Genomic DNA, 121,896 nt, shown 5'->3' with positions numbered 1-121,896 from the left:
AAGTCGCCAGGAAGTTGGATCAATCTACGTATAAAGGGCAGTTTCATTGAAAATGAGACCTAAGACTACTTAACTATGAAAGGTGACTCTGACATTTTGACATTGGAGCGCTCCACTAGCAATCCATCCCAAACAGATGCAATAAAAATCCGAGGTTGCCTACGATCACAATATTAGAAAAGCATATCAGAAGCAATGGATTAGAATACCGTCTAAAGGCCAAAGTTAAATTCTAAATGACAAGTTAAAAAAAAAAAAAAAAACCACGAGATAATCTGTCTTTAAAAATGATGAGAACGTTTTTGGTAGTTTGATATATTTTGGAGATTTCTCTAAGCCGTATTTCAAACTTCATACCAGTTTCTCTTTCCTTTGCAGGCAACAACCATTTCAAAATCATCGACACGGACTACACCAACTATTTGCTGGTACTCATGTGTTATGGCGAGGATAAGCAAGCAAGGTGTCAGAGAGACGGCATTCAGCTTTGGAGTCGCCGTGTTGGACTGGATCCGATTTACGTTTACTCCGGAATGAAGACCATTACCCAACGACTGTGTAAAACGTTTGAAGGGTTCCGTTTCAGTGTACACGAGTTAGGTAAATAGTTTTGGTTCCAGGCATATATATATATATATATATATATATATATATATATATATATATATATATATATATATATATATTCCCCCCTTGTAGCATAACGTTATTAGCAGTAGCGCCCAGGAGGAGTGACCACGACTTGACTTGCGTTGCAGCTGCAGCTACCAGCAGCATTAAGCCCAGACGTTCTTTGCTATTTACTTACTTTTTTATATTTTCTTTCTTTCTTTCATACCTTTTAAATCTTATTATTATTATTATTATTATTATTATGACCGTGCGGTTTTTTTTTCTTGAAATGTTACGTAATCAATTGTTTAACTGAAAGTTATATAGGCCTTTTTCTAGGAAGTAATTACATGATAATATATATAATATTTACCAACATTTCAGCCATGGCACGTCGCTTCTCCGATAGGTTTTGTGCGTTACACGATATTCGGTCTATGCACTTTTCATTTATATAGATAGCCATACACGTGCTTATTTTGAAATATCAATTCGAATTCTGTTTCAGCTTGTCAACTCCGAGAGCAGGTCACCAAGAAATAATCAGCAGTGAGCATCGCTAGCTATTAGCCACCCTTACTGTACGCCATAGCGAGGCAGCTACGAGTATAACACAAAGCTTCTGACTAGTCAATTGAAATACTACCGTCATTTCTTATTAGACTATGAATGCCATGTAAATTAAAATGGTGTACCAAGAAAGCATCAGAGAAAAATAAATGTACAACTTATGCTACTGAAACGATCAATCTGTATTCAGTAAATCGACAAAGTTTCCTCGTTTTCTTCACTATTTCTTTGATTTAATAATTTGTCCTATCTGCTACACAGCTGTTTCATAAACCTAAGTGTACTAAAACCACCCGAGAGACTAGTGCTATATATTCGGTAGTCCTTTTCAGCTTTACATTGATATAAAAGCAGCTTTTTTAAATTATAAGTTATTTTGGTTATCATTCCAAAGAGAAAAAAGACCCAATTCCATTCGCGCGACCAAGTTATTTTCAGTTGCACCCTGGATTACGCACGCTTTGATTTAATACTTTGTCCCATCTGCTACACAACTGTTTCATGAACCTCGGTGTACTAAAACCACTGAGCGACTAGTACAATGTATTTGGAAGTCCTTTTCATCTTTACTTTGAAATAAACACATCTTATTGAAAATAAAAATTTGTTGATTATTCTGAAAAGAAAAAAAAAATCCAAATCCAAATTTATGCTTTTTTTTAACTTCTCAATTGATTAACGTAATCTCATTCATTACTGTTTTCTACTAGAGCTCATAAATAGATGGATAGATAGATAATAAAATATCTTCAGCACTCTTAATTTTATGCAGGTTCAACAATATACGAAGGTTCTGTTTCAGAACGAAACAGGCTTTTAAATGTATATAATTTCTTTTTGACTGTTATTTTCATTAATTTTAATTTAAAATAAAATAATTAATTTCTTTTGTGTAACTGCTTTTATGATTTTTATCTTTAACAAACATAAAAATGAAACTGTTTGAAATGTCATAGGCAGGATAAAACCGGTCGTATCTCCCTCCTCCAACCGGCGTAAACATTCCTATAAACAGCAGAATATATTCTTAAGTAATCTATCCTGGCCCCCCACTAATAGGAGTTAAAGAGACGATCACTGTCTTGTGACCTTAGCAATTACTATCATAGGAAAGGAAGGTGAGCCCAAGTGAGGACTGCAAACCAACTAAGTCAGTCCCTACAAATATGCCAGTGGTCCTGTTATGACCAAAAGCAACTCAATGGTAAAATTGGAAAGTTTGGAGTAAGGTCCACCTAGAAAAGGAACAAAGCCAACACAATTTTTCCGCAGCTGGCTACCGATCTCAACACCCACTCGGCATCATAGAGCAACAGCCTCGTCAGATACTGTCCGGATATTAGCATATCCATATTTGGCTAGAAAGGTTTTGGAAACTTTTATTTTAAGATTTTTTTCGTAAAATTACCCTCCACTCTTGTATAAATTGATAACCACGTTTTACTCTCTAAGTCCGCGGGTACACACGCATGAAACTGAAATTCCTTGGACTGAAGGTACGTTTATAACTGCATACAGAGGTTGCATGTGTGTAGATCTAGCAGTAAGCATACTCGGTGTACGTGCCAAAAGTTATTAATATGATGTGCAGGCCATATGTCATAAAATGGTTGGTTTACTTGTACTTGGACGTCACATAGATAGTTTTCTTCATTATCACGATATAAAATCCGTACTCATTAAACACAAGAGTCCACTTTTTTTCTCAAATCATATTCCAAAAGATGAAATGCAAAAATGTGTTCTTGTGCGAGGCTAAGAGAAAAATAAATTTTATCAGCTGGCCTAATGCCACCTGACCCTTGCATATTAACTTAATATTTTGAAGTCCGTTCTATTTGGGCAGTGTCCAGGTCCTAAAATGGCTGTCATGGCACTCGCCATTTTCTTTGCGCTGATAGTTGCTGTCGTAGGGGGATCGGGATATCCTAGAATATGTATTCCAGATACAACTCCCTTGATTAATGAACATTATAGGCCCACAGGACGGTGGTATTTGAGACCTAGAACATCCTTATTCCGGAAGTTGGATGTAACTAGGGTAAGTGCCTCTCTGTTTATATTCAGGGGCGTATATAGTTATACAACGGCATCATCTGTGACTGTTTAGGTTGAAACTGCACAGTGTGCGTCTGTTCATGGGTCAACTTTATAGCTGAAATTTCTTTGTGTCGCAATTACAAGGAAAACATTTTAAGTCTGTATCATTTGCCAGTTATTGTATTATGTTTAAGTAGATACAAGCTGTCGGTACATACGTTCGCTTTGTAACGGGCTTAAATTGTTAAATCGTTACCCAGCACAAGAGACTTTAACCGAAAAGGAGTAAGATTTTTTTAGTGTTTATCCCGCCATCAGTTTCAAGATCTAAATCTAAGATTAGCATCATCTATAATGTTTATAAAGCATTCATTGTATGTACAAAGGTCAAAAGTATACATATGCTAATAATATCTTAAACATGCACCACTGGATTTCAAATGTGCAGCCATACGGTAATTACTTGACCTTTTCAATGGGCAAAAATGATTTAATTTTTATAATTACAAAAATAAAATTGCTATTTAGCATTTGTGCTGCTTTTACCGTATAAAGTAAAACTATGGAGTAGCCTGTTTTTTTTTTATTTTGTTGCTACCGCTCAAAAACAATGTTTCAATTAAAAAAAAAATACAGTACCTTCACAACTTTGCCCAATGAAAAGATTGAGTAATGACCGTAAATCACCCTTGATATTTGTCAAACATATGTCAGGTATATTGTGCTCCGCTTTTTAATTATATTTATTTATTCATTCATTTTTGAGGTTAGATAAAAATCTCAAACTATATTTACTCACGTGAGATGTTGCCATGTGCCATCTTTTCCTCTCGTGAGTAAGATATTTACTTTCAAGTTTTTGACAAGAGAGCTATTGTCATTTTTTCTATTTTTTTTTTTATTTGTTTGCAAATAATAGGAATAGGCGAAGGGACGGGCCTTTCAGCGTTTGTATTTTATTTCTAGCTTACAGGTATCTGGTATGAATTCCTGTGGCGACGGAATCCGATGTTGCCGGATTCCCGTGTTTTATCGGAATACACCGCCTACGTTACCGCCGGCAAAAATGGGACGTTGTCCTTTCCTGTCAAAGCACTGCCGTACGTACAGTAATTCAGTAAAATATCACAATACAGCACTTACTACAGCTTAAGGCGAAACAAATGTACTATACACTGTTTTACAGCATATTTTTGTCCTTTCCTGTCAAAGCACTGTCGTACATACAGTAATTCAGTAAAATATCACAATACAGCACTTACTACAGCTTAAGGCGAAACAAATGTACTATACACTGTTTTACAGCATATTTTTGTCCTTTCCTGTCAAAGCACTGTCGTACATACAGTAATTCAGTAAAATATCACAATACAGCACTTACTACAGCTTAAGGCGAAACAAATGTACTATACACTGTTTTACAGCATATTTTTTGCATAGCGGGGTGAGGTGTCCCCACTGTTAGTATACAATAATAAGGACAGCAGCATGTCTTGTTTTCTGCCACTGTCGTGAGATGAAGAATGGTGATGGTCGGAGCAATTAAAAAAGAAAAACCTCGTATTGAATGTAAGGCATAGAATCTCCCTGTTGTAATACATGTACAGGTAGGTCTTACATTTATCATAGGAAAGACGGACAAGAGTGCATAGACATCAGTGAGTTTTCAAGCCTAGTTCCTACAGGGAATCCAGGGGAATTCTCCATTGGGCCATCAGAGAGTGAGTTATTCTTTTTTCATAAAAAAAAAAAAAAAAAAAAAAAAAAAAAAAAAAACTCTCTACAAAAGCCGTGTTTTTAAGATGAGTTAATTACACGTAGTTAATGTGATTAACTAAGGGCTCATTTCCAATAAAATTATTATTCTACGTAGATCGAACTCAGCATGGACTCAAGCTGAATGCATTCAGATAAACAGCTTCACACACCTTCTGTTGTTTCCAACGTACTCGTATAAACACCAGCTTTTGTTGTATTCTACTTAACGTCAGGGGCAGACGGCTTTATCTGACAATCTAATTGTATTTAGCAAGAGTTCCATCGGAGTTGTATCTACTTATTGATCTGCGTTGTATCTAGATGACTAACGTAGAACGAGTTTAATTAGGAATGAATCCTAAGACTACTTAACTGTGACAGGTAACTTTGCGATATTGGTATTGGGGCCTTCCGAAAGCAAGCCATCCCAAAATAAATGCGATAAGCATTCCGATGTTGCCTACGATCACAACATAAGAAAAGCTTGTCAGAACCAACAGATTTAAATACCATCTTTCTAAAGGCTTTCCATAAATTTGAAATGACGAGCAAAAAGGAAGATTACACTAAATAACCTCTTAAATGGTGAAACTCTTTTTAGTGGATCGATATATATTTTCGAGATTTCCCTAAGCCGTATTTCGGACTTCATACCTGTTTCTCGTTCCTTCGCAGGCAACAACCATTTCAAGATCATCGACACGGACTACACCAACTATTTACTTGTACTCATTTGCTATGGTGAGGACAGGCAAGGGCGATGTCAGAGAGATTTAGTTCAGCTTTGGAGCCGCCGTGTTGGACTGGAGCCGATGTACGTATACTCCGGAATGAAGACCATTGCCCAGAGACTGTGTAAAACGTTTGAAGGGTTCCGTTTCACTGCACACGAGTTAGGTAAATAGTTTTGACTTTAGACATATTAATTTTCCCGCCGTAGTGTTACGTTATCAGCAGTAAAGCCCACTAGGAGTGACCATGACCATGGGTAATATCAAAAAGCTCTCAAAAATTGCTTAACTAATTTGAGTCTTGGGCATCAGGTTTAGTCCTTTGAATATAAAATGCTTTAAAATACATAAAGCAATCTATTCATTGTTTTTTTTTTTAATTTTTCATTATCTTTTACTATTTCCACTTGACTTGCGTTGCTGCAACAGCTACCAGTAGCATTAAACCCAGACCTTGCGGTTGTCGTTCTTTGCTATTTACTTACTTTCTTACTTTTTTCTTTCTTTCTTTCTTTTTCTATTGTTATGACGTGCGATGTTTTTCTTGAAATGTTACGGACTCAAGTCTATAAGATTGTATTTGAACTGAAAGTTATATAAGTCTTTTGGTAGGAAGTAATTACATGTGACACATATATTGTTTACAAATATTTAACTGAGGGCCCATTGCCTCTCCGACATTACAATAGGTTTTGTGCGTTACATGATGTTAAACCTATGCGCATTTCGTTTATACAGCAATCAAACATGCGTTCATCTTAAAATGACAGTTCGAATTCCGTTTCAGCCTGTCACCTTCGAGAGCAGGTAACCAGGAAATAATCGGCAGTGAGCCTCGAAGTCAGTTGCATTGTTTTATATCCTCCTACGCCACAATGAGATCATAACACAAAGATTTTGCAAAGTCGGTTTTTATGGTAGTGTTTTCTTCATTAGATATGAATGCCATTTTATACCATGGAAATATGAGTGATACACGAGTGGACACTTTTGTTGCAAACTAATAATATAAACGATTAATAAAATATCGACATGTTCAAAACACAAAGTATGCTACAGTAAGCAATTTCACTCGTAATGTATTTTATTCTGTACCAAGAAGGTATATTTTAATATTTTTGTTTCAATACCTTGCCCATTCTGCAATTTAACCTCTTTCATAAACCAAGTGGCCAGTGCTAATATTTATTATGTATTCAGGAATCTCTTTCAACTTTGAAATAAATACGACTTATTGCAAGTAAGGGATTTTTGTTTGTCATATTCTGAAGGGGAAGAAGACCCAATTACACGTTTGATTGTGCGTAAAATTACTAGTGGAGCGAGAGGGCTTGAAACTGGGTACGCACCGACCAGGAGGCTTACGAAGACAAAAGACACTATCATAATGACATACAGCATTGGTCAAAAAGGTTGTCCCACCCCCATTTCCATGTACTTTTATTTACAAATGATCACCTCACAGCTGTAAATTGTTAGAAATAGTGCTTTTTATTACAGATACCGTGTCTAACATGATTAATGGTTTAAAAAATACAAAATAGTCGTGAAAATATACATATTTTACACCATTTAGTCAAATTTATAAGAGGTACCCCCTCAAATCCACTGTTTCACTGTGACTTCTGCAGATGTAAAGAAATGTCTATAAAATTGAAAAGACGCCATCAAATGTCCCCAAATTCACAGACAATTAGCATTAGGGTGTGCTCGTTAAAGATCACGTGCCTAACAGCGTGTGCGTCTACCGCGTACTGCAATTATCTCCTGTAGACGGCGCGACAAGCCTTCAACACGGGTAACAATTCTGTTATGTGGAATATTGTCCCATTCTTTTTAAACAAGTTGGGGGAGTTGGTCCACGTTTTTATGGGGTTGGTTCTCCTTTGCATTGCACACTCCAATTCATGTCACAGTTGATTAGTAAGTTTAATATCAGGGCTCAAAGATGGTGGTTTACAATTTACAGCTCTGAGGTGATCATTTGTAAATAAAAGTACATGGAAATGGGGGTGGGACAACCTTTTTGACCAATGCTGTAGTTATCTTATCCCGCATGATGTCGGTAACCAGGACGTTGGCAGGTATCTCTGCCTCGATCATCAGACTAACTTCGCTTTCCGTCGTAGTCAAGCTCTGATTTCGCATCAAGGTCTGAAAATGCGAATTGTTTCATTTTTCTTTGCCCTTCTATTCTAATAGTGTATATACTCTTTTCACCCACCAGTGGATGCCATCTTGGCTATCAATCCTCTATTATAAAACCACACCGAAAGCATAGTCTGAGTGCCATATTTTATTCCAAAGACAGTTCTCAAACGTGACAACTTACCCAAAGCATACACAAGGTTATGGTTGATACACATATATCTGGAAAACGGGCGTTCCTAGAAAAATTACTTGCTGAAAGTCACGTTTATTCCATGTAAGATGCCAAATCTCTGGACACTAATTTTGACTCACAATGATATACGTGAGTGATAACGAAGATATTGATATGATTTTTTTTCTAATGGACAAATATTGAGGTAAATTTTGTCTTTTTTAAGGTATTTGAAAATACGTTATTTTGCGTACATATAAAATATACGCTATATTTGTTTTACATTTATCAAGGATAGAGCGTAATATCTTACTTATGTTGCAGCAAGTGTGGAGATTTTTGCAACTTCATTCACTGAAACAAGCACAACGATTTCATGTTGTTTTCGATTCATAATCTTTCTCACCAATCTCTTTCTTTCCCTTATGCCATATTTGAAATCGCTTGCTGAAAAGTGCAAGTGAGAAAAAAAAGCCATTCTGTTCTAGACAAAAGGGTCCCTATTCTGGCAAATGAACGCAATGACGGTCCAACCAAGGCACATCTAACGCAACGCACTACGAATCAAGAGGGATTGTTGCGAGTAACCCAGGTCCAAACCTGTCATAGACTAAACCTATGCATTGTGGATGGGGCCGAATGTTTATCAGGCAAATCAGCTAGTCACTTCGTACTACTATCCCTTAAAGTGGCTATTCTCTACCAAAGATCAGTGTGATTACATTAATTCAAAACAATAATTCTTATTGGAGACAGCTGGTGACAGGAGAAAGGTGCATAAATAAAAAAAATCTGTGGCCCTTTTGGAGGGTATGTTCTCAGTGACCAGTTTTTTATGCTATCCTTTTTCTGCTTCATGATTATTTATTTATTTATTTATTTATTTATTTATTTATTTGTTTGTTTGTTTGTTTTATTAAAAAAAATCAGCATCGTTCCTGTTTTATAAATTAAAAGTGTCTGACAGGATGCCCAGTATGAGTTTTTGTTTAGATACCGTATATCATCAGATTTCATTGGATTAACGTAGCATAGTGTGAGTAATAAGTTTTTCTCCAAAGTTTTTCTCCAAAATGAATTTGTGTAATTTCCCTGCATTTTTTGCCTTCATGAAGTTGAAAAAATGCTTTAAAAATAATTCAAAAATATATTTAAAACATTTAAAAATGTCTAAATCATCAAAAACTGTTTTGATCTGTTTAAGATTGATTAAATAATAACCCATTATTTTTACAACAAATTTACTACAAAATAAAATATATTTCACAAAAATATGACATAACAGATATATGGTAAATAGGGAGCTTGAATCAGAATTAACGAATACTTGTATAAATTTCTTAACACCATCAGAGGACAATTTAAGTGCCACTGCACGTTGTTATGTACTTTAAACAGATATGTCCAGCTATATTTAAAAAAACATGTTAGGTGCACGCGTGATAATATGCGACGAATAAACGAGAAAACTAAGTAGATCTGGGATTGACATCAGCTTTAGTTGTATAGATATTTCACTTATTTAATAATTGCATCTTATTAATTAATCGTGTTTAAAAATTACTAGTCTCTGTGGGGATGGTCAGCACAGGTACTATAGTTAGACTCGAGAGCGGCTGAGATCTAGAATTCTTTTGTGATGAATATAACTAAAGATTGGTTTTAAAAAATGAAAAAAAAAAAAAAAAAAAAAAAAAAATATATATATATATATATATATATATATATATATATATATATATATATATATATATATATATATATATATATATATATCAGCTAAGTAGATACAAAAGCTTCACAGATCATAGAGTGTGGATAATTAAAAAAAGTTACATTTCTCTTATAGCTCATGCCCCAAACCTCCAAAACACATCTCCGGTAAATATGGAGATTGCATCATAATTAAACAAATATGTATTTTAAATTTCATATAACAATCAGTGATCAATTCAAGTGACACTGCACGTTGTTATGTATTCTAAACAAATATGTCCAGGTTGTTGGTTGGGTCGATACAGAGAGTTAATGTTTCTTTTTGTCTTCGTCGTATGTCTTCTTTAAAAAACAACAACAACAACTATTTTTCTTACGTTGCTGCTCATATCTATTTTTCCATTTCATTGCTTGCCTTTCCAGACTTCTGACCTGTGCTTTCAGAATGTCTTGATTCGAGGCCAGGCTGGTCGCCGACTGTAACTCATTCCCTGCTGGCAACTTGCCTTGCACCGTGTTTTTCTTTGAGCAAGAACACTGGGGATTTTTATCTTTGGTCTTCATATTCGCTTTGTTCAGGTCTTCTTCTACTTGTTTTCTCTTCTCTGTTTCTTCATGCAGATTTTTCATTAATTGACTCTTTTCTTCTGTAAGTTCCTTGATTACTCTGGTCCCGGCTTCCATCTCCTTCTTCAGTATGTCGTTTTCCTGCTTCAAGTGTACCAAGTCAGCTGTCACCTGGGTGAGGGTGTTCTGGAGGTGCATTTTGTCTTCTTTTAAACTATTAAATTCAGTCATCACTTGGCTAATTTGGGAGTTGAATTTTTCATTCTGTTTTTCCAAAGCAAGAGTAATCATGCTCTCGACTCTCTTCTCATCAAGTTGTGGCCTTTGTGACTCTGTAAGGCAAACACTTGGCTGATTAATATTAACCAGATGTATACAAAGCAACTAAAATGATTCACTTAAAAAAATATAATCTGCTTAATTAGAAAAAAATATTGTCTATACCATAATCATAGAAACCCCGAAAAGCGATTGAGGGTGTAGAGCCGTATTTTACAACCGAACGCATTTTTTGGAATTAGGGGGGTGTCAGGGGGGTCCTCACCCCCCCCCCCTTCGATTTCTGAAATTAATGATTCCCCCCCCCCCCTTGATAGTGGAATTTTGACTAGCTGAACACTGAACATTAAACATTGAACATATTGAATGATCTGTCACAGAATGTAGTTAATAAACCTGAGTGGATGGAAAGGGAAAGGGTAAATCTCGGTGTCATTGTCTACATTATAGAATTCATATATAATGATATTACAAAACTTATTACTTGTAACTTATTTCAAAAATCTACTTATTAAAAAAATTCACGTTCATTTTCATGATTTTGCTCTGGTAGGAAATGTAATTATAACGATCTAAAAACTTCTACAGTAATATAGTACAGTGAATCAAACTATATGAATAATGATACAACATGTACCTTGATCGATGCACATAGTATATATTAAAGTACAAACAATCTACATTTCGTGTTCATGAGGTCCACGAAGTTTCTGGGCCATCATTTGTCAGGTTATTACAATCAGGATGTCTCCTTATATACCGACAGAGTGCAACTTTTAGTTTGAGCCCGTCGGTTGAGTGCTACTAGTTTAGAACCTGTATTTTCTTTGAATGGTTTTCCTTAAATGCGCATGGTCATCATGGGAGCAGTGCCCAAAATAGGGGTTTCTTCAAATTTGATGCAATATTACATATGTTTAAGAGCATAATGACCATCAATTTTAATAACAAAATATTAGTATCATGGATATTCAGAAAATGTGACTACCAAAAGTCTTCAGGCCCATGAAACTTCAAAGTCACACCTTGAAAATGCCAATATGTAAACAAGACAGCACTGTTCTGAAATGGGTTTTTTTCCATTTTTAACAATTTTTAACATAAAACAACATGAACAGTTTAGTGCCATTTTTATATGATCAACTTAGAAAATTGATGTGATGGGAAAAATATCAATAGAACATTGTTAAATATCCAATTTCCTCCATTCTGAGATTCTGAACATAGTGAATGATTGAACCTGACAATCTGCAATGATATGAGTGTATTTCCATTTTTGAAACTCTATAACACATACACGATAACAAGTTTACCATCATTTTTACATAATCAACTAACAATGTTGTAAAGATGCAGGAAATGTCAAACAAATACTTTTACGTAGCTTATTAGTTAAATAATGAGACTGTTAACATGCCTAAGAATTGAATCTGAGGAAATGTGAAAAAACAGCATAATTTCTAAAACGATGGCCCGATTATGCTGATTTTCGAACTCAACCTGGGTTTTAGGAAGATTTACCACTCCTGTGAGTTTCATGACAATTGGCTTATCTGTTTTTCTTATATTGTGTTTACAGTGTTGCATATATGCTAAAAAGTGAAAAAAAAAAACAGCATAACTACTAAAATAGTTGCCCGATCATGCCGATTTTCAAACTTGACCTGGGTTTTAGTAAGACTGATTACTCCAGTGAGTTTCATGACAACAGGCCTATCAGTTTTCCTTGAAATGTGTTAACAGTGTTGCATATATGCTGAAAAGTGAAAAAAACAGCATAACTTCTACAATAATGGCCCGATCATGCTGGTTTTCGAACTTGACCTGCATTTTATGAATATTCATCAGCTCTTTAAATATAAAGCCAAAAAATAAAACTGTCTTCCACTTATCGTGTTAACGCTGAAAGTGCACGGCGACGGCGACAGCGACGACAGCGACGACGGCGACGACAGACGAAGGTGATGGCAATATGTACAGACACATCTGTGTCTGTACATAACAATTAGCATGAAAGCAGATTTTCAGTCTATACAGTAGGATTTAGCACACGCATTGTTTGCCTTTTAACATATCAACTTGCCTGGGATGGGAGTTGTTTCTGTGACAGGAACTGCTATGTCTTCCAACCCTTTTAACAGTGCCTTCTCTAGATGGCCTAGTCCATGGTTTCCAAGAATATGTGCAAATTTTGTCACCTTGTCCAAGTCTCTTGGGATGTTTCTGCACAGCCAGAAAGCCCCGTCTCGCCCTGGCTTGGTCTCCTATAATTACAATATTTTATACTTATTAAAAAGTCATGACAATGCTTTTTTTACATTGACATACATGTAGTAATGCTGTGCGTATAAGGCTATTATATGAAATTATACATTTCCCATTTATTTTGACTCAAAAACTACCACTGTGCTTTTTACAGATGGGACTGTACTGTATATAAATCGTTCATTATATGTCGTCACCAGCTGGTGATACAAACCAGAACTTTCTCCAAGTCAACAGCTTCGAAAACACCTGCAGATATCAAGGCAGCTGCAATGGTGGTATTCAAAGACAAATCTTGGACTATTTGCTCTGTATGCTTGTTAATCACAGACTCAATTTGCTCCCAGGTTTTTGTCTTATGATTCGAAGATGCCATCTTGAAACTTCCTTTGTTAGCTGATTGCCCTCCCTTCCCCCCGCAAACAATACCTACAATATATCTAGGCCGCTACAAATTCAAAACCATCTTGATCAAATATAACGTGAACGTAAGCAAAAACATTTTGTTATGTTCATTCGGCAAGAGACATTCTAATTATTTGTGTCATTTCCATACGGTAAGTGAATTTTTATTTCACGCACGGGAAGTAAGTAGAATACACCAAACAGCCGAGACCAATAGAAGTAGACGCTATTCACTGTTACACAATCAAACTATGATTTTACTACATGCATTTTTATAATATGGGTCTACAATTCACAGAGTGCTATCACAATTTGCTATCTTATGCTTAAGTGTGTAAATTTCTAGTGACCGAGGTGCATTTTTATGTGTACAGGTGAGAGCTCTGAAAATGGGGGACTTTCCAGGTCTAAAATATATATACGCTGTATTTATAGCTACAGTTGTCATCCACGGGTCACAACTACAAACCTTATCGTTACAAAACTGACACAAAGATGTCACGCGTTAAAGTATCTCTGTTATTACATGTACTGGTAGAATATAACAGAATTCATTAAATGTAAATGTTTTCGAAGTAATTTAGTCTCATATAAAAAATATAAATATAACCGTTTCAAAGCCTCTACAGTATTATATCACAGTGAATCAAACTATATGAGGTAAAAATAATGATGATATTATAGTAATTCACACTACCAAAATCTAAATGGTCAAATCCACAAAAACCTACTGGTACCTCTTGAGACAAGGTTTGCAAGGATTGAGCACAATGAGCCTAAAGTGGGCATATCGAACTTTTCACAAACGATGCGGTTCGTTTCAGCTTTCCATGGGTCTCGTGTGTGGGACAAACCCTAAACAATGGACATTTTAGTCAAGTTAGTGGCGCACACATTTTGTGTAAACTGTGCTTGATTTTGACTTGATGCATTTTTTTTACTTTTATTTTTATACTATAGTGCTTTCCAATATGGGAAGGAATCAATTAAACAGTGATAGAAAACAGATATACATATATAACGCATAATTTTTGCGTTACTGACGTTATTTACTTATTTATTTATTTTATCTAAAGTCTTAAAAGTATTAAAAAAAACATTACGGGGACTAACCCTCTACCAGGGCGACTGATAGATTTTTACAGATATTCACAGATGTGTCTCCAGCTAGATAGATGGTTATTTTGGGCTGAAGTCACCGTGTTGAGGAATCCCATGTGGAAACAATTATCTCTGCGCGCGCGCCAAAGGCTTTGTACTTGCTCTGCATGAGCTGAGCTTCACAGCGACGTGATAACTGCTCGTTACGCAACCAGTCTAAGGCTTTTTTTATCTGTCACAGAAGAGCAAGTGATTGAAGTCAAAGCATTTAACTGTTTTGATTGCTGTCACGCAGACTTAGACTGGACATGCTAAGTGGCAGTGCCTGAGCAGTTATGCAACCAATTACCAGCCATGTAATCAGCCTTGAGATTCCTCAACAGGGTGACTTCAGCTCAAAATGACCATCTATCTAGCTAGAGACATCTGTGAATATCTGTAAAAATCTATCAGTCGCCCTGGTAGAGGGTAACGGGGACTAACTGTTTGGAATTTTCTGCCAGAGACTGGTGTGTGACGGCGTTATGGTTTTGCAAAGGAATGTTCACAGCTACTGAATATCAAGAATATTATTTTGTAAATGTCTAGTGAAAAAATGCTCCCTGTGGCCCTTGTAGAGGGTAACATTTTGTCACAGTTTTGAAGAAAAAATCGACGCCATGCACTATTTACTACCTTGGTATACATAGGACGAGATTGCAGTATTTTGACATACTACACAGAAGGCGTATTGATGTCAAGACCTCAGCTTGCTGCTTCTTTGTCAACACGACGCGAATCGGTTAGCGATAAATGAAAATCCACCAGGTATGTTTACACAGTGTATTTATTTTGCAAGGGTAGAAGTCAAAAGAGCTGCAGGTGTATTTGTTCATGAAAAATCAAATAATATCAAACTATTTAATCAATAAAAATTTCATACATCAATCAAAACAATGTTATCGGAAGAAATATGCATTAGAATTACTGTTAATATATTATGGCAGCCGTAGGTTCCATTTGGAAATAAGTCTAAGGACGGTTATGTTTTATCCGAACATCTCATTATAAGAGTAAAGTCATTCAATCATTCACTCAAATCAAGACCAGGATATTGAAATTAAGATAATAATAATAATAATAAAATTTAAACAAATGAAAGGGTCACAATACTTCTATTATTTAAAGTTTTAGCCTGATAACTCTAGCAATAGTTAAAAATCAGTAAGTAAAATGCTGTTAAAACAAAGCACAGCAAATAAGTAAAGTGTAAAAAGTTTTCCAGACTATTATATGTGTGTGTATGTGTGTGTCACAGGCCAACGCGATATATGTGAAATGGGCTGTTAAAAATTAGGGAAACTTGTAAATATCATTTAAAAATAATGCAAATATCACTATTGTAGGAATAGCAATCATATACCTTATACTTGATTTTATATATTAATACATCCGTCCAGTTAATAGAACACCTTCATACAAAATTAGAACATCATTGCTGAAAACTGACTTCGAAGAGAAAAAAACTGATACTTTCAATTGTGTTAGGTACGATCCTTCAGTTATTTCCGTCATCAAATCTGCTGCCGATCACATTTGAACTTGAAATGAGGGCTTATATAACTCAATGTAGGTAAGGAATCTGTGTGGATAGATATGCACATTTATATAGTACCGTATCTGGGGTAGAGATACCCTGTCCACGTGTACTTACATCTCAGTCTGGGTCAAGTCACAGTCAAGCTCTCCTCTTTGGAGTAAGATTGAACTCTCTTTCCGTACTCTATTTCTGATCAATGTTTGTAATCCAAGATATAACATTTCTGTGGTATTATGTATATCTATATTCCCCAAATGGTAATACCTTTAAATGACAACATCACCTGACACTGAATGAGTCAGCTGTATGATCACTTTTTTTCAGTAAATATATTGTGCAATGCATTAGGTGTGCACCAGTCGGACTGCAGCAATGGCTGTGCACTTAGTGAGTTGCTTTATACAAAAGCGGAAGGCAGAATACATTTCTCAATTACTAGTGATAATATAAGAAACCTGATATAACGGTTTAATGTGTTATAAACATTCAACGTACGTGATTATTTATACAGAACACCTAAATATGACATGTATATACTGGGGTAGCGCTAGCATTTTATTTTTTTTTTATGCTTAGCCAAATCACCACTTTTTTGTGAGTTTGTTATCAAAATGGTTATAATTTGACTAAAAAAAGTCAAATCAAGCCCATTTTCTTTAGCTAATTAAGGCCAGTTTTAGCATTTGGCTAAATTGGCGAGTGTTAGGGCTACCCCAGATATATAGTGCATACATGTATATTTACATTGTGTATTTTAATCTCCACTTCACTGTAGCTGTCCAATGAACCTACTAGTTTGATCTTATTCTTGATACAGTTAACACGTAGATTTATCACAAAGGAAAACTATTTCGAAATCAAATAATTTTATAAAAGCAACACATAAATATATATTTTTTCAAGCACATTATTTGTCAAATCGACTTTGCACTGTATAGTTTCAATAATTAGCATAAACTAGAGAATAACATAATTTTGGGGTGAGATGAGAATAAAATACTATAAAGCGCTTTTGAATACAATTGCTCTATTAGACGGAATTCGGTCTTAATTGCTAGAATTGATCTTGAGTCATTGGGAATATATGACTGGTTTACAAAGCAAGACACTCCTCTTTGGATTGTCTATTAACGACACACCATTGCCTACTTTCGATATGTTTTTTTCCATGAAGGCTTAATCAATTCGTCGAAAACTGTTACTTACCTTGGAGTATGAGAAAATACCGGTGCACGTGTGTGGGAACATGTCACTACATGTATATACAGGGTATCCCGAAATGTCGTCACTGTTTGACCGTTATCCGTGCATTGAGTTTTGATATAGCCAGCGTTCAGATTCGAACATCTTACCATCCGGATCGATCCAACTCTGCAGGGGTTTGTCCCTAAAGTGTATTCAGTGTAATCAGCTTAATTGTCTGACACACCTCCTTGAGTAGCTAGTTAATCAGTTAGTTACCCCTTAACAGCTCGAGGAGGGGCGTCAGATATTAAAGCCTATTATTTGGGGAGAAGCTGCAGCAGAGTTTGATCGATCCCTCTTGTACGATGAGTTTATCATTCGCTAACTTAGACATTTGTTGATCTACTTGGTAGATGCAAATCTAATGAATACCATTGAGGAAAAAATATCAATATAACATGAGAAAAAATAAAAAAAAAAAAAAAAACGTGAGTGTTCTTAAACCAGAGAACAACTAATGGAATATAAAGTATTTAATGTAGTAGGAGAAGTCAAGGAATGAGTAGGTTTCTTGGGACCCTCTGTATATTGGGGAAAAAGTTTTACCCGGAACTGATGCTGATGTAAGATAATTGGAGAATTTTCCACACGTTGTCTTTGTTTGTTGAGCAAATACCCGGAACTTGTAAATCCGGTTACGCCGCCATTGACACTCTACCCCGTTTATAAAACTGTAACTATTATTATAAGTAATCACAAACCTAGCATGGATGTGACAGCGACAGATTAAGCGTACACGAATAACGACATTGTAACGTGCCGTGTGCTTGCTGACACTGGTTCGACCGAAATATAAATTGGCTCTGTATTCAGTGTACTAGTCACACTGCAGGCTCTGATCTAGGCCACGCTGATTATCTGTGAATGGCGAAAGGCACATAAAAAGAGAGAGAGAGAAAAAAAAAACATCAGTAGACACCAGTCACAGGGACTTAATTTTGTCAACTGCTTACTGATACCGAACTACATGTAGGTCACGTAGATTATATCCTGTTGGTGGAAGACAAAATAGAGAGAAAATCTAGCAGACATCAGCTTCAGGGATAATACACGTCTTTTCGTACACTTTGCGAAGGGACTAGATATCTCTGCACACTGACGGCACGCCAAGGTTCACTTGACTTAATTGCCTCACTCATATGTAGTACGACACGAACAAGGTAAGTGATTTTCACCGCATTATCAGAGTTCGTTACTCACATGCCTGACAAGTTTTTTTTTCAACCACAGCTAGGCCTGGCTTGATTTAGGGAGCATTTTCTTCACTTCCTCACGCAAGATACCCACCTACATGTACGGGGTACAGTTTATAGTATGAGGATGGTATGAGGATAGAAGCCCCCCCCCCCCCCCCCCCCCATACCCGACGGCCAACTGACTGCATTAAATGAAGGTTAATGAACTTGAGTAATGAAACCTGTAGCGTAATTACGTGTTAGGGCCAATCAAATGGCGCCAGTCAAGATAAACTTAGCTGCTCAGTATGAAAGGACTTAAGTCAGAGTATAGTAAGTCTGTAAAGTCAACCAGACGTAGTAGTTCACCAATAATACCACATCCGCCTCGTCTTACTCTGCGCTATTATACATTTAGAATTCGGACAGACATACATGTACTTTGTTTTCGTCGGTTTTAAGCTCATAGCATTAACGAAAAGTTCATACAGGATCTATTAGACCGACTGTCCGTGTAGGCCTTCAGCCATCCTCAGGTAACGTTAGATGTATGCATGCCCTTTATTTCAGTTCAGTTCACCGCAGACTGATTTCCTCGGGCGGGTAGAGGTGGCTGGGTGGTAACGTTATGACAGTGAGATGTTTATATAATAGATATCCTCTAGATTTACTACATACGTAATGGGGAGCAGTAGAACCTAGGCGACTGCTGTGTTATTTCACATTCGTAAGTTTGCAATAGGCTGCCTAGATGTGTGTGTGTGGGGGGGGGGGGGGGGGGGGGTAAGATAGAGCAAAACTACTGTAAGGGAAGCTAGGGCTGGCCTTCTGTGCATCCCCCTTAACGGTGTACGTATTAGTGCATTTGCCCAGAGTTAAGCTGCCCGGCTCACTTATAACATACATGTATTAAGCGCACAGTGTGACCGACTGCATGCATCGTTTAATTAAGGTGCATATGCTATGCAGTATATGACCAGTCAGCGGTAACAACAGTACTGGTTGGAAGGTATCTGTGACCGTAATACATATCAACACGCAGATTCCTCTGCCATTCACCCATGAACTTGGGGTCATGACCACAAAATAACATGTGGCTGAAAGAGGGTCTTAGACCGCGTTCACAACCAGTTGATCCACGGACTATCTAGTCTCCCCCTCGCAGAGCAGCATAAACAATAGCACAGACAACAAAGTTTTGGGAGTTTTCCCGACTTTACCCAAGTATAATTAGGTTGCATTCAGAACAGTGGACTAACTAGTACGCGGGTCAAATATGGCGACCCACTAAAAAGCTTGCCGTCTAATCCGCTAATATAGACACTGAATAGATAGTAGGTCGGCCATATTTACCCTCGGAAGAGTAATTCCACTGTTCTGAATGCGGCCTAAGTTACGGGGGACGAGGAGGGGGCGTGCCAGACACTTAATTAAGCTGCATGATTAAGTTGATTGCGCCTTACAGGGACTCCCCTCTGAGGTAGGCCGATCCTGCTAGCTCGTTAACTTCTATTCTGAAAGCAGCCTTAGTTTCATAAATTCATTACTGATTAAGTCTGACTGTCCGTCTGTAACACAAGCGATATTAACTTCCGTGTTAACTACCCCCAAGCTGCTCGAAGAGGCGCGTCAGACATAAGTAAATTCCACTGATAGCATTAAGAGAGAATCAGCCACAGAGTTAGACCGACCCAGATAAATGCAGCATTGTTCTCCATCAGTACCCCTGACTGATTTTTTCATTAAGCATTCACAGATATGTCTCTGGTCAGTTCTGCGCATGTTCTTGTCTGTACAGTACAGCGAGAATATGCATAGAATTAACGTCATCACCCAGCTGGACTCTGCTGGAGAGTAGCTCATGATAATAAACAATTGGCAGTATTTGGCCTGAATATACCAACGGTCAAGTTGGGATCGGGCAGGACTGGACAGAATGTGAAAGGATTAATATACTCATACGTATAGTACTGCTTTAGGTTGTTCTAAGACGAATGAAGCTGTGCTTTTTATTTAGTATATTTAGGATGGCTATGCAGATAGTAAATATAATGTAGCATATATACCCTTAATATTATTTATTATATGCGTGCTCCATTAATACAGTAAATATTCTTTTTTATAATTGAGAAAATTAGGGCATATTTGATGCAGGGGAAATTTTTGATTAAACATGTTAGAAACACCAATGGCAGCTCTGCAGTTTATCTTGTGTTTTATCTCCCTAGTCTCTATAAAGGTCTTTAAACGTACCCCATAGACGTGAAGCTGTGAGACGTTATTTATCTGTTTATAAACATGATGGCTTTTCATACGTGTAATTTATGTGGCTAGTAATTTATGTGGTCAGTAATATAATATGCACGTTAAACATCCCGGGGCACCTGTCCGAGTAGGTCACTGTATAATATAGCTACTCAGCCGCGATTTCCCGGCGAAGTAAACCTATATATACAATACGAATGGTCGGTGCAGCAAGTATAAAGGTTTAACACTACTCATTATAATTCCATATGAACCATGTTGGGAATACTAATTAAGTAATGGGGATCCGCAAATCTGTTGGATTACTCTTACACCGATGTTCAGGTTCGACTCTAAATATAGGGAACGGAAGGCTTAATCTGCTTTGAAATCAATCAAGGAATTAAGCCTCGATAGCCCAAAATGAAGCCATTTTTTGCGGGGTTTGGAGAATAGTGGGATCACAAATATAAATGTCAGTTGTGTCTCATAAACCTTTCTGTCAACTTAAGGGCAATGCTTTGTTAGGTTATATCGTGTAATTAAAGAGGGGTATTCGCTTCTAGGAGTGCGCCTCAGGAACTGGTTTATGTATAAGCAGACTATAGATAAAAACGCACTCAGGGCAAGAGGATTAAAGAAAAAAACGTAAATGCACGGTCAACAAGAAAGAAAATATCCTAATGAATCTGGTTACCCAATTTCAGCACTGTGTCAATCACTCTTGTAAGTTACAAAATAATAAGTAACAGTTTTCCTGTTAGAACATTGGTAGTGACAGTAAACAAAATATTTCTTATCAATTTGATGCAATGTAATATAACGCTTAACAGAGTATAATTACCATCAAATTTAAATTATGCACTGCAGGTAAACAGAAAATGTGACTATCAAAGGCTTTCAGGTCCATGGAAATTCAAATCAGACATTAAAAATGCCAGTATTAAAACACTTTATATAAATTGAGAAAAAAAAAAACTTCTTTCAGGTAATTGCAGATGGCGAATAGAAGGCGTCTCGGCAGTGGCTTTGCACGAAATTTAGACGTTGTTCTCTTGGGAAACGATTTTTGTTCGCTTGACGACGAGGACACTTCGCAATATATCTCAGAGCCAGAGGAAGACAGCGACTGTTTCACCCATAGTGAGAAAACATCAACTTCATCCAGCAACGACGAATCAGACGGAGAGGGAGCCAGTCGGTGGAAAAAATGGTTAAAAAGAAATCCCAAGAAAAGAAAACGACAAAAGGATGTCGAGGCGGTGGAATTGGGAGAAATTGGGCTGGCAGAAGTGCAATCCACAATGAATGAAACCCTTGGTTCATTACGAGGTCAAAAGGACAGTAAGAGCAATGGCGCTGAGAACGTCAGCTTGTCGGGCGTTGCTGAGGGACAGGGGGCTAACCAGTTATCAAACGAAGACACTGCTTCAAAGGATTTCGATGATATAGACTTTATAGACACTGACTCTCCTGAGCCGAGAGCCAGTGGACACATGTCTCCCTCAAAAATGCCCTATGTCCCCAGTTTTGACATAGGGGATTCTTATCCCAAAAACACTAACCCCTCAAATTTCTCTATGCAGTCCTCGGGACATGACGACTCCAGTGCCCCTCTTCTGTCACAATCTACCAGAGAGAGTCCCAGCAGAAGTAAAGACCACGAACGGGGAGACGTAGATGGTGTGCCACAGGCTTCCTCCCCTCAAAATGACACAGCGGAAGTTGCCAACGGAACCCCACCGACCTCGATTTCAAAACATTCTCCTCCTCCTCCTGCTCCTTCCCATGTCACTCCTCTACCACCACCACCACCACCGCCACTACCTAACAAAGACCGGTCACAGACTTCAAACAACCAGACTGCCACGTCAAAACCCTCAGACCAGTCCTTGGCGGAAGAGCCCCATGCGCTTGTTGAGAACGTAGACGAGGGGGACTATGCCTCCCCCACTGGTGCCGCCCCCCACAGTAGGTTACCCACGGATATCACCTCCACTCTAGGAGATGGGGGGACGTACGGCAATATAGAACCCGTATATCACTACGCCAGAGTGACGAGAACAAACCGAAAGAAAAGTAGTAAGTGTGATTATTATTGTAGGTATTGGTGCATTTCTAATTATCTCTTTCACACACACACACACACACACACACACACACATCAATATTGTCCACGCAAACTTTCTCTCTCTCTTTAACATGAGGTGATTCCAGCATCGCTGTTCATTCGTTTGTGTAAATTGAAAAGGGGCTTTAGAAGTATTTTCTCGTTTTGTGCTTCTTTTAAACCTTGTCAGCTTTCTCAGGGTTGAATACGCCAACTGAGAGTAATTTGGAAATAATTTTTCTCAGAGAATCCCACTTTGATATAGAAGACTGAGCACAGGATAATATTAAGAAACTTTTTTTTTGGGGGTTAATATTGGTCTTTTTGCTGCACGAACGGGCTTTTAAAGCAAAAGCAAAACATATCCCATCTTTCAGAATTTGCCATTTGCTGTGACTGCGGTTCGTCCTCAAGTTCTGAAGATGAAGGACCGCAGCACCCTCCTGCACAGCCCATTGGAAGCAAACTACTGGGGCCAATGCTCAACACAGACATTCTGAAGAGGGCAATAGACAACGGGACGAACCTGGATGAGATCAAGCGAGCACTAAAGCAATGGTTGCCGTTATCAGAGGGTGATAACTATAATCCAATGCTACAGGCGGCGATGAAGAACGACATCAAGGTCTGCAAACTACTGAAAGACGAGGCGCAGTTGAAAATCGCCGTCCCTCACGATTATTTCTGCGACTGTTTTCTCGACCGAAGCGACACGCTGAATCACGCGCTTTATCGTGTGAACGCGTATAGAGCTATGACGTCATCGGCCTACCTTCTCACGAGGAAAGATCCTGTTAAGAGCGCTCTGCAGCTGAGACAAAAACTATTCACAATGGCGAAACAGGATAAAGAGTTCAAGGTATTTTGTGGAAAAAATGGTTTAAACCTTTATATGTTTAGAATAAGTAAATGTTAAGATACAATCAGATAGAATGTTTTGAGCTTATCTAATAGGTTTTGACAGTAAATTTATACCTGTTTGTTTGTTTGTTTGTCTGTTTGTTTGTTTGTTTAAAGTATTTTATATTTGTGTATTATCTTCGGAAGGGGGGGGTGTGTGTGACATTTCCAAAGACATATAATTCATTAAGATAAGTAGGTATACTTCGGATTGGTAAAAAAAAAATGAAATTAGACGCCAGCATGCACGCACGCACTCACACACGCGTACGCCAACACACACACACACACCAGTCAGCAAACACAGAACATTATGATAACCCCACCAAAAAGAAAGAAAGAAAATCGTTATGGTGACGTTATGAATGTTCTGAGTATGCTGGCCATCCATAACATACATTGTATATGCAACTTTTCCGTTTCACACAGTCAGAATATCTTGAACTGACCCAGAAATGTGAAACGTTTGCCTGGGAGATGCTGGACCTGGTCCGAGGGCGAGATGAGCTGTCCTTGCTCCTGGATAAATCAGCCAATGGGTGTTCAGAATTAGGGCGAGTGCGGAGAGTTATGGATGAAGGAGTCAAGAAGGTAGGACGTACTGAATAAACGACGGCCGCTGTGGTACAAGATATTTTTCTTTTTCGACTGTGACGTCATTTCCTAATGTCGGTATCTTGTGGACATTGATCAATCGGACAGGTATCAATTAACTGTTATTTTGGCTGTTGTTTGAGAAGTCTATAATTCCTGTAGGCTGTAGCATTGAGTCACGCAGACAGAGCGAGATTAATAGACTCAAAGTGTCTTTGAAATTTTATTTCAGTTTGTAGCACACCCATACGTCCAGAGGCACTTAAACATGGTGTTTTATGGCGCCAACCCGAATCTCAGGCGTCGATTGCTGACCACAAACAAATTTCTGAAGTCGATCTTCATCGTGCTGGCGTTGCCAGTTTGGATTTTGTTGTTCCTGACGTATATCTTGTTCGGAGCCTTTGAAACATTGGAAAAGAAGGTATGGTGAACAGGTGTAACCGTTCATATGATTATTATCACACGTTAAAACATTTCCTAAAGCCCTTTTTTCAAAGTCTGTACCGGTACAATTTGAGAGGCAGGCAGGATCTTTTTTTAATTCTCCGTGTCGAACCCTTAGGCTTCGTTAGGGTAATTCTCTTATGTAAAAATCAGTTGTCATTCTCTTAAAGTGCACTGGACAGACGCAGGCACTAACGTATTCAACTCGAGGTCCAAAGAACATTAAAGTAACTTTGCTTATATACAATAATTTGATTAAGCGAATCTAATTATTATTGTAGCAGTCAAACATGTTATATCATCATCACAACACTCATGTTTAATTGGTCTGCAGAAAGACTTTTATTACGGTAATTGTTGAATATTGATTGATGAAAGCTATTAGATGAATGTAATTTCTTCGTGAATGAAAATTTGGAAATGTCTCAATCGCTGACTTCATTGTTAGCACTGGTACAATAATGTAGTGTATCGTTTCTTTCTTTTTGTAGAGTAAATTCATCAAGTGGAACAACACGTTCTTGAGGACTCCTTGTATCAAATTTTACACTCACAGCTTGTCCTATTTCACGTTTCTTCTGATCCTGACGATGTACTTTTTACCTGATGATAAAGCAAACGTTGCTCATGCCACAGATTTCCGATGGTCCGAGTATGCAATATTTGTCTACGTGATAGGTAAGACACAATTACAATGTAAGCAATGCTAACATCATAAAGTTATGGTGTTAATATACCAGTTAATATATCAGTTTTCTTCTTTGGGTACCATCTCAGGGACTGACGTCGGCTACCATCTCTCTGAAACCTTTCCGGTCACTCACCCGGCGCAACACTTCCACGGCACTACACCCAACATTCGACTCCACCCCCCATAAAATTGAGTCTTTTTCTCCCTTGTAGCTGCCTCTTGCCCGATGTCTTCCCTTCCAGTATTTGTTTCTCCAGTCCTCCTTTCCTCACCACATGTACTACAAATTTCAGCTGCCGCTTTCTGATGGTGACCAACAGATTTTTTCTCATTCCTACCATCTCCAGCACACGTTCGTTAGAAATTATCTTCACCCATGATATCCTCGTCATTCTTCTATAGCACCACATCTCTGCTGCTTCTAGTTTCCATCTACAGCTTGAATTCATGGTCCAACTTTTGCAGCCGTAAAGCAGTGTTGACCATACATAGCACTTCAATAATCATAGTTGTAGAGTAATTCCGAGCTTCATGCCTGTCAGGATCGACTTCTTCTTTGTGAAGGCCTTTTTAGCAAGAACTATTCTTCTTCTAATTTCTTTGTCACATCTGCAGTCTGACGTCAACAGACTACCTGAATTGGCAACTTGATTCGTTTGTTCCAACTTCTCTCCATCGAGAAAGATGTTGCAACGAGGTGTTTCGGTCTTTTTGCTTAGTACCATGATCTTTGTTTTCTTTATATTGATAGTCAAACCTCTTTTGTGGCTTTCGGTTTGTAGTGAACTTAGAAGTTGTTGTAAATCTTGTGTGCTGTCGGCCATCAACACAGTACTGACAATATACCTATACAATATACCAGTATTAACCAGATATTTTCACGAAAAAAAGTTAAACAATTACAATTTCTTGGATACATGATTGTCACAATATCAGCTTATCAAATTCCTAATGAACAAATTCCGATAACCACAGTGTTAACTAAATTACCAATACTTTTCAACTACACGTGTTTTGTCATGAGTAACCATTGAATAAGAAATTTATATTTTATCTTTAACGATCTTAATTTACTAGTGACCGATTGGGGTGTTTTAATGCTAATATCATAGAAAAATAAATTTAAAAAAAACATTTCATTTTACTTCATAGGTTATTTTTGGGCTGAGATGAAGCAGTTGCGTCAACAAGGGACGCGTTACTTCCACAGCGCCTTCAACATTCTGGATATGCTCTTGATTATATTTTATTTTGCCTCGTTTGTCAGTCGTATAGTTTCGATTGTCAAGACAAGACAAGCCGCATTGGGAGTTAACCAAAATACAACAGAAGCGTACGCATATTATTACAAGAAAGGTTGGTTGAGCATAGTTTTCTGCACCACGCATGATTCAGGTTGTGTTATTCATGCCTTATATTTTAGTTACGTTCATCCATCCTGCTAGTGCAAAAGGTTTATGGAAACCGAGTCTTAGTTGATCGTTTATTATACATTTTTAAACGGTAAAGATATTCTCCAGGCGTACCATTTTAACACTTACTTTTTTGTATTTCAGGTCGGTTCGAATGGGAGCCAGATGATCCAGAAATAATTTCAGATGCCCTGTTTGCGTTGGCGAACATCATTAGTTTCTCTAGACTGGTGTACATTTTACCTACTTTTGAGTCTGTCGGCCCACTTCTAGTTGTTTTGGGTAAGTGCCCATATCATGATTAAAGTCATTATGCTTTTGTTATGAATATACCTACATGCATAAACATGGATACATTACAGTAAGGTTATTTTTTGTCATGGTTTTGACAAAAGAGAATGCCTCTCTTTCCTTCGTCATAGCGGCAGTATTTATGATGTGTCAAAATCTTCAAGTCAGATATGCTCTTGTTTGTCGTATTTTTTCTCATTATGACGTATGGACTCACGCTTTTTGAACAACACGTGACTTGTTAACTTTTAGGCAAGATGATCACAGATGTCTTTCGCTTTGCTGCATTGCTGCTAATTGTGTTCATAGCCTTCACGGTTGGACTGCACAACCATTACCACTTCTATGCGGGCCAAACACTCCCAGATGGGTCTAAGACTAATTCTGCATTCCACGGGTAACTATTTGTAGCCGCCGCGATGAAAACAGGTTCTAGTATATTTATCATAAATAGTGGACTTTTTTATTTTACTTGTATTATCTTATTTTAACATGGAATATGAATAATATTTTTCAAGGTCACTAAATGGACCATTTAAGTCGAGCACTTCTATGTTCATTTATTTTGCATTTTGTATACAGAAAAAAGTTTGCCATAGGTCTATTTGTATTTGCATATCTGTTTTAGCATAAAGCCCCGTACATTCACGTTTTTTCAGATTCTTCAACACATTTCGCACTCTAATGTGGTCCATCTTTGGCCTGGGAGACTCGAGTTCCGTAGAAATCCACATGAAGCACGAATTTGTGGAGATTGTTGGGTTCATCATGGTGGCTATATTCCATATTGTCATCGTTATTATGTTGATCAATATGCTCATTGCTATGATGACAATCTCTTTTGAAGTAATAAATGTAAGTATGGGATATTGAGTAGAATCGTTCATATTTTGTCTTATAGATTCATTACAATAAACCTAAGAAGAAGAAGAAGAAGAAGAATAGTAAAGCAAAATGAGCAGTATTATACGGTATGTTATCTCTACATGCACAATTCAAACTATTTACAGAACGATGCAGACATCGAATGGAAGGCTGCTAGGACAAGGCTATGGTTAGAGTATATAGGGGAAGGATCTACTCTCCCCATCCCCTTTAACTTAATCCCCAGCCCCAAATGGTTGTTTTATCTTCTCACCTGCAAGAAATGCAAGGGACCCAGTAGAAAGGTGCGTCATGGCTCAAATGGATTTAAATGACGAAAAATAAATAAATCGATTAATAATATAAAATGAAATAGTAAGAAATGGGAAAGGTTTGTTTTTTTTCCTTCAAATTCATTTTTGAACTGGATTGTACTGTTGTATCAAGGCGATATTGAAGTATGCCTTTAACATTAAATCCCAGAGCACTCTGGTAGAATTTTTCGTAAGCTTGTAATGTCGTAAGCTTGAAAAATAATAATTTAGCTTCAATAGTATAGCATAAATCCTAGATATCTTGATTGAGTCACTATAGCAAACTATAGGGGATGTTGGAAAGATGAACTGAAATCATAATCAAACAACTGTTACTGTTGAAAACGCTGTTTACCTCCAACATTTTCGATATCTAGAACATATTTTCTTTATATCGTTTCTTTAGAAGTGCAGCAATTATTATATTATTTTTTATATGTAATGTTTTATTCCCAACATTATTATAAACCAAAAAAAAAAAAAAAAAACTTCTAAATGATAATAATATAACTTACTTCAAATAACATGGGACATTAACTTGATGGTGAATTTGATAGACGAGCCTATTTTTGAGATTTAACACTCCTGCCTCTTTTCGTGCTTCAGAAAATTGAAGAGAAGGACAGAAAACAGCGCACATTTGACAAGAAATATCGAGACATCATGAAAAACCTGAAAGGAAGGTATAGAAAGAAAGCTGAAGAGGAACAGAAAAAAGATGTCGTGATATCCACCCAGACGGCGAAGCCTACAGGTACTTGTAAAAAAAATTGAATATGAAAAAGGTCTTTATCTGCATGACATTGGCAATTGGGACGTGCGTGTGACTACAATATAGTTAACATCTGTCGGGCATGTTGTAACATTTTTCATGATATAAACAGTACGCAATGTTGCAAATTTAATTTAAAAAAGAACCACGATTGAATCATTTTGGATCAAAAATTTGCTAAAATTCAGGTCTAAAAGCTGACTCTACCTTTTTGTCTTCATCTGCAATCAATGTAGGACCCTTCATAGTTCAATTTTTTTACTGTAAACCAAGGGTGTTGTGTTTTTGATCCGTTGACTGTCATCACTGTCAACCGGGCAATGTTACAGACGGACGACCTTTAACAAACCACTATCTTTTCAACCCATCTTTCTTTCAGTCAATGGAACAGCAGGATGATGAAAACAGCTATCGGAACGACGGGATGATGAAGACATTAGCTAATGGAACAGCGGGATGATGAAGACATTAGCTAATGGAACGGCGGGATGATGAAGACATTAGCTAATGGAACGGCGGGATGATGAAGACCTGCCATTAGGTTTTGCAGTCTTGATAATTAGCAAATTGTACTTACATTTAGATAATTGGTTTTAAGAAGTGCGTTTATATTATTTGGACATTATGATACAGATTGGTTTACGTACAAGACACTGCATTCTTTATTTTAATTGCTCTTTATATTATCGTCAATATAACACGTACCTTTCTAATTTGAGGTGAGATAGCAATCGGTATGGTGCGTAAAACTTCATCCCTGAACGAGACTTTATCAAGGGAATTGGCAAAGTTGTCCACAAGAGAATAGGCTTCATTTTGTTTAAATGTTTTTGTTATGAAGTTATGAGTTCATAATTACATATTTTCATTAAACAAAGGCACTATTACTGTTTTTGCTTTGTCAACAATAAAATCTGAACTAAGGCTTTCAAGAAAAAAAGGGCGTTGAAACGGTGTTTGTGGGTGCACATGCAGGTAAAGAGGATATTTGAGAAACCGATTCCTTTCAATTTACCCCGAATTTGCACTTGTGACGTCACCATAAGATAATATAGATGATACAGTAACTGATAACTGAATATTTTTTGCTAATACAGAAGAATGTAGGGTAGTAAATAGCTTTTTGGCAAATGGTAACAGTATCCTGAATACTTTCAGTGTTCAAACGTAATCAAGGTAAAAACATTAGAAAATGTATGGTTTTCGCATAAAGACATCTCGACGGAAAGTCAAACACTGGAAAACATTAATCATTATAATGGCGTTATGTATATGAAGTGAATATAGGTATGTTTACCTTGGAAATAATACTTATATAGAGATGTCCCCGTTTTGATTGTTCACATCATATATATAACGCCATTTTAATGATAAATGTTTTTTTTTTTTTTTTCTGTGTCGAAATGTCCGGTACGTCTTAGTGCAGTTGTACTGATAGCTCAGCTATTTTTTATGAGTTTTCAAAGAAAACTTTACATAATGAACATAATATTTTGAACCTGTATGCCTACACTGTTTAGTTCTTAGATACGCGACATGCAACTTTTCATTAGCTCTCCAACGCAGTCATACTTCACTATGTGAATGGACTACAGTTTGATCTGCAAGTGACCACAATTCCTTGTCACAGGAGCTTGAACTGAATGAATTCTGCCTGTTGTACCGCTGGGTATTGACTTTGTACATGACATATACGTGATTTATGCTTTGATGTAAAATGGTTCGTAACTATTCTACCGGCATGGGTTTTATTTTTAAAGGGCAAGTTGTTTATCATTGATCTTAAATCATTATGCATTTGAAAACTATGCAAAATATAATTCCTAAGTATGAAATATTTGTAAATATTCCGAATAAAATTGAAAGACAATAAAGGCATCAAGTAAAAAAAAATGTGTAATATTTTGGGAATAATACTGGGTCAGCTACTGCGTCCATGCACCAATTACACTTCCTAGTAGGCCTTCACTAAGTGTCGTCCCCTAATAGAGGCTGTCCGGGTTCTCAACGAGAAGATCAAGTTTCCCCGTGATTTTACGAGATCTGCCTTGAGGTGGGGTTAGAATATGGAGTCCACAAGGAAGTAGAGCAGCGATTTCTTTACTTGAAAAATAGCTGAACTTACACATTGGATGGATGCCATATCAGAACATTAGACTTGCCTGCATCTTTGATTTAATTTCACTAAATTTATAGTAACTAATTTAAAAGGCTCGTGTTTGATCATAAAGTTAATTTTCTTCATTTATTTACTTATGAAAATGATGCTATAGAAACTAATGGATAGCATTCACAAAATGTAAGTTTCATTGTGATCAGATCCGACTTAAGTGACAGGAAAGATGACAAAAGAAAGTATTAAAATGGACAACATATAAGTTGAAATTTTCACAAAATCATTGCATTTTATTGACAGTTATACACAAATGCAACAAATAAACACATCACAGGCGAACTTGTATTTGTGATCTGAGTAAATGATATGAAAAACAGGTGTCATATATTTATTAAAAAAGTCACTACAGTAACATAAGAATGATACTAGCAAGTAAAATAATTTTCTTCATTAAATCACTAGTGCAGTACAATACATAGGCCTATATACATATATATATATATATTCATAAAACCAAATATTTCACTTTAAAGTAATAAAGAAAATGCCTGATACTGTAAGTGACACCCAGAAAAAAATGCCATCTGTTGACTCCTGATATAATTAAGTAAACAACATAATAACTAAGGACATAAGAGATTAATATACACTGAGCAATCTTCAACATCTGATTATTCTGACCACACAACTCTCGCAGTTCTTGCCTGGTTCAATAACATGTGCTGTGTCTGTCATTCTCTAAAATAAATAAAAAATAACTCACTTAGTTTTCTGAAATATATATCATTATGTGATAAACGTTGTTGTAAAATATCAACTCTAATTTCCACCTTACTTGCAAATTGCAATTATCATAACTGACCACCCGGCATGGAATATTACAACTGAACATTGTGTATACTTAATAGGTGTGGAAGGTTCACCAGTATTTCATAATCAGGTACACGTTATATGGAGATAGGAATGGTACAAGCAAATTTGTCTGATATAGTTACCGTAAAAGACTATTAATCACAAGTACTAGGGCTGTATTACATTAATAAACCATGGTGTCCTGTAAACTACACACAAAACTTACTTATTAAAATGCCCCTCGACCGTTGATGATACGGTCTGTACGGTGATGCCATGAAGCCAGTGACGTGCAGGGTGCGAGTTGTCTGCAGTTGGTCCCTTTCTTTCTACAAAATACTGCGACCTGATCTGTACTTTAAATATTTCGGTATTTAGTCCTTTTAATCTAATCAAGCCCAACTTCTCTTTCTTCACTTCACTTCTCTCGCCAGTCGTGTCCATCATCCATAGTCATTTTCCTGGTTTTCTCGCTTACCTTTATCTGCAATGCACCCTACGACACAACATTAGCAATTCGCCATTGCGTTGCTCTATCTCAAATTACATGACAACGCCAAATTTTACTCAATGCAATCCTAAAACATAGACTTGTGCCTGACCGCGAGAGAAGTTTCAATGGCAGATTTTAACCCCACCTCTCGTGAAATCTCGCTCCAATCCAGGTCTCGTTTGACGTCATCTGCTGCGCAGATGTTCAAAATAGGCTATCCCGGACATCCCCTATTAATTCTACGTCACATTACTCCCAGTAAAACGTGCGCCATTGGACTGGTTGCGATAATAAAATATCCGCATTGAATTTTATGCGCGTGGGTGGATAGATTAAACTTTTTGCATCTCGCCATGTAAAGTAATGCATTTTTAATTTCACCCCAATATTTCTTAGAAAATTTTAAATTATGGTGATCATACAAGATGGTGATAGGTCTACTAAACTGTAGGTATACTAGCATTCGAAATAAAAAAAAAGAATATATTTTATGTGATGAAGGTCCAATGAATTGCTGCACTTTCTAGGAGGGATCTTCTTGTTACTACATGACTGACAAAACCCTTTATCTGTCATATTATTAGTGTCCTCCAGCCGTAGGTAGACATACTTTTTCAAGTAGATGAATATGAAAACTATATACTTCTTTTGGTAGATAGTCAACCCTATCCTCCTCACACAACTTCCTTTTTTAGTGCCTGGATTAACCGCTTTATTTTTTATGTCATATTTCCTGACTTTCTCTGACCATTCTTCTAGCTGAAATAATAGGGGAAATTTATCTCCTCATTCGGACTCTCTGTTTTGCCATAGTTGTAACGAAACTAAGGGCTTGGGGGATACTTCCCACTAGTGCGGTTTTTAAATTTAAAAATGCAAATTTACATCCAGTGAGTAAATTGTCAAATTACAATATGTGAAAAGAAAAGACATTGAGCAAGGTTAGTATATCACTATAGATTTATGAAAATGGCCCAAAATCAGACTTACCGGTTCGCGTTGGGGAGGCTTTACTCCATAAAATGCCTTCTCGTTGCCCAACTTCATTCGAATATTTTGTTAGTTAGCTTATATTCAGCTACACCTATGTTGCACTATGATGTGAAACTGCGAGCAAGATTACGCGAGATTTTAGAAGGACTGAAAGGGCCTCCAGGCCATCAAGCGACAGATCCCCGGATTATCGAAAGATTGGCAGCTGAATGGTCTGGTTGTTAAGTATGAGAGTCACGTAACTGAAACCCCATCCCCCGCCGCCGCACTCGTCACGACCGCATAAAATTGAAGTTAATTAACATAATGTGAGTAATTTTGTTTTTTGAACATCTGTGAGTATTGTGTTAGTTGAGACTGCTTTATATTGCTACCAGTAGATGTCTCTATCGGTTTTAAGTACAGTCCGGTGTACATATTTGATCCTCTTCCTGTCACGCAGGTAAAACAGTTCACTGTATAAGTTACTATAACTCACTTTGATTGGCGCACGTATGTATAACTGAACCTTTATGTACGGGGTTGTATAAAATGAATTGTTCGCTTAAAGTCTATGAGCCAAAGGCAAAAAAAAAAAAAAAAAAAAAAACGATTTGGCAGCAAAGTGTGGCTTGATGGTCCAGAATTGTTATTTGCGATTATTGAAGGGCAGCTCGAGGATATTTATTGGGCTAATATAAGTGTAACTTCATATGGCAATAAGAAAAATCCTTTTAATAAACAGAAAAAAGTATTGATCGCCCAAAGACCACCAATATAGTAAATTTACCGCAATAGTATAGAAAAGTAGATTATGTTTCAATTATGATATGAAAATATTGTTACTTAACCTTCAAAATAATTTATTTTATTAAAAGTAATATTGTTAGTTGATTTGGGGATTTTTGGGATTCAAGTCACTTATAAAATTACATTAAACCAATTAAATGTTGACATCAAGTCTAAAATGCCCATTTTCTGCACATTTCGCCGACTTACGCGCCTACACACACTGGACAAAAGAAGTGTCACCCCTACTGAGCCAAAACTATGAAGGAGATAAATGACTGTGGAATGATATGCTCCTGGTATCATTTTATTAACATCAAATTTCACAAAAAATCACAAAATGAGAACAAAATATACATTCTACCAAAATATGCAGTTTCAAGTCCAAAATTAGTACTTAGTGGCATAGCCACGTGACCTAATAATAGGTGCCAGTCTACGAAGCAAGGTTTCATATAATTGTCTGATGCGTTCAGGGCTTATGCTGGCCCAAGCATGAAACACTGAATATAACAGAGTTTCTCTGCTGGTTAGACGGGCATTTGAGAAAAGTTTTGACATATCATTCCACACATTTTCTATTATGTTTGCATCCGGACTCTGGGCAGGCCACATCACCCTGCGAATGTCCTGTTGGTCAAACCAATCAGCAACTGCTCTGGGCCTGTGACAAGGAGCATTGTCATCCTGGTGAACAAATGGATAATTTCTGGCACCAAACATGTGAGTAATAGATGGTAGCAAGCCTGACTCCAAAACATCGATATATTTCTAGTGATTCATGTTTCCATTAACCACTATCAATTCGCCCAAGCCATGGATGCTGATGCAGTCCCACACCATGATGAATATGCTGCTCCGGGTTCGAAAATTCAGTGCATGTGGTTCAAATGCTTTACCAGCAGTTTTTCAGCATTGTACCCGTCTGTCATCAGAGGTCAGACCAAAGCGACACTCATCAGAAAAAAATATATAGGACCAATTGTCATGAACTGTCCAGTTCCAGATCCTGTTGACCCTAGTTTACTCTACGTTGCCTGTTTTGTAACGATATAAGAGGTTTCAGTCTTGCTACCCTGCTGTACACTCTCAGAGCATGTAACCGACGCCTAGCAATTTTCAAAGACACATACTTATGTGTGAAATTGTTCCACTGTGTTGTCAACTGACAAGCAGTGTCGAACTTTGACAACCTGGGCATCAAAATCAGTCGTCGGTCTTCACGGCCAGTATTTTTTTCTTGGACGACCCATCAGAGGCAATTTGTCTCTTGATCCAGTGTTTCTATACCGAGACCAGACCCTCTGCACGGTTCTGACTGAACAATTCAATTGTATCGATATTCTGACATTGCTTATATTCCGCCTCTTCAGGTTAATAACTTGCACCTATAACCGTTAGATAATTGCCTGTATCTTGCCATATTGGAGGAAGACAGGAATAACATTTGCTGTACATGTACAAGACCAACAATACAATTCCATGGTATAGCGATTTTATACTCATTAGTCACATTATAAGTAAACCAGGCATTATAAGTACCCAAGATCTGCCTACTTTTATTACTCTGTGGTAGGGGGTGACACTTCTTTTGTCCAGTGTGTGTAGCTCTATCTTTTATATTTCACGACCCATTGGTTTTGAAGGACGACCGCACCCTGAAATGAACCGTCATATATACTAGTATTTTATATCATAACCCAGTGTCAAACCGAGTATAGCTGGCCGAGGAAATGAAAGTAACTTTATAAGCCTTTTTCAGGACCAGCCTATATGATTGTTTAAACTGGTGAGACTGAAATACAAATTGGTTCTATATTCAGTGTACTCGAGTCTCTTAACTAAGTCTGCAGACGGCGAGAGACAGGCACACGCACACACACACTCACAAAAAAATAAAGAGAGAGAGAGAGAGAACGGGAGAGAGAAACACCAGTAGGTATCACAGTTACAGGGACTTGCTAACCGCTTATTGATGTCGAAATAGGTCACGTACATTGTGTCGTGTTGGTACAAGACGCACAGAGAATGCAGGCATCAGCTTCAGGAATACACGTCTTAACGTACGCGCTGCGAAGGGACATGGGATTTGTGCACGCTTAAAACACGACAAGGTTCACAAGGGTAAGTCATTGTAACCGCATTATCTTCAGATTACATTGTTTAAGTCTCTGACAAGTTTCAAACACAGCGAGGCCTTGCTTAATAAAGGGGCTTTTTTCCCCACTTGCTCACGCAAGATATCCGCCTACGTGGTACATGTTTAGTGCTGTGTATGAAGACAGTATAATGATAGAAGCCCCTCCTTCCCCTTCCCCCACGACCATTTGACTGCACTAAATGAGGATTAATGACCTGGAACAATAAAACCCCTGGCGTAATTACATGTTAAGGCCAATCAGATAGACTTAGATGTTCGATGTGGTTGACTTTACATAAAATAAATTGTAAGATTCTGTCTTTACCCTAATCAAAGTTATTATTATTATTATTATTATTATTATTATTATTATTTTATGTTATTTTTTTTCTTTTTTAAAAACCTTATCGAGATTTTCTTTAAGTAGATTAAATCCCTGCCACCTGTGCGGCTTACTCTGATCTGTGAAAACCGCACAACACTTCAGGTGGTTTTCTTCTTTTATTGTCTACGAACACTTGACAAGTGACATGTACATGTATCTGGCACCAGCTATTTCGCTGTCTACTGCCTGGAGTTTTAACTGTCTACACTGCAAACTTGACTGGCAAGCAGGGAAAAGTGAACGGTTGACCGCCAACCCCTCCTCTAGACACAACAAGCCCCTGTTTAGTAAACTGACACAAGCCATTCGAATTTAATGTTCAAAGTTCAACACCAGACTTGCTGAGTAAACATAAGGCTATAACTTACTACAGTTATTTGACCCTGAAATAAGACTATGCATAATCGTTACACACCACGCCTCTAAGTTTACTGATTCCTCCTGGAATCTGGCTCATTAGACATTTACACGTAAAACCATTTAACACTGAAAATATTCTTAAAGTAATCAGCAGTTGAAATTCAGTCAATTCATGGTCACTGTTAAGTTCATTCATAAGGTTCATTCAATAGTTCATTGTCACTTTGATAAATAGTAATATTACACTGAAGTTCAAAACTGAATTAATCATGATAATCACTCTAAACTTATTTGACCTGATTAACAATACTGTTCACTTTAAAGTTCATAGCCTGCATGATTAATAATAATGGCCACTTTAAAGTTCAGAGCATAGTCTATTACGGTCAATCAACACATCTCTTGGGAAGTCTTATATCCCTGTGAGGTCTACCCTCTTTATTCATACATGTATTTTTGTCAGGTTTGGTCCTTGGATATGTGCACTTGTTTGGGTTGGCCACCCAACTTCTTCCTGTTTTACTGACACTTCCTTTACTTCCCAGGGGACTGCGTACACATTTCTGCAAATTGGACACCCAAGCTGGAACTTGCATGGTCATTTAAAATGGCTTAAGCCGGCCTTGGTACCTTCACTTACACTGCGTTTTGCCTTTCACTGAAAGCAGCATTTTTTTTTTTTTTTTTTTTTTTTTTTGACAATAACAAAAGGTGATTTTCATTTATAACGTTTTAGCTTTGGACTCAGCCAGGTACACTAAGTCACATACCTTGTAGTTATTTTTGCGAAATACGTGTGTCATGGACCGTTTTTTTTTTTTTGTTTTTTTTTTCAAAAGTTATGCTATTTTGCTTTTTTAGCCCATCCGATCCTCCGTTATACAAATAAAATAAAAATTGGGTTTTTATTTTGTCTTCAAACTTACAGAACTAATGAGTATTTATGAAATACAGGTCAAGTTCGAAAACCAACCTGATCGGACCATTTTCAAAAAGTGATGCTGTTTTTAAAACTGCTTTACCTTTTGCCTTCAATCTTACAGAACTGATAAATATTCATGGATTACAGATAAAGTTCGAAAATCAGCTTGAAAGATCCAATTTTCCAAAAAATTATGCTGTTTTTTTTTTAAAGTGTTTTTTTTTTCTGATTCATTTAGGCATGATAACAATCTCAGTATTGAATTATTTAGATATGTTTAAGTGCCATTTTGCCATGTTCAGCATCTTAACAGTCTTGTTAGTTGATTACAATAAATTGTAAATCTGTGCTTGTGTTTTGTGTAATAAGGTGTTGCAAATGGAAATAAACTCATTTTAAATAAACTCAAATACCTATCGGAGGTCAGTTAGGCATGCCTGTCAGCCATAAATACACTTTGAGTGGGCCTTGACATATGGATAGTACAACAAGAAATAACGAAATATCCTTCTAATACACCTATTAGGTATAAAATACTTTGAGTGGGCCCTGATCTGTGGACGAAGGTACATCAAAAGGTTGATGGTAATTAATTGAGGCATAGTGTAAGGGCTAAGTGTTTTTCTTACTGGCAATGATGAATAACAGTAAGTAGTTAACACTTTTATTTTCAGCTTGATCGAATTATTTTTCTTTCTTGTTGTCTGTACATTTGACAGCTTTGCTGTCTTGTTTCTGATAGTATTTTCATTACTTCATATGTCGGAGCGAAAATTTTAATTTTCTTACTAGTCTGATAGAGAAAGTTTCCATATGGAAAAACTCACGTTTTCCAGACTACCATAATTTAGAGCGTCGAGTGAGAGGTGAATAAGGCCATGCCCAGCACACTGTAAACTGCTCGTTTGCAGCCATAAATTCCACAGTAATGTTTCACAAATATTTCAAGTAGTTCTTTTGCATAGTTATCGTTAGTAGCATTCAGCGTTTCACTTAAAAGGAAATGCATACCAATGGATAACAGCAGAAAAAATTTATACAAATTGACAAGGATAATATTTTTGAGAAAGTCCGAGTCTGTATTTAAAAGAAATTGCCTGAATTCTGTAGCTTTCCACATATCAATTTCTGACATTTTTTTTTGTTTGTTTGTTTGTTTTTCAAATTCACCTTCATTTGACAATGCTAAAGATACATGTGTTTCAGTCCCTGCCCTTGGTCCAATACGGAATTCTACTGAGCCTTTTTTTCATTTTTTTGGGGGAACCCAAGGCAAACCAAGTGCATATAATCTAGAGGAAAATGGTTCACCGTTTCAGCCTGTGCATCCAATAGTTGTGAAGAACTTTGTGGTGTTTTATGTCTGTTTGATTTCTAAAATAATAATCTGTCCGGAAAGTAGAATTTAATTCTGAATGTCCAATCTTATTAGCTAACTACCTTCCTGGTTATTTACATTTGTCACAGCCATGATTGCCAGTGTAAGTTTTCACATTTTTTCACGAAAACATGAGCAGGTGCATCACAAATCACTGACTGAAGTTTTCCGTCCAATTCAAGCCCATTGTGATGTAATGCGTTATATTCGTCTATGACGTATCTGAAACTTCGCACACTTCGTAGAATTGGTCAAGGCTGATGGCCTGTGCTTTTATATAAAGACAGTCCATCCACGTGGATTTGTAATCCAAACTGAAAATAATTCTGAAGCTTTGAACTCCCTTGAATATTCCAAAATAGATGTTACCATCTCCATATATATATTTTAAACACATAGTTAAAACATATTGATAAAACACATCATAGTACTGCTGTGTTTTCGTTACGATGCGATAATCTTTTGGTTATTCTGGCATAACTGGTCTCAAAATTGGCTTCCATACCCCGGTAGCTATTTGTGGAATTTGAATTTTTACTGCCCATTCACGAAAACTCTTTCAGATAGATGGTGTTGCTGTCTTACTCTCACCATTTGATATGGAATCACTTGAGAGGACCGTCATGTTAAGATCTTACTCAATATCAGAGTGACTTTCTAGATCTGATTCAATCTGATTGGTATCAGAATGCTGTTGATATGCTTCAAACAGATTACCAGATGTTAAAAGGGTGACAATATCTGAAGATTCCAGAGTTTCCATTTAAGTATTTTCAGCTGATCTTTTAGGGTGTTCATAATCAATTCTTACTATATCAATTTGATGCTGAGAAACAACTTTTTCTACTTGTAGTATATGTGTCCGATAAGATTTTCCACATCTCCACCTAAATCATATGCAATTAAGTTCATAATTTGAGTATGATATTTACTATTTTCCTTGATAATCTCATTTTTGAATTTATACAAGTTCAGATTAAGCTTATAAAAAGTATTCTCATTACTTATTTTGCCATTTTAAGTTAAAGTAAAATTTCAATATGATTGACATATACGCTTTACTGTCAAATTGTAGTCTTATTATTATTGTTAAAATTTTTGTTTCATTACATTACTTCCGAAAGCAGATAATTATTTTTTTCTCTCTCTTACAGTGTCAAAGTTTCTAAACTGTGTCTTGCTTAGCATCATACTTCACTGTTTCATTCTGAGAGACAAACTGATGCGGTCACGTTACACTTGATATAACTTCAGAAAAAAAAACTTTTTTTTCAGATAATTCCAGATGGCGAATAAAAGGCCTCTCGGCAGTGACTTTGCACGGAATTTAGACGTGGTTCTCTTGGGAAACGATTTTTCTTCGCACGACGATGCGGACATTTTACAACATATCTCAGAAACAGAGGACGACAGCGACAGTAGTGAGAAATCATCGACTTCATCCAACATCCCCAGCAAGGACGTCCCGGATGGAGAGAAAGTCACCCGATTAAAAAAATGGTTAAAAAGAAAACTCCCAAATAGAAAAACACAGAAAAATGACGAGGCAGTGGAATTAGGGGAAATCGGGCTGGCAGAAGATCCATTGCGAGGTCAACAGGACAGTCAGGGGAATGACGCTGAGAACGCCAGTTTGTCGGGCGTTGATCGGAAGGGGGTGAAGCAGTTACCAAATGAACACACTGCTACAAGCAGTTTCGATAATCGTGGTTTTATAGACACTGAAGCTCCGGGGCCGAGCGCACAAATTCCTCCCACTTTTGACTTGGGGGATTCTAATGCCAGGACCACTAACCCGTCCGATTTCTCTAAGCAAACCCCGGGACTTGACGACTCCAGTCCCCCTCTTCTGTCACCATCTACCAGAAACAGTTCCAGTTCCAGTAAAAGTATAGGCGGCAGACGGGGAGGCGCAGGTGACAAAGTAGATGTGGCTAACGAAACCCTCCTCGGCTCGATTTCAAAACCTCCTCCTGCTGCTGCTCCTCAACATGTCCCCCCTCTACCGTCACCACCACCACCACCCCCAAGCAAAGACCGGTCACAAATTTCAAACAACCAGACTGCAACGTCGAAGCCCTCAGACCAGCCCTCACCGGAGGAGCCCCGTGCGCCTGTTGAGAACGTGGACGAGGGGGACTATGCCTCCCCCATTGGTGCCGCCCCTCACAGTAGGTTACCCACAGATATCACTGCCACTCTAGGAGATGGAGGGACGTACGGCAATATAGAACCCGTATATAGAGCAAAGCTTAAAAAAAGGAGTAAGTGTTGTTATTATTTTAGGTACTCGTGCATTTCTAATTCTTTCTCTCTCTCTCTCTTTCACTTTTACACACACACACACACACACACACACACACACACACACGTCCTCCCCATCCACACAACATTGTCCACATACAATCTCTCTCTCTCTCTCTCTCTCTCTCTCTCTCTCAAGAGCGGTGCTAAAACGTGAATAAATACCGCATCATTGTTCAATCGTTTGTGTAAACCCAAAGGGCTTTAGGTGGTATTTTCTCTTGTAGTGTTTCTTTTAAGCCTTCTTGTCGAGTTTCTCAAGTTGAATGTATCAGCTGAGGGCAATTTGAACATACATTGTGCACAGCGAAAGAAGCTTATGTTGATGTAGAAGACCGAGCACAAGATAACATGAAGCAATCCATTTCTTAGGGGGGGGGGGGGTATTTGTCTTCTTTTGCTGCACGAACTGCTATTCAAAGCTGCAAAACATATCCCATATTTCAGAATTTATCCTTTGCTATGACTGTGGTTTTACCTCAAGTTCCGAAGATGAAGGACCGCAGCACCCTCCCGACAAGCCCACTGCGGGCAAAACATCAGGTCCAATGCACAGTAGAGATAATCTTCGGAAGGCAATAGATGACGGGGCGAACCTAGACGAGATCAAGCTGGCACTGAAGCAATGGTTGTCGTTATCAGTGAAGGATACAAGCTATAACCCTATGCTACAGGCGGCGATGAAGAACGACATCGAGGTTTGCCAACTACTGAAGGATGAGGAGCACTTGAAAATCACCGATCCTCACGATTATTTCTGCGATTGTTATCTCGACCGAAACGACACGCTGAATCACGCGCTTTATCGTGTGAACGCGTATAGAGCTATGACGTCATCGTCATATCTTCTCACACAGAAAGATCCTGTAAATAGTGCTTTGAAGTTTAGACAAAAACTGTTCACAATGGCGAAACAGGATGAAGAGTTCAAGGTACTTTGTGAAAAAAATTGTTAACATTTTGAAAAAAAAAAACAATAATAAGATACAATCAGAATGTTTGCCTTATAATTTCTGACAGAAAGAGACGCTGAATTGTTTGTTAATTTCTTTAAGATATTTTTACGGGATTTTGGGGGGATTTCTGACATTTCCAATGGGAATTGGATAAGTAGGTGGACTTTGGCTTTGCCAAAAGTGAAAGTAGACGCAAGCATGCACAAGCACGCAAGCACTCACATCAACACACACAGTTTGCATTTGAAAGTTACAGCCACCCAGCAGAAAGTTATGATAACAAAAAAAAAAGTTGTGGTAAAATTATAAATGTCTATCAAAAAAGTAATCAACAAATACCTATTATTACAATGTTAACTAAATTATCAAAACTATTAATATGCAACTTAAGTAATATCCTATTTTTTCCATTCCACACAGTCCGAATATCTTAAACTGACCCAGAAATGTGAGACGTTTGCCTGGGAGATGCTGGACCTGGTCCGGGGTCGAGATGAGCTGTCCTTGATCCTGGATAAATCAGCCAATGGGTGTTCAGAATTAGCGCGAGTGCGAAGAGTTATGGACGAAGGAGCCAAGAAGGTAGGATGCACCTTTGATATAGATATAGTGTTGAAAGGATATAGAAACATCCCAAGAGAGTAAACGGTTGTGTTTGTGGTACAACGTAAAAGACAATGGTCCTCATAACAATTAACTACTGCATGTTTTAAGAAGAGGTGTATTAGTTGAGACTCTTCTGCAGATCCCTATATTTTGAAGCTTAAAAATACTTGTAAAACCTTGTGTTACCTATGCTTTTTTGGTCATTGAAATATGTTTTATCACACAAATAATAAGACATTACTACGCCATTGAAAATAAATAAATATAAGTCAGCAACAGCTTCATCTAAACGAAAAGCTGAAGCCACACTCAAGTCGTTTCTTCAGAAGTTATTTAGAGGGGGGATTTAGTGCACTACCATATGAAGGTGCTATGACATATTTTTCCAGATGCGGTATGTTGTGAACATTGAGGGATCAGAGAGGTAACAAGAAACTATTATTTTGGCTGATGTTTGAGGAATATTCCATGTGGCATTAAATCACAGACAAACCGAGATGAATAGACACATAGTTACTCGGCAGATAGCTGCAATTAAAGCCACTTCTTTAAAACCGTATTTCAGTTTGTAGCCCACCCATACGTCCAGAGGCACTTAAGGATGGTGTTTTATGGCGTCGATCCTAATATAAGGCGTCGAATGCTGACCACAAACAACTTTCTGAAGACAATCTTCATCGTGCTGGCGTTGCCAGTTTGGATTCTGCTGTTCCTGGCTTACATTCTGTTCGGATCCTTTGAAACGTTGGAGAAGAAGGTATGTTGAACAGGTTTATTGCCATATGTTAAAACATTTCCTGAACCCCTTTTTACATTTAGTACCGGTACACTTATAGAGATAGGCAGGTGTTTATATAATTGACAGTGTTAAGCGCGTAAGCTGCGTACGTTAGGGTAATTATCTTATGTAAAATCCAGTTGCCATTCTCTCAAAGTGCATCGATACAGACTCGGGCGCTTATGTATACACAAATGAAGGTCCAAAGGGCATAAGAGAAAGCTTTTTGTTTAGTTTGATTGAACGAACCATATTTTGTTGTAGCAGTCGCATATGGTGACTCACAACACCCATGTTAAACTGGTCTGTAAAAAAAACTTTTTTCACGGTAGGCCTAATTGTTGAATGTTGGTAGACGTAAGCTATTAGATGATCGCAATTTCTTCGTGAATGAAAACTGAAAATGTCTCAGTCGCTGATTTTATTGTTGGCACTAGTACAAAGGTGTAGCGTATTATTTCTTTCTTTTTGTAGAGTAAATTCATCAAGTGGAACAACATGTTCTTGAGGACTCCTTGTATCAAATTTTACACGCATAGCTTCTCCTACTTTACGTTTCTTCTGATCCTGACGATTTACTTTTTGCCCGATGATAAAGCTAATGTCGCTCATGCCAAGGATTTCCGATGGTCCGAGTATGCAATATTTTTCTACGTGATAGGTAAGACACAAATACATTTAAAGTAATGCCAACACCATAACATTATTAATATTCCAGTATCTATCTGATTTTTCTGCAGTAGCATTAAATAGGTACAATTTCTCGGAGACATGGTTGTCATAGTATTAGTCTATCAAATTTATAATCAACAAAATCCGGTTACTACAATGTAAACTAAATTATCAATTATTTTCATCTGTATATATTTTATAATGAGTAACCTCTGAATAAGAAAATAATACTTCATATTTAGCAATGCTCACTTACTAGTCCGATGAGTATATTGCCCCTGACTGGAGTATTTTAATGTTTAATTTAAATTGAAATTTAAAACACTAAATATTGCATTTCATCTTATAGGCTATCTTTTAGCTGAGGTAAAGCAGTTGTGTCGGCAGGGAATGCGCTACTTCCAGAACGCCTTCAACATTCTGGATATCCTCTTGGTTATGTTTTATCTTGCCTCCTTTGTCAGTCGTATAGTCTCGATTGTCAAAACAAGACAAGCCGCATTGGAAGTTAACCAAACTACAACAGAGGCGTACACATACTATTACCAGATAGGTTGGTGTAGCTGAATTAATTGAACTATGCATGGTTCAAAGTATGTAATTCATTCCAAATATTTTAATTGTGTTCAATAGTGTAAGTATGTGTTTCCTATCCTCTATTCAAAAACTTAGTTGATTGTCCATTATACATGTATCTTATTAGAGTTTTTGATAAACTTATTAAAGTTTTTGATAAACAATTTTCTAAGTGTATCTTTTTTACTCTTGCATTTCAGGTCGGTTCGAATGGGAACTAAATGATCCAGAAATAATATCAGACGCCCTGTTTGCGTTGGCGAACATCATTAGTTTCTCTAGACTAGTGTACATTTTACCTACTTTTGAGTCTGTCGGACCACTTCTAGTTGTTTTGGGTAAGCGTGTATACAGTGATTAAAGCAATTATGCCTTTGGTAATAATACACGTACATGTATAAATAAGTGTCCTTTAGTCAATAAGGTTAATTAAGTTGACAAAAGAGTATGAATGCATTCCCATAGATTTACTCTAGATCGACCTAACTCCCTGGGGGTTCACGCTAAATTGCTGTCAGCCGAGCGTGCACGGTAGTTAATTACACCCTTACAGTTTTTAGTAGGCGGGGCAGACACTTTAGCCGATAATCTAGTGAGAATCCCCACAGGGATAGATCGATCTAAAATATGTGGGGAAGGGGTCTATATCACTCTTTCCTCCTAGCGACAGTATTGTCAATCTTGAAACGAGAGTTTTTTTATTTGTCGGATTCTTTCTCATTGTGACTTGTGTGACTCATGCTCTTTGAATAAATCGTGGCTTGTCAACTTTTAGGCAAGATGATCAACGATGTCTTTCGCTTTGCTGCCTTGCTGCTTATTGTGTTCATTGCCTTCACTGTTGGACTGCACAACCACTACCACTTCTATGCGGGCCAAACACTCCCTGATGGGTCGGAGACTAATTCTGCATTCCACGGGTAACTATTTGTAGCCAACGCCCTATGAAAACAGGTTCTAGTATGTTTATTGTAAAAATTGGTATTTTTAAATTAATTTTTCATTATTTTCTTAACGACAACAACAAATAGTATTGTTCAGTTTGACCATATGTCATTCAAAGGTGAACACCTCTGTGTACACTTATTTATCTATTTATTTATTTTATTATTATTATTATTATTATTATTATTATTATTATTATTATTATTATTATTTATTTATTTATTTATTTATTTATTTATTATTATTTTTTTTTATTTTGTATTCAGCAAAGCATTGTTTAAGGTTCTTTTGCATATCTGTTTGGATTCGACCATTAAGTCCCGCACATTCGTGTTTCTGCAGATTCTTCAACACATTTAGCACCCTCATGTGGTCCATCTTTGGCTTGGGGGACTCCAGTTCTGTAGAAATCCACATGAAACACGCATTTGTGGAGATCGTGGGATTCATCATGGTGGCTATATTCCATATTGTCATCGTTATTATGTTGATCAATATGCTTATTGCTATGATGACAATCTCTTTTGAAGCCATTCATGTAAGTATGAGATGTTGAAAACAATCGATAATGTATAATGCATTTTGTCTTATAGTTTCATAATAATAATAATAATAATAATTATACTAATAATAATAACGGAAACGGAGCAGTATTATACAGAAAATAATCTCAATGATTAAAAGTACGATCAAAGAAGCACGATCAATTATTTTTGCACAGCCTCTCCATTCACCAGAAATGCCGTAATTCCTTAATTCGAAATATTTACAGAACGACGCAGACATCGAATGGAAAGCTGCTAGGACAAGACTATGGTTAGAATATATAGGGGAAGAATCTACTCTCCCCATACCCTTTAACTTAATACCTAGTCCCAAATGGTTGTTTTACATCCTCACCTGCAAGAAATGCGAGGCACCCAGTAAAAAGGTGTGTCCTGGCTTTAATGATCTTGAATGATGACAAAACTAAGCAAATTGATAACTCAATATAAATATTAAAACGAAAAAAATTTTTTTCAAATAAATTTGAGAAGTGGTTTTTACTGTCGTATCGATGTGATATTAAAATATGTTTGTCGGTAACATTAAACCCCAGCACGTTCTTGTCGACCTTTTATTGAGCTTTCAATAAAGATAAAATTGCTTAAAAATATAGCTGAAATATCTTAAATAGAATAGAAAACTAGGGGGTTGTTGAGGAAATAATCTGAAAGTGTAATCAATAAAATGCTACTGTTAACATGTTATTTACATTAAGAATTTCGATATTTTAGTAGTGCATATATTATTATATTATCATTAAATCAGATGTATTATTCCATTATTATAAATTACAAGACATTTCAAAATTATTTAAAAGCTAAACTTATTTGAAATAACTTGACTGTTGATAGATAGACGAGCCTTTTTTCGAACTTTAAGCAATACAGCCTTTTTTTCGCTTCAGAAGAGAGAAAAGAAGGACAAAAAACAGCGCATATTTGATAAGAAATATCGAGACATCATGAAAACTCTTAAAGAAAGGTTCAAAAAGAAAGCTGAAGAGGAACGGAAAAAAGATGGCTTGACATCCACCCGGCCGGCGGGGCCTACAGGTACTTGTAAAATAAAATTAATGTAAAAAAGGTCTCTATCTGCATGACATCAGCAATTGGTATGTGCATTTGACTGCGTGTTCGGGTGCTCTATCTCTATCTGTGTGTGCGTTTGTGAGAAAGAAAGAGACAGAAACAGCGAAGTAGGATACGTTTTGTTTGCCTGTCAACGTGCCTGTTTGTGTCAGAGTGTACAGGTATATAGGCATGTGTGTAGTAGTAGTAGTAATAAACGCACATCTCGAGGAGAAATTATTTTAAAGAATAATAGTACTAAATGGGTCTGTCAGCAGTTTTAAACTAGAAAAAACTTCAAAATGGTAAACATCTGTCGGTCGTGTTGTACTCTTGTTTCGTGATATACACAATACACAATATTGCAATGTTAATTAAAAAAAAATAACTAATACTGAATCATTTTGGATCAAAAAGGCTAAAATTCAGGCCTATAAGCTGAGTAAACCTTATTTATCTGCAACCAATGTAGGACTCTTCATAGTTCACACTGTTATTTTTTTTTACTGTAAACCAAAGGTGGGTTTACTTGTGTTTTTGATCCGTTGACTGACATCACTGTCAACCGGGCAATGTAACAGACGTACGGCCATTAAGAAACCACTACCTTTTTAATCCATCTTTCTTCCAGTCAATGGAACAGCAGGATGATGAAAACAGCTATTGGAACGGCGGGATGATGAAGACATTAGCTAATGGAACGGCGGGATGATGAAAACCTCACATTCTTTATTGCCATTGTATTTACATTTAGATAATTGGTTTTAAGAAGTGCGTTTATATTATTTGTACATTATGATACAGTTTGGTTTACGTACAAGACTTTGCATTCTTTATTGCCATTGCTTTGTATATTATCGTCAAGATAACAACTTTCTAATTTGAGGTGAGATAACAATGGTATGGTGCGTACAATAACGTCCCTGATTTGTTTTTATTATTATTATTATTATCATTATTATTATTATTACGAGAATAGGCAAAGTTGTCCACAAATGAATAAGCTTCATTTTTTTTCGGCGTTACGAGCTCCTAATCCAAGATTTTTTTTATTAAACAAAGGCGTTATTATTTTGTCAGTAGTTAAATCTGAACTCATTCTTTTAACCATAGCCGCTGGCAGGGTTTTGGAGCACTATATGATGTCATGGAATTGGCGTTGAAACGATGTTCGTGGCTGCCCATGAAATTAAAGGAGATATTCGAAAAACCGATTTATTTTTATTTTCCCCCGAATTTGCACTTCTGGCGTCACCATAAAATGACGTGTGTAAATAATGATAAATGTAGTCACTGAAAAGTGAAGGTTTTATCTCTAATACAAAAGAATGGACCTCAGTTACTACGGACCACTGTACCTTAGGATTAGTAGCCCTAATGGGACTTGTATTCCTGTCATAAATTTGGATAGGACTTATATTCCTGGCGGACCTGCATTCCGTTTACATCAGTCAGCCAAATGGAGGGTCGCCCTTTTTTTATGTCCGTCCCTTTATATAACTACTAGGTTAAGGCCAATAACATGAATAGTAGGGGCCTATGCTTTAGTGAGCATATATATAATTACGCCGTAAAATCGTCGAATTGTCGGTTCGTCTCTCTGACGTAGTGGTTAGGCAGTAGAACGATATGAATCCAGAACATGTACTATCTCAAAGTAATTTCATGGGAGTTCGAAACCCTATAATCCTGAAGTTGCGTTTTTAACTTTTGTATGATTCTTATGTTTTTTGTCATGTTTAAACTCTACTACCTACACCCTACGTAAATTTAGCCGTCAATCGGGTCATACTACATTCAGGCTAAAAGCGTGTAACATGCTAAAGAGCTAAATGTGCTTATGGCCCAGTCACAATGTCGGCGATCTGTCGGGGATTAGTTTTGGCCGGGGGTCGTCGTAGAAAATAAAGAATCCTTGAACAGTCCTAGCAATAATCCTAATAAAAGTGGAGCAGTCACATTGTCTGAGATTTTTTCAAGGATTTTGACCCGGTTTTGTCGAAAAATCGTGGGATTAGCCTCCGATCGCCTCCGATTGCATCTTCAAAATCTTCTGTCACAGCCTCCTGCAGCAAGAGCGTCTCAAACTTTTAGCGATCCGGTTGGAGGCGCCCTTATATACACGGCGATTTACTACGATTCCACCGTACGATTCGTCGAAGACGATCACATAAAGCGTTCGATTCAGTCGGAGGGCGCCGGAGACTACTCGCAGACATTGAATCTCAACCTGATTTTCCAATCCCACACAGAATCTTGCGACTAGTCTCAGATTATTCGGAGGACGCCTCCGATTAATCGGAAGGCATCGTAGGTCATCGGAGATTGTGTCTGGGATGCCCAAAATGGGTGAAAAATCTTGCGAGCAATCTTAAAATTTTAAGTTGAAAGTTGGGGACCGCGACGGGTGTGGAGATGTCTAAAAAATCTGCGACAACCCGCAGGCGTCCGGAGAGCGCCTCCGACGGGTGCAAAATCGTGAGATCTATCTCAAGATTTTGTTCAAATTTCCCGGGTTTTACCCATCCCCGACGCATCGCAACTGATTTGTGACTGGGCCTTTAGGGGCTAAACGCGTTGAAAAAAATGAGACAAAACAGGCGCTTTTACAGTGTAGTTCAACATGAGTGTAACTGAATGTAAGTTAACAAACAAAATATCCGAATGTAGTTTAGACGATGAGAAGAATATTGGGATTGATTAAAAATACCTTTCTCTTTGCATTGTATAAAACAGTGCTCCCTATTTATTTTCTATTTATTTATTTATTTATTTATTTTTTTTTTTTTTTGTAAAATAAAAGATAAGTGGAGGTGTATATATGCATCATATCTTACAAAATGAATGATTAGGTAAGAGTGCCCTTACATTTTGGTCCAATATGACGTGAAATATGTCAGCAAAATAAACATATTTTACAAGGTATATGTTGCATTACTTTCACATCGTTTTACTTAATTATTGGAATTTTGAACGGTATGTGGAGGTTATCTTTCAAATGTACCATAAAATACATATGGGAGGCCTTTTCGTTTTTCTAATTTTTCCGATATTTTGAATGTTATACGAGGGTTATTTTCCAAATATACCCCAAAATACAGTAGTGACCAAAATCCTGTAATTGAGGGAAGCAATGCCTAAAACCTCCCTACAAGCCTAGGCCAAGGCCATGTTTTCGGTCTACTTAAGGTATAAAAGTGCATTTTATTCTGATTCCTTATTAAAGGTACACATGAACCGAGCCTCGATGGAGCGTGGATCCTCAGTAACACATATTAACCACTTCAACTAGTTTCTTATTTGATTCAAATAAAGTGGACATGCTACTTATGTATTTGTTTGGTGTGTTAGAGCTTATAAAGAGTATCATTTTATAAACGATATCTGCTTTGCTTGGCACCCAGGACTAAGGGGTTGAAGCAGGGATAAAGTTCCTGGTCTGACAGAGAAATGTATTTTCGTTTGTTAGCTTTCAGCACTTCATACGGCATACTGGGTTATAACCAACCAAGGAAGACAGTAGCACCAACAGCCAGGGTAACAAAATAAAATAAAATAAAAATAAAAAAAAATAAAAATAAATACAAACAGGCGTCCGTAAACTGCGCTGAGACGCAGCAGTAGTGCAGTAAATAAGAACTGAACTATCCCTTATTTATTTATTTATTTATTTATTTATTTATTGTATCAATTATATGTTTTGGCATGCTTGGGAACTAAACGTGTTTATCAGCTTAACCCGTTGAAAAAGAAACAAATCAGGTTCTTAGAAATGTGTTTAGGAGCTAAACACTGTTGTAACAGTGAATAACAAGTTTATTCCAACGTTCAACATATTGGCTATAGCTAACATATAGCGTCTTACATAACGTTATCAGATGATAATATTCTGGTAATGGTAGAGAATGACAGGATAACGTTATGGTCATGCTACACACACTGGACAAAAGAAGTGTCACCCCTACTGTGCCAATACAATGGGGGAGATAAATGACTGTGGAATGACATGCTCCTGGTATCATTTTATCATTTTATTATTAACATCAAATTTCACAAAAAATCACAAAATGAGAACTAAATATACATTCTACCAAAATATGCAGTTTCAAGTCCAAAATTAGTACTTAGTGGCATAGCCACGTGACCTAATAATAGGTGCCAGTCTACGAGGCAAGGTTTCATATAATTGTCTGATGCGTTCAGGGCTTATGCTGGCCCAAGCATGAAACACTGAATATAACAGAGTTTCTCTGCTGGTTAGACGGGCATTTGTGAAAAGTTTTGACATATCATTCCACACATTTTCTATTATGTTTGCATCCGGACTCTGGGCAGGCCACATCACCCTGCGAATGTCCTGTTGGTCAAACCAATCATCAACAACTCTGGGCCTGTGACAAGGAGCATTGTCATCCTGGTGAACAAATGGATAATTCCTGTCACCAAACATGTGAGTAATAGATGGTAGCAAGCCTGACTCCAAAACATCGATATATTTTTAGTGATTCATGTTTCCATTAACCACTATCAATTCGCCCAAGCCATGGATGCTGATGCAGTCCCACACCATGATGAATATGCTGCTCCGGGTTCGAAAATTCAGTGCATGTGGTTCAAATGCTTTACCAGCAGTTTGCCAGCATAGTGCCCGTCTGTCATCAGAGGTCAGACCAAAGCGACACTCATCAGAAAAAAATATATAGGACCAATTGTCATGAACTGTCCAGTTCCAGATCCTGTTGACCCTAGTTTACTCTACGTTGCCTGTTTTGTAACGATATAAGAGGTTTCAGTCTTGCTACCCTGCTGTACACTCTCAGAGCATGTAACCGACGCCTAGCAATTTTCACAGACACATTCTTATGTGTGAAAGTGTTCCACTGTGTTGTCAACTGACAAGCAGTGTCGAACTTTGACAACCTGGACATCAAAATCAGTCGTCGGTCTTCACGGCCAGTAATTTTTTCTTGGACGACCCATCAGAGGCAATTTGTCTCTTGACCCAGTGTTTCTATACCGAGCAGACCCTCTGCACGGTTCTGACTGAACAATTCAATTGTATTTTTCAAGATGGCGCCGATCAATGGCGACAGGCTTTGTAGAGCGTCCACATTTTTACTCTTTTATATAGTTTTTATGTTGAGTACGTCGGTAGCCATCCTCATATATACCAGAGAAGATCTGCTCCAAATACGACAAGCGCCATCGGCCTCTCTATCGACATTACAAGCGGGAAATTTGGACTACATCTGTCGTGACATCGGAATATCAAGGGCCTCCTCACAGCGAGAAACAAAGAACGGGCGGAAGCGCGGTAAGCGAGGAGGGCATCTAGTGAAATTAAGGCATAGAAAGCAAAGAACTCCGTTGCCAAGCATTATTCTGTCAAATGTTCAGAGCCTTTACAATAAAATAGAGGAAATAAACTATAGGATATTTAACTATCGGGACTATGCAGACTGCAATGTCTATTGTTTCACCGAGACATGGCTAACGGAAGATCATCCCAGCGACTGCTTACAACCACCGGGTTTCTCAATATTCAGACTCGATCGAAATAAAGAGTCTACCGGTAAAAAACAAGGCGGCGGAGTTTGTTTTCTTGTGAATGACAGATGGTGCATGGATGTTAAAATTGAGACCCATTTATGCTCGCCGGACCTTGAGTATATTACCATCAAATGCAGGCCATTCTACTTGCCTCGGGAGTTTCCATGCATTTTCATCACGGGCGTTTATATTCACCCCAAGGCGGATAATAAACATGCTATTAAGACTTTGTCATCAGTCATTTCGTCAAAGGAAAACTCCCACCCAGACTCCGTTTCCATTATCCTAGGTGATTTTAATAAGGCTAACCTGAAATCGGCTCTACCAAACTACCACCAATACATTACATTCCCCACAAGGGGCAATAACGTACTGGACCATTGTTATTGTGCGACGAAGAATGCCTACAAAGCAATCAAGCGATCGAGCCTTGGAAATTCGGACCACTGCACTGTATTACTGATACCTGTCTACAGAACTGCGTTGAAAAGTGCGAAACCGTTATCCCGAAACGTGAAATCCTTCTCAAAGTCTGCGATAGACAGCTTGCATGATTGCTTTGAATTCACTGATTGGGCAGCCCTTAAATCGGACAACAGCATCCATGACTTCACTTTAGTGGTAACTGAGTACATCAAGTTTTGTGAAGAGATCTGCATTCCTTCTAGGACTATTAAGCAATACCCAAACACTAAACTGTGGGTTGACAAGAACATAAAGAAACTTATAAAAGCTAAAGACCAAGCGTACCGTGAGAAAGAAACAAATGTTGCAGCATATCGTAAAACAAAATTGGACCTAAAAATTGCCATCAAAAAAGCAAAGAAAAAGATGAATTCAAAAATCGAACAGAAATTCCAGTCCAATAGTGCAAAGGATCTCTGGGACAATATCGCTCTTGTCACACAGTATAAAGGGTCCAGACGTGCCGTTGATACAGAGGACTCCACACTCCCTAACAAGTTGAATGAGTTTTATTCTCGTTTTGATAGGACCAACCACACCCAGGTCCACACACCAACCTTAGGGGAGCGCGTGCCGCCATTTACTATTCAATCATGGCAAGTCAAGTGTTATTTCTCGGCTTTAAACACTAGGAAAGCTCCAGGCCCTGACGGTATAACATCACGACTTTTAAAGGAATGCGCAGCCCAGCTTTCAGATGTGTTCGCGGAAATATTCAACTGGTCAATTGAAATGTGCAGAGTGCCTGAAATATGGAAGACAGCAACCATCATACCTGTGCCAAAAAGTAAAACTGTAGAGAATTTAAATGATCTTCGTCCTGTTGCTTTGACTCCGGTGCCTATGAAGATATTCGAAAAACTTGTTTTGTCTTTTATTAAAACTTTAGTGCCAAATAGCTTCGATCCACTCCAATTTGCCTACCGCAGTAACAGAAGTGTAGACGATGCTCTTTCTACGTGTTTACACAAAGTTCTAGAACATCTCGATTGTAAAAATGCCTATGTTAGAATTTTATTTGTTGACTATAGCTCAGCATTTAATACTATTGTACCAAGCAAATTGTATTTTAAACTTTTGGATGATCTTAATTTTCCAACAGCACTCTGCAATTGGATTTTAGATTTTCTTTTAAACAGAAAACAGTCAGTAAAAGTCGGTTTTAACTTCTCGGACACTATAGTCTTAAACACTGGCACACCCCAGGGCTGCGTCTTATCACCTTGTTTATATACGTTATTCACCCATGATTGTGTGGCGAGGGAGGAAAATACATTTTTAATGAAGTTTGCCGATGACACAACTTTAGTCGGCTTGATACACCATAATGATGAGATGTCATACAGGCAGTCGGTTACAAGTTTAGTAAATTGGTGCACAGACAATGACTTGATATTAAATGTGAGCAAAACAAAAGAAATGATCATAGACTTCAGAAGAAATCAGATAAGTAAAAATCCCTTGGAAGTTAACGGTAAAGCGGTCGAACAGGTTTCTAATTATAAATTACTAGGGGTTCAGCTGAATAATAGGTTAACCTGGGGCGATAACATCACGAAGCTATTGAAAAAGGCACGTCAACGAATGTATTTCTTAAGGAAATTGAAAGCTTTTACCAGAAATGTGTTTATTTTAACGAACTTTTACAGGTGTGTTTTAGAGAGTATTTTAACTTATTCAATAACTGTTTGGTATGGACGTGCAACTGTGGAGGAGAGGAACAAGTTGGAAAAGATCGTCGAAACTGCAGGGGTTGTAATTGGAACAGATCTAACTCCCGTCCATACTATATATCTAGACAGGACTAAAAAGAAAACATTATCAATAATGACAGACAGTTCCCATCCAGCCCATACCCTTTTTAAATTTTTACCTAGCAATTCGAGACTCTTAGCTTTTAAGGGTAGTAAGCGATTTTTAAATAGCTTTTATCCTTCGGCAGTAACTATTTTTAACTCTAACATGTAATTTTAATTTTCATTCTTTATATTTCAATGGCGCTACTACAGGGCAAAAGATTCCCGATTTTATACATTTGTATTTTATTGGCTTAATAAATTATTATTATTATTATTATTATTATTATCGATATTCTGACATTGCTTATATTCCGCCTCTTCAGGTTAATAACTTGCACCTATAACCGTTAGATAATTGCCTGTATCTTGCCATATTGGAGGAAGACAGGAATAGCATTTGCTGTACATGTACAAGACCAACAATACAATTCCATGGTATAGCGGTTTTATACTCATTAGTCACATTATAAGTAGACCAGGCATTATAAGTATCCAAGATCTGCCTACTTTTTTTACTCTGAGGTAGGGGGTGACACTTCTTTTGTCCAGTGTGTGTATTTTCGTTAACGATATGCTAAGGTCCGAAAAAATAATACCTTTATATTGTGGATATCTTTAAGCGTTTTATAATGTCCTGGAAAACATAATAAAAATATTTTTAAAAAGTTTTCATAACTACCAAATAACATTATACACTGTTTGAACAACATCCATATAACTAACAGATAATACCAAATTGTGTTTGGGGTTAGTCGGCAGTTATAGAGGTGCGAATTGTACAATCTTCAGACTATATATCGGTACAAAACAAAATAACCGACCTATGATGGAAGCTTAAATAAAAAAAAATAATAATACAGAGTAACCCACCATGGTCCTGATGTTCTAATGTTCATTACTTCTGGGAAAGTTTATTTAGCCATCAATTATGGAACGAACTTTGAAAAATTATTCAAAAGAAGAAAATTAGAAGTTGTTTTAAATTAAGGTGATAGTTGTATGTCTATAAATAACTATAGTGAATTCATCATCATCATCATCATCGTCCCGATCCTCCGATTATCGAAGATTGTCGGTACACTCCATGGACCAGGCCCCTCTACTTCTTTCTATCAACTGCTGTCCTCGTGACCTCTGTTAAACGTTTTCTTGTCCATTTTTGTATGTTGGTTTTCCAACCAAACCTCGGCCTGCCACATTTTTTTCTTTATTAGGACGCTTAGAGATGTTGATGTAAACATTATTTGTGAATTGCTTCAACTGTATTTTCAGAAATACATTCTAATTAACTTGTTACCATGGTTACCTAACACAATAATGATTAAATCTAGCTAATGCTGAATATATATGTATGATAATTCGCTGTCATCTATTCTTGTTATTTATATACATGTATATATTAGTACATGAAACTGAAAACTGTTCACTTTATTGGACATGAGTCAACACCTACTGCACATCACACTGCTTCTTGACTCTGAAAGGAGGGGGGCATGTCTCTCCTGCTATGGCTTTATAGACTACAAAAATGTGTACGTGTTTAAGTTTGCTTTAATTTTATAAAATTTTGAATATTATAGTTTTACATTTTATATATATATATTAGGCTTATTGGCGAATGGACTACATGCAAACATTACATCAATTTTAAATTAAATGAAAACTAAAAGCCAAGGATGGAAACAATTGAACATCTATTCATAGATTGTAATCTTGCAAAAAAAATTGTGGAAGCAAATCGAAAACTGGTTTAGGGAAGAAAAGGGAGCCAATATTCATATTTCTGCATCGGATATTATTCTTGGAAATAATGATGAGAAATTGAATTTATTAATTTCACAGGTAAAATATTACATTTACAGTAAATCAAAAAATGGGGGACATCTGTCCTTTAGGGACATCGAATGCTATTTGTGTTAGAAAAAATGCTGTGCTTTTCAATATCTTATTTATTAATGAAAATGATGAGCCATCAGTAGTAGTTATGTGTGTTTGTATGTGTGTGTGAGAGAGAGAAGTAAGCGTGGGGTAAAAAAGAAGTATTATATACTGTAATTAACATTACCTAAGTTCAATAAAAAAACTAAAAGCCAGCCGATTTAAAAAGAGTTTTATCTTTCCTACCACAATATATATATATATATATACAGACTTGACATTTAATATGGAATATTTTTTTCGAAATAATTTTTTATCAGTTTATTCCTATTTTGCTGACTGATAAATGAAAATAAGGATTAAAATCGTGTTTTAATAACTTAAAATTATCTCTTTGATGTCATTGTGACATCAGTTCATTAATGGAATTCGCCAGAGAAGCAAACAAAAACACATTGCCTATTCTATGTCATACGACTCCCATTAAAATATATATTTTGGATCTCCATATTTTCCAAATTATTGTCTGTAAAAGGGTAATACGCTCCACAAAAGACCCTCATGTCAGTTGCTAGTCACAGTAATGGTCGTTGTTACTCCTGGCCTCTTCGTGGCTGTTGCCAGCGCTCTCAAGCGGCAAGGCATTTCTTGGGGGTAGGTTTTTAGAGTTCAATCTGGAATAGCATTCCAGGCATCGGTCTAAAATTGTCCAATCTGGTCCAGTTTTGTTGTAGGACATGTAGGCAGTTGATTGGTGAGTAATGGTCTACCGAAATATTGTCTATGTGGCTCAAATGTGGCGATTTTGATGACCAGGGCAGCTGCTCATTCCCTTGGTTCTGTAAGTTATCTGCTATTAAAAGTGCTCTGTGTGAACCTGCAACCTCATCGTGCAACTTAGAATTGTTCCTAAGGTGCTCCCTATCAAATGATAGTCAAGTGGTTCCGAGATTATTCCTTTATTTGATCTGGTTCAGGTTTTCGTCGATGACTACCACTGGTGTTTTGGCACCAATGTGGAATCTACTCCAAATACTGACGCTGTCAATCACCCTTGTCACTTTAGACCCGGCATATGCTTCGTCGTAGGCCTCTTCTGAATATCTGTAAACTCTGTTTTGACTAATTGGGCGGTACAGGTGAAATCTGACCTCAATAAAGAAAGCCACGCAGTTTCAGTGTTCTACCCAGAATCGTTCATGGCCCCCAATTCATTAGAGAAACAGACGACGATGTTTTGCTGTATACAGTGGGTACCTCGGAGGTCATTTGGTGTTCTTACCTGCTAAAACCAGTTTGGTGTTCGCTAAGGGCTTTGAAAAACGCATTTTAGTGGCAATTTACCCCTCGTTCTGAACGGACTGTGTTTTTTGTTTAGTTGCAGCAGCGTATCCCGAAAGACAGTGGGTCCTGTACCCTGTAGGTAAAATTTTGATACTTTGGGGGTGACCTCTGTGTAGGTACATCAGGCTGGGCATTACTCTATAAAACTGTGGGGACCGTTCCGTTTGGCGCTATGATCTGTCTGGTTATGTCTGTCTTTTTCGCGCCATTCTGCCTTAGATTAACAAATTTGTAATGCACTACTTGACTCATCGTACGCACTGCAAAACTGACGGCTTGCATGCAAAATTTCGAATTCTTCTATGCAATAGTTGCCGAAAAATGGATACTTTTTTGACAGAACCAAGCTTTGCCTAAGCCAAGCTTTGATCAGCCCAAAGGAACACTACCCAATTAAATCACTGCAAATTACATAATGTAGCAGCGCAACAGGCATGAAAGTCAGTTAATTGGTAGTGACACACCTGACTGCACACTTTTACATTCACAAATCTTATATGAGATAGGAGTTTTTTGAAAAAAGAACGTATTTTTACCTAGGTATACCTTCGAAACTGAAATATTCCATATTAAATGTCAAGTCTGTATATATATATATATATATATATATATATATATATATATATATATATATATATATATATTGCATATATATATATTGCAGACTTGATGTAGTTACTTTTTTTTCATATTTCCCACGGATCCATGCAGAGCCCCCGGTGCAAAACATGTTAGGCAGCTAAACACTTTGAACCCCTTAACATCTCAATCAAAACATACACACCCTACACATGTTCACCCGCTAAAAACATTGAAAAAAAATGAGACGAAACGGTTGTATAGAAAGTAGCTATACATGTTCACTATATTAAAAAGTGTAATTAAAAACCGGTTAGGAAAATTCCGCATACAAAAGCTTTACTTTCAGTGACTGAGCTTTTTTTTTTCTTTTTTTTACTTTTATATAAAAAGCAGATATGTTCTAATGCTAATACTGTGACTACTCTATACTCATTATATACACTAAGGTATAAACCAGGCAATGAAGTAAATGCACGACGAATGCGTGTTAATACGAACAATGCAGGATTATATCACTACAGTTATAATTATCTTTTAGAGGGACCACATTTATACCGGTAGAAACAAATTAATTGTATGTAAACTAAAATGGATCGTTATGTACGAATAATACGTAAACGCGCTTAAGCAATGGCAATAAAGAATGTGATGCAGTCATCAACCGCTGTTTCACTGGTTCATGTCTTCACCATCCCGACGTTCCATTTGCTGATGTCTTCATCATCCCGCTGTCCCTTTGGCTGGAAGAAAAATCAACGGATCAAAAGCACCAATTTAGTATTGTAGTTCTTTTATAAAAAAATCCTTGAAGGGTGCGTTTATGCAGGAACTTCTACTACTACGATGCTCACTGCCTATATATTCCATCCGGCTCAAACACGCATGTTGACTGGCAAACAAACGTGTCTCATCTCATGTTTCACGCACTTTCTCCCTGTTTCTCCCTTTCTATCTCACAAACGCACAGAGGAGGAGAGAGAAGGGGAGAGTAGGGAGCACACGTACACGCAGTCATATGGACGTCTCAACTGCTGATGTCATGCAGATAGAGACCTTTTTTATATTAAATTTTTTACAAGTACCTGTAGGTCCCGCCGTCCGGGTGGATGTCAAGCCATGTTTTTTCTGCTCCTCTTCAGCTTTCTTTTTGAACCTTTCTTTAAGAGTTTCCATGATGCCTTCATAATCCTCGTTGCTTTTCTCTATTTCTTTCTGAAGCCAGAAAAGCCTGGATTACTTAAAATTCGAAAATGGGCTCATCTATCAAATCAATCCACCTCCAAAATGTCGTTCCATGTTGTTTTAAGTAAGTTTTAATATAGCTTTTATGTAATTTAGAAAAGGCCTGTCACTGTTGATTATGGTTGGAATAATACATTCCATTTCATAATACTATATTAAGTTATTCACTTCTTTAGAATCGAAATGTTGAAGATAAATAACAGTTTCAACAGTCACAGTTCATTGACTACAATTTCAGTTTATTTTCCCCAAACCCCCACAGTTTGCTATTCTATTTAAACTATATAAGCTATACTATTCAAGCTACAATTTATCCTTATTGAAAGCACAATAAAATTCTATGCTCTGGGGTTTAATGTTACCTACAGACATTTTTTCAATATTACCTTGATACGACAGTAAAATCCACTTCCAAAATTTATTTGAAAAAAAAATACAATTTCTCATTTTATGACTTATAAAAATTTATCATTTTAATTATTTATTATTTTTATCATTAAAGACGTGACACACCTTTTCACTAGGTGCCTCGCATTTCTTGCAGGCGAAGAGATAAAACAACCATTTGGGGCTGGGTATTAAGTTAAATGGGATGGGGAGAGTAGATCCTTCCCCTATATATCCTAACCATAACCTTGTCCTCGCGGCCTTCCATTCGATGTCTGCGTCGTTCTGTAAATATTTTGAATTAAGGAATTACAGCATGTTTGGTGCATGAAGCTGTTGTACAAAAATAATTGATCGTACTTCTTTGGCCATAATTTTAATCACATAGATTATATACCGTGCATGCATAATACTGCTCCGTTTCTTTTATTATTATTATTATTATTATTATTATTATTATTATTATTATTATTATTATTTTAAAGTTATTAGACAAAATACATTAAACATTAATGATTCTATTCAACATCTCATACTTACATGAATAGCTTCAAAAGAGATTGTCATCATAGCAATGAGCATATTGATCAACATTATAACGATGACAATATGGAATGTAGCCACCATAATGATTCCCACTATCTCTACAAACGCGTGCTTCATGTGGATTTCTACGGAACTGGGGTCCCCCAAGCCAAAGATGGACCACATCAGTGTGCGAAATGTGTTGAAAAACCTGCAAAAATACGAATGTGCGGGACATTATGTTAGCATATAAGCAAACACAATAGGACGTTTCGCTGCATACAAAAAAAAAAAAAAAAAAAAAAAAAAAAAACGAAATAAATGTACACAGACGTGCTCGACTTCAAACGGTTCATTAAGTCAAATTGTAAAATATTATTTGTCGTTAAAGGGAAAATAACTCTTAGTATGAGATCTATATTTTACAATAAAAACATTGTGAATAACTCATAGAAATATGATAAATTCTGTTTACAACATAAACTTATAGCTATTATTCTGATATCTCAGATTGTCTTTAGACCACGTGACCTCCATTGATGGCTATTCTCTGTTAAAGCCTCTTAAGAGATTTTAACAAAAAAAACTTTCTTAGGAAAAAAAAACAGGGATTAACTTTGAATGTAAAAATGGATTCATTAACCATTGGTAAGTATGTGAAAATTGTTGTTTACTCCAGGGAAATAATTCATTTTTTGCCGAAACGAAGAATTATTATCCCTTTAAAATAGAATAATGGAAGTAAATTAAAATTCCAATTTTTACAATAAACATACTAGAACCTGTTTTCATAGCATGGGGACTATAAATAATTACCCGTGGAATGCAGAATTAGTCTCCGACCCATCAGGGAGTGTTTGACCCTCATAGAAATGGTAGTGATTGTGCAGTCCAACCGTGAAGGCTATGAACACAATCAGCAGCAAGGCAGCAAAGCGAAAGACATCTGTGATCATCTTGCCTAATAGTTGACAAGACACGTGTAATTAAAAAAAAAAAAACATGAGTCAATTACTTACAATGAAAAAGATTAATACAAACAAAAGGCATCTACCATTCTAAGATTGACATCGCAACTACTGTCGCTAATTGAAGGAAAGAGTGACATACTATTTTGCCAAAACCTTGACTAATTAACCTTACTGACTAACGAATCCTTATTAATGTATGTAGGTTTATTCGTGACAAAGGCATAATTGCCTTAATAATCATATGCGCGCTTACCCAAAACAACTAGAAGTGGACCGACAGACTCGAAAGTCGGTAAAATATACACCAGTCTAGAAAAACTAATGATGTTCGCCAACGCAAACAGGGCATCTGATATAATTTCTGGATCATTTCGTTCCCATTCAAATCGACCTAAAATGCAAAAAGAGTAAGAATGGTACACACGGACAATCATTTATCAAAAACTTAATTAAGATCTAATGGACAATCAACTAAGTTTTTAAAAAAGAGGATAAGAAACACATACTAACACTATTAGGAAAACTAAAACATTTGTCATAACTTACACAATTTTAATTATGCATAGTTCAATTAAACAATCTACACCAACCCATCTGGTAATAATACGTGTACGCCTCTGTTGTATTTTGGTTTACTCCTAATGCGGCTTGTCTTGTCTTGACAATCGAGACTATACGACTGACAAACGAGGCACAATACAATATAACCAAAAGGATATCCAGGATGTTGAAGGCGTTCTGGAAGTAGCGCGTTCCCTGTCGACACAACTGCTTAACCTCAGCCCAAAAATAACCTATAAGATTAAATAAAACATGAAATATATATATATATATATATATATATATATATATATATATATATATATATATATATATATATATATTAGCAATAAAGCAATCCAATATAGACATCGGTCTAGTAAGCGAGCATTGCTAAATATGAAATATAAATTTCTTTTTCAACAGTTACTCACGATAACAGTTGAAAACAATTGATATTTTAGTACACAGTGTAATTACAGGGATTTGTTGATCAAAAATTTGCCTCCGAGAAACTGTACCTATTTAATTTTATCGCAGATAAATCTGGTGCGTACTGTCATATTAATAGCATGGGGTTGGCATTACTTTCAATGTAGTTGTGTCTTACCTATCACGTAGATAAATATTGCATACTCGGACCATCGGAAATCTGTGGCATGAGCGACGTTAGCTTTGTCATCGGGCAAAAAGTACATCGTCAGGATCAGAAGAAACGTGAAATACGATAAGCTATGAGTGTAAAATTTGACACAAGGAGTCCTCAAGAATATGTTGTTCCACTTGATGAACTTACTCTACAAAAAGAAAGGAATGATACACTTCACTTTTGTACAATTGCTAATAATGAAACCAGCGATTAAAACATTTTCAGTTTTCACTCACGAAACAATTGCAATCATCTAATAGCATACATCATTCAACAATCAACGTGTAGGTGCAAAAAGTGCGCCAGCAGCGCAACTAGCACAATATTAGTCCATCCACACATGATTAGCATAGGTAAGATATTGTCACGTGGCCTGCTACCTTTTACCATGCTGGGTTGGGCAGACATTTTGAATGTTAGAGACAGGCAGGATCACGTGTTGGAAGTTTGAGACATGCAGGACCTTGGCAGGAGATCTTAATGGAGTCTGTATTTCACGGTTGCTTGGATGTTTGAAAGCAAGACTTAAGAACACTTCAACCCGTCAACATTCCCGTTATATCAACGTTGAATTGACTGGCCATCGACATTGCTGCACGAGAGAAGAACCCAGTAGTGCGCACAGAGGTGCTGAGTGAAAGGGCAGAGACACTGAAATTGAAATAGCAAATGCTTTTGTTAAGCAAAAAAAAAAAAAAAAAAAAAATTGGGATACATCTTTTTATTTTAAAATTCATTGTTTATTTTTCAATTTACATCTTAAACACAGTAAATAAAATTAAATAAAGCAAAATCAAATCTGTTTTATGTTTCATTTTGGACTAATGACATTCAACTGCAGATTCACTGCGGAGCAGTTCTTTTTGGATGACGGATACCGAACATTGTCTCTGTTCCCCAGGGCCAGTAAAGCTATTTGAATAGCTTTACTGTGCCCTGACACTCAGGGTAGTGTAGTTCAAATTAAACTTGAATCAGATCAAATGCTCGAGGCGTGGCGATATTGTTTATTAATACTTTTGAGTATAAAGTGTTAACAAGTAAATGTGATGCTATTGGAAATATTCTTATTTTAGAAATTTTACTGTTTGAGAAATTTAATTTGCTGCTAATCAATATATATGGTCCAAACAAGGACACGCCAGGATTTTATGAGTATATTGATCAGTGTATAATTAAAAGGACACAAAAGAGGATTTTCGCGCCAAAATTGATTTATCCCGATTTATCCCGAGGTTAACAGTACTTTTCCGCGATTTACCAACCTTTAATCTATCATTCCCGGCACTCGCCATCGCTCTGTAACATTTTTGGAAAATACAATAAAAAGAAAACCTCCGCTTAAGCGGAGGTTTACCAACAACCACCTCCATTTTCATTATTGAGCTCTCTAGACTTCCGGATATCGCGAGATTCTCGTATTGCGACCTAGTTACAACCAGTTCAAGCTGCCGGGAAAAGCCAACATGGCACAGGAGGCTCAATTATGCTGGGAGTCCTTCTAAGAAGCGAAGACAGATAACAAAAAGAAAAAAAGAAACAGCCTTCACAAAAATCAGCACCAGAAAAAACATGCGTAAAACAGTGTATCAGCAAATGAACGACAGGCAAACAATAAACACCGGCGAGGAAGAAGGCAGATGAAAACCTGCTTGGGTGGCCATGCGGATACGAAGAATCGCCTGGCCTGGCCGCGAAGTATTTACTGGATTTGTGAGTACCATTTACAATAATGTTTGAGATAAGACACCAGTGAAAATATTTATTAAGCACAGAGATTTATGTTTATTTACTTGTGTTCGTTGTATTTCTTAACGATTGTCAGGCTCGTCTGTCAAAATATGCCATGAAATTGTAACTAATATGAGTGGTATCGATGACAGAAATTGCAAGTGTTGCTCATATGTCGACTCTGACAGGGTTTGGGTTAGTTTATAGAGCAAAGAAAGTTTAAATAGAAACGGACATGGTGGGAGATACTATAGTCTCATTACATGTACATTACAATGACCGGGCGAATTTTTGACTTACCGAGGGCACATTTCTTGTGCCTCTAACATCTAGGCATACCACAGTAATTAAGACATATGACCAAGATGCTATTTCTTTAGGCATCTAAATCCCAAAATGAATGTGCAGAAGCTGTTATTGTATCTAAGTTTAACTCAGTGTTAAATGGCATGTTAACTATAATTGAAAATATCTTTGAGTAGTATTTTAAAGACAATTTGTCTCCTTTTTACATTAAAAATAAATAAATCAGAAAGGGGATATTGCATGTTTATGTTTGGTCACTCTAATGTATTAAATAGTCCAGAGTAATAATTTAGATCATACAATTTTAACTTTAGAGTTCAACCAGTATTTCGGAGATTAAACCAATATGAAGTGATCAAGAAACTTCAAAATTAAGTTGTAGTTAATACTAGTGCAGTTGAAGATGACAGTGTAGATAATTTAAGGTGATTATATTGAGAAAAATGGCATTTATACTTATTTCAGTTATGTTTTTACATGATTTTTCTCAAACTTGATTATCTTATTTTATGTACTGTTGCTTTTTTTTTTTGGTTGCAGTATCAAGGTAACTTTTTCCTATGGTATGCCTGAACTGGAAGAAGTGCAGATGGAGGAGGAGGATGATGCTGAAGAAGAGGGAATTAAAGGATCCTGATGATCCAACATGGGACTAAAACATGTCTTTAGAGTAAGCAGAATTTTAATAAGCTGATATTCACTCCTCATATATTAGGCATTATAGGTGCATGATTTCTCTTTTATCAATTTTTTTTCCAAATTGGCGACACATAATGTAAACATAATGCAAGACTATTTTCCCCGTCAACTGAAACGAGCTAAGCTTTACCAAAGTATTGTGCACTCAATTCTAGAATATGTCTGCCCTGTGTGGCATCCAGGACTAACTATAGAGCAATGCAAACTCTAAGAGGCTGACCAAACTCGTGCTTTGAAGATTATTTTCCCTGACCTACACTATGATGAAACCCTGAACCTGGCAAATATGTATACTTTAGATAAACGAAGAGATCTGTGCAAAACTTTCTTTTACAAAATAACTGAATCCTCTGACAAACTGAATCACATCTTTATTGATCAATCCAATCGTCTTTTAAGATCAAACAATAGTAACAAAGTGCCACAATTTAAGACCGACAGATTCTGATGCTCTTTTATTCCGTATGCACTTTTAAATTTCCAATAGTATTATGTTGTCTTTTATCCTAAGTACAATAATTTTAAAGTTCAATTAGCAGTCTTTTAACTCAGTTTTATTCAAGCAAATATTCACTTTATTTTCATTATAATTTTCTTAACACTATGTACAACTTCAACCCACTGGGTTGCAATCTTAATAAATTATTATTATTTTGATTTGCTTTTTTAGACCTTAAGGTTATGAGCAACTGCCAGTATGATGTCCTGAAGAAGAGTTTTTTACATGGAAGAGGAACTCCATGGCTCTCCACCAAAAAAAGAGGGACCTTTCTTGAGGGTCCAAAGCGGGGACGAGTTGGATAGTGAGAGACTTTTCCTGACTTTCAAGTGCTGCTTACAGGATATATTCAGTGAACTCATCTTGCCACTGTGACAAAAGCATAATCTGTTGACTTCAAACCATCTAGCACTGGCATTTATGCTATAATGCAGACAGATTGGAAGTCAATGTGGTCTTTCCTCCCAAACCTAAGTCATATGCCTGATATTGAGAATAAACCATTTTGGTCCAGCATTTACTTCTTAAATCTAAATGACATCAAATGTATTATGGAATATGGTACTGGTGGCATATTGTGATTTCTACTTGATTTTAAACCAGTGTGTTGTTAGATTTTGTAAGATCACCAGTTGCAGTTTTGTGACTTTGTTACAGCATAAAATTCTGTATTTGGCAAATGACTGCATGTCATTTCTTTTAAGACCTACAAAAATGGTTTGAGTGAACACTTGTGCCTGTATTCAATTCTCCACTCAGCCAATATTTAGAATTCATGCAGGGAAGCCATGCCTGTATTTTTTAAAGAAATATTTATACCTTTCTATTTATTCCCTGCACATCTTGGAAAAGTATGTGTGAATATCTTACCGATGAAACAATTTATGTTTGTGTAAGTTGGGTTGGTCCTTTCTTATGACACATCCCTTTGCATGTAGACTTTTGTGTCAGCTCACATGAGTCAATACGCTGACAGAGAGGGGGATAATTTGTTGATCTGCAATCCTCATGGGTCTGCATGTACATCAGACTCTTAACATGATAGCCTGGCTATTAATAAGTCTCTCTCAAAAATGTTATCATACTATAATGTGTACTGCACAATGTGAAAGTTTGTGAATGCTTGAATAGAAGGCTTATTTCTGAAGATGGCATTAATAAGTATGAAAATAATTATGCATTCTAGCTTCCAAAATCTGTGTATGTCTTATTCATTACATGTGACAGGTAATAATAAAGATGATTTGGCCAAATTCCAAACTTATGTAGCAAACTTTTTTTATTCTTCTATTTTTGCCAAATATAATTAAAAGATGTTTCAAAATTTAAACTTTTATTTCATTCATAATCTCTACCCAGTTAATGCTACATTGATACTGCAGCTTATGCTTTGTACATAACAATATGTTAATTAATAATAACAGTTGGATAGTACATGTTGTTAATTTACTAAAGGGCTAGTTCTTAGAAAAACATGTTCGACATTGAAATATATTCTAAAAAAGTTTTCAAGAATTGCATTAGAATTGAATCTTTGGATGTATTTGACAAAATTATAAAATTATTGAAGAGTTGATGATGCCCAGAAAATAAAGGCCTTGAGGCTCTCGCTGATCTCAGTCTTGTCACTTTAAATACATGTACATGGGCATTATAATATAAAACTGTTCACTCGGTTTTGGTAAAAGGTGGTGGATCGTGGTCATCGCTGCAAATTTTTTGTAGCAGTCTTTTCCACAACTTGTCACACCGACATTGAAGTGATGCAGTATTGTAAGATTGGAGTGCTTCCTGGTATGAGTTTTCCAGATATAACTTGAGGCACTGTAATAGTAAAATTACATAAAATGGTTATAAAGAAAAAAATGTATTGATATTATCATAACAGCACTATTCTTTAACAAAAATCAACAAATTAGAGGGCATGATCACTACATGATAACAAGCTTATAATAAAGAAGCAAGTCTGATTATGGCAAAAAAAAAAAAAAAAAAATTAAATTTAAATATCTGTAGCTGCATTAAATCATAAAGGCCACAAGAAGAAATAACATAATCACACATGATTTCAAAGAACTGATGTAAAAAAATCACACTTATATTCCCCACTTGGAATTAGAATTTTGACTAGGTAATTTACTACAGTATAGTGCTAAACCATTCCAAATGGCACTGTTCGCCCTCTAAAATACCAAAGTTTTAAGCAGGCCCAGAACCCCACGCCAACTAGGGGGGGGGGGGGGTCGGCTTTGCATCCGCGGACCCCCCCCCGTCCCCCCCTCCTTTCAAATAATCCTGGATCCGCCCATGTTATACTGCTAAAATTATTAACATACCTGACCTCTTCACTCGTGCTTGAAGGGGTGTATCACCCAATTCCTCCTCTGAAAGGCTAAAAAAATTATTCCTTATAATCATATTCATTTACAATATTATTAAATTTACAAATAAGCTAACGTAGTTACGTGATGTACAAAGAACACCCTCTATCCCCACTAGTGCTCGAGTTACATCGTATATCTCATGGGATTCCCCTGAGAGAATATGGTGTGAGGTTAGTCTGTAAGTACTGGTAGATGGCCACATTGAGCAGAAAAGGGTATTCCTCCTGCTTTACAGACCTATACACCTCAGGGGTAAAGTGCACTATCTCGCTTCATAATATAACTACTAGTCTAGTAGTACGTACCCAGTGCTAGTGATTTGGCTGCGAGTGCGTTACCCGAGGAAACGTTAATTATTAGCAGTTATCTACGCTTTTTAACTTCCTCTGCCAGATATTTTGATTTCCATCTTCCCATTTAAAAGTACTTTTGGTAAATATAACTCGCTTACCTGCAAAGATTCGGTGAGCAATTCCTCTTCTCCTTCACGTCCACGCTCACTTTCGAAACGACATGCTGTCTGCATTGTTTACATCTCGTATCTGAGTCGAGAAGCCGCGTTATTTCAAACTGTGTCAAGATGGCTGACGCCCGGGGTTCGAAAGTGGACGGTGAATATGATTTTTTTTTTCGATATTGATTAAGGCCATTAACCTGCCATTTTATGCTTTACCCATAGCAATTGTTCTCAGATAAGTTAAAAAAGAAGCAATCCATGCACTAAAAAGGCGTTTTAAATCCTATTTTTTGTCCCTTTAACTCAGATTATGTTTTTTTTGCTGATTACAGGTGATTGGAACCTTGTACAGGAGCCAAAATTAGATTGTTATAATTATAGGTTTGTGAATAATCCTAGAGCCAGAGAGAAGGTACTTGGGATAAAAGCTAAACACAACTTAAATGATTCCTGGAGATTAAAACATGGTAAAGCGAAAAGGTATACATGGAGGGCTAGCAATCCAGTTAAAAAAGCTAGCCTCGGTTTCTTTTTAAATTCATCTGAATTACTCAATATGATTGAAAACATTGCAATCAAGCCAGGATATAGAACAGACCATGCTATAGTAGAAATGACTGTAAAAGTCGCTTCTTTCAAACGCGGTAAAGGCTTTTGGAAACATAATAATCTGCTTCTTAAAGATAAAGAGTATAGAGATCTAGTAAGTAAAGTAATTAATAAAACGAAAATGCAATATGCGGCCACTCCCTTTTTAAGAGAAGCTGTGCCAAATATTGACGATGAGATACTATCGTTTATTATTGACGATTAGCGGTTTTTTGAGCAACTTCTTTTAAATATAAGGGGACATTCTATGTCCTATGCATCGGCAAAGAAAAGAGAGAGGGAGAAGGCTGAGGATAATTTAATAGAAAAAATAAGTAAACTGGAAAATCAAAATAATGAAAATATTGATGAATTAGGGCAATATAAAAGAGACTTAGAGGAACGTAGAACAGAAAAACTAAAGGGTGTTACGGTCCAACACGGCCCGCACATAAAAAAAAAACACACAAACAACAGTGTATCAACTATGAAAATAATATTCTATGTCCATATCTGTCCAACTGCCTTTTATCGAAGCGCCGTTTTCCACTTGAGGCTGAGATTCTGTGCTGCTGCCTTTCATAGTGAGTTAAGTTAGGCTTCAAATAGTCCAGGTCCTAAAATACAGTTTTTGCACTGTCAAAGTTCAAACTGTTCACACTCACGTGTTGCGTTCTCCAGCGTCTCAAATAGTTTTTTGCACTGTCAAAGTTCAAACTATTCACACTCACGTGTTGCGTTCTCCAGTGTCTTAAATACAGTTTTTCACTGTCAAAGTCCAGACTGTTCACACGCACGTTTTGCGTTCACCAACATCCCGCACTCAAATCAGTCCCGCACTTAATAACGTCACACCTCCCTCCTTAAAGGGAAAAGTTGGAATCTATGACAACTTTTTTTTTTTTTTTTAAACAAAACTTAACTACATGATCGAGAAAGTGCATCTGCAATTACATTGTCAACACCACGGATATGCTTTACATCCAGACTAAACTCTTGCAGTAACAAACTCCAGTTCAACAATCTTCTGTTCTTATTCTTTAACTTATCAAGAAAAGTCAGTGGGTTATGATCTGTATATACAACAATTGGTTGACATGATGCAGAAACATAAACTTCAAAATGCTGTAAAGCTAAAACTAAAGCTAAGGCTTCCTTTTCAATGGTAGAATAATGTCTTTGGTGAACATCAAACTTCTTGGAAAAGTAACAAACAGGATGTTCAATATCATTGTCATCTACCTGTAATAACACAGCACCCGCTCCAACATCACTTGCATCTACTGCTAAACTACAGACTTTACATTTAATATGGAATATTTCAGTTTCGAAGGTTTACCTGGGTAAAAATACGTTCTTTTTTCAAAAAACTCCGATTTCATATAAGATTTGTGAATGTAAAAGTATGCAGTCATGTGTGTCACTACCAATTAACTGACTTTCATGCATGTTGCGCTGCTACACTATGTAATTTGCAGTGATTTAATTGGGTAGTGTTCCTTTGGGCTGATCAAAGCTTGGCTTAGGCAAAGCTTGGTTCTGTCAAAAAAGTATCCATATTTCAGCAACTACTGCATAGAAAAATTTGAAATTTTGCATGCAAGCGGCCAGTTTTGCAGTGCGTAAGATGAGTCAAGAAGTGCATTACAAATGTGTTAATCTAAGGCAGAATGGCGCGAAAAAGACAGACATCACCAGACAGATCATAGCGCCAAACGGAACGGTCCCCACAGTTTTATAGAGTAATGCCCAGACTGATGTACCTACACAGAGGTCACCCCCAATGTATCAAAATTTTACCTACAGGGTACAGGACCCACTGTCTTTCGGGATACGCTGCTGCAACTAAACAAAAAACACTTAGTCCGTTCAGAACGAGGGGTAAATTGCCACTAAAATGCGTTTTTCAAAGCCCTTAGCGAACACCATACTGGTTTTAGCAGGTAAGAACACCTAATGACCTCCGAGGTACCCACTGTATACAGCAAAACATCGTCGACTGTTTCTCTAATGAATTGGGGGCCATGAACGATTCTGGGCAGAACACTGAAACTGCGTGGCTTTCTTTATTGAGGTCAGATTTCACCTGTAACGCCCAATTAGTCAAAACAGAGTTTACAGATATTCAGAAGAGGCCTACGACGAAGCATATGCCGGGTCTAAAGTGACAAGGGTGATTGACAGCGTCAGTATTTGGAGTAGATTCCACATTGGTGCCAAAACACCAATAGTAGTCATCGACGAAAACCTGAACCAGATCAAATAAAGGGATAATCTCGGAACCACTTGACTATCATTTGATAGGGGGCACCTTAGGAACAATTCTAGGTTGCACGATGAGGTTGCAGGTTCACACAGAGCACTTTTAATAGCAGATAACTTACAGAACCAAGGGGATGAGCAGCTACCCTGGTCATCAAAATCGCCACATTTGAACCACATAGACAATATTTCGGTAGACCATTACTCACCAATCAACTGCCTACATGTCCTACAACAAAACTGGACCATATTGGACAATTTCAGACCGATGCCTAGAATGCTATTCCAGATTGAACTCTAAAAACCTACCCTCAAGAAATGCCTTGCCGCTTGAGAGCGCTGGCAACAGCCACGAAGAGGCCAGGCGTAACAACGACCATTACTGTGACTAGCAACTGACATGAGGGTCTTTTGTGGAGCGTATTACCCTTTTATAGACGATAATTTGGAAACTATGGAGATCCAAAATATCTCTTTTAATGGGAGTCGTATGACATAGAATAGGCAATGTGTTTTTGTTTGTTTCTCTGGCGAATTCCATTAATGAACTGATGTCACAATGACATCAAATAGATAATTTAAAGTTATTAAAACACGATTTTAATCCTTATTTTCATTTATCAGTCCGCAAAATAGGAAAAAACTGATAAAAAATTATTTCGAAAAAAATATTCCATATTAAATGTCAAGTCTGTAAAAGGTTTCTGGAAGTCTGGGGCTTGAAGAACAGGGTTTGCACACAGCAAAGATTTGACCCTACCAAAAGCTTTTTGGCATGAATCAGACCACACAATCTTAGTGTTTTTCTTCAACAAATCTGTAAGTGGTGAGGTAATATCAGCAAAGTTTCTACAAAACTTTCTATAATAACCAGCCATGCCCAAAAATCGCATCAGACTGCGTTTGTTGTGAGGTATAGGGAAATTCACTATGTCCTGAATTTTTGCCTCAATAGGGGCCACTTTCCCATGACCTACCACATGTCCCAAATAGACCACACTGGCTTGACAAAAGTCACTTTTTGCCAAATTAACAGTCAAATGTGCTTCCTTCAATCTCTGAAGCACTTTACCCAGCAAAAGGAGGTGTTGTTCAAAGGTGTCACTGTACACAACAATATCGTCTATGTATACCTCCACACCATCAATATCTGCTAAACACTCATTCATCATACGTTGAAATGTCGCTGGTGAATTTTTCATACCAAAAGGCATGACCTTGTACTGATATAGACCCTTTGGGGTGACGAAAGCTGATATTTCTTTTGCCCTTTCTGTTAAAGGGACACACCAGTATCCTTTCAGTAGGTCACATTTTGTGATGTACTTTGCTTTACCGATCTTGTCAATGCAATCAGCCATTCTAGGTATGGGATAAGAATCAGTTTTTGACAAAGAATTCACTTTTCGAAAGTCCGTACAAAACCTCACAGACCCATCCGACTTTGGTGTCAGAACACAGGGTGAAGCCCAACTGCTCTGACTCACCTCAATAATACCATTTTCCAACATGTATGACACCTCTTTGTCCATCGCTTCAGCTTTATGAGGATTTACACGATAAGGATGTTGCTTTACAGGCATTGCATCACCAACATCAACATCATGCTCGGCTATGTGAGTCTTGTTAGGCACATCAGGGAATACACTCTGGTACTCCAACAACAATGTTCTCAGCTCACTTGACTCTAGAGGGGACAGATGACTTAACTTTGCATCGAGGTTTTCCAAAATATCTGAATTGCAAAGTCTCACAGGGCACTTTTCTTCTGGTTCAACACCTGGGCTAGATTCTGATACAACACCTACAGGCAAAACTTTATCTGACCTCTGGTGATATGCTTTTAGCATGTTCACGTGACACAACTGAGTAGCTTTACGCCGATCAGGGGTTTTAACAACATAATCAACCTCATTAACCCTCTTCAGAATCTCATAAGGACCCTGGTATCTAGCTTGCAAAGGACTACCTGGAATAGGTAACAGCACCAAGACCTTGTCACCTGGGCAAAAATTGCGATCACATGCCACTTTATCATACAACCTCTTCATCTTGACCTGAGACAACTTAAGGTTCTCATGAGCCAACTCACACGCCCTATGCAGTCTCTCCTTGAACCTGGACACATATTCCAACAAACTAACATCCTCTGAATCTTCCTGCAACCACTTTTCTTTCAACAACTTCAATGGTCCTCGAACACTATGCCCGAACACCAGCTCAAAAGGATTAAAGCCTAACGACTCCTGTACAGACTCTCTGACTGCAAACAACAACAAAGGGACCCCTTCATCCCAATCCTTCTCATTTTCGAAGCAAAATGTTTTTATCATATTCTTTAATGTAGAATGAAATCTTTCTAACACCCCTTGTGATTCTGGGTGGTAAGCGCTTGATGTAATCTGTCTAGCCCCTAATTCACATACAACTTGCTGAAATAGACCGGACATAAAATTCGAACCTTGGTCTGACTGAATTTCTTTAGGTAATCCGACTAATGTGAAGAAATTGATGAGAGCCTTGATAATCTTTGGAGCTGTAATGTTTCTGAGCGGGATTGCTTCGGGAAAACGTGTGGATGCGCACATAACTGTCAACAAATACTGATTTCCAGACTTCGTTTTTGGCAGAGGACCTACACAATCCACAATGACCCTACTAAACGGCTCCTCAAATGCTTTAATGGGCTTGAGTGGAGCAACGGGAATTTTCTGATTGGGTTTTCCAACCATCTGACAACTGTGACAGGTTTTACAAAACTGTGATACGTCCTTTCTTAACCTAGGCCAATAGAAATGTCTCATGATTTTATCACACGTTTTGTTCACCCCTAAGTGACCACCCATGGGAACTTCATGCGCCAACTTCAACACTTCCTCCCGATACACTCTAGGCACAACAATCTGGTTCAAAACTAACCAATCCTCAGAGGCTGGGACTTCGGGGGGCCTCCACTTCCTCATCAAAACACCATTCTTAACAAAGTAGCCTACTGGAACCTGCGAAAGTTCTTCTTCTGAGAGAATTTTATCAAAACATGAGGATAATTCAGGATCTTTCTCCTGCTCACAAACAAGCTGGTTTCTAGAAAAGGACATTTTTGCCTTTGACTTGCTAGAATCCTCAGAACCAGTGACATGATTAAAAGGAACATCCACGGGACCTTAAAAATGTTGCTGACAGGTCAATAAGGTCATCCTCTGTCTCAACAACGATATTCTGGGCATCAGCCATCTTTTTGGCTAGAGCTCTAGTCACCGCACAAGAAGGAAACACACTGGGATCCTCTTTAACCACAGGGTCACTTTGGGACAACGGGACTGGCTCAGAAACCACCATGGGTTCCGCGACAACTTTGCTCCCTGCCAAATCATTCCCCAACAATAAAGAAACACCTTTGACCGGCAGAGTGGGCATAACACCAACAACTACAGAACCTGACACAATATCTGATTTCAGGTTAACATGGTGTAAAGGAACTGTCACAAAACCACCTTCAATACCCTGCGCAATCATATACTCACCAGTGGCAGAATGTGAATCAGACGGTAACACATCCTCCAACAATAAAGACTGAGTAGCACCAGTATCACGCAGTATCTTGATGGGAACAGGGCTGGTTTGATCACAAAATGAAACAGATCCTTCAGATACAAAAGGAATAAACTCCTCCCTAATTTCAGATTTCAAGACAGTATGTTCAGGAGTAAGTGATCCAGTGGAATGTGGCTTATAACATGATACAAATGCATTAGGATTTGGTTCCCTTTGCTTCTTCCTTTTTAAGGAGTAACAGTCTGACATAACATGACCCGGTTTTTTACAGTAATGACATATAATGCCTGTCAGCTTTGACTGACCGGAGGCTGACAGCTTTGACTGAACAGGACCTGATGGCTTTGATGGGCCATTTTCATGCCGTGGAGCATTCTTGGAACCACTATGCTCGTTAACACCTTTTTTTCCATAATCTGATTTATGTGTCAACACATAATCATCAGCCATTACAGCAGCTTCCTTTAAGGTTTCAACCCTGTGTTCACTTAAGTAAGTCTTGAGATCATCACGAACACACCTCTTAAACTCCTCAATTAGAATAGTTTGTCTCAATTTTTCAAAGTCATTCACCTTATTGGAGCTACACCACCTGTTAAACAACGTTTCTCTTTCATGTGCAAACTCAACAAATGTTTGAGTATCCTGTTTCCTATGACCCCTAAACTTTTGACGGTAAGCCTCTGGAACCAACTCGTAAGCTTTGAGGATAGCTGCCTTCACCACGTTGTAATCTAGGCATTGATCTGCAGACAGTGCAGTGTATGCTGTCTGAGCTTTACCTTTAAGCACACTTTGTAACAGGACTGCCCACTTACTAACAGGCCACTCAAGACTTCCAGCAACCTTCTCAAAGTAAAGAAAGTACTTATCCACCTCATTTTCATTAAATGGGGGTACCAGTCTGACATTCTTACTAAAATCAAATTTAGATTCAACAGTGGCGAATTTTGATTCAAGCTCTTTGAAGCGTTTATCTGCCTCAATTTTTTTGTATTTCAATTTCTTTATTTGCCTCAATTCTACGCTTTTCAAGCTCAGCCTGGATCTCAGCTTGAGCAGCTTGAAGTTTAGCCTTCTCCAACTGAATTTCCTCAAGACGAATTTGTTTATCTGCCTCAATTTTTTCTGCTGCCATGGATGAATCTAGAGTATCAGTATATTCGGAAAGACTTTCTTCAGGTAAAAGGCCTTCATCAACTAAACACTCTACAATTAATTTTGTGATTTCGGACTTCCTCATGGACCTTTTAACATCTATCTCCAACATTCGGGCAACCTCTAGTAATTCTACAGTCATAAGATTATGTATGTGTGCATTTATTCCATCTAACGTAAGAAGATTAGATACAATTATAACGTCAGAAAATACAATAGAGGGAGTGTGATAATGATAGGGTCGCTAAACGAATTTGACGGAATATAGTGACTAGCCTAATCGTCTTGTCGCCTGGTTAAGCACGCCCCCTTAGAGTACTTAAATAAACAAAAGGTCTTCCATAGAGAACTATCCTTTTGTTCAACAGCTTCGCGCGTGCAGCGGATTATGTATATAGTGACGCTATACAGCTAACTGCAGTTAAATCTGTGAAAGCTGTTATTTAATTTATTCTGCTGTGTCGGACGTTGTGGGCCAGCCCAATGGTTCATTCACTCATTCTTTTCTGAAGATTGGTGATGCATATTTTGAATGCTTAATTATTTGCCCTCCTTCTTACAAGAGAAAGTAAAAGGGGAGAGAAACAGAGACAGTGTCAAATAAAAAGGGTAAAGAGTAATATAATACATTAATTAAAGGGACTCGCGGTAGGAGAAACGATAGACTGTTTTGCATCAAGGTATGCAATTATAATCCCACATGGCCATCGCATATACGGCCGTAGTTTAAATACATTACTCATAGTTGTATTAAATTACATTATTTTGCTGAATAGACATACATTTTAAAGTTGGTCTTTCAGGAAATCGTTTTGTTTGAAATAACACAAACGACAGAGGTGAAATCACATATAAATTTATTCTGAAATAAAATGTTTCGCTAGATCGTGTTTACACTCAGCGAAATGCACATAGTGATTATATTCAATGTGCCATCATTTAATTGCTTTCTCGGTTTAATTAATTGACGATAATAATTGCAGTAAGCAGGAAGGAGGAAATGCTGAAGACAAAACAACGCCGTGGGTATGTGTGACTTTCTCACTTAACATTTTCTATGATGCTGTCAAAGGAAAAATAACCGAGATAGCGATCATTTAAACCGCTGCTGTTTACAGGTGGACTTCTTCGTTTATCATTTAAATGCCCCCTCCCCCAGCAGACCCAACTTGAGGAATGCCATTGTAGCTACAGTACACTGTATATCAAACCCCGGTCCAAGTTATGAACTTTTTTAAATATCGATTACAACATGCTGTACAATGACTGAGTCGTGAAAGGGGTATTGGACTTCTTTACGTTAAAAACAAATTCATTTCGAAATCAAAAGAGCATTTTTTTTTTGGGGGGGGAGGGGGGGCGTGGGGGGAGGTAAATAGTAACTAATTCCGTAATCCTTCTTGCACATTTATTTAATCGTATCAAAACGTTTGATATACAATGTTCACTAGTGTCATGATTTTGGCGATTTATTAAAACCATATTTGTACAAAATAGGTTAGCATAAGTTAGGCAAAAACCAGTGTGAAGAACAACTCCCTTTTTAAGTGAGGCAAGACAACCTATTCAAACTGATTATAACCTTGATAAAGACACAAGGCAAAGGAGTTATGTAAACTAGCGTGTGAAAACACATTCTTTGTCACTGTTACAAGACAATGGAGGCGACCAAGTGGAGTAATTACAATATACCCTTGTACAGTCAAAGAGAAATTAGTTATGCCAGCTTACTTCGGGTCAGCCCTTAATTTGCTTGTTCGAAAGAAAGAGATAGATGTCGCAACGCGAATCCTTTTATTAACCCTTCATGGGTTTGTGTAAAAGTGTGAAAGACAGGCAACGATCTCGAGTCGCTGTTGATATTGTTCGCAATTAATATTGGAGTATACCGCCTACATGTAAACATCAGACAAGGCGTTGAGATCGATAAAAGTGGAGGTTTATCTGAAAAATTAGATGCCATTTTTGTGAAATGACTTATTAAATGATGTGCATGTACCTAACATGTTTAAATTCTTGATTCTTATTATTTGAAACATCTTCATACACGGCCTCATATTTATATTTCTCTCAGGCCATACTCATTTGCTTGTATAACATGGGACTCTAAAGCACAGGGCATTGTGAAAGTTAATTGGCTACAGAGACTTGTTATCCTTCATGTATTTATATAGCGTGGATGAACTAGAAACATGCTTTACTTAGCTTTACTTAAATTGACTTGATGTTAACCTAACACTGGTTTTAAAAGAAGAAATATTAATATGTTCGATGGATTAAATCACCGACACCGTTCTATTTTAACTTGGTCAAATACACAGTAATACAGATAATATTTATAAGTTGTCTGTCGTTCAGCACGCATTATAGGCGAGTAGCCAAACAGTGACGATGATCAATCCAAGTAAAATTTAGGCATGTGTTGTTTACAAAATAGATCATGATGAATAAACCTACGCTTTAATAAACAATCACCACACGGTTCTGTTTTTGTCATTTAAAAGCTTTCGTTTAAAGACGCTCAATGATATCAAAAATGATTCGACCCTGTAAAAATGGACCGGTTCAAGGGGCATTTTTTGTTTCAGCTAGGGGGATTTCAGGAAGAGGATTCAGTGTAGGTGTTTCCTCGGATGATAGCAGCATCACACCCTAGGTCTAAGCCAGTTGACTAGAAGCTTTTTGTCCAACCATCTTATTCCTACTACTAAACTTATAACTCTAAACCTCAAAGGTTTATGCGGAAAAAATATTTAAACTAAATGAGGTGTATTGACAGAGGCACAAGTACAATCCAACGCCAACGTGCAACAGGGGAAAGTCTGTCAGTGTATTACATAATATATGAAAGTGCGGTCAATATTAACAGTGTAAGACATCAGTTAAAGAGGAGGGGGTCTTACTATCTTTTGTTAAACGCGACTGTTATTATCTCTCGAACAAGCTTAAACCATGCCTTATACAATTACTGTGTCTCCGGCTGTCGTGCAGAAACGGCATGTCGAACATATTTTGCTACAGTTACAAACAGGACAAACTAGCGACTTGTTCTAGATCGCTCTAGTAAGAAAGTATAAGTGCGGCGCCCGGGCAAAACAATCAACTACCCGGTCTAACATTCATATCTTAGCGTTTACATATGACGCACAAAGAGCTAAGTACATATGATGCGCAATGAGCTAAGCAATTAGCCTTAACAAAGTGGTCCGTTTTAAAACAACAACGAGAAAAAAGAACGCCTTGTCATAGTTATGAGACAAATCGCTTGCAACGTGCAACAAGGGGGATGGCTGACACTGTGGTCACATTACATGTTTATGTACGTTGAATTAACAGTCTCAGACATCGCCCAAAGAGGCAGGACTTACTATAGCCCTCAATCTATTGTTAAACGCGATCATTATCTGTTCTCATGCAACCTTAAACAAAACCTAAGCAATAAGATTGTTAAATCAGATAAGTGATGTAAAATCATATAGGAAATTTACGTTAACGACGGAGACTTTCATTCGCAAAGTTAATGAAACAAGACTGGTCCAAGTTAACTGCCCATATTGAATAAATCTTAGGCTGATAAACCTAAAGCCCTGCTTTACTTTGGTAATAGTTAATAAGTAAGCTAGGTTTATTCACATCACTTATGCTGCAAACAACCCATTTTGAACGCAATCGTCATCGCTCCAGAACAACCTGAAATCATGCCTATACAATATTAGGAGATGCACGTCGAGTAAAAGATTCAACACCTGGGTGCCCAGCACTATTATGAAAAGGAAAAATGACTTGATGTTTCATGCACAATCATCATCGAAAGCCTAATATCATTATGCTTCGTGTGCAGTCGATTTTTATCAGAGTAAAAAGTGTTTTATACAAGCAAAATCTAACTTTCCTTTATAACTGTTACTGAACAGCGAAGAGTTACATACACCAGGTTATAAATTTACAAATGCAATTATGAGGCTAATTTATCTAATGTGGAATGAAATATTTTGTTGGCTTTCAAATGATAGGACACTCACTTTAATCTTAAAAGAAATTAGTTTATATGCTCGTTCCCCTAACGCGCGTGCAAAAAAGTCCCATCAAATAAACAGATACATATCTGTCTATACTGGCAACTAGTGAAAATCTATCTGTGGCCCTGATAATGGGTAGACTTCACAGCGATTATTAAATCAAAATTTATTTATGAAATTATTTAAAATAATTTATCTTTTATTTAATGATTTATACCATCTAATTTCTATCTTTCTTTTTTATTTGATTCTTAATGTCATCTTATTATTTACTTTATTCTTTAAATAATTTATTTATTTATCAAGCCCGTAGCCAGCAATTTCAAAGGGGGGGGGGGGGATCCTTTTCTGACAAAGTGGACCTTTTACCGGAAAATCCCCATGTAATTATGTCAAATTTTACCCAGAGTGGACTTTTTTCAGCAAAAGGGGGGTCTTTCGAACCTCCCGAACTCCCCCTGGCTGCGGGCCTGTTTATTTATTTATTTATTTATTTATTTATTTATTTATTAAGACTTTCTATTATTATCCTTTTACGGATTCGCTCTATTATTTTATATAAAATGTAACTTAATGTAGTAATTGAGGCAACACGTCAGCTTGTAATGTGAAAAAATTGTTTTAATAATGTTTCTTTCTTTGTTATTTCTAAACAGTTATCTATTTTTACACAGGTAGCGATGATGGAAATTTGTGTACGGAGCATCTTTAAACTTTTTGAGACGGGGTGATTTGTTGATCATGCTGATGTACGTTGCTGATACATGTATATCAAATTCAATTTTTGACCACAGAACACTTCATATTGAATAAAATAACTGATACTAAATTAAACTAGCAGTTTTCTTGCAACACTTAATTAATACATGATCTGCTGCGCGTGCCAAGCTAGTGAACAAAAGGATAGGTGGCCACGGGAGTGACACGCGTTAGCATGGGTTCTAGCATCTTAAAGCTATAATCTTATCGCCGCAACAAACAATAGGCACCTTCTGGCTGATGTATCCTGCTGTTAATTACACCTGGTCACAGCGGATTGTCCCGCTCGCGCTGGACCACAGAAACAGGCGTCATGGGGTTCACTCGCCTAAGGTATTGTGTGTTATTACGTCTAAACTATTGTGTTTTGGCGTTCGAATTTTGAAGGGATTAGACGGCTCTCCATTGTTTGTCCGCCCCCTTCTATTCATAGGATAAGGATTAAAACGTTTCTGACGTTTTTAAAACGTCGTACAACGGAAACTTAATTTTTATTACTACTGTAGCTTCTTAAATTTCTCCAACACCTGGAGGGAAGGTGCTATTAAAAACTCCTTCAGCTCAGCCATATTTTGCTATTTTGTAACTCACTAAACATATGCACAGTCTAATTTTGTTCTTGATCTCTCCCGGACGAGCCCCCAATTTATGTTACGGTCCAACACGGCCCGCACATAAAAAAAACACACAAACAACAGTGTATCAACTATGAAAATAATATTCTATGTCCATATCTGTCCAACTGCCTTTTATCGAAGCGCCGTTTTCCACTTGAGGCTGAGATTCTGTGCTGCTGCCTTTCATAGTGAGTTAAGTTAGGCTTCAAATAGTCCAGGTCCTAAAATACAGTTTTTGCACTGTCAAAGTTCAAACTGTTCACACTCACGTGTTGCGTTCTCCAGCGTCTCAAATAGTTTTTTGCACTGTCAAAGTTCAAACTATTCACACTCACGTGTTGCGTTCTCCAGTGTCTTAAATACAGTTTTTCACTGTCAAAGTCCAGACTGTTCACACGCACGTTTTGCGTTCACCAACATCCCGCACTCAAATCAGTCCCGCACTTAATAACGTCACAAGGGAAATATAGACGTGGTTCTTTGTCCCGAATAGAATTTGCAGTGGACAAATAGCAATTTTGTGGCCTTAGGTATAACAAAATGCAAATTTGGAAAATATTGAAGACTTTAATTACTCGATAGATTATTGGAAGTTGAAAAGGAAACAACGTGTTGGAATAGGAGAAATTTAATCCCTTTGGGAAAAATTACAGTAGTGAAAACCCTACTTTTATCCAAATTTACTCACTTATTTATTTCCTTACCTAAACCAAACGATGGTACGAGAAAGAGATTGGAAAACGCGCTTTTAAATTTATTTGGAACAATAAAAGGGAAAGGATAGCTAGGAAGGTGCTTATTCAACCAATAGAATGTGGAGGCTGTCGAATGATTGACATAGAAACGTTTATAAAAAGCTAAATATTAACTTGGATAAGGAAACTAATGACAAAAAATGACACAGATTGGGTTAGACTTATGATAGATACACAAAATATTAATATAAATCGACTTATTGATCGGGGAGACTTATACAGTCATAAGATTATGTATGTGTGCATTTATTCCATCTAACGTAAGAAGATTAGATACAATTATAACGTCAGAAAATACAATAGAAGGAGTGTGATAATGATAGGGTCGCTAAACGATTTTGACGGAATATAGTGACTAGCCTTATCCTGTTGTCGCCTGGGTAGGCACGCCCCCTTAGAGTACTTATGTAAACAAAAGGTCTTCCATAGAGAACTATCCTTTTGTTCAACAGCTTCGCGCGTGCAGCGGATTATGTATATAGTGACGCTATACAGCTAAATGCAGTTAAATCTGTGAAAGCTGTTACTTAATTTATTCTCCTGTGTCGGACGTTGTGGGCCAGCCCAATGGTTCATTCACTCATTCTTTTCTGAAGATTGGTGATGCATATTTCGAATGCTTAATTATTTGCCCTCCTTCTTACAAGAGAAAAGAAAAGGGGGAGAAACAGAGACAGTGTCAAATAAAAAGGGTAAAGAGTAATACAATACATTAATTAAAGGGACTCGCGGTGGGAGAAACGATAGACTGTTTTGCATCAAGGTATGCAATTATAATCCCACATGGCCATCGCATATACGGCCGTAGTTTAAATACATTACTCATAGTTGTATTAAATTACATTATTTTGCTGAATAGACATACATTTTAAAGTTGGTCTTTCGGGATATCGTTTTGTTTGAAATAACACACACGACAGATGTACAATCACATATAAATTTATTTTGAAATAAAATGTTTCGCTAGATCTTGTTTACACTCAGCGAAATGCACCTAGTGATTTTATTCAATGTGCCATCATTTAATTGCTTTCTCGGTTTCATTAATTGACGATAATAATTGCAGTAAGCAGGAAGGAGGAAATGCTGAAGACAAAACAACGCCGTGGGTATGTGTGACTTTCTCCCTTAACATTTTCTATGATGCTGTCAAAGAAAAAGGAACCGAGATAGCGATCATTTAAACCGCTGCTGTTTACAGGTGGACTTCTTCGTTTACCATTTAAATGCCCCCCTCTCCCAGCAGACCCAACTTGAGGAATGCCATTGTAGCTACAGTACACTGTATATCAAACTTCGGTCCAAGTTATGAAATGTTTAAGCACAAAACGTTAATTTGAGGGTATTTTTTCATTCAAGACAAAATTCAATAATTATGATGTGTGACAAAAGAGACTTTACAAAGCTTTACGTGTACTTAGATATATTCCAGTAACCTATGGAGATTGGCTAGCGACGTAATTGTAACCTCAACAGGCAGTGTCCCCGATGAAAGCAAGCACCACAATAAACACTGAAAGGCGGGGTACAAAAATTAACTTTTTTAAATATCGATTACAACATGCTGTACAATGACTGAGTCGTGAAAGGGGTTTTGGACTTCTTTGCGTTAAAAACAAATTCATTTGGAAATCAAAAGAGCATTTTTTGGGGGGCGCGTGGGGGGGGGGGGTAAATAGTATCTCATTCCGTAATCCTTCCTGCACATTTATTTAATCGTATCAAAACGTTTGATACACAATGTTCACTAGTGTCATAATTTTGGCGATGTATTAAAACCAAAATTGTACAAAGTAGGTTAGCATAAGTTAGGCAAAAACCAGTGTGAAGAACAACTCCCTTTTTAAGTGAGGCAAGACAACCTATTCAAACTGATAATAACCTTGATAAAGACACAAGGCAAAGGAGTTATGTAAACTAGCGTGTGAAAACACATTCTTTGTCACTGTTACAAGACAATGGAGGCGACCAAGTGGGGTAATTACAATATACCCCTGTACAGTCAAAGAGAAATTAGTTATGAAAGCTTACATCGGGTCAGCCCTTAATTTGCTTGTCCGAAAGAAAGAGATAGATGTCGCAACGCGAATCCTTTTATTAACCCTTCATGAGTTTGTGTAAAAGTGTGAAAGACAGGCAACGATCTCGAGTCGCTGTTGATATTGTTTGCAATTAATATTGGAGTATACCGCCTACATGTAAACATCAGGCAAGGCGTTGAGATCGATAAAAGTGGAGGTTTATCTGAAAAATTAGATGCCATTTTTGTGAAATGACTTATTAAGTGATGTGCATGTACCGAACATGTTTAAATTCTTGATTTTTATTATTTGAAACATCTTCATACACGGCCTCATATTTATATTTCTCTCAGGCCATACTCATTTTATTGTATAGCATGGGACTCTAAAGCACAGGACATTGTGAAAGTTAATTGGCTACAGAGACTTGATATTCTTTATGCAGTTTTATAGCGTGGATGAACTAGAAACATGCTTTACTTAGCTTTACTTAATTTACGAAAATTTTAAAAAAATCAATCTGCAAGGCTTGCTTTGACTTGATGTTAACCTTACACTGGTTTTAAAAGGAGAAATATAAATATGTTGGATGGATTAAATCACCGACACCGTTCTTTTTTAACTTAACGTGGTCATATACACAGTAACACAGATAATATTTATAAGTTGTCTGTCGTTCAGCACGCATTATAGGCGAGTAGCCAGACAGTGACGATGATCAATCCAAGTAAAATCTAGGCAAATATTGTTTACAAAATAGATCATGATGAATAAACCTACGCTTTAATAAATAATCACCACACGGTTCTGTTTTTGTCACTTAAAAGCTTTCGTTTAAAGACGCTCAATGATATCAAAAATGATTCGACGCTTTAAAAATGGACCGGTTCAAGGGGCATTTTTTTGTTTCAGCTAGGGACTTCAGGTAGAGGATTCAGTGTAGGTGTTTCCTCGGATGATAACAGCATCACACCCTAGGTCTAAGCGAGTTGACTAGAAGCTTTTTGTCCAAGCATCCTATTCCTACTACTAAACTAATAACTCTAAACCACAAAGGTTTGTGCGGTAAAAATATTTAAACTAAATGAGTTGCATTGACAGAGGCACAAGTACAATCCAACGCCAACGTGCAACAGGGGAAAGTCTGACAGTGTATTACATAATATATGAAAGTGCGGTCAATATTAACAGTGTAAGACATCAGTTAAAGAGGAGGGGGTCTTACTATCTTTTGTTAAACGCGACTGTTATCATCTCTCGAACAAGCTTAAACCATGCCTTATACAATTACTGTGTCTCCGGCTGTCGTGCAGAAACGGCATGTCGAACATATTTTGCTACAGTTACAAACAGGGAAAACTAGCGACTTAGTTGTTCTAGATCGCTCTAGTAAGAAAGCATAAGTGCGGCGCCCCGGCAAAACAATCAACTACCCGGTATAACATTCATATCTTAGCGTTTACATATGACGCGCAAAGAGCTAAGTACATATGACGCGCAAAGAGCTTAGCAATTAGCCTTGACAAAGTGGTCCGTTTTTAAACAACAACGAGAAAAAAGAACGCCTTGTCATAGTTATGAGACAAATCGCTTCCAACGTGCAACAAGGGGGATGGCTGACAGTGTAGTCACACTACATGTTTATGAAAGTACGTTGAATTAACAGTCTTCGACATCGCCCAAAGAGGAGGGACTTACTGTAGCCCTCAATCTATTGTTAAACGCGATCATTATCTTTTCTCATACAACCTTAAACAAAACCCAAACAATAAGATTGTTAAATCAGATAAGTGATGTAAAATCATATTGGAAATTTACGTTGACGACGGAGACTTCCATTCGCAAAGTTAATGAAACAAGACTGGTCCAAGTTAACTGCCCATATTGAATAAATCTTGGACTGTTAAACCTAAAGCCATGCTTCACTTTGGTAATAGTTATTTAGTAAGCTAGGTTTATTCACATATACCACAAAGCATAAGGGCGTTATGCTGCAAACAACCCATTTTGAACGCAATCGTCATCGCTGCCGAACAACCTGAAATCATGCCTATACAATATTAGGAGATGCACGTCGAGTAAAAGATTCAACACCTGGGTGCCCAGCACTATTATGAAAAGAAAAAATGACTTGGCGTTTCATGCACAATCATCATCGAAAGCCTTATATCAATATGCTGCATGCGCAGTCGATTTTTATCAAAATAAAAAGTGTGTTTCATACAAGCAAAATCTAACTTTCCTTTATAACTGTTACTGAACAGCGAAGAGTTACATAAACCCAGTCAGGCCCGTAGCCAGGGGGGGTTCGGGGGTTTCGAAAGAACCCCCCTTTTTGCTGGAAAAAGGTCCACTCTGGGTAAAATTTGACCTTGGTACATAGGGATTATAAGGTAAAAGGTCCACTTTTTCAGAAAAAGAACCCCCCCCCCCTTTGAAATTGCTGGCTACGAGCCTGCTAGTTATAAAATTACAAATGTAATTGTGAGGCTAATTTCTCTAATGTGGAATGAGATATTTTGTTGGCTTTCAAATGATAGGACACTCACTTTAATCTTAAAAGAAGTTAGTTAATGTGCTCGTTCCCCTAACGCGCGTGCCAAAAGGTCCCATCAAATAACCAGATACACATCTGTCTATACTGGTAACTAGTGAAAATCTATCTGTGGCCTTTGATAATGGGTAGACACTCACCGCGTTAGTTGCGACAATGATTATTTCTTCACAGCGATTTATTCATTTAATTATTAAATCATAATATATTTATTAAATTATTTGAAATAATTTACCTTTTTTTAATGATTTATACCATCTAATTTTTATCTTTTTTATTTGATTCTTAATGTCATCTAATTATTTACTTAATTCTTTAAATAATTTATTTATTTATTTATCAAGCCCGTCGCCAGCAATTTCAAAGGGGGGGATCTTTTTTCTGAAAAAGTGAACCTTGTACCGAAAAACCCCATGTACTTATGTCAAATTTTACCCAGAGTGGACCTTTTTTCAGCAAAAGGGGGTTCTTTCAAACCTCTTGAACTCCTGGCTGCAGGCCTGTTTATTTATTTATTTATTTATTTATTAAGATTTTCTATTATTATCCTTTTACGGATTTGCTCTATTATTTTATATAAAATGTAACTTAATGTAGTAATTGAGGCAACACGTCAGCTTGTAATGTGAATAAATTGTTTTAATAATGTTTCTTTCTTTGTTATTTCTAAACAGTAATCTATTTTTACACAGGTCTCGATGATGAAAATTTGTGTACGGAGCATCTTTAAACTTTTTGAGACGGGGTGATTTGTTGATCATGCTGATGTACGATGCTGATGCATGTTTATCAAATTCAATTTTTGACCACAGAACACTTCATATTGAATTAAATAACTGATACTAAATTAAACTAGCAGTTATCTTGCAACACTTAAAACATGATCAGCTGCGCGTGCCAAGCTAGTGAACATAAGGATAGGTGGCCACGGGAGTGGCACGCGTTAGCATGGGTTCTAGCATCTTAAAGCTATAATCCTATCGCCGCAACAAACAATGGGCACCTTCTTGCTGATGTATCCTGCTGTTAATTACACCTAGTCACAGCGGATTGTCGCGCTCGCGCTGGACCACAGAAACAGGCGTCATGGGGTTCACTCGCCTAAGGTATTGTGTGTTATTACGCCTAAACTATTGTGTTTTTGCGTTCGAATTTTGAAGGGATTAGACGGCTTTCCATTGTTTGTCCGCCCCCTTCTATTCACAGGATAGGGATTAAAACATTCTGACGCTTTTAAAACGTCGTACAACGGAAACATAATTATTATTTCTACTGTACTTGGTTAGGTGTGTTTTTGGAAAGAAATCGTTCTTTATCTTGCGGATTTTAAAGAGATATCTCAAATTCAGATACTTTGAAAGATATTTTGAAAAAGCCTATATGGAATAGTTCAGAGGTGAGGGTGGATAATAATGATATTTATTTTAAGTCTTGGAATGACAGGGCGTAAATATAGTAAATGACCTGTTTGAAAATAGTGGAAAACCGCATTCTTTCGAAACATTTAGTTCCCAGTATGACATTAAATGTCCGTTTACATTATTTCTCGGAGTTAAGACTGCAATTACACAACGGTGGCCACAGCTATGGGAAGAAAACGTCAAATTGGCGCTACCCTACAGACTTAAATTTATAGAAATAATATGTAAAGAATCTACGGGATCTAAGGAATCTCAGGGCATATATGATATATTGATTAATAATGCATATTGTAAACCGGCATCTGAGGCTAAATGGGAGATGAAAATAAATATAACTGGACTACGATAAATAAAATATTTTCTACTTTACGAAAAATACGACTTTAAGATGGTTTCAATATAGAATAATACATAGAATTATTGCAACAAATGAATTTCTTAAAAGAATTAAGGTAAAAGATAGCTCATTGTGTTCTTTCTGTGAAAAGGAAAATGAAAGCATTGAACATTTGTTCTTTTATTGTGATTTGGTTCAACCGCTATGGGAAGATTTAAACAACTTGATAAATGAGAAATCACTCTTGAATATCAATTTTTCTTTAGCAGATATATTGTTTTTGAAAAACGATACAAAATGTGCAGCCATTAATATACTCATACTGGTAACGAAGTATTATATATATGGAAAAAGAATGAATGAAAAAAGATTAGATTTTCAATGTCTACAAAATAAACTAAAAAATTATTTCGAAATGGAAAAATACATGTATATAAGTAATGGAGTAATGGAAAATATGTAGAATATACTGGAATTTGTTGGGTAATGTGTTTCAGTGACCTCCTCACATTGGGTTTATTTCCCACTGTATATATTTTATATATGTTTACGAAATGCTGTATAATGATTGATATTACTGATATTATTGACAATATTTTGTACAATTCCTTTGTATGCTTAATAAATGGCATTGAATATAAAAAAAAAAATTAAAATTGAATTTGACCAAATACTTTTAGAATGGCGTGAATATCGTCATAGACAGCGTCATTTAACAGACCGGTCACACACAGGCAGCTCCAGATCCTCAAGGTTGTCTAAAGCCAGTAGTCGAGTCAGCGAGAAGATGAAAGAGTCAAAGTTGAAAGCCGAGGTTACCAGACTAAAATTCAAACAACTCTTTATAGAAGAGCACATGAAGCATAAACAAATGATCTATGAACAGGAATAGAACAAGTGCGCAAAAGACATGAGGGTGAACAAGAATTCAAACACTAAAGACAACAGAGTGAAAGTCAATGTAACCTACTTAAAGCAAAGTTGATTGTCCAATTGGAGGCAAGGCTGTGGGAGGAAGAAAGTGGGACAAAATTTTAGAATGACATCATGCAAATAAATTTGATTCAAACAATGTTAGTGTCCCATTGTTGCCAACAGTAACTGTTTATCATAATCAAACCTAGTTTGTTTCAAGTTATGGGGTGTTAATTGGAGCCAGACCAGAGAAACCTAGCAACGCCAGACAAAAGGCATCACCAGCTGTTGCATAAAATGTTACAGCATTAGCCACAACAACAACACAGTCAAAACAGGATACCAAAGGTTGTTTATTTTGTGGTAGAAACAAACATAATCTCACACGCTGTTTCTGATTCTCAAAGATTCCCCATGAAGAGAGGGGGGAATCCACACGTAAGCACAAACTATGTAATCTCTGTCTGCAAACCCACCGCACTTTGCAAAAGAATGTGTATAGTTGAGGTTGTGGCCGACGACACTACACAGCAATGCATCGGAGTCCAAGTGCAAGTCAGAGTCTTTCAGATGTGCACTCTCATTCCAAAGATGTCAACACATACATGTATGCCCCTCCTGCAGGTGCCGTGAAGTCATCAGTAAACTTTGGGAAATGCCACCAACAACGTATAACTGTTCTTCCAATCTTTCCATGAGAGTTTGTATTCAAGATTCTGGACAGGAAATCAGCACATACGCATTTCTCGATAGTGGCTCGGACACTAGTATGTGTTTAACGAGCCTAGCTGAAAGTTTGGGAATTGAGGGGGGAGCCAGTCGATCACAAGTTGACCACTGTTAATGCTGCGAAGACCATATATGGAAGGAAAGAGCAACTTGAACTTAAAAAGCTAAGCTCAAATTAATGATGGCCACACTTGAAAGATATCAACATGCAAGAGTTAGAAGATAAGAAGGTTGAGATATTACTCATCGGCTGTGATGTCCCAGAAGTGCAATGGTAAACTGATGAGCGAAGTGGAAAGAGACAACCGCTAGTTGGCATTAAAACGATCTTAGGTCAGACCATTATGGGGCCCGTCTGTGAAAACGGGACTAAAACCAAGACAGTTTCTGCCAATTTAATCCACTTAGATCAAACAGTGAATTGCAGCACCCCAATAGAGTGCATGGAATTTGTGTCTGCAAATCTCGAACAAAAGTGGATGATTGAGCTTAGTGATAACATAGCAGATGTTAAAGATAGTGTCTCCATGGAAGATAGACCTGCAAGATATACAGTGGTCGGAATAATTTTGTTTCCGTTGTACACCGGTGTAACCACGTTCGAAATGTTTTAATCCCTATCTTGTGAATAGAAGGGGGCGGACAAACAATGGAGGGCCGTATAAATCCCTTCAAAATTCGAACGCACAAACACAATAGCTTAGGTGGAATAACACAATACTTAATACGAGTGAACCCCATGACGCCGGTTTCTGTGGCCCAGCGCGAGCGTGACAATCCGCTGTAACTAGGTGTAATTAACAGCAGGATACATCAGCCAGAAGGTCCCTATTGTTTGTTGCGGCGATAGGATTATAGCTTGAAGAGGCTAAACCCATGCTAAGGCGTGCCACGCGAAGCGAACTGTCCTTTTGTCCACTAGTTTGGCACGCGCAGCTGGTTTATTAGTGTTGCTAACAAACTGCTAGTTAAATTTGTTATCAGTTATTTCATCCTATATGAAATTTCCGCAGTCAAAAATTGAACTAATTATTGTTTGTTTGGTTGAAATGCATGAGCGTCAGCATCAATCTGTCTCAAAAAATTCCTATTGCATTAATTTATAAATGTATAATTTATTTATGTACTTACGTTTTAATTTGAAATATCTGCATTCAAGCGTTCAAGTATTTATAAAACATGAATGATAATGAAAGAGAAATAAGGAAATAACATATTACTTATATTATGCTTATATTATAATATTGAAATTAAATGAGGTGCATTGACATAGGCGCAATGACAATCCAACTACAACGTGCAACAGGGGGAAGTCTGACTGTATGATCATACAATATACGAAAGTACGGTCAATTAAAAGTGTAAATCATCAGTTAAATAGGAGGGGGTCTTACTATGGTCGCTATCTATTGTTAAACCCGACTGTTATTGTCTCTCGAACAAGCTTAAAGCATGCCCATACAATTACTGTGTCTCCGGCTGCCGTTCAGAAACACAGGTCGAACGTATTTTGCTACAGTGAGAAACATGGTACACTAGCGACTTGTTTTAGATCACTCAAGAAAGGATGCATACGTGCGACACCAGAGGAAAAACAATCAAGTATGCGTCTGATCCATTAATAGTAATTGCACAGTGCATGTTACTAGACCTTTGTCCTAACTCAGTAGTTAGGAATAGGATGTTTGGATAAAAAGCTTCTATTCAACTCGCTTAGACCTAGGGCGTGATGCTATCATCCGATGAAACACGTAACTGAACCCTCTACCTGAACCTGAAGTCCCTTTATCTGAAACAAAAACTGCCCCTTGAACATGTCCATTTTTTAATCGTCAAATGATTTGTGATTTCATTGAACGTCTTTGATCGAAAGCTTTCAAGTGACAATAACCGAACCATGTGTTGATTATTTATTAAAGCGTAATTAAGTTTATTCAACATGATCTATTTTGTAAACGATACTTGCCAAGATTGAGCTTGGATTGATCACCGTCACTATTTAGCTACTCGCCTATAATGCGTGCTGAACGACAGACAACTTAAAAATATTATCTGTGTAACTGTGCAAATGAACGCATTTAGTTAAAATATAACAAAGCCGGCATTTAATCCATCGAACATATTTATATTTGTTCTTTTTAAACCAGTGTAAGGTTAACGCCAAATCAAAGCAAGCCTTGCAGACTGGTTTTGTTTAAACTGTCGTGCATCAAGTAAAGCTAAGTAAAGCCTGTTTCTACTTCGCAGTGTTCATCCCAGCCATAAAACTGCATGAAGGATAACAAGACTCCGTAGACCTGTGCTTCAGGTTTCCAGGAGTCCCGTGTAACACAATAATATCGAAGGCCTGAGAGTAATACATATATGAGGCCGTGTATGAAAGATTTAACAAATTAGAAATTCAAGAATTTAAACATGCTAGGTACATGCACATCACTTAATAAGTCATTTCACAAAAATCGCATCTAATTGTTTAGATTAACCTTCACTTTTATCGATCTCATCCCATTGTCTCAACCACCTAAAAGAAATATAGAGAACATGAGGAAAAGTAACACGTTTACATGCAGGCGAAGGAGTTATACTTCAATATTAATCGCGAACAATATCAACAGCGACTAAAGACCGTTGCCTGTCTTTCACACTTTTACACAAACACACGAAGGTTTAATAAAGGGAGTCGCGGCGCGATATCTATCTCTTTCATTCGAACAAGCAAAGGGCTGACCCGAAGTAAGCTTTCTATACTAATGTCCTTTTTATTGTGTATTGTAATTACTCTACTTGCTCGCCTCCATTGTCTTGTAAAAGTGACAAAGAATGAGTTGTATTCACACACGAGATGAAAGAACTCCTTTACCTTAAGTTGCATAATGTCTTTCTCAAGGTTATAATCAGTGTGAAGAGGGTGTCTTGCCTCATTTAAAAAGGGTGTTGTTCTTCATACTGGTTGTTGCTTAACTTATGCTAATCTTAAACTTTTATGTACCAATATGGTTTTAATAAATCGCTAAAATTATTAATTTAATGAACATTGTGTATCAAACGTTTTGATACGATTTAAATAAATGGACGAGGAGGATTACGGTATTAGGTTCTATTTACCTCTGGCTTTAACTTCGCCCTGCTATATAAATGAACAAATGTTGCAGATCGTAACAAAAAACTTTCTTATAGTGTTTTATGACATATATGATTTACACATTTGATAGTAAAACACTCCTCGACTTTAACGAATCACCTAACGTAAACTGTCTACCCGCGCTCCCCGAAAAAAACTGTTTCTTTTAATTTTGAAATGAATTGCTTTTAAGGCAAAGAAGTCCATTAAACCCTTTAGTCTCAATATCATTGTACAGCATGTTGTAATCGATATTTAAAAAAGTTAATTTTTGTACTCCGCTTTCATCGAGGATACCTCAAGTTGAGGTTACAATTACGTCGCTCGCCTATGCTACTGGAATATATATTTAAGGTAGATCGGTCGTTACATGTTCCAACGTTCGAATTTTTTAAAAAAAATTTTTGTTTGAAGAGACACCCAAGTACATTAAAAATTTGCAAAAAAAATTGGGGGTCACCGACCAAATAAGAGAACTACACCCAAATATGTTACACCCTGCATATCGCACTAGTCCCCATTCAAATCAATGGGAAAATGGGTATTTTTTCACTAAAGCATTATTTTTTATGATTTTCTAACGTTCGAATTTTTTTAAAAAATTTTTTGTGTAAAGAGGCATCCAAGTACATTTAAATTTTTCCAAAAAAGTTGGGGGTCACCGACCAAATAAGAGAACTACGCCAAGTTGAAGTGCATTACACCCTGCGTGACGCACTAATCCCCATTCAAATCAATGGGAAAATGGGTGTTTTCTCACTAAAGCATTATTTTTTATGACTTTCTGACGTTCGAATTTTTTAAAAAAAATTTTTGTGTAAAGAGGCCTCCAAGTACATTTAAATTTTACCAAAAAAATTGGGGGTCACCGACCAAATAAGAGAACTACGCCAAGTTGAAGTGCGCTACACCCTGCGTGACGCACTAGTCCCCATTCAAATCAATGGGGAAATGGGTGTTTTTCACCAAAACGTTATTTTTTATGATTTTTCTAACGTTTGAATTAAAAAAAAAACTTTTTTGTGTAAAGAGGCATCCAAGTAGATTTTAATTTTGCCAAAAAAGTTGGGGGTCACCGACCAAATAAGAGAACTACGCCAAGTTGAAGTGCGTTACACCCTGCGTGACGCACTAGTCGGAAGTCCCCATTCAAATCAATGGGAAATGGGTGTTTTTCACTAAATCGTTATTTTTTATGATTTTTTTTTTTTTTTTTTTTGTGTGTGTGTGTGAAGAGACATCTAAGTACATTTAAAACTTTCATTATGTTTAACAGTTGAAGTGAGTATACTCAGCTATTTTCAGATTTGTCAAACTGATGAGAAGGTGTAAGCCATTAACTTTACAACAAAATTATTGAAGAGAATAATAAGGAAAATACTCATGCATATGAAAATAGTTTATTGCCGTTGTTATTTATTAATGAATATAACATGAACGTGACATCGTAAACACTGTGTTGTCAAGTAAAATGAAGCGTCTGATACAAAGTATCAAATGCGGCATTCACGTGCTTGCTTGCGGTGCGTTCAGTACACTTTGTTTACACTGACGAGTCAAGGTCAGAAGTGCACAATTTTTCTGTATAATATAACGCAGTTTCAATTTTGATTAGTGGATTTTCTTCAAGCTGTAGACCCTATGGCCATTTTCTGAACATTTGTATAAGCTACGAAATATTTCTCAGTCCAAATTTCTGTAAGTCCAAATGAGTGGCGTTACGACGCACTTCCGATTTTCGTCGAAATCTAAAAACTACAGCAGCACATTCAGGGCGTTCTACCTCAAAATGTACGCAGCCGCTTTGATTGGAATTTACAACACTTATTCTTTACATGACATAGCACCTACGTGCATAATTTGTGAGCTTTAGCTGTCATACATTTTCTAGTGCCAATTCAAATTGGAAAAGGAGCTATTCCGACGATTTCTTGAAGGGCAAGTCTATGAACGTGCTACAGTTGTCGTATGGAATCATAGTCGACAAACGTTGTCGAAAATCTGTATCGATCATACAGAGTTACAGACAAGTTGATAATGTGTGTTTATCTTATAGATAGTTGTTTTATTTCCTTAAATTAATAAAACAGACTGAAGTGTCGTTAGAGACGATTGACGATGCGCTGAAATTGCGCAAATCGTCAAATTACGTAACGACCGATCTACCTTAAGGACAAATTAAGCTTTGTAAAGTCCCTATTGTCACACACCATAGATACTTTATTTTGTCTTGAATGAAAAAATAGCCTCAAATTATCGTTTTGTGCTTAAACCTTTCATTACTTGAACCAAGATCTGTACTATAGCTACCAAGACGTACATGCATCAAGTTGGGTCTGCTGGGGGAGGGGAGCATTTAAATGATAAACGAGGAAGTCTACCTGCAAAAGCAGCAGCAGTGGTTTAAATAATCGCTATCTAGACTCCTTTTTCTTTGACAGCAACATAAAAAGTGTTTAGGGAGAAAGTCACACAAAGACCCGACGTTGTTTTGTCTTCAGCATTTCCTCTTCCTTGTTATCTGCAATTACTATCGTCAATTAATGAAATCGAGAAAGCAATTAAGTGACGGCACATTGAATATAGTCACTAGGTGCATTTCGCTGAGTGTTTACAAGATCTAGCGACACATTTTATCGCCACGCGTTCTAGTTTGATTAGTTTAGAAAATTAAACAGTTACTCTGTCGGCTCTCCGTCATTGCTATGAATCTGACATCGAATTTAGTCCAAAATATTAGTAAATTCAGAATTATTAGCTAAAACGTAAATTGCCCTAATTTGTCAGATAATCAAAAATGCCGGTGATCCACGCGGAGGGTACGCTTTCCTGAAGGTAGCGGCGACGAACGGCGACGATATTTTTCTGAATAGTGAACCTTTATTAGTTACGAAAAGCCCCCTTTTCAACAGGCGCGTTTTATTAATTACTTCATGTCACAAAGTTAATTTATACAGGCAAAACTTTATTTTAAGGAAATAGTTTCACGAAATGAACGAGAGTAAAATATTAGTCGGCACAAATATAAGGCATACAACAATGAGTCATGTTATGGATCATGTTATGGGCCATGTCGGATTATAATGGCATACCTTGATGCAAAACAGTCTATCGTTTCTTCCACCGCGAGTCCCTTTATTTAATGTAATGTATTACTCATTACCCGTTTCATTTGACACTCTCTCTTTTTATCTCCCTTCCCCTTTCTCTTGTTAGAAGGAGGGTACATAATTAAGCACTCAAAATCTGCACCACCAATCCTCAGAAAAACAGAAGTCAACGAACGAGTGGGCTGATCCACAACATCTGACACAGCAGAATGAATCAAATAACAGCTAGCACAAATTTATATGCAGTTAGCTATAGTGTCTCTACATACATAATCAGCTGCACGCGCGAAGCTGTTGAAGAAAAGGATAGTTCGCTACGGGAGACCGTTTGTTTACATAAGTACTCTAAGGGGGCGTGGCTACCCAGGCGACCAAGGGATTAGGCTAGTTACTATATGCCGTCAACAATCGTTTAGCGACCCTATCATTATACACTCTCTCTATTGTATTTTCCACCGCATTAATCGCAGTGTAATCTTCAAATGGTCCACGGGGTAAATGTACACATTCTTAATCCGAGTACGGTATCATGGACAGATCTGTGGTGTTTATTGATGGCTACTACTAGATTGGTTTGCCTTGAAAATATGACCAGCCATGTTTGTCCAATAATTTGTCAAGGACCAAGAAGCAGATTAATCTGCTAAAACGACGTTTTCAACAAGACTTAGTACTTTCTATCTCATGCAGCAGTGGGACTGTGTCAGAATTGAAGATAATCTTCGTCAGAATGATATTCAGTGATCCTTAAATGCTCCATCTGCTATTCATACAGGTGGTGTTTGGGAATTATTAGATCAATCAGGAATATATTGCGTTTTATCCTAGGAAATCGACTAGTAGATGATGAGACTCTGATGGCAGTACTCACTGAAGTGAAAAAAATAAGAGCACAGCAGCTAGCAGATCAGTTCTGGGATCGCTGGCTTAAGGAGTACCTCCCTACAATGCAGGGGAGACAGAAGTGGCTGCGTCCAAAAAGGAATCTGCAAGTTGGTGATTTAGTACTCATAATTAACGAAATAGCACCGCGTGGTTGCTGGCCCAAGGTTCAGCAGGTTTTTCCAGACAGGTTTGGTCATTTTCGACAAGTGATGTTAAAGAGGGTTAGCTGCGCAGAGATGCTAGAAAATTGTGCCTCGTAGAGATGTCAGTTTAAGTCAGTGGGTGTTAACTGTTGTTTTGCAGAACACCTACCGTACTCGGATTAAGAATGTGTACATTTACCCCGTGGACCATTTGAAGATTACACTGCGATTAATGCGGTGGAAAATACAATAGAGAGAGTGTATAATGATAGGGTCGCTAAACGATTGTTGACGGCATATAGTAACTAGCCTAATCCCTTGGTCGCCTGGGTAGCCACGCCCCCTTAGAGTACTTATGTAAACAAACGGTCTCCCGTAGCGAACTATCCTTTTCTTCAACAGCTTCGCGCGTGCAGCTGATTATGTATGTAGTGACACTATAGCTAACTGCATATAAATTTGTGCTAGCTGTTATTTGATTCATTCTCAGGCCTTCCCAACTACCAGACTCGGCACCTACGGGTCCAGAATAAACCGGTATATCTGACCACACTACCCGTTTTCAAGGTGTGTGTCAGATCGCATAAAAGAGTATCATACCCTACCACAAATTCTGTAAGCCTACCTGTCATCCGGGTATCGCGCCTCGTTTTCGTCAAGTAGGAGTCGCATGAATACAACAGACGACTCCCTCAATCAGGGGGTGGAAACGCGCTACTTATATGATTAAGACGAGCCTAGCCGTCAGTACCGGTTATTGTTTTGTGACCTTGAGGAGCAATTAGGTTTGGTCGTTGCGGCACGCATCAACAGTAGTTGAACTACCACACCTGGGTCTTTTGTTTTTGAAAACTGTTCACTCGTCATCGAGGCGCTTGTTCAAGACTACAGGCTGATATCTACTAGTACTACCAGTGGCTTCATTAGTAACGTTCCCACAATACTTAAGTTTTCTGTCCGTGCGTACAAACCCTGAAAAAGGACAGCCTCGCTGACGAGAACAATGGACGTTTCTCACCCCTCTCTAGGATTACCCCTGCCCTCAATCTCGTCCATCCCGGTAGTCACAAGAATATTTAACCCCCGACAGAATATGCTTCTGCTATCAAAATTAGGTATACTTTTCTAAATTAATATATAAGTTTGCAAGTTCTTATTTACAAAACATCAATGGCTATGTCCGAACCTAAATTTTATGTTAAAAATTGCGGTACTGTCAGATTTGAGCATAAACAGAAAATTGCAGCAGCGCATGAATCTAGATGAGATGCACTACTTTCCAACCCCGCTTAGGATCATTGCTATCACATCGCGCACCTGGCAAAATCGGTGTGGTGGCTGATACTCTGTAATGCGATCTGACACACACCTTGAAAACGGGTAGTGTGGTCTGATAAACCGGTTTATACTGGACCCGTAGGTGCCGAGTCTGGTAGTTGGGAAGGCCTGATTCTGCTGTGTCAGATGTTGTGGATCAGCCCACTGGTTCGTTGACTTCTGTTTTTCTGAAGATTGGTGGTGCAGATTTTGAGTGCTTATAATTATGTACCCTCCTTCTAACAAGAGAAAGGGGAAGGGAGATAAAAAGAGAGAGTGTCAAATGAAACGGGTAATGAGTAATACATTACATTAAATAAAGGGACTCGCGGTGGAAGAAACGATAGACTGTTTTGCATCAAGGTATGCCATTATAATCCGACATGGCCCATAACATGATCCATAACATGACTCATTGTTGTATGCCTTATATTTGTGCCGACTAATATTTTACTCTCGTTCATTTCGTGAAACTATTTCCTTAAAATAAAGTTTTGCCTGTATAAATTAACTTTGTGACATGAAGTAATTAATAAAACGCGCCTGTTGAAAAGGGGGCTTTTCGTAACTAATAAAGGTTCACTATTCAGAAAAATATCGTCGCCGTTCGTCGCCGCTACCTTCAGGAAAGCGTACCCTCCGCGTGGATCACCGGCATTTTTGATTATCTGACAAATTAAGGCAATTTACGTTTTAGCTAATAATTCTGAATTTACTAATATTTTGGACTAAATTCGATGTCAGATTCATAGCAATGACAGAGAGCCGACAGAGTAACTGTTTAATTTTCTAAACTAATCAAACTAGAACGCGTGGCGATAAAATGTGTCGCTAGATCTTGTAAACACTCAGCGAAATGCACCTAGTGACTATATTCAATGTGCCGTCACTTAATTGCTTTCTCGATTTCATTAATTGACGATAGTAATTGCAGATAACAAGGAAGAGGAAATGCTGAAGACAAAACAACGTCGGGTCTTTGTGTGACTTTCTCCCTAAACACTTTTTATGTTGCTGTCAAAGAAAAAGGAGTCTAGATAGCGATTATTTAAACCACTACTGCTGCTTTTGCAGGTAGACTTCCTCGTTTATCATTTAAATGCTCCCCTCCCCCAGCAGACCCAACTTGATGCATGTACGTCTTGGTAGCTATAGTACAGATCTTTGTTCAAGTAATGAAAGGTTTAAGCACAAAACGATAATTTGAGGCTATTTTTTCATTCAAGACAAAATAAAGTATCTATGGTGTGTGACAATAGGGACTTTACAAAGCTTAATTTGTCCTTAAATATATATTCCAGTAGCATAGGCGAGCGACGTAATTGTAACCTCAACTTGAGGTATCCTCGATGAAAGCGGAGTACAAAAATTAACTTTTTTAAATATCGATTACAACATGCTGTACAATGATATTGAGACTAAAGGGTTTAATGGACTTCTTTGCCTTAAAAGCAATTCATTTCAAAATTAAAAGAAACATTTTTATTCGGGGAGCGCGGGTAGAGAGTTTACGTTAGGTGATTCGTTAAAGTCGAGGAGTGTTTCACTATCAAATGTGTAAATCATATATGTCATAAAACACTATAAGAAAGTTTTTTGTTACGATCTGCAACATTTGTTCATTTATATAGCAGGGCGAAGTTAAAGCCAGAGGTAAATAGAACCTAATACCGTAATCCTCCTCGTCCATTTATTTAAATCGTATCAAAACGTTTGATACACAATGTTCATTAAATTAATAATTTTAGCGATTTATTAAAACCATATTGGTACATAAAAGTTTAAGATTAGCATAAGTTAAGCAACAACCAGTATGAAGAACAACACCCTTTTTAAATGAGGCAAGACACCCTCTTCACACCGATTATAACCTTGAGAAAGACATTATGCAACTTAAGGTAAAGGAGTTCTTTCATCTCGTGTGTGAATACAACACATTCTTTGTCACTTTTACAAGACAATGGAGGCGAGCAAGTAGAGTAATTACAATACACAATAAAAAGGACATTAGTATAGAAAGCTTACTTCGGGTCAGCCCTTTGCTTGTTCGAATGAAAGAGATAGATATCGCGCCGCGACTCCCTTTATTAAACCTTCGTGTGTTTGTGTAAAAGTGTGAAAGACAGGCAACGGTCTTTAGTCGCTGTTGATATTGTTCGCGATTAATATTGAAGTATAACTCCTTCGCCTGCATGTAAACGTGTTACTTTTCCTCATGTTCTCTATATTTCTTTTAGGTGGTTGAGACAATGGGATGAGATCGATAAAAGTGAAGGTTAATCTAAACAATTAGATGCGATTTTTGTGAAATGACTTATTAAGTGATGTGCATGTACCTAGCATGTTTAAATTCTTGAATTTCTAATTTGTTAAATCTTTCATACACGGCCTCATATATGTATTACTCTCAGGCCTTCGATATTATTGTGTTACACGGGACTCCTGGAAACCTGATCGAAGCACAGGTCTACGGAGTCTTGTTATCCTTCATGCAGTTTTATGGCTGGGATGAACACTGCGAAGTAGAAACAGGCTTTACTTAGCTTTACTTGATGCACGACAGTTTAAACAAAACCAGTCTGCAAGGGTTGCTTTGATTTGGCGTTAACCTTACACTGGTTTAAAAAGAACAAATATAAATATGTTCGATGGATTAAATGCCGGCTTTGTTATATTTTAACTAAATGCGTTCATTTGCACAGTTACACAGATAATATTTTTAAGTTGTCTGTCGTTCAGCACGCATTATAGGCGAGTAGCTAAATAGTGACGGCGATCAATCCAAGCTCAATCTTGGCAAATATCGTTTACAAAATAGATCATGTTGAATAAACTTAATTACGCTTTAATAAATAATCAACACATGGTTCGGTTATTGTCACTTGAAAGCTTTCGATCAAAGACGTTCAATGAAATCACAAATCATTTGACGATTAAAAAATGGACATGTTCAAGGGGCAGTTTTTGTTTCAGATAAAGGGACTTCAGGTTCAGGTAGAGGGTTCAGTTACGTGTTTCATCGGATGATAGCATCACGCCCTAGGTCTAAGCGAGTTGAATAGAAGCTTTTTATCCAAACATCCTATTCCTAACTACTGAGTTAGGACAAAGGTCTAGTAACATGCACTGTGCAATTACTATTAATGGATCAGACGCATACTTGATTGTTTTTCCTCTGGTGTCGCACGTATGCATCCTTTCTTGAGTGATCTAAAACAAGTCGCTAGTGTACCATGTTTCTCACTGTAGCAAAATACGTTCGACATGGTGTTTCTGAACGGCAGCCGGAGACACAGTAATTGTATAGGCATGCTTTAAGCTTGTTCGAGAGACAATAACAGTCGGGTTTAACAATAGATAGCGACCATAGTAAGACCCCCTCCTATTTAACTGATGATTTACACTTTTAATTGACCGTACTTTCGTATATTGTATGATCATACAGCCAGACTTCCCCCTGTTGCACGTTGTAGTTGGATTGTCATTGCGCCTATGTCAATGCACCTCATTTAATTTCAATATTATAATATAAGCATAATATAAGTAATATGTTATTTCCTTATTCCTCTTTCATTATCATTCATGTTTTATAAATACTTGAACGCTTGAATGCAGATATTTCAAATTAAAACGTAAGTACATAAATAAATTATACATTTATAAATTAATGCAATAGGAATTTTTTGAGACAGATTGATGCTGACGCTCATGCATTTCAACCAAACAAACAATAATTAGTTCAATTTTTGACTGCGGAAATTTCATATAGGATGAAATAACTGATAACAAATTTAACTAGCAGTTTGTTAGCAACACTAAAAACCAGCTGCGCGTGCCAAACTAGTGAACAAAAGGACAGTTCGCTTCGCGTGGCACGCCTTAGCATGGGTTTAGCCTCTTCAAGCTATAATCCTATCGCCGCAACAAACAATAGGGACCTTCTGGCTGATGTATCCTGCTGTTAATTACACCTAGTTACAGCGGATTGTCACGCTCGCGCTGGGCCACAGAAACCGGCGTCATGGGGTTCACTCGTATTAAGTATTGTGTTATTCCACCTAAGCTATTGTGTTTGTGCGTTCGAATTTTGAAGGGATTTATACGGCCCTCCATTGTTTGTCCGCCCCCTTCTATTCACAAGATAGGGATTAAAACATTTCGAACGTGGTTACACCGGTGTACAACGGAAACAAAATTATTCCGACCACTGTAAGTGTACAAGGTATATGAGATTTACATGTTTTACTTAGATAGTGTGAAGGACATGAATTTAAGTTAGAAATTACAGTAGTATGCATGTGTGCTTTCACAGTGCAAAAGAGGATTGTTTAAGTTGGTATAGATAATGGTATAAGTAGATTCACTGAATTCATTGAATGGTATAAGAAATTGAATATAACGAAAATTAGGAACGTTCAATCAAACTATTCAAAACAAAACAAAAAAAAACTTTCTTATGCCCTTTGGACCTCGAATTGCATACTTAAGCACCTTCGTCTGTATCGATGCACTTTGAGAGAATGGGAACTGGTTTTTACATAAGAGAATTACCCTAACGCAGCTTACGCGTTTAACATGGCCAATAAAAATAAACACATGCCAATTTTTAAAAGTGTTCCTGTGCAAATCTTAAAAGGGCTTCAGGAAATGTTTAACATGTGGTAATAAACCAGGTGAACAATTGCACCTGTTCAACATACCTTCTCCAACGTTTCAAAGGCTCCGAACAGAATGTAAGTCAAGAACAGCAGAATCCAAATTGGCAACGCCAGCACGATGAAGATCGTCTTCAGAAAATTGTTTGTGGTCAGCATTCGTCGCCTTATATTATGATCGCGGCCATAAAACACCATATTCAAGTGTCGCTGGACGTATGGGTGGGCAACAAACTGAAATACGGTTTTAAATAAATGACTTTGCAGCCATCAGTCGAGGGACTATGAGTGTATCAATCTTTTTTCTGTGTGTTTGATTTAATGCTGCATGGAATATTCATTAAACATCAGTCAAAATGATAGTAATTGTTGGATTTACCTTTCCGGTTTTTCAATGTCCGTCACACATCGGCATAAAAATTAGGTATTATAGTACTTCTACCGTGTTAAAACGTTACAAAGTGTCCTCCACTTCCTCTAAAGCAACGACAGGATGGGGATGGGGGTACGTGAGGCTTCTCTGTGATGAGGCTGTTGCCGTCTTATAAGTGTTTGTTTCCAATGGCATAGTCATTTCTTGTTATTAGTATGATAAATATACACTCCAATGATCGAAAAAAGCATAGGTAATACCAGGTTTCTACATGTACCTTTTGAAGTGACTAAATATAAAGATCTGCAGCAGAATCTCAACTAACACACGCCTTCCTAAAACATGCAGAAGTCATGCAATTTGTTATGGGGACCATTTTATCAAGGAGTAAACGGTTGTGTTTTGGGTCGCACCACAAACACAACCGTTTACTTCTTGAGATGTTTCAATATTCTTTCAACACTAAATCTATATCAAAATGAAACAGAATCAAAATGTGGACGGATGAAGGTTTCCGGGAGACACTAAGGCCATTCAGAACGAGAAGGGACCAGTGCTAGCTAGGCCCCGACCTAAATTTGGCGGACCTACATGGAAGGAAGACCGCTTAATCCTGCAATGTTTCTCCGCCTCTCACATGCTTTTCCACGCGTTGTGCCTGCAGTACCCTGGGTTCTAGATTTCAGTTTTGCCGGCTCGATCTTGATTTCATATATAACCCGTATCAGCAAAACTGACTCTAGCGAATACCGTCAACTTGGAGGCGTTCCTTCTTCGGCAAAATTCTGCCTGGGGCGCTTCCATATTTGGAAGTCACAAGTCTCATACGTCACAGCTGTGTCCGCCTGGAGCTTCCTTATTTGGAAGTCACAAGTTTTGTACGTCACAGCTCTGTTCCGCCTGGAGCTGCCTTTCCCGCCTTGCGCTGACGTTATCTCGTGCAGACGAGACAAGTAATAAAGTGGCTGACGCGAAGTTTGAAGTTTAAACTAAGAATGTCTTGCAGTCGAAGGTCAGTTCCACAACACAAGCAACATTCTGCTTTAAAAACTGATTTTGGTCTAACCATTGCGCAGCCCTTATATTGGTATAGGGCATACAGTGTAGCTTAAGGCACACGGCAAACACGTGTATTGTGATTAAATATTCAGGAGAAAATGTTCTTTGATAAGCAAAAACACAAAAACATTGGATATATTTTTTTCTTTTAAAAACATATTATTTGTTTTTCACTTTACATCTTAATACGGTACAGTTAATGAAATTATAAATAAAGCAGAATTAAATCTGTTTTACGTTTCATTTTGGTCTAATGACATTCAACTGCAGATTCTCTGCGGAGCAGTTCTTTTTGATTGACGGAAATCGTACACTTTCGCTGTTCTTCAGAGTCATTGTTGAAGCCCGCTTCACAGTGGAGCAGCATGCAGGGGCACAGTAATCAAATCTCGGCTTAATTCAACCGGTCTGGGGACGACGCGTGGGGAGCCGCGAAAGAGGCGAAGAGACCATTAAGCGACCATTAAGCGGTCTAAAAGACCATTTTAATGGTCTTCCTTTCATGTAGGCCCGACATATTTAGGTAGTGGCCCAGCTGGCACTCGTCTCTTTTCATTCTGAATGGCCCCAATAAAATGCCTCATTCAAGAGATAAAAATGTGTTTGTCGAAAAATGAAAATATCTTCAGTACATCCTACCTTCTTGGCTCCTTCGTCCATAACTCTTCGCACTAGCCCTAATTCTGAAAAGCCACTGGCTGATTTATCCAGGATCAAAGACAGCTCCTCTCGCCCTCGTACCAGGTCTAACATCTCCCAGGCAAACGTCTCGCATTTATCGGTCAGTTGAAGATATTCTGACTGCGTGGGAGGGAAAGCTGCATATTATTCAAGTCGCATATTTCTTCATAGTTTTTATAATTTACTTCACATTGCAATTATTGGTATCTATTGATTAGAATTTGATACACTTTTTTTATCGTAAAGTTATGTGTTTTCTGGGTGGTTGTAACTGTCAAATACAGACTGTGCGTGTTGGTGTGCGTGTGCGTGAATGCGTGCGTACATGTGCGTGGTTGCACTTTCTTTCACTTTTTACAAATCCGAACTCCACCTTCTTATTCAAATTTCATTGAAAATGTCAGAAATCCCCCAGCCATATCCCGTAAAAATATCTTAAATAAATTTACAAACAATTCAGCGTTTCTTTCTGTCAAAATTATTAGACAAACTCAAAACATTCTTACCGATTGTATCTTAATATTCTTTTTTTAATTTTTTTTTTCAAAATGTTTACAATTTTTTTCACAAAATACCTTGAACTCTTCATCCTGTTTCGCCATTATGAACAGTTTTTGTCTCGTCTCCAGAGCCGCCATTACTGGATCTTTCCTCGTGAGAAGATAGGCCGGTGACGTCATAGCCCTATACGCGTTCACACGATAAAGCGCATGATTCAGCGTGTCGCTTTGGTCGAGTTTACAGTCGCAGAAATAACCGTGAGGGTCGGCGATTTTTAAATTCTCCTCGTCTTTCAGTAGTTGGCAAACCTGGATGTCGTTCTTCAATGCCGCCTGTATCATCGGATTATAGTGATCATCTTTCTTTGGTAACGACGTCCACTTCTTTAGTGCTCGCTTGATCCCGTCCATGTCTGCCCCGTCGTCTATTGTCCTTTGCAGCATATCTCTACTGACCGTTGGTCCCAATGGTTTGCTCTTTGTTCCTTTCGTTCTGGAATTGTGAGATACGGGTTCTATATTGCCATACTTTCCTCCATCACTAAGAGTGTCGGCAATATGCGTGGGTAACCTACTGTGAGGGGCGGCACCAGTGGGGGAGGCAAAGTCAACCTCGTCCAGGTTCTCAACAGGCGCACAAGGCTCTTCCGGCGAGAGTTGGTCTGCTGGCTTCGGCGTTGCAGTCTGGTTGTTTGAAATCTGAAACCGGTCTTTGCTAGGGGGTGGTGGTGATTGTGGTGGTGACGGCAGCGAAAGGTCATATTGAGTAGCAGCAGCAGGAGGCTTTATAGTTGAGCCGAGGAGGGTTTCGTTGGCCAATTCTACCGTGTCATTTTGAAGGGAGGAAGGATGCGGCGCGCCACCTGCATCTCCCAGCCTGCGGCCTATACTCCTACTGGAACTGTCTCTGGTAGATCGTGACAGAAGAGGGGCGTTGGAGTCGTCAAGTCCCGGGGACTGCATAGAGTAATCTGACGGGTAAGTGTTTTGGGGATAAGAATCTCCCATGTCAATATTATCAAAACTGCCTGTAGAAGTGTTTTCGTTTGGTAACGGGTTCAACCCCTGCCCGTCAGCCACGCTTGACAAAACAGCATTCTCAGCGTCATTTCCTTTACCATCCTGCGGATCTCTCAATTCCACCGCCTCGACATCTTCCTGTGGTTTTCTGTTTTTGGGATTTCTTTTGAACCATTTTTTCCACCGACTGGCTCCCTCTCTGTCTGATTCGTCGTTGCTGGATGAAGTCGATGGTTTCTCACTATGGGTGAAACAGTCGCTGTCTTCCTTTGGCTCTGAGGGACATCGCGAAGTGACCGCGTCTTCATGGGAACAAACTTCGTTCCCCAATAGAACCACGTCTAAATTCCGTGCAAAGTTACTGCCGAGATGCCTTCTATTCGCCATCTGAAATTATCCGAAAAATTTCTTTTTTCCTGAAGCTATATCAAGTATAACGTGATCGCATCAGGTTGCCTCTCCGAATTTTAATTCTGTTTAAAAATATTGGAGTGTGATACTAAGAAAGACACAGTTTAGAGACCTTGACGCTGTGAGAGAAAAAAAACTGCTAAAAAGGGACCATTCCCACAGAAATTTGGACCGATCTATCTCACTTTGGAGTCTCACTAAAATGCTATCAACTTAACCGGCTTAACTGTCTGTTGCCTATTAAAGCTGTTAGGGGCAATTATCTTAACCCCCTAGCTGATTCGGATAGCAATTTAGTGAGACTCTGCAGGGAGTTAGACAGATCCAGATGGATCGATGTAGGCATGGGAACCCAGCCAAACATTCCGAAATAATGTAACGAAGTCCAGTGGTATTTCTTTGGGTATCCCGCTCGAAACAAAATGGTGGTATATGGAAGAGTTTAAATAAATAAGGCACTCGCTCAATATGCACTTGTGTTGCAAAGCAAATGACATACACTTTCGATAATTACAAAACAATTAAACAGAATCAAATGTATAGGAAGTTGTTGAGTGCAAGTTAAAAATCTTAAAGTGTCAACAAGTGTATAGACTGTTCTCGAAGTAAGGAATGATGAAACATTTCAAAGTCACATATAGTTGAATCTGATTGGTTAATTTTCCTATAGATTTGCACCTTTCTAACACGTGTAAAACTCATGCATACTCGAGATGGACAAGGTCCAAGCATGAGTAATTGGGAAATATTTTAAATGTTTTAAATTAAAAACAAGTTTCACTAAAATTACTAAATTTGGAAATATTGAACAGCGTTTTGTAATATGAGAATGGAAAATTCTTTGGGAAAATAGAGTATAAATATTTGTAGATTCTATGAAAAAAGAGAGTCGGAGAATAAACGTTCGAAAATTCCAGACTGTTATCATCATTCTTATTATAACACTTGTAACAACCGGTGTCACCTGTGTCACTTTGAGACTGATAAAAAAGGTTGAAGGCATGTTTAAATATATCACTTGAATGATACGTTTTTATCTGAGTATGTGAGAAAAGCGCTATTGATCTCGACAAACATTACCTACAGGTACCTGTAGTTTCCGCCACCTGGCGCTGTGCTTAATAATAATAATAATAATAATAATATGTTTGAGCACATTAAATTTTACTACTATAAATAAAAACTCATTGTTAAATAACATACATTATAAGGAAATACAGGTAAACACAGGTATATTTGACGCTTATAGCTTGCGTTTTAACATTTATTGGCCGCCATATATCTGATGTGTTCAAGAGTGCATTTATTGCCCACCATATATCTGCTGTGTTCAAGAGCACATTTATTGGCCGCCATATATCTTCTGTGTTTAAGAGCGCATTTATTAGGCATAACGTCCATCCAAGCCTTGTAGGCCGAAATATTCCTGTTGTGTTAAAGGCGTCCGTTCAAACAGTATAAGTCGCCATATATTAAATAGCTCAGGTTCAAGTCAGAACTTCTGCACAAGCACTCTATACAGGACCACGGGTAACCCTTCAGCAGTGACCCAGATTGGTTTCTCACTAGATGCTCAAAGATATGCCTCTGGCTAATTCGTGGCACAATTCTCCGGTGAAAAATGCACATAATGACAATATCAGTCTCTTAGATCATGAGATAACCACAGAGGAAATTACTAAGGGAATCTACTCCCTAGGAAACAATAAATCACCTGGGGAAGACAAAATCACAAATGAAATGTTAAAATCCAGTAAAACAATAATAGCACCAATTCTTCACAAACTATTTAATGCCTTCTTCCACAGAGCAGAATATCCAGATATTTGGAATAAAAGTTTTATTATACCTATATTCAAATCAGGCGACTCCAGCAAAGCAGACAACTATCGTGGAATTTCCATAACCAGTTGTGTTGGAAAATTATATAACTCACTCCTGCTAACCAGGCTAAAAAGCGAATGCAAAAAGAAGGGCGTCCCACTCCCCCATCAAGCAGGATTTAGGGAAAATCACAGTACTGCAAACAACACATTTATTCTCAAGTCACTTGTAACAAAATTCGCTAGGTCTAAAAGAAAGCTGTACACGTGTTTTATAGACTTCAGTAAGGCGTTTGACTGTGTTTGGAGAGAGGGTCTCCTGTATAAACTGTTAAAGCTTGGGGTTGGTGGGAAATTCTACAGAAATATCAAAACCATGTATAGCCATGCAACGGCTTGTGTTAAAACCCCTTCTGGCATCACCGATTCATTCTCCACATATAAAGGTGTTAAGCAAGGGGATACTCTAAGCCCATTCTTGTTTAACCTATTTGTAGATGATTTACTAAGAGGTATAGACAATTCAAAAAGTGACCCTCCTCTGATCATTAACAAACCGGTGTCTGGGCTATTCTATGCTGACGACCTAGTTCTCTTTTCGAAAAGCCCATTTGGTCTCCAATATAGCCTGGATTGTCTAAAAACGTATTGTAAACTATGGAGACTTTCGATAAACATTAAAAAAACCCAAGTTGTCATTTTCAACAGCAAGGGAAAAATCACGGACAGCACCACCCAAAGCAAACACAAATTTAACATTGGCGGTAAACTACTCACTATCTCGTCTAGCTACAACTACCTAGGAATTCTTTTCACTAGATCTGGCAAATTCACTGCAGCTCAAACAAGATTAAAAGAAAAAGCACAAAAAGCATTTTTTGCACTAAAAAGTTACTTTCCTCTAACCAGCCCTATTAAATCATCCCTCAAGGAAAAACTTTTTGATACAATCATAATGCCAATTGCAACGTACGGATCAGAGGTCTGGGGATATACCCCTCTTACAGACAGATCTCCATCGGAAAAGCTAAATCTCAGTTTTTGTAAACAAATTTTAGGTGTTCACCCAAAAACTTCAAACCACACAGTAAGAGGAGAGACAGGAAGGATTCCTGTTTACATAAAAATTAACATACAATTAATAAAATTTTGGCTCAAAATATTACGCACAGACGAAAACAACCTACTCAAACAAGCATACCTAGACGAATTACATTATTACAATTTACTCACAACAAAAAGCCTGCCAAATCTGAATGAAGATAACCTGTCATGGAGTGAAGGTATTATGAAACTCTTGTTTGAAAACGGATTTGGAGATGTATGGCTAAAGCAGAATCCCGACATAAATTTCCTAAGTATGTTCAGAGAACGAATCATTAGTGGGTACGTACAAAACTGGCACAGTGAGCTTGAGCACAATTCCAAATCCAGAGTATATTGCCAATTCAAAAATACATTCAAAAAAGAAAAATATCTAGACTACCTTCACGATACTGATAAAAGAAAAAACCTAAGCCGTTTTCGCTCCAGTGGGCATAAACTTCACATTGAAACGGGCAGATATAATAACACTCCTCGTACCGACAAAATATGCCATTACTGTTCTAAAGACAAAATTGAAGACGAAAAACACTTTCTCACAACATGCCCCCTATACAACGACCTGCGCACAATATTATATAAGGTATTTACAAAACACGATACACATTTTGGCCTAAAAAGAACTGATGAAAAATTTACTATAATTATGAAATGTCAAGAAAAAGAAACCATTATTGCACTAGCTAAGTTTCTCTCCTCCGCTTTTGCTAGGAGGGATCTACAAGACAGTGCTGCACCCATCGGCAATTGAGTAATAGTAGTAATAGTAGTTTTTTTTTTTTTTTTTTTTTTTTTTTTAGTAAATAAGTAAATATTCTTACTCATTGTGATTGTTTAATAACATATTCACAAAAATTGTATTCATGTTGTCATTTTCATCCACACAAGTGGATGCATATGTTACAGTGAAATAAACTATCTAAATTAATCGGCTGCCCTGGTAGTGGTTAACACAGGGCCTTGCTTGCTGATTGAATATTTATTTTAGGCTTCTTGCAAACAGTTGCTTGAAATTTGCAGCAAATTGCAAGTGGAAATTTACCATGTAAATTAGGTCTCTTGCAAATTTGCTGCAAACTCTCCGCAACATTTATTAGCATGACAACAGGGAATCTACCACAGGTTTCTTACAAATTTGCAGCAAATTTTTCAGAACTGTTCTTGCAAATTTGCAGCAAACTGTCAAGAATCTTTCTTGCAAATTTGCCGCAAACTGACAAAAAATATTTAACTGATTATTTTTGCATCAATTAGTGCGTTGCTTTATTTCATATTTAATCCTTTTAATGTATGCTTTATAAAAAACTACGAGTTGTAATAGTTGGATTTTATTATTAATATGCGTATGCAATATAGTACAGCGAGGAGAACACACAGACAGAAAAACATCCCGATAATGATGTCATGCATCAACAGCACACACGCAATTAACAGTAAAAACTCCATTATAGATTTTCAGTGTTTTATTGTGACATCACAGTGAAATAATACAAAATGTCATGAGACAGAAATTCACAAACAACTACAGGCAAGACGACCGAGGTAGACATATAGTAAAGCAACAGGGGAACATCTGGATGGGAATTGCTAGAGCACCACACTTTTTTAATATTCCCCTACCTATAACTTTTGCATTCTTTTACTTTTCCAAAGTATTTTTACATTCTTTTTCATCTATCCCAAAGCTATGTAATGTTTATATATATATATATATATATATATATATATATATATATATATATATATATATATATATATATATATAATTACATGTGGTCTTTCCGTCTATAATATAAGTGAAAACTGAAAGCATTTGTACACTTAGTCACAAGCTAAATCATGTTACCTCAGCATTACCAATGGAATTGTGGGAATTTATTAACTCCGTTACTCTGTTCGTATTTTACGTTTAATCCCAGTGGTTTTATCTTGGGTTTTACTTTATCAAAAACGAATTTTGCAACACTGCTAGGGAAACTTTTTATTTATTTATTTATTTTTATTTATTTTTTTTTTTGGGGGGGGGGGTGCTCCGTAAAAGATAATTAAGGTGTGGTCACGGTTGAGAGATCACGGATATTCTTATGTTTGGACTTATTCAATCATACGATATAAAAATACTGGTACCTATCTTAATAATTAAGAAACCTATTAGCATATGTAAAATGAGAACAGAAATCCTAACATGGGATGGAAATATATAGTTGATACGTTACATACTACAGAACTATTTGTTTATAACTTTATATCTGTATACAGAAAACATGTTAAAAGGAAATTAGAAAATATTAATCATACATTACAATTAAATTGATGAGCACTCATTAAAAAATATACTCCTTGGTATTTTTACTGTAAGGTTGAACAACTATCTTTCTATCCTTATCTGCACTACTGTGATTGCAATATTTATACTGAGGTGTGTGTGTGTGTGTGTGATTCATAGGCTAACACCCCATTTCCATAGATTTTTAGATCGATCTATCCCTGTGGGGAGTCTCACTAGATTACTGTCAGCTTGGCCGGCTTAAGCGTCTGTCCCGCCTACTAAAAGCTCTAATAGGGGGTAATTAACTATGGTGTCCGCTCGGCTGACTGCAATTTAACCTGAACCCCCAGGGAGTTAGGTCGATCTAAAACTTAATCTTTAGATCGATCTTAATCTCTGGGAAAGCACCCTTAAATTAACTGTTATATTATATTTTGTTTGCTTTTATATAAAAATTTATTTTTGAAAAGGCCAGTTTACAGATGTATGTTCGTTCTTGTTTTGAATGTTTGACAAGGAATGTCCTCAAAATAATTTTAGGGCTTCGTTGCTAACTTTGCCCATAAACAAAGAGAGTAAAAAAATAGAAAATTGAAGAAAAACGAGAAAATGAGACTGGATGGCGAGCGAATTTGTCCCAGGCCACAGGTGAATTATTTGAAGTAGAATATTCCTGACAAGGTCGCGTCAGATAAAACGTTGAAGCACAGTGTCTTATTTAGTGGAAATGGATTTCCTTAAAGTTGGAATTATAGGGATCCAATTAAAAACTAAACGAGGCGACTTTAAAGCGCATAACATAAGGGTGAAGGAAAAGAAAAAATATATTAAGAGGCATTTTTAAAAAAAACAAAGCACGCCCGTTTAAAACTGATTAACAGACTCTACTGACATTCGAGAAACGTCAATCCATTTATCATTAAATGACCTTTTCAGGGCACCAAATGATGTCCTTATTGCAGAGATAACGATAAACTGCATGGTACAGTATGTAGGCGAGACGCCTACATCTCTATCCATTACTGATCTTCAAGTAGCCCTTACTCTGCAAGGGGTGCTTTCAGAAAAAAAACACGTTGAGCTTCCTATAATCTAGACTTCGCTAATAAATGAACACCAAGAGACAAAAACACAGCTTTCAATCTCTTGTAAGTTTTTTTTTTTTTTTTAATGATATTCACTTTACGTTTCCTCTGTAATAATGAAAATCGAACCTTAAGCCTCGGTCACAACCGGACGCACGTTTGTTTGTAATTCTATATTAATTAATTACAAACATGAATAAGTAAATGAATAAAACACGGGGGCTATTAAAATAAATAAAAAATAATAATAAGTAACTATAGACAATAAGATATTCGAAATCATTTATTGAATAATTAATTGATGTAAATGTCACTACATGCGCCATTAGTTTTAATATGCCAAGGGACAGGCATATCGTCCCCGGGAGATAATGTAAAGACATGAGTAAATAAAGACATGAGTACATAAGGAGCTGGGAGTGTTTGGTTGAGTAACTTTAGTTGATTGACATGTTCTTATGATATTTAGACAACTGCTCATAATGTAAACGGGGAGAAGGCCGCTAGAGATTGCATGAGGTAGAAATAGAAAGGAAGAGAGTGGCGCGTGTTAAAATGTTTTGTAATTCTGGTTATGGGATTCATGAAAAAAAGTTAAATGAGATATATCATTTTGAAGAACAGCACTCATGATGTAAGTGGCAAACCAAAATGCTGTGTAATAAGTTAAGGGGACCCCACCTCCTTGGACTGGGTCCTTTTTAGCAAAACTACACACCGAGCCATAAGTACTTTTATGGTGTTAATATGCGATATATAGTCACAGTGTATGTATACTGTAATTCTTTACAAATTAATTCAATTTTACCAAAAATGAAAATTATTCTTTCCCAAACTCACAAGAGAGATTTCATATTAACTTAATAAAAATATTTTGTATATATAACGGGACTTCCTAAACATCAAAAGTAAGTGCAAACATGGTAATACCAGCTGTAAAGTGGCAAAAGGTATGGACTTTCTTGCAAACATCAAGCCAACATTTATGCGAAAATTAATTTACAAATTTTGCTGCAAATGTGACAAAAAACTTTGTAAATTAACTATGTTCATAAATAAAAGTTTCTTGCAAACTTTCAGCAAACCTTCATGTAAATTTGCAACGATGTATAGTCTTCTTGCAATCTTCTCGCAAAATTTTATATTGATGAGAAGTTTCTTGCAAACTTCCTGCAAACATGTGTAAATGAAAAAGAAGGTTTTCTTGAAAATTGGCTGTAAATTCGCCAGAAATTGGTAGCTTTCGTGCAAACTACTTGAAGGTTTTTAATCTTCCTGCAAATTTGCAACAACTGTGGATTTTCTTGCAACAACCTGCAAACAGTTTCTTGCAAACTATTTGGTATGGAAGGCTCATACAAAAAATTATCCTGTTATCAAGCCCGGCCTCGCTGTGGTTAAAAAGAAAAAAAAATGTCAGAGACGTAAGCATTGAAATCTGGAGATAATGCGCTGAAAATGACTTACCCTTCGTGCTATACTACAAATGAGTGAGGCGAGTCAAGTGAACCTTGTCGTGCTTTAAGTGCAAAAAACGTGTCTCTTCACAGTGTTCGTAAAGACGTGTATCCCTGAAGCTGACGCCTGCTTTCTCTTTTCGTCTTTTACCCACAGGTTACAACCTACTTGACCTATTTCGGTATCAGTAAGCATTTAACAAGTCCCTATAACTAGGGTAGAGTAAATCTCAAAAAAATTCATAACAGTTGCTTTCTGAAGCGACATTCGATGCTGAACACAAATATGACAATTATTTATTTCTACAACAATCATTTAGGTCGGTAAAATTACAATTTTCAAAATGGCAGCCAAAACGACCTACCTTGAGTTTCATCAACAACAATTAAAGGTACTATAGTGCGTCATATGTCTTTTCCTATGTTTTAGGGGTTGTAGAATCCATTTCTGATGTTTAACCTATTAAAATACTGGGATTGGTACATTTTATAGTGAGTTCAGTTACCATGTAAGCTGATTGTTAACTTTCAAGCTAGAATATATATATATATATATATATATATATATATATATATATATATATATATATATATATATATATATATATATATAACAAAGTCACCTAATGTAACCTAATGTAAGCTGACGTTGCAAGTATTTTAGTTTATTGGAATGTATTCCTGAATAACAAGTTAAGAAAATCCACTAGTTAACTAAAGACACAAAACAACTGTCATTTTGACTTTTAAAACCCTTTTGTTATTATATTGATAGATTTAGTTACAGTATTTATAAACAAAGCATCACGTTTTCAATAATTAATATTTTAAATTGCAATCCATAACTGCAAGGTTGTTTCATTGACCAAAATACAACGTTGTGTCAACGTCACATTATGACGGTGTTTCGACGTGGCTGGATCAACGTTGATTTAACTTTGAATTTAGGTAGATCAACGGCAATTCAACGTATCAACATGTTTTCAACGTTGATCCAACGCAACTGTGCCTGCTGGGTATCTCATTAACTATCTACTCAGGGAGGTGTGTCAGACAAATAAGCTGATTACACTGAATGCACTTTAAGGAGAAACACGTACAGAGTTGGATCGATCCAGACTGTTTGGTGTTTGAATATGAACGACGGCTATATCAAAACTAAAATGCATGAATAATGGGCGGTCAAATAGTGAGTACATTTCGGGATACCCTGTATATAATGACATGCTCCCACACACGTACGCCGATATTTTATCATACTCCAAATTAAGCAACGTTTTTCAACGAACTGATTAAACCTTCACAGAAAAACCAAATCGAAAGTATGCAACGGCGTGTCGTTAATAGGCACTCAAATGAGGAGGGATAGCATTGCTGATTTCTTGTATTTGGATAAAACCGATTTGCGAGTTGCTCGCCTTGTTAACAAGTTATATACTCTCAAATGACTCAAAGTCAATTCTAGTCATCAAGACCAAAATTCATTGTATTCAAAAGCACTTTATAGTATTTTATTCTTATCTCTCCACAGTGATATAAAATTTTATTCTTATCTTTCCCTAGCTTTATGATAATTATTGAAAATAAATCGTTTTGACCAAAGATGTTAATATGAGAACGTTTGTAAAGCCTCTCTTCTGGTCCTCAAATCAAATTCGGTCCCTTGGTTCTAAACTGTTTACAAGAAGTTCTGTTCTGGTCTTACACCTGTAAATGTCCATCATGACGTGTTCAAACGTGTTCCACAAACGTGTCCTTAGCTGACTCTGTTATGTTCTCCAATTTTTCAGTTTTAAAACTTTCAGAGGCTACCAAAAAACGTATGTAAGCTAAATGTTAGAAAGAAATGCATTTCAATTATTTAAATTTGTATTGTATGGCTATAATGTATTCTCACATTTTATAAAGAACACGATAGTTTTGCTGCGTGACTTCCTTTAGGATGCTTAATACATGTACTACTACTATAATCTTTATATGTCGTGCTCTGCGTCAGGATATTATAATTCGTGGGTGATTGTGTGTCTGTTGGGGGGGGGGGTGTCCTCACTCACTGTCATGATGGTGCTTCTCAAACCTGTTAACTTTATGAACCTTTAAAACACCGCTACAGCTAGATATAGATACTCTAACCCAAAATATTATGTTCAATGTTAAAAAACTTTAAAAAAAAGTGAAAATGTGAGCCACACATATTTACTTTAATATCGGCATAAATATATGGCATGTTCCATTATTTTCTCTGGTTTATGCTATTGTACATGAAACCTCTAACCGGGAAAGCAGCCAACAGTTATTAAAAGTGATATGAAACACTAATAAAGACGTTATGTAAAACGTGAGCGTCGGTAACGTGACTCAAACGTTCACTTTCTTAAGGAATGATTCCCTGGAGTACAGCTGAGATAAGTTAATTTACGCTCTCATATCTTTCATATTAAAGAAATGAGTATTTATTACAAGAGGTGAGGGTGGGAGGGGGAGCATAAGAGAATAGCGAATTATAAGCAGTATACTAGGGAATACCCTGCAATATCAATTTATTTTTTTCAGTTCATGCCGACAAGTATCACCTTACCCGTCGATCTCGCGGATATTTCACATGGCCGTTTAAACCAACAAAAAAAGGGTTTTAATAATCCACACCCCACCCCGCTGAACGCCATATCAGCATGTTACCGAATAAAAACTATATACCAAAGAAAATAATTTAGAGACCAAAAGAGAGACAGCCAATGGCACGTATCGGACTATTAAAACTGTAGGTTCAATGTAAACAGACAAAGTCCTACAATATGACACAGCTAACCGAATGCAGAACTGATTAACAGCGAATGTTTACATATATATCACATACACGTAGATAAAGATTTTTTAATATTGCTGGTGGGCCATAGAGCCAATCCAAGGCAAAACAAAATTATTCAACGTGAACATCTAATTTAATTGTTCGAAGGCTTTTTACCAAACCGTATAGTCTATTTTGCGCCTTTTATCTCTTATGCAACCATTATGTTTTGAAATAACGATCTGAAATGAAAAAAATATTTCAAGTTAAGCTTTTCTTTTGATATACTTTATCGTGTTTCGTGATTATCTAGCTTGGTCGGTTAAGAAGATACATAACTCCAGCCCCCACCCCCACCCCGCCCACACTTATTTCAACCTAAAAGATTGGCATGTCGGTAGTCTGGCTCGGGCAATAAAATCTCACTATCTGCACATCTGGTTTATGTCAAGCTCATTCAAGAGCTTAGGACAAACATATAGCCCCTCGAGCCAGGAAATCAGGAGAGGGGGAGAAGAGTGGAACATGTCTTTTCAATATGGAAATCTATATATTTTTGGTAATTTCTTTTTTAACATTCACAAACACTATAAAATACCCTTTCTCGAATTAATAACATGTTCACACATTTCTGTAAATATCCCGAACTAGAGGAGAGTGTTATAAACTAAACACATCTTGGCAATAACCGGTAGCCAGTTAATCGGCAGAGTGATTTATGATTAATGATGTTAAAACATTTATATTTTTATTAATACCAAACAATCTTTACTGTTTGCAAGTATACTTGTTTAGAACCTGTACTCTGCGCCATATAATAGCAATTGTGCAAAGTAGTGATACTTGTAAAACCCTACAATATTTTTTTTTCAAATATCATTTTTTTAGATGTTTGAATACAAAATTGTTATAAGGACATAAAAGAAGCAGGGTGAGCATGTATGCTCCGAGTTTTGACAGAGAGGGATATTTCTCGTGTTCAACTCACTGCCCTGTGAAGCCATATTTTTTGTGGCCTGAGATGCCAAAAGCAAGTCTGCGCGCTCTTTTCATCTTTCGGATCTCTCACATTAATCAAGAAACAGAGTATCAATTATAAGTGCTCGGGTGGGGTGGAAGCATGAAATGAAAAATAATTATAAGCAGTATCCTTGGGACACAAGGTTACTCTGCAATTCATCTCCTTCAATTTATGCTGTGAAATATCACCCAATTAGCCTGTTGATCTTGCGAAGCAACCAAATGAGCGTTAATTGGGTTGGTAAACTACAAATTTAAACTGCAATTACCCTCCCCCCCCCCCCTCCCCTGAACATCATACTGGCAGGTTTGCAAATGAAGACTATACCACAGAAAAAGTTTGGGGCCCAAAAGAATGCCAGCTAAGGACACGTTTGGGGAACACGTTTGTACACGTAATGATGGACATTTGCAGGTGTAGGACCAGAAGAGAGCCTCTTGTAAAGAGCTAAGAACCAAGGGACCGAATTTGATTTGAGGACCAGAAAAGAGGCTTAACAAAGGCTTTGCTTTTATAAAATTATTTTATTTAAAAATGTTCTTTTTCTTTATGACAACTCACTGTCGGCTATTGCCTTATACAGCGATAGCTGTAATATAAAGGACTGAATAAGGTGTGTTGAATATTAGATATTCGTTATACCTATGTACAGGTAAACATATCAACGTAATAGGCCTACATGTCTATCGTTATCAAGAATACGATTATAGTAGTAGGTTCATAGGACAGCTACAGAGGAGTGGGGATTAAAATACACACTGTAAATATACCTGACACATGTACCGGTATGTAGTATGTATGTTTTTCATATTCAGGCATCCCGTATAAATAACGAAACATGTCCAATGCTTATTTAACACATCGGACGTTATCTCAGATGCCTTTATATTATCATGACTAATTGAGAAATGCATTCTGCATGAAGTTAAAAAACGGACTGAGTGCAAAGACAATGATTCTGACTGGTGCACACCTAACACATTGTACAACATTCAGGCGACATTGACATTTAAAGGCATTGCAATTAGGCATTATAAATAGACATAAAACCTTGTAGTTATTCTCTTGGGTTATATAGTGATGTATTAACCGTTTATTTACTCGGCGTGACGACGATTACGTCGCACCCCGTGGCAACTACGTCACCTTGTGACGACACATGGTAAAAAGTTCAGTTCTTTATCTGGTGTTATCATAATTAGCAGTTTTTCGTCCAGGCAAAGGTTGCATAGCTGTTTTTTCCCAATATATTTAAATAACTCAGTTTCTACATACGTTTTGTCCCTAAATGAGTTAGTGTGGTTGTTATATCTTAAATTGTATTACCCACCGCAAAGGCTTATACTTCATACTTTTTTTTTTTTTTTTTTTTGTAGGACACTTGTTTAGGAAATCGACAATTGCATTTTTTTATATTGAGTACTTACTGGCATAACTTTGAGTATTTTGTTATTATGACCCTGAATAATCTGCTGCATGCTCTTCATACAACTGTAATATATTTTACTGTGGGT

General features: G+C 37.2%; 6 protein-coding genes and 2 long non-coding RNA genes across 12 annotated transcripts; 3 read left to right on the top strand and 5 right to left on the bottom strand.

The window, feature by feature from the left end:
• Window positions 1-9,775: 9,775 nt before the first annotated feature.
• LOC106154901 (uncharacterized) lies at window positions 9,776-17,602 on the bottom strand. Of its 2 annotated transcripts, none has more exons than XM_013529451.2 (3): window positions 17,153-17,602; window positions 12,680-12,860; window positions 9,776-10,649 (listed from the first exon to the last, which is right to left on the bottom strand). In XM_013529451.2, exons 1-3 carry the CDS (start codon window positions 17,192-17,194, stop codon window positions 10,060-10,062), a joined length of 813 nt encoding a protein of 270 aa, XP_013384905.2. In that variant the 5' UTR covers window positions 17,195-17,602; the 3' UTR covers window positions 9,776-10,059. The 2 variants fall into 2 exon arrangements, with proteins under 2 accessions (XP_013384905.2, XP_013384903.2); XM_013529449.2 differs by lacking the exon at window positions 17,153-17,602 and adding an exon at window positions 13,076-14,189.
• LOC106154900 (short transient receptor potential channel 7) lies at window positions 14,856-31,460 on the top strand. Of its 3 annotated transcripts, none has more exons than XM_087019348.1 (13): window positions 14,856-15,174; window positions 21,599-22,692; window positions 23,098-23,579; window positions 24,050-24,211; window positions 24,447-24,638; window positions 25,153-25,339; window positions 26,505-26,708; window positions 26,909-27,046; window positions 27,308-27,452; window positions 27,715-27,910; window positions 28,066-28,224; window positions 28,840-28,987; window positions 29,385-31,460. In XM_087019348.1, exons 2-13 carry the CDS (start codon window positions 21,609-21,611, stop codon window positions 29,402-29,404), a joined length of 3,117 nt encoding a protein of 1,038 aa, XP_086875474.1. In that variant the 5' UTR covers window positions 14,856-15,174; window positions 21,599-21,608; the 3' UTR covers window positions 29,405-31,460. The 3 variants fall into 3 exon arrangements, with proteins under 3 accessions (XP_086875474.1, XP_086875472.1, XP_086875473.1); XM_087019346.1 differs by lacking the exon at window positions 14,856-15,174 and adding an exon at window positions 17,880-18,351; XM_087019347.1 differs by lacking the exon at window positions 14,856-15,174 and adding an exon at window positions 18,775-18,902.
• Window positions 31,461-36,184: 4,724 nt separating this feature from the next.
• Window positions 36,185-50,550, top strand: LOC106154886 (short transient receptor potential channel 7-like). Its single transcript, XM_087019349.1, has 13 exons — window positions 36,185-36,351; window positions 40,688-41,676; window positions 42,164-42,648; window positions 43,093-43,254; window positions 43,844-44,035; window positions 44,531-44,717; window positions 45,078-45,281; window positions 45,505-45,642; window positions 46,080-46,224; window positions 46,592-46,787; window positions 47,022-47,180; window positions 47,700-47,847; window positions 48,494-50,550. The coding sequence occupies exons 2-13, from the start codon at window positions 40,698-40,700 to the stop codon at window positions 48,511-48,513; spliced, it is 3,015 nt and encodes a 1,004-aa protein (XP_086875475.1). The 5' UTR covers window positions 36,185-36,351; window positions 40,688-40,697; the 3' UTR covers window positions 48,514-50,550.
• A 9,021-nt stretch (window positions 50,551-59,571) lies between these two features.
• On the bottom strand, window positions 59,572-64,972 carry LOC112042703 (short transient receptor potential channel 6-like). Its single transcript, XM_086994446.1, has 8 exons — window positions 63,756-64,972; window positions 63,196-63,399; window positions 62,859-62,996; window positions 62,451-62,595; window positions 61,650-61,845; window positions 61,236-61,394; window positions 60,563-60,692; window positions 59,572-60,220 (listed from the first exon to the last, which is right to left on the bottom strand). The coding sequence occupies exons 1-8, from the start codon at window positions 63,841-63,843 to the stop codon at window positions 60,201-60,203; spliced, it is 1,080 nt and encodes a 359-aa protein (XP_086850572.1). The 5' UTR covers window positions 63,844-64,972; the 3' UTR covers window positions 59,572-60,200.
• Window positions 64,973-65,363: 391 nt separating this feature from the next.
• Window positions 65,364-67,759, top strand: LOC147760409 (uncharacterized). Its single transcript, XR_015330869.1, has 3 exons — window positions 65,364-65,507; window positions 66,372-66,501; window positions 67,201-67,759. It is a non-coding gene; the product is annotated as an uncharacterized LOC147760409 (long non-coding RNA).
• A 586-nt stretch (window positions 67,760-68,345) lies between these two features.
• On the bottom strand, window positions 68,346-71,739 carry LOC147760408 (uncharacterized). Of its 2 annotated transcripts, none has more exons than XR_015330920.1 (4): window positions 71,124-71,739; window positions 69,865-71,075; window positions 69,366-69,421; window positions 68,346-68,853 (listed from the first exon to the last, which is right to left on the bottom strand). It is a non-coding gene; the product is annotated as an uncharacterized LOC147760408 (long non-coding RNA). The 2 variants fall into 2 exon arrangements; XR_015330919.1 differs by having other exon boundaries at window positions 71,190-71,739.
• Window positions 71,740-73,528: 1,789 nt separating this feature from the next.
• Window positions 73,529-75,818, bottom strand: LOC147760407 (uncharacterized). The gene is made up of 2 exons (XM_087018766.1): window positions 73,698-75,818; window positions 73,529-73,537 (listed from the first exon to the last, which is right to left on the bottom strand). The coding sequence occupies exons 1-2, from the start codon at window positions 75,816-75,818 to the stop codon at window positions 73,529-73,531; spliced, it is 2,130 nt and encodes a 709-aa protein (XP_086874892.1).
• A 30,957-nt stretch (window positions 75,819-106,775) lies between these two features.
• LOC147760406 (uncharacterized) lies at window positions 106,776-116,722 on the bottom strand. Its single transcript, XM_087018765.1, has 3 exons — window positions 116,584-116,722; window positions 107,480-108,811; window positions 106,776-107,024 (listed from the first exon to the last, which is right to left on the bottom strand). The coding sequence occupies exons 2-3, from the start codon at window positions 108,809-108,811 to the stop codon at window positions 106,776-106,778; spliced, it is 1,581 nt and encodes a 526-aa protein (XP_086874891.1). The 5' UTR covers window positions 116,584-116,722.
• Window positions 116,723-121,896: the final 5,174 nt, after the last annotated feature.

This window comes from Lingula anatina, chromosome 8 (assembly GCF_051362555.1).
Source record: "Lingula anatina isolate TDL-2025a chromosome 8, LinAna3.0, whole genome shotgun sequence".
NCBI classification, from domain to species: Eukaryota; Metazoa; Brachiopoda; class Lingulata; order Lingulida; family Lingulidae; genus Lingula; species Lingula anatina.
The sequence above is the reverse complement of the archived record's forward strand: the minus strand, read 5'-3'. Positions and strand labels throughout refer to the sequence as shown.

What these genes read in the sequence shown, in the direction of transcription:
- LOC106154901 (XM_013529449.2), bottom strand. Translation starts at nt 13,237, where the DNA reads ATGGCATCTTCGAATCATAAGACAAAAACCTGGGAGCAAATTGAGTCT. An exon ending in TTGACTTGGAGAAAGTTCTG is followed by an intron (nt 12,861 to 13,075) that starts GTTTGTATCACC and finishes TTGTAATTATAG; the next exon opens with GAGACCAAGCCAGGGCGAGA. An exon ending in AGAAACAACTCCCATCCCAG is followed by an intron (nt 10,650 to 12,679) that starts GCAAGTTGATAT and finishes TTTGCCTTACAG; the next exon opens with AGTCACAAAGGCCACAACTT.
- LOC106154900 (XM_087019348.1), top strand. Translation starts at nt 21,609, where the DNA reads ATGGCGAATAGAAGGCGTCTCGGCAGTGGCTTTGCACGAAATTTAGAC. An exon ending in TTGAAACATTGGAAAAGAAG is followed by an intron (nt 24,639 to 25,152) that starts GTATGGTGAACA and finishes TTCTTTTTGTAG; the next exon opens with AGTAAATTCATCAAGTGGAA. An exon ending in CCAGACGGCGAAGCCTACAG is followed by an intron (nt 28,988 to 29,384) that starts GTACTTGTAAAA and finishes TCTTTCTTTCAG; the next exon opens with TCAATGGAACAGCAGGATGA.
- LOC106154886 (XM_087019349.1), top strand. Translation starts at nt 40,698, where the DNA reads ATGGCGAATAAAAGGCCTCTCGGCAGTGACTTTGCACGGAATTTAGAC. An exon ending in TTGAAACGTTGGAGAAGAAG is followed by an intron (nt 44,036 to 44,530) that starts GTATGTTGAACA and finishes TTCTTTTTGTAG; the next exon opens with AGTAAATTCATCAAGTGGAA. An exon ending in ACTAATTCTGCATTCCACGG is followed by an intron (nt 46,225 to 46,591) that starts GTAACTATTTGT and finishes GTGTTTCTGCAG; the next exon opens with ATTCTTCAACACATTTAGCA.
- LOC112042703 (XM_086994446.1), bottom strand. Translation starts at nt 63,843, where the DNA reads ATGTACTTTTTGCCCGATGACAAAGCTAACGTCGCTCATGCCACAGAT. An exon ending in CACGTATTATTACCAGATGG is followed by an intron (nt 62,997 to 63,195) that starts GTTGGTGTAGAT and finishes TTTGCATTTTAG; the next exon opens with GTCGATTTGAATGGGAACGA. An exon ending in CCGGACGGCGGGACCTACAG is followed by an intron (nt 60,221 to 60,562) that starts GTACTTGTAAAA and finishes TTTTTCTTCCAG; the next exon opens with CCAAAGGGACAGCGGGATGA.
- LOC147760407 (XM_087018766.1), bottom strand. Translation starts at nt 75,818, where the DNA reads ATGTCCTTTTCTAGAAACCAGCTTGTTTGTGAGCAGGAGAAAGATCCT.
- LOC147760406 (XM_087018765.1), bottom strand. Translation starts at nt 108,811, where the DNA reads ATGGCGAATAGAAGGCATCTCGGCAGTAACTTTGCACGGAATTTAGAC. An exon ending in AACAGGATGAAGAGTTCAAG is followed by an intron (nt 107,025 to 107,479) that starts GTATTTTGTGAA and finishes CCTCCCACGCAG; the next exon opens with TCAGAATATCTTCAACTGAC.